The sequence below is a fragment of the Esox lucius genome, chromosome 10 (genome assembly GCF_011004845.1).
Source record: "Esox lucius isolate fEsoLuc1 chromosome 10, fEsoLuc1.pri, whole genome shotgun sequence".
Lineage (NCBI taxonomy): Eukaryota > Metazoa > Chordata > Actinopteri > Esociformes > Esocidae > Esox > Esox lucius.
This window is the reverse complement of record NC_047578.1, coordinates 5,319,864-5,463,508: the sequence shown is the minus strand read 5'-3', so window position 1 is coordinate 5,463,508 and position 143,645 is coordinate 5,319,864. Positions and strand designations below refer to the sequence as shown.

The window sequence follows — 143,645 nt, the reverse complement described above, 5'->3', positions numbered from 1 at the left end:
CCCTTACTCCTGTTCGAAGCCGCTCTGTGAGGCAACCATGTGTTGTTCTAATGAACAGGATGCATAATTCAAACGGTTCATTCGTGTGTGTGCATGCGGAATGGCATGGACGGTGCCAGAAAGACCGTCCGCTGGGGCTGCGTCCCAAATACCCCCCTGTCCCCGATGCAGTGCACCAGTAATGAGTCCTTTAAGATACACTGAGAGAGGTGTTTGAAAGAAGATAGACAGAGTAGTCTTCGACTGATGTGAAGTTCAGTTGAAACCGAAGCGCGTGTTCCCCACTAAGGCTGTCTTTTTCGCCCCCCCCCCCCCCCCCCCCGGAGACGCGTTGGTTGTTGGGATAATTAGGTGGAGGTATTGAAGGGAGACATTCATTCGCTGTGATTAATGGCAGCCTTCTGGGAGCCCCCAGGACACAAAAGTCCCCTATGCTTTATGGGGGCGGTCTGGCCTCTGAGGAGGAGCAGTACTATGGGCAGAGAGTGTTTGAGTCCAGGGATGGGTTCAGTAGGTCACACTGCAGTAAACCACTTAGCAAAGGAGAGGAAACATTAGAAAAGGAGAGTTGTTATTGGTTAAGGTGATGTCCCTAATTAACTTACAGGACATGGGTCTGATGTTGACTAAATGAAGAGCTAGTGGAGACCGTACACACACACACACACACACACGTGCATAAACTACCGTCCAGAGGTTTGGGTTCACTTAAAAGGTTTTCTGCTGAAACATATAAATATAGGAAATATAGCCAAATTTCCATATGAAATGTAGTTATTGCAAGGTTACAAATAATGATTTTTAATTGAAATAATAATTGTGTCCTTTGTACTTTGCTTTTGTCAAATCCTCCATTGGCAGCAATTATGTACTTGCAGAACTAGTTTGTTGAGGCAATCTGAAGAGAGTTCACTCCATGCCTTCTTAGCACCTCCCACAAGTTTGATTGGCTTGATGAGCACTTCTTATGTACCATACGGTCAAGCTGCTCCCACAACAGCTCAATAGGGCTGAGATCCAGTGATAGTATTGGCCACTCCATTATAAACAGAATACCAGCTGACTGCTTCCTCCCTAAATAGTTCTTGCACAGTTTAGAGCTGTGCTTTGGGTCATTGTCCTGTTGTAGGAGGAAACTGGCTCCAATCAAGTGCCGTCCACAGGTTATGGCATGGTGTTGCAAAATAGAGTGATGGCCTTCCTTCCTCAAGATCCCTTTTAACCCTGTACATATCTCCCACTTTACCATCCACAAACCACCCCCAGACCATCACATTGCCTCCACCATGCCTGACAGATGACGTCAAGCACTCCTCCAGCATCTTTTCATTTGGTCTGCGTCTCATGAATGTTGTTCTTTATGATCCGAACACCTCAAACTTTTGTCTATTTAATGAAGCTGCCAGTTGAGGCCCTGTGAGGCGTCTGTTTCTTGAACTAGACACACTAATTATTGTCCTCTTGCTCAGTTGTGCACCAGGGCCTCCCACTCCTCTTTCAATTCTGTGCTGAGCTGTGAAGGGAGTAGTACACAGTGTTGTAAAAGCTATTCAGTTTCTTGGCAGTTTCCCGCATGGGATAGCATTCATTTCTCACAACAAGAATACGCTGAAGAGTTTCAGAAGAAAGTTCTGGCCATTTTCAGCTTATTGTGCGTTTCTTTCAAAAACAAGTGACCCCAATCTTAATTAAATGGTAGTGTACATGCACACAAACTGTACGTACATACATACATACACACATGCCCACATACACACACACACAAATACATACACACAGATTACATAATGCTGACAGATTTAAGGGATTAGTTGAAATGTTCAGCACTCAGGTCCTACTGCCTTTGGAAACATGACAGTCATTATCTTCCCGGTTTCCCCTTCCAATGTTTCAGTCATTACCCTTTCCTGTTTCCCCGTGTTTCAGTCATTGTCCTTCCCCATTTCCCCCTCCATGTTTCTGACATTACAATTTCCCGTTTCCCCCTCCGTGTTTTTGTTTTGTTTTCCAAGGTCATTGTTATGCCTAGATTTACTCAGAGCACTGTGATTACCACAGCGGAACATATTTGCATCCCAAAAGATAAATCTGGATTAAAGAGTGTAATCAGCTGGAAAATTGTTTTTTTTTTTTGTTTAGTTTTTTAAGGTTCAGCGTAGCCACCCGGCTTATGGGATCTGGAATTATATATGGGTTAATTCCTTTAATTCCTCTTTGTCACCCACTCACAGCCAGTGTCTAAAGCTGGGCCACTTCTATTCCTTTATCTGTCTTTCTGTCTCTCTCTGAACTACTGTTGACTTTTAGAAGCGTACCCCCCTAAAAACCAATCTGTTGGTGCCTTGGTTTGAAGGTTTTGGGGTTCCCATGTCAGGTTTCATTATGTTTTCTCTTCTCTCCATGCATGTTTTATTTGTCCTTTCCTCTGGGAAGAATTCTATAAGCTTTTTTGGCTCAGAATTCCGTACTCTAATCGCCTGAGTATTCACACACCACAAAACAACACAGACCGAGACCCAGGCAGACAGCTGATATGCAGCTGTTGTACAACATCTCTCCCTTTACTGTGTGGATTATTCTACATTAAAGCAGTGCAGGCACTTGGTGGAGGATTACTTTGCGCTTTATTCATGATTCCTATTAACAAGAGGAGGTGGGAGTTTATATTCACACAGAGTTAACCCCTCGGCCTGTTTAGTAATACAGAATGGAAGGTCGAGGACACTCGCAACCCCTCTTTCACCTCAATCTGGAACCCACCCCATCCCATCTAAAACGGCCCACACTTGGAGCTGACTTCAGTCCTGAGAGCTGACTGAAATGCTCCCCGGGAGCTGACTGAAATGCTCCCCGGGAGCTGACTGAAATGCTCCCCGGGAGCTGACTGAAATGTTTGTGAAAATTGAAATTGTTTACGAAATGTCATAATTTTTTTTGGAGGAGCCATCTGAATTTATTCTGTAACTCAGGTTTAAAAGAAAAAAGTAAACCACCCGGCACTCACCTGTGACGCTGGGGACACACTATCCTGTCAGACTTTAGGGCCCCACGTGCGATGCGGTACGTTCTTCCTGGACCCCTTGGGAAGGGATCAGCAGGAGGGCACTAGGTGGGGTTCTGGTTTGGACACAGGCAGGGCTGTTTGAACTTGACGGTATCCTGTGTCTTCCCTAACTGATGGGAACCTTGACACGCTGTTCATTTGTCTGTTCTTCTGACTTCCTGCAGCAAGAGGTTATTTCGGAATGCCCCCAAAATGGTGTGCGTGCGTGCGTCTGTGCGTGCGTGCGTGTGCGTGCGTGCAGAAAAGTGTTTGGCCATTCTTATTCCTGATTAAAACACATCTCACCTGGAGAAAGTAAATTTAAGGAATTTTCTGGTTTTCCGGAGAGCTCTGAAAATCAGCGTGATGGTATCTATGGAGACATTTGATCTTCCACCCAAAGTGCCTTTGCACGATGCCGTCTTTCTGTCACATCAGGCGTTCTGTCCTATACGAAGATGTATCCCAGCCCTGCACAGGGGAAACGTCACACAGCTTTTCTGACTCTGTTTGGTTTGAAAAGATTGAATGGCACTTGAGTGTGGGGGTGTCCTAGCTACATCTCTTATCTGCCCCTCATACCATAATGGCCTCCTAATCACCTCCATTCGAGCTGGCTTATTCATCCACTCCCTTCCCCACTCTTACATAAACAGCGCTCTAGGCACTACAGGTTCATAATCAATGACGTGTCTTAGTCACTCCGAATAAGACGGTCAGCTTACGTGACTAATATAAAAAAAAAAAAGCAAAATGTTTCAGATTGATTTTTGGTCCAATAAAACCGGAGCTTGTTGATTAGCCAAGACTTCTTCTTTTCTCTACCTACTTTCTCTCTTTCCAATCACCTGAACCCCCCCTCCCTCCGTCTGTCCTCCCAGGTCATGCAGGTGGTGAGGGAACAGATCATGCGAGCATTGACACAGAAGCCTAATTCCCTGGACCAGTTGAAGAGTCGCCTGCAGAACCTGAGTTACACTGAGATCCTAAAGATACGCCAGTCTGAGAGGATGAACCAAGAAGACTTCCAGTCCCGCCCCATTCTGTGAGTCACTGGAGCGTGTGTGTGTGTCTGTCTGTCTGTCTGTCTGTCTGTGTGTGTCTGTCTGTCTGTGTGTGTCTGTCTGTCTGTGTGTGTCTGTCTGTCTGTCTGTGTGTGTGTGTCTGTCTGTGTGTGTGTGTCTGTCTGTCTGTCTGTGTGTGTGTGTCTGTGTGTGTGCGTGTGTGTGTGCGTGCGTGTGTGTGCGTGCGTGTGCGTGCGTGTCTGTGTGCGTGCGTGTCTGTGTGTGTGCGTGTGTCTGTGTGCGTGTCTGTCTGTGTGCGTGTCTGTCTGTGTGCGTGTCTGTCTGTGTGCGTGTCTGTCTGTGTGTGTGCGTGTGCGTGCGTGCGTGTGCGTGCGTGCGTGTGCGTGCGTGTGCGTGTGTGTCTGTGTGTGTGTGTCTGTGTGTGTGTCTGTGTGTGTGTCTGTGTGTGCGTCTGTGTGTGCGTCTGTGTGTGCGTCTGTGTGTGTGTCTGTGTCCTCTTCTTAGGACTCGATGGAAATGCATCAGAAACTAAACAGTCAGTCATATTCAATAAGTAGTTGGAAGAAGGAAAGGTTACACTAGTCATGTTGAAGATGGCGCCTGTATCCAGTCCAAACCAACACCACAACAAAAGGAAGGAGTGACCACTTTAAAAGAAAATACATTTATTTGCTAATGTTCAGTAACATCTCTGCCCTTCCCTCTCTCATCGCCCTCCCTTTATCTAAATGTTGTTCTGCTAATCTCAGCGATAGTCAAACGCGGCATTGACACACCTGTGTTTGGTTTCCCTCATGATCAGGAAATCTGCATTAAAATCACATTTGCCTTCAAATGGTATTCTGACTTAATAATCCATTACAGTCTTCTAGCTCATTAAACTGAATAGACGTGTGTGTGTGTGTGTGTGTGTGTGAGCATTCATTGACTGCGTATGGATAATGTAATGGTAATGAAGAGCATTGTTTGTCCTGTCACTGTATTTTAATAAATGGAGTAGCCAGCGGTGTTGGAAACCATTGTTGTACTGCCTCGGCATCTAAAAGAATAATCAGTAAGAGACAGTGGGCTGTATTGAGCTGATATGGTCAATGAGAAATGGTCATAATTATTGGAGATATAAGCGAGGGGATTGGTTTTAGCTGATAAGCATTAGACAGGTTCAAAGTGCTGTAAAGAAATATTATGTTGATATTGATTTTTAAATCCTCCGTAGAAAATCCATTCAATATTTCACACTTAAATTTAACCGCATTTCCATTTTGACTACACGCCCATCTCAGCAGGCCCCTCAGCACTGCTCAATACTCCAACATGCCCAAGTATATTTGATACTAGCCATTAGCACTTCCAAAGTGTGATCTAGCTTTTCAAAGGGCTAATTGAGCTGTAAACTCAGTTACAAATGATTTTCACAACTGGGGTCAAACGAGATTCCGCTGCAATTAATCTGATTTATAAAATGGCAGGATCAAATGGCCACAAGGTCCGGGACCTGCGAAGATATTATGATGGACAATGAGTCCAGCCACGGATCAATTTAATTAGTCTCATGAACTGAAATCCAAACTCAGCCAAACATAATGGCTGAAAGGTGCAGAGCATAAGTGGCTCTGACTGATTGGATGTTCTTTCCACAGCAGGCCTCCCATTGGCTTTATGTTTCACATAAGTCATGTAGCAACATACAACTGTAAGTTACAATGGTATCAATGGCGTCTTATTTCTCGCATTTTCAGAAATTCTGTGAACTTGTTTCTGGGAAGTGTTCTCTTCAGACACACAACCCCTTGCAACAAATCACAAGTTTGGGTTGTCGATGTAAAATCAATAGTATGTTCAAGCGCAAGCAAGAAAGGCAGCCACGTCACTTTCCTATGTGTATTCAGTTTCCTATAGCTCCTCCTGTTTGCAAATGTTCTCACGGGGCCTTCGCTTTAGCGGATCAAAATTGTGGAAGTAGCCGTCTGGCTTGAGAGACGGATGTGACCCTAGCTTCCATCTGATGTTGAAGTTAGCTTTGCATCTGGAGAGTCTGTAGTTTATATTCTCTAAGCTCACTTAGGTCTCTTGCTCAGTTCTATTTAAGTGTGTCAGTTGACTCAAGCCAGCCAGAGTCTGTGACACAGTGGGTTGTGAGGATGAGTCTCAAGTGATACTGAATTACAAACAAACTTTGAGTCTGTTTGACTGGATGTGTGTCTGGCTGACTGGATGTGCAGGTTAAAATTGCCTTTGTGGCACATTTAGGACTGCCACTGTACACTGTACTCAATTGTTACACACGCATGTCTACCTCAGGAACCTCATTGCTGCGATCCCTGCATTGCAGTTGCACATGCTACCCGACTCCTTCAATTTGCCTCAATTGCAAGTGCAGAGAATTGCCACTTGTACCCGCACAACTATTTATCCCACTGGTACATACATCAATCAGCCATAACATTATGACCACAGACGGGTGAAGGGAATAACACTGAAAATCTCGTTATCTTGGCACCTGTCAGTGGGTGGGGTATATTAGGCAGCAAGTGAAGATTCTGTCCTCAAAGTTGATGTGTTTGAAAAAATTGGCAAGCATAAGGATCTGAGCGACTTTGACAAGGGCCAAATTGTGATGGTGAGACAACTGGGTCAGAGCATCTCCAAAACTGCAGCCCTTGTGGGGTGTTCCCCAGTCTGCAGTGGTCAGTAGCTATCAAAAGTGGTCCAAGGAAGGAAAAGTGGTGAACTGGCGACAGGGTCATGGGCGGCGAAGGCTCATTGAATCACGTGGGGAACGAAGGCTGGCCCTTGTGGTGCGAGCCAACAGACATGCTTCTGTAGCTCAAATTGCTGAAAGAGTTAATGCTTGTATTGATAGAATGGAGTCAGAATACACAGTGTGTTCTCGCTTACCTGGAGGACACATTGAACCAGGATGCACTATGGGAAGAATGCAAGCCGGCGGAGGCAGTGTGATGCTTTAGGCAATGTTCTGCTGGGAAACCTTGGGTCCTGTCATTCATGTGGAGGTTACTTTGACACGTACCACCTACCTGAGCATTGTTGCAGACCATGTGCACCCTTTCATGGCAATGGTATTCCCTGATGGAATTGACCTCTTTCAGCAGGATGATGTGCCCTGCCACAAAGAAAAAATGGTTCAGGAATGGTTTGAGGAACACAACAATGAGTTCAAGGTGTTGACTAGGCCTCAATTCCCCAGATCTCAATCCAATCGAGCATCTGTGGGATGTGCTGGACAAACCGGTCCAATCCATGGAGGCCCCGCCTCGTAATTTACAGGAATTAAAGGATCTGCTGCTAATGTCTTTGTGCCACATACCACAACACACCTTCAAAGGTCTAATGGAGTCCATGACTCGACTGGTCAGGGCTGTTTTGGCAGTAAAAGGGGGACCTACACAATATTAGGCAGGTGGTCAATAATGTTATGGCTGATTGGTATACATTATACTTGTCCATTTTCTGCCCTCTTCTATTTGCACTTCTGGTTAGAAGCAAACTCCATTTCGTTGTACTGTACTTGCACATGTTCAATAACAATTAATTTGAATCTAATCTAATGTGTGTCTGCCTGACTGGATGTGTGTCTGACTGTTTTCTGACTGGATGTGTGTCTGACTGTTTTCTGACTGGATGTGTGTCTCACTGTTTTCTGACTGGATGTGTGTCTCACTGTTTTCTGACTGGATGTGTGTCTCACTGTTTTCTGACTGGATGTGTGTCTCACTGTTTTCTGACTGGATGTGTGTCTCACTGTTTTCTGACTGGATGTGTGTCTCACTGTTTTCTGACTGGATGTGTGTCTCACTGTTTTCTGACTGGATGTGTCTCACTGTTTTCTGGCTGGATGTGTGTCTCACTGTTTTCTGGCTGGATGTGTGTCTCACTGTTTTCTGGCTGGATGTGTGTCTCACTGTTTTCTGGCTGGATGTGTGTCTCACTGTTTTCTGGCTGGATGTGTCTCACTGTTTTCTGGCTGGATGTGTCTCACTGTTTTCTGGCTGGATGTGTCTCTCACTGTTTTTCTGGCTGGATGTGTCTCTCACTGTTTTTCTGGCTGGATGTGTGTCTCACTGTTTTTCTGACTGGATGTGTGTCTCACTGTTTTCTGACTGGATGTGTCTCTCACTGTTTTCTGACTGGATGTGTGTCTCACTGTTTTCTGGCTGGATGTGTCTCACTGTTTTCTGGCTGGATGTGTCTCACTGTTTTCTGGCTGGATGTGTCTCTCACTGTTTTTCTGGCTGGATGTGTCTCTCACTGTTTTTCTGGCTGGATGTGTGTCTCACTGTTTTTCTGACTGGATGTGTGTCTCACTGTTTTCTGACTGGATGTGTCTCTCACTGTTTTCTGACTGGATGTGTCTGCTCTCTAGGGAACTGCGGGAGAAGATCCAGCCGGAGATCATGGAGCTGATCAAACAGCAGAGGCTGAACCGCCTGTGTGACGGCACATGCTTCAGGAAGATCAGCAGCCGCCGGAGACAAGGTGGGGCATACCCCCCCCCCCCCCCCACCCCACCCCACCCGACCCCCCCCCCCCGACACACACAAACACACACACCTTTTACTAAACAGCCCAGAACCCTCCCCTCCCACTTTCCATTGACTGTATCAGCCTATTGTCTTTTACTTGCCTGTCTACCCAGACTTCTCTTCGGCCACTCTACACCACAAAGTTCTGTGTGTAGGAAACGATAGAGCAACTGAATAATTCAGCATGAGTCATCAGGTAGCTCTTCATCCATTACACCACCTCCTCTTTTCCTGTTCGTGTTTTTTTTCCCTCTCTCTCAATTTCTCTCACCCCCCCTTCTTCTCCCACTCTCTCTCTCTCTCTCTCTCGCTCTCCTTCTCCCCCTCCCTCCCTCTCCCCCTCTCTCACACACACTCCCTCCACAACCTCTCTCCCTTTCTGTCTTCTGCAGATTTTTGCCTACTGAAATGGGCAGTATGCTTAGTCTTTGTTAGAGCCACAGTGGTGACCTTGGAGGCTGTGGGACGGACAAGCACACAAACACTAACCTGGAGTCTCCTCAGTCTGCATTTTCTGTTGTCACTGGGTCAGGGGTGACTTTGGTGCCGTAAATCAGGAACACATAAGAACTATTATCCACGTGCCGATCCACTACACCACCTTGGGTCTTGGGTGTTTCTGGAGAACTCGGCTTTCCTTGTTCCGTCGCACCGCTGAGCCTCATTGCTCGGATGTGCGCAAATCCTTTTCAGTAATGCACAACTGGACCCTTATTCAATTCCCATCTGGTCTTTTCTCTGATCGGTATTGAAATGGACATGAGGCCTATTGGCGGGACTCTTCAGAACCTTTAGACCCAGACACGATTGCGTTAGCTCATGTATTTTTTGTTGCTGTGGCTTTTTGTTTCATCAAGGGTGTGAAGTTTGCTTGTTCTGAATCTTGGTTGAAAGACAGAAGCCATAATAGATCCTTTTCAGTATTGCTTTCCAGGTCCCATTATACACAGTGTTCATTAACAGTCAAAGAAGAAAAATACTCCCGTTGCCCAAATTGGACTATTTTCTATCGTTTTTGACCAGGGTCTCATAGACCCAGGTCAAAAGTGATGCATTGTAGAGAGAATAAGGTCCCATTAGAGACATGGACTCTCTGTCACCGTCCTTGGTTTAACTGACGTTGCAGAACCAAACCCTGTTTATTCTTTCCCTGTAAATGACTGGAACCGCACGACAGATAACGCTTTGCCACTTCAGACTGGAGTGTTTGGGGAGCGTCAGGCTTAATATGGCTTTCACACTGGCGGGGTGAGGCTTGGATCCTGGGAATGACAGGGGGGAGAAAGGCAGGAGTGGATCGCAGAGGGAGGGTTTATCGCTCAGCACCGCAATAATGTGGTGCGTTTCACAGCCGTCGAGGATTAAATCTTCCCACAGAGACTAGACTCTGTTTGTCTGTCCTACTCCAGTCTCTCCCTACAGAGACACAAAGCACCTCTGTCTCTCTCAGCACCTCAGGAACCTTGATAATCAGAACCAAGTCAAGTGAGATAAAAATAGCATGTAGTTTTAGTATGACTTGGGCCCTGAGAAGTAACATTTTAAATGCCCACCTCTTGGCGTGAAAAGGAAAAGATGCAGTTCAGGCAAAATTTCTGCAATTCAACAAATTTTGTCATGAGGCAGAGAGAAAAGTTTGAAGTTTTAAACATGTTCCTGTGGTTGGAGGTGGGTAAAACAGCATGACTGGTAGTGTGGACTGCGATTTTTGTCCATATATAATATATTATATCCTAAATGTATTTAACTCATCCAGTTGTTGTTAATTTAAAGGAAATTGGAATATTTGAAATAAAATAGAAATGGATCTTGGCTGAAGTACCTCCACAGAAAAACCCCATTTTAAAAACCGCTGCCATGAGACACGGAACTGGAAAACGAGACACGGAACTGGAAAACTGGAAAATGAAACACGGAACTGGAAAACGAGACACGGAACTGGAAAACTGGAAAATGAAACACGGAACTGGAAAACGAGACACGGAACTGGGAAACGAGACACGGAACTGAGCATTTTTATCTCTGTCTCAAATGCCTTAATATCCACCCATCTGAGAAGGAAACACACACACATCCCTGACTGAGCACTTCACAGTGCTTCACCCCTAAAAGGAACCTAGAAAATCACATTTCCACATAAAATATTGTATCTAACAGCTCTTAAATGGGGAATGTCTTCTCCCCTCCATCTTTAAGTGTCAGTCACGACACTATTAGGGAAACTGTAAAAGTGAAGTACCTACCATACAAACGCCATCAGTGTTGGCAGCCTTTCATAGACATTTTCATACCTTTTTTGTACTGGCCCTCCCCTCGTGGGAATCGAACCTACAACCTTGGGCCCATGGTATTTGCAGCTGAGTTACCTTTTCAAGTGCAGAGAAAAGACACCTTCTACGTGAGGCACATGCAAATACTTGCCTGTCTAAACGTTTAATCTGTCTACGCCTAAAAACATGCCTGTCTCGTACACAAAGTGCAGCCCGTAATACAATCTGAGCAGCATTCTATCCGAAGGCTACACATTTCCAGTCAAAATATTATGATGACTTTATTTCTCCGTCACTCGTTTCTTTGTCTGTTTTGCGGTTTTCTTTCTTCCCTTGTGTTTTCCCTCTCTTATTTCCCCCAGTAGGCGTTCTCCCTCCTCACACTCCGTCGCGATGCGGAACAGTGTTAGCCAGCCTCTCTGTCGCACGCTGCCAAATGTCTAATCTCAGCAATTACGATTTTGACTCTGCTGCCAACCGTCTCCGTTCCCAACCTTGCTCCGCTTTTCCCAGGCCTGTGCCAGGGTCTTGCCGAGGCGGGGCAAGAGCTGGCACCAGGGTAAATCGCCAGGCCTTGCTCCCCAGGCGTGCTGCTCTGTGTGCCAGCCCCAGCTCGCCCAAATTCAGTTTATCCTGTGATCTACTGTGTCATCGTGCTGCTTAAGATCGGCAAATTGACCAATATGAGAGCTCTAACCCTAAGGCCAAACACATTTCATTTACTCTATAACCGATGCCACTCCTCACATTTCTCAAAATAGTAAAAATAATGAGTAGCATGGTTTGAATGTTTTTTTGTTGTTGTTGTTTGTGACGAATGCAGTTAACGTTGCCTTTTGTAGTTTGGTAAATGGTTACAAGCGATTTCGCCAACAATTTTACTTATTAGCTTTGCTTTTCAAACACAATGGTGTCCAGTATAGAAATAATGAAATGTGTATGGCCAAAGGCACTATACTGTTACCCAGATATGATTTTGGTACTTCCAAAAGAACTGTTGTGCCCTTTCATTTCTGTCGGCACAGGTTTTTAACTCGTTCCTCCCTCGTACGCTGATTTTCTTTTGACCTAATTGTTGTCAATCTTAATGCTAGTTCTCTTTATATCCCTCTGCTCTCTTTCTAGATAAGTTCTGGTACTGTCGATTGTCTCCAAACCATAAAGTCCTGCACTATGGAGACCTGGAGGAGAGCCCACAAGGGGAAGTACCCCACGACTCTTTACAGGATAAGTGTGAGTGGTAGCAACGCCAGAGCTTCTCTCAATATAACATAACTGACGTTTTCTTTGTTTACTGCCATGGTGCCTGAAGATGGGTGTTTCTGACACTGCCAGTAGCTGATGCGGCTTGTCCAACAGCATTACAGCTAATCCAACGAAAGATGATGATTGTTGATGATGAGAGGATGTTTTCCTTGATTTTGACATTCCCTATTTTTTTCTCCTCCTTCTCCTCCTCTTTCTTTTCGACTCACCACACAGTGCCTGTGGCTGATATCAAATCAGTCGTCACTGGGAAGGACTGTCCTCACATGAAGGAAAAGGGAGCTTTGAAGCAGAACAAGGTGGGCCTGCAGACAGGATCTGGCTATATGTGTGTGTCTTACATGAAAGCAGTAAAATATGAAGGTAGATTAGGTTCAGGATGTGGATCCCCAAAAGAGGAGATGCTAAAACAGACAACGAGCATAACCCATTCTTCAGGCATTAATGAATTAGCCTAGCATTAAGGTGGCTTTTGCCTGCCTAGTAAAACCCCAAATCCACCACACTTTTAACCCGGGTGATGTGGCCTGGACTGTGTGTAAACGTCTTAACCCAGGTGATGTGGCCTGGCCTGTGTGTAAACGTCTTAACCCAGGTGATGTGGCCTGGCCTGTGTGTAAACGTATTAACCCTTACTTTGTCGACAGATCTGGGTTTGGGGAGAATGGCCCACAGGTGTGAGGTGCTGGCTGGATGCTAGGCTGTCTTGTGTCGGCTGTGTGACTGTAGTGTATGTACTAGATACTGTACATAGGGAATGAGCCCATTGGGGATGCATTGCAATTCTGGGACTGGTAGATGAATAACCAGGGTTCAGTTAAAATGACCTGTTAAGCACCTGTCAGCCACGGCTGTTAGATCTACCCTTTATGCTGATTATTTTTCGGCTTGTATAATCCACACTTCTACGTGTATGAAATAGGACAAAGATAGACGGCTATCTCATTTTTATTGTTATCATGGATACTCTATTTCATATCCGTTCGGTAGATAATTATCTGAACTGGTGCGTGCCTGCCATCTGTTTGCTAGTTTAAATATCAGCCTCTTAGCAAACTTTCCAGTCCTTGCAACTCCTTTTCATTTTCCAACTGGACTGGCCTTCAGGCAATCTCATCCTTCAATTTGCAGCTGGCTATAAGGCTGAGTTTCTCAGTGTTTGTTGGGAGTAACAAAACATGTGGAGCCTCAGAAACAGATTTAAAATGATTAACGTCGAAGACAAACACGCAGCTGCTAACTAGGCATTAGGCAAGATGTATTTTGAAGCTTAAAATTAAAGCTTAAGTGATTTGTCGGTGGCTTGCTTAGCAATCCAATACCAAACTTGAATTTTAAAGAGAGAAATATTTCATGAGATTTTCCCTAATTGTTGTGCTAGTGTTATTCATTTAGAATCAAATCCTACATCCTCCTCGTGCTCATTAATGATGGGAGATTCATATTTGGATGATGGAATATGTGGAAGGGACTTTTGGCTAAAGAGCGTGAAACTAATGCTAGTTGTGTAGCATATGCTTCTGAATTTTAAATCAGCTCTGCGGCATTTGATGACAAGGGAGAGGCATCTGTTGGAAAGGAGGCGCAACAAATTTTGACAAATGAAACGTCAGCCTTCCGCTCTCAGGTGTCTAGGCACAGGCGGTCATGTTCTTGTCACCAAATGGCACCCTATTCCCTATGTAGTGGGTTACTTTAGAAAAAAGCCCCATTGGCCCAGTACCAAAGTAGTGCCCTATGAAGGGAACAGAGTGCCATTTGGCACACAGGGCATGGATTACAGTAGCTGGCTGAGTGTGATGCATTCAAGCATGCATTTTCCACCGGCTCAGGTAGAAGGATCAATTCTCCCACTCCTCAATCAACAATAATTCAGGAGAGCAACAACAACACCCCCCCCCCCCCCCCCCTTGCGTCTCAGTCCACCCCCTAGGCGTCGTCCTGGTATCACCGTGTCCCGTCGCCCGTGGTGGTTGTGACCGTCAGGGGTTGTTGGTGCCCCCGGAGATGGATCTTAGAACCGTAACTTAGCAACTGAAGTAGCCTAGCAAGTGATGTAGTCTCATAAATACACTCACCTAAAGGTTTATTAGGAACACCTGTTCAGTTTCTCATTAATGCAATTATCTAATCAACCAATCACATGGCAGTTGCTTCAATGCATTTAGGGGTGTGGTCCTGGTCAAGACAATCTCCTGAACTCCAAACTGAATGTCAGAATGGGAAACAAAGGTGATTTAAGCAATTTGGAGCGTGGCATGGTTGTTGGTGCCAGACGGGCTGGTCTGAGTATATCTGCTCAGTTACTGGGATTTTCACGCACAACCATTTCTAGGGTTTACAAAGAATGGTGTGAAAAGGGAAAAACATCCAGTATGCGGCAGTCCTGTGGGCGAAAATGCCTTGTTGATGCTAGAGGTCAGAGGAGAATGGGCCGACTGATTCAAGCTGATAGAAGAGCAACTTTGACTGAAATAACCACTCGTTACAACCGAGGTATGCAGCAAAGCATTTGTGAAGCCACAATAAGCACAACCTTGAGGCGGATGGATTACAACAGCAGAAGACCCCACCGAATACTACTCATGTCCACTACAAAAAGGAAAAGAGGCTACAATTTGCACGAGCTTACCAAAATTGGATAGTTGAAGACTGGAAGAATGTTGCCTGGTCTGATGAGTCTCGATTTCTGTTGAGACATTCAGATGGTAGAGTCAGAATTTGGCATAAACAGAATGAGAACATGGATCCATCATGCCTTGTTACCACTGTGCAGGCTGGTGGTGGTGGTGTGGGGGAAGTTTTCTTGGCACACTTTAGGCCCCTTAGTGCCAATTGGGCATTGTTTAAATGCCACGGCCTACCTGAGCATTGTTTCTGACCACGTCCATCCCTTTATGATCACCATGTACCCATCCTCTGATGGCTACTTCCAGCAGGATAATGCACCATGTCACAAAGCTCGAATCATTTCAAACTGGTTTCTTGAACATGACAATGAGTTCACTGTACTGAATTGGCCCCCACAGTCACCAGATCTCAACCCAATAGAGCATCTTTGGGATGTGGTGGAACGGGAGCTTCGTGCCCTGGATGTGCATCCCACAAATCTCCATCAACTGCAAGATGCTATCCTATCAATATGGGCCAACATTTCTAAAGAATGCTTTCAGCACCTTGTTGAATCAATGCTACGTAGAATTAAGGCAGTTCTGAAGGCGAAAGGGGGTCAAACACTGTATTAGTATGGTGTTCCTAATAATCCTTTAGGTGAGTGTAAATATGGCGAATGCAAATGGGACGCCAAACCTTTATGTTGCCTTCCTTTGTTTAGTGATTTATGGCCAATATGCCTCCGTTTACAAGTTTATAACTTTATAATACTGTACCGAAATTGTGCCAAACCGTGACTTAAAATCTGTGGTACGTACCAAACCGTGACTTTTGCGTACCGTTACACCATTACAACAAGTTTCATTAAAAATACAAAACCAGTCATAAATAACAGACAGACACAATAAAAACAACAACATGGAAGACCAACACAAACAGTGGAGCCCAAAGTGACTGTGCCCTCTCCCCTGAGGACTCGAACAACCAATCCCCGCCCAGACCCCCTTGGGCCACTCCCTCCTCGCTTTCCGTCCAGTCAGGGACAGATTTTCAGTATTGAATGGTGTGCATGAAAAACACGTTGATTTGGGTAGTCGGTGAGGGGTGGGAAGTCCCTCAGGCCAATGCCGATTGGCTAGCGAGGCCTGTGGGAGGGGGAGGCGTCGTCGGCAGGATTTCTTGTTTCCACCGCACCTGTCGTGATGTTAATGTTTAATCTAACGTGACCCCCCCCTTTTCCCCTCCCTCTCTCCGCCCCCTTACTACAGGAAGTGCTGGAGTTGGCCTTCTCCATTCTCTACGAGTCAGACGAGTATTTGAATTTCATCGCTCCGGACAAGCATGAGGTAGGCATTAATCAGCTGACAGGTTCACCAGGTTTCAGGGACCGAAGGAGAGGATGTCAGCGGAGGTCATCCTCTGTCAAGCACCCGTGGAGGACACTTCTTTACATTAACACAATGGCGTGTGCGTGTCTGACTGAATGTGTACTCATCCTCGTCTGTCTTTACTCAGTACTGTGTGTGGACGGACGGACTGAACGCCCTCCTTGGGAAGGAGATGACCAGCGATTTCACCAAGTCAGACATGGACACCTTGCTCTCCATGGAGATGAAGCTCCGCCTCCTCGACCTAGAGAACATCCAGATCCCTGAGGCCCCTCCCCCCATCCCCAAAGAGCCTAGCAACTATGACTTTGTGTATGACTGCAATTAAACAACCAGTCAAAATCACCTAGCTACTGTACTGGACCAACCAATTTTCTCTTTCGTAAATCGCAAACTGGAAAAAGATTAATGAAAACCCCATTATGAAAATGATGAGCAACAGAAAAAGGATTCTATTGAACTATTTTCCTTCCTTCTCGCTACACTTGCTAAACTTCCTTTCTGAATTAAAGGGTGTGTTTTAACAGGTTTGAGGCGCTTTAATGACTCTTTGTGGCACTATGTTGCACAATGTCTGAACCATCACGTCACCACTGAGACCAAACCAGGAAGCCTCCCTGTAGGTCCTCTAGTCCTTACCAGATATGCTCTTCTAACAGTCTCAACGTTCTCTAAACGTTGTTGTTCGGTCATCAATCTCCAAGATTTTCTCTGTGTACTTCTCCCCTCAAACCTGCTCACTGCTCCTTCACTGCTCCTTCACTGAGTAACTTACCTGTAATTTTGCTTGGGGTTTGTTGTCGAAAAGCTCTTTGATAAATGCTTTTTTTGTTTTGTTGTTGTTTGTTATCTAAAGGCTGTTAGATGGAGGTGGGTCGCTTTATAAAGAGGCTGTAAAGAAGTATTGGCGGACATTAGTCTTTGGCTGTCCAACAGTCTGGCCTTGTCCAAAATGACACCATATTCCCTATGTGGTTCAATACTTTAGACCCAGACCCTGACCAAAGTGTTGTTCTATATTAGGAATAAGTTGCTATTTCAGCCTCACTCCAATTTATGTGGCAGCTAATTTTGGGGGAATAAGAAAGGATCATGTGTATCTAATATGGTGACTTGTGTATTCGGTTCTCCCAGGTACTGTATCTTATTCCATGCTTCACATACTGTGTCTGTAGACTGTTAGCATCGTTGAGTGTGTCGTTCTGAAACCTGGCACTGTTATACAACACAGGAAACTGACTCCGGAATCTTCTATTCCTAGGTCCCTGCTGCTTTGAGCATACTGTGTACTCCCACTGGCTTGGCCCAAAAAAAAAACACAATCTGTAAGACATGCTTGTACAGATCTTCTTTTTTTCCAACTTGACACGGCACGATCAGGCTCGATTAACACTGCTGTTACATTCCAAAGCAATATTGAGCAATTTTTTTTTCTTGTTATGACGATCGTGTAATTTTGTGACGTGTAATGCTGCCAAGTAGTCAGTATTAAGGATGTTTGTATTTTTAGTAAAAAGGGATTTTTTTTTTATTTGTATTTTTTTCAACAACCATGAGGCCGTCAACATGTGGAGGTTCATGTACGTTTAATTTAAAAGCGTATCACGAGTGGTTATTTCAAAAAAAGTATTCATTATTTTCCATATTTAATACCTTCAGATGTTTGTCTCTTGGTTTGAAAGCCCCTCAACCTGCTGTTTACATTAAAGATATAAGGAAATGAATATATCTTTTTGCATTTTCCCTGTCTTTCCACCAGGCATTAGCCGTTGTTTGGCTGTATTTGACGAGGCATCCCATAAGGCACCACTTTTATTTTGAAGTTTGCACAGTTTCACACAATTTGGTTGGGTGATGCGTTTCACCCCTGGCGTGTAGGTGGTGGAATGTCTCCCTGGCTGAGCGGCCAGTGTGATACACGGCTCTGTGAACACTGACTCCTGAACACCCCTGATGAGTTGCTGCGGCAACGTAAGGTCATACTAGCGAACTACACATGACAGAAAATGTGGGACCTTGAAGGTTATCCTTCCTGATGACCCAGTCAGGTGAGTGGGACTTCAAGGTTATCCTTCCTGATGACCCAGTCAGCTGAGTGGGACCTTCAATGTTATCCTTCCTGATGACCCAGTCAGCTGAGTGGGACCTTCAATGTTATCCTTCCTGATGACCCAGTCAGCTGAGTGGGACCTTCAATGTTATCCTTCCTGATGACCCAGTCAGCTGAGTGGGACCTTCACTGTTATCCTTCCTGATGACCCAGTCAGCTGAGTGGGACCTTCACTGTTATCCTTCCTGATGACCCAGTCAGCTGAGTGGGACCTTCAATGTTATCCTTCCTGATGACCCAGTCAGCTGAGTGGGACCTTCAATGTTATCCTTCCTGATGACCCAGTCAGCTGAGTGGGACTTTCAATGTTATCCTTCCTGATGACCCAGTCAGCTGAGTGGGACCTTCAATGTTATCCTTCCTGATGACCCAGTCAGCTGAGTGGGACCTTCAATGTTATCCTTCCTGATGACCCAGTCAGCTGAGTGGGACCTTCACTGTTATCCTTCCTGATGACCCAGTCAGCTGAGTGGGACCTTCACTGTTATCCTTCCTGATGACCCAGTCAGCTGAGTGGGACCTTCAATGTTATCCTTCCTGATGACCCAGTCAGCTGAGTGGGACCTTCACTGTTATCCTTCCTGATGACCCAGTCAGCTGAGTGGGACCTTCACTGTTATCCTTCCTGATGACCCAGTCAGCTGAGTGGGACCTTCAATGTTATCCTTCCTGATGACCCAGTCAGCTGAGTGGGACCTTCAATGTTATCCTTCCTGATGACCCAGTCAGCTGAGTGGGACTTTCAATGTTATCCTTCCTGATGACCCAGTCAGCTGAGTGGGACCTTCAATGTTATCCTTCCTGATGACCCAGTCAGCTGAGTGGGACCTTCAATGTTATCCTTCCTGATGACCCAGTCAGCTGAGTGGGACTTTCAATGTTATCCTTCCTGATGACCCAGTCAGCTGAGTGGGAACCTCAACTTCATAAGCTGATCATTTCTGACGACCCAGGTAAAGTTAGATGCCTCACCCATTTCAACCACATTAAAATGGGGGACGCCTTCACTGTCATGAAATATATCTAAAGGTGCTGGTCATAAAATTAGAATATCATCAAAAAGTTGATTTGTCAGTAATTCCATTCAAAAAGTGAAACTTTTATATTATATTCATTCATTACACACAGACTGATATATTTCAAATGTTTACTTATTTTAATTGTGATGATTATAACTGACAACGAATGAAAATCCCAAATTCAGTATCTCCGAAAATTTGAATATTACTTAAGACCAATACAATTATTATTTTTTTTTATGTTGGCCAACTGAAAAAGTATGAGCATGTACAGCACTCAATAGTTTGTTGGGGCTCCTTTTGCCTGAATTACTGCAGCAATGCGGCATGGCATGGAGTCGATCAGTCTGTGGCACTGCTCAGGTGTTATGAGAGCCCAGGTTGCTCTGATAGTGGCCTTCAGCTCTTCTGCATTGTTGGGTCTGGCGTATCGCATCTTCCTCTTCACAATACCCCATAGATTTTCTATAGGGTTAAGGTCAGGCGAGTTTGCTGGCCAATTAAGAACAGGGATACCATGGTCCTTAAACCAGGTACTGGTAGCTTTGGCACTGTGTGCAGGTGCCAAGTCCTGTTGGAAAATGAAATCTGCATCTCCATAAAGTTGGTCAGCAGCAGGAAGCATGAAGTGCTCTAAAACTTCCTGGTAGACGGCTGCGTTGACCTTGGACCTCAGAAAACACAGTGGACCAACACCATCTTTCACTGACTGGAAACTTTACACTGGACTTCAAGCAACATGGATTCTGTGCCTCTCCTCTCTTCCTCCAGACTCTGGGACCTTGATTTCCAAAGGAAATGCAACATTTACTTTCATCTGAGAACATAACTTTGGACCACTCTTACGCTGTGTCTTGTTCAAGAGTGACTTGACACAAGGAATGCGACAGCTGAAACCCATGTCTTGCATATGTCTGTGCGTGGTGGTTCTTGAAGCACTGACTCCAGCTGCAGTACACTCTTTCTGAATCTCCCCCACATTTTTGAATGGGTTTTGTTTCACAATCCTCTCCAGGGTGCGGTTAACCCTATTGCTTGTACACTTTTTCTACCACATCTGTTCCTTCCTTTCGCCTCTCTATTAATGTGCTTGGACATAGCTCTGTGAACAGCCAGCCTCTTTAGCAATAACTTTTTTGTGTCTTGTGCAAAGTGTCAATGGTCGTCTTTTGGACAGCTGTCAAGTCAGCAGTCTTCCCCATGATTGTGTAGCCTACAGAACTAGACTGAGAGACCATTTAAAGGCCTTTGCAGGTGTTTTGAGTTAATTAGCTGATTAGAGTGTGGCACCAGTTGTCTTCAATATTGAACCTATTCACAATATTCAAATTTTCTGAGATACTGAATTTGGGGTTTTCATTAGTTGTCAGTTATAGTCATCAAAATTAAAAGAAATAAACACTCAAAATATATCAGTCTGTGTGGAATGTATACATTATACAAGTTTCACTTTTTGAATGGAATTACTGAAATAAATCAACTTTTTGATGATATTCTAATTTTATGACCAGCACCTGTATAGTGCAACATTAGTTGTTGATATGATCAAATTTAAAGAACTGGTGTGTTTTACCAACACACGTCAACATACAAGCAGTTCTCTGTGTATTATATGCAGAAGTCTCATGGATCAGAGGTCTTCCAAAAAAGACAGAACGAGGAGACCGAGAGATGAGTCTCCAGTCTTGCGTCCCGGTTTTTCCATTACATGCTTGGCTGTGTTCGGGCAGATTTATTTCTGTTTATACAGATGACAGCAAGCCCCTTCATGTTGAACACACACACGTAATTTACTACTCTCCAGCTAACATAGTCTGTGTGAACAATGTTCTACTTTTCCCCAAAGCCTCCTGAGCAAAGACTGGTCATTCATTGAAGAAAGACTATTTCCCCAAGCACAAATGACCGGAAGACATCTGCAGTTAATGTTTTGAGTTAATGTTTGAAATCTTTTTTTTCTACAAAATTGTTCAGAGTGCCTGCGATATTCAACAACATCTGCCACTTATGGACATGCTCTTACACACATACGGGCTCTCTCTCGCTCTCACTCTCTAAAACAAACACACGCAGTGTTGATATTTCAGCAGCAGTTCACCTCTAAGCGTACTCCATCGGGCCCTGTGGTGCTGTTCAGCTCCTGTTGGCCTGTAAGGTCGAATAGGCACTGTGGCTGATGGTACTGGTGGGCTCGGCTAATGACTGACTAATAGAGAGACAGAGCTCTCCTGCCTCCCACGTACTCCTGTAGTAGGCTGGCTCCTTCATTATGTTTTTACTTGCTCTCCCCCATTCTCTCTTGTTCTTAGATTCTCTTCCCTGTCTCAAGACATCAGGCGGGTTAAGGCTCTGCCAGGATGTTACTAAGTTGAGTTACAATAAAGCGTTTTTGATCTCAAGGATGTAAGAGGTGGCCAACCAAGATCAAAACCAGAAAAACAAATTTCTCAAAATGATTTTGCCAATGTCATAAGATGGACATTTCTCTCAAGGTTGAAGTTGAAGATTCTGAGCAATGTCTTCATTGGATTTCCTTGTGTTTTTCAACAAATTTACCTTTGTACGGTTCATCTGATGTTTCTTCAAATTTCCTTGACATTTTCTTTTGCCATCTCACAAGATATCAGTTACCTTTTGGACAACAAAATAAATTGTACATTTTATTGTATTAATTTTTTTTTGCATTTATGCTAATGGACCCGAATATATTTTGTCTAAGTTTACTGTTGAATGAAAAATGTTAGTGTCATGTACTCCAGGTTGGAAACTGTACCATGAGATGTCTGGACTTCAGTACACAAAGAATTGTTCATTACGATGTATACCCCAGCTCTTTTGTTCTTCTGAGATAAAACCATTTGGTTGTGGCAGAAGATGGAGAAACTATCCAGTTGTAAAGCCTTGTGTGTTTTTTGTTTGCAATGTTTGAGGTCAAAAACAAGTCTTATGTCCTCCTGTAAATATTGTATTGTATATCAAAGATGTATAGAGATCAAACCAACCCAATGAGCAACTGTTTTGCTTCAGACCAACAGACACATACATTTCCCAATAAATAGTGCTTGTGGCCAAAGGGCAGCCAAGTTCACAGACAAAATTATTTCTTTTTTTTAGCAGAAAGAAATCCTGATTGAGCAGACACCTTTTTAAGGGAATGGACAAAAAATGTTATCTCAAAGGTAATTTACATCTGCAGTCTCCCCTGGCTATCTGGGAAAAGGTACATTTACCACATATAATACAATACTCTGTATTTTGCTAGAGACCTATTCAGTTGTAATCAGTTGCACTACAAGTCACTGTGAAATTTTAAAAACAAAATCTATGGGAGCCTGTGTGATTAGACTTAATAATTTGTTTTTCCTCAGATATCAAGGCTTGGAAGTGGCTAGGCTTTCAGCTAGGAGGGGGCCCATTTAATCCCTTTATAGCATTGTACAGGAAAGCAGGTTGGAATCTGGTGGAGTTAATTATTTATGAAATTATCTATGTAGACATTATAGAACTGACTGTGTATAGACAGGTGCCTCAATTCGGATTTTCTCCACCGATTTGTCCTCACGTGGGCCTGTATTCATTTTGCCAAACAGAACATATTATAGTTGCAAAGTATTGTGTGAAAACGGGAGGGACCTGTCTGAATTTGTCCAATATAACAAACAACGTTTTCACTTAACGTTTTGCAACTATAGTCTTGTTCAGCAAAATGAATGCACAGGTTGTTTTCACGTAAAAAAAAGAAATGAGTAGATCTGTTTCGTCAAATGTAAGTTCTTGATTGACAGCCAAATACTCGCCGATACCACTGTTGTAGTCATTGTATGAAATATTGTTCCCAGCAAAAACGTCTAAATGCTTTTCTATTTTGATTTACTTAGATGGCCAATATATTTACACTCAAGCAACAAACTCGTGTTATTTTATATTTTTTTACCACGGATTCTGTCATCTAACATTATAAACGTTGTCACACAAACCGGTTCTCCTCTTCCAAGCTGTCCAAAATGAAAATCTCAGCCTAAGACGCGAAGCTTCTCTTTATTTATAGCATGTTCGTCAGCCTTTGAGAATGTAATCCTGTCACACCGTTTGGCTTCAATGTGTAGGGAAATGTCCCTGTCGTGCAGGTATCCGCTCTAAAATAGTCTCAGGCTATGCTCTCTGTTTTCTCGCGCTCTGTTCCTTCTCTGTATCTCGCTCTCTGTTTTACATCTATTTCTTTTCTGTGCTATTCTGGAGGTCCTGCTCTGACTATTCTTAGCAGTAAAGTCACAGAGGTTCTTTGTCTTGTCAGTTTGTTGTATTCCTCAGGAACTAATTCAGTGAGTGAGTTCCTTATTGAAGCTAAGAAATCGACCAGGCACTTGGTTGAAAAACAACGCCTTCTTGGATTACTTTGAGTGAGCTCTGTGGGGGAGGAAGCTTTCGTGTGACAACGAAACGGACAACATCGCCCGAGGCACTGTTTTTTATGTTGCTAAATTCACCAAATTTACAGCAGTTCAGTAGTTTCTGTTCCGTCTGATAGAGTCGAGTCCCATGCTAGAGTGAGAGCAGTGCTGAACAGAGAGGAATACTTAATACATTTATAGTTTTTTATTTTATAAATTGTTTCCATAATTAGTGGGGTGAAACGGTATATGGACTCGGTATATGCAGCCGTAGATGGTAAACATCAGCCAGGAACAGGAACTGTCCAGATCCTCACAATACTACTGTGGCCACAAATGTCAGAGTGACTACAGGCAGGAGGGCAGAATGAAATTAGATGGGTTGAGATCTCCCCCGCGCCCTCACGGGAACATCGAATTCTCTGTTCTCATTTTAACCAGAACGCAATTCCGCTTCATAGAACAGTACAGACTCCATTTATACAACTCACTGGGTCACGCATACATTCTCTCTTTTTTGTATTTGTTGTTGGTAGAACAACAATCTCTTAACGGAATAGATCAGGCGTTCTGTCTTCGGCAGCTTTTGGCCACGTGTGTGTTGACGGTCCCGTGGGCTGGGTGCAGTCTCCTCTCGGTGGTGGGTTGGCGACGGCCCACGTGCGGCTGCCGTTGCAGCGGCAGCACTGACACAAGGCTGGAGGCGAGGAGCCGCTGGTCTATATTTAAACACTGCAGCGAGAGACCACTGTGCCAGCGCATAGGACGGCGAACTATCTTCAAGCAGCAACAATACCGCACAGTCAGCTCTTAGCGACCGCAGACGGCCTAGGCCCGGAGAGCTACAGAAAACGCCAATGTACAGTAGGGAACCAAATGTCTGGGATAAAACAAAAGAGCGAGCCAATTTTTAACCTAACCGCTAATCAGAAGAGGCAGGTCATGCAGAACATCTGTAGACCAAGCGAGTGAAAACGTCAGAGATGTCTGGATAACTCTTTGATCCTTATTGTAGTTCACCTTTTAGATGTACGTGTGTATCGGAAATAATATTTAACGTGGGTACATAATTTGAAAAAAATTAAATTAATTTATTAGAATTATTGTACAGATTTGGATCTTTCCATTTAGTCCATAAATATAATCACAATTATTTGACAGTACAATATATATATCCATATCATACAATACTGTACAGCCTTATTTATATTTAAATGACAATTAAATTATTAATGAAAATAGCATTAAATGTACATAATCAAATCTAGCAGATACACATGAACAAGTCATTAGGCAAAGGTTACTTTTTGGCCGGGTTTGAACATCAATGACCTCTGCGGTTTTCCTTCTCCCAGAGCTTCAAAAGACTCATAGCTGAAATACAGCAAACAAAAAGGTTTGGATTATGACAAAGGCTTCAGACGAACATTGTAGAATAATATACATACACTTTTTAAGTTTTGTTGAAACCATTTGTTAGCTTAGCTTTCGTCTTTGATAGCACTTTGAAATAGCAAAGCAAGACAGTAACGTGGGTACACACACACACACACACACACACACACAGTGATGAATAAAGATTATGAACAAAGACAATAAATATGATGCAATATATTAATGAGGAGGAACACTGCTCGGCAGGTCTGTTTTAGCCAAGGGAACTATGATACAGGCTTCTATATGCAGACTCATGTTCCCCCTTGAGTCTGGCTTGCCACCGATTAGCAGCCTAAAATATTTGTAGGTCCCGGTGCCTTCTGCGGCTGTTTGTGGGTGTGTGTCTGTTTGGGGTCTAGGTGTGCATGAAAAACAATCTGTTACAGGGGGCTTCACCTCCACATCAAAGTATCCCTGAAAGCCATGGGAGATGGCAGACTGGATGTGTCCTGACCACCTTCCACCACCAATAAATGTACATCTATTCACCAGGGCCAACTTGTACTATGAAAAACAACACTAGCAATTTGCATACAGAGGCAAGTATTCTGAAACCAAAATTTATTCAGACTGCCAGGCTGCCCTATTTTCTCCAGAGACATTTTTGGAATGTGTGAAGCGTCATTTTTCTCAAACATTTTGTTCCATTTTCAGATGAGAGGAATCCTCCATCTGACGAGGGCTCGTCTCTTTCCAAAATGAACCCGTACCCAGCACATAGGCGGCCCGATTCTCATCTTTTTCTCACTAGTTGGTCTTTTGACAATTACATTAAGCTCATTTTCAGAGCCAATTTGTGAAAAACATCTGAGTTGAGCTGCCAGCATAAACCCCAGTTGTCACGACGGACACGTAGTTGGCTCAGTAAATAACGGCGGATCTGGCAACGAGGGTTAAAGCATCCCCTTGGGACCAAATTTGTAATCCAACTGTCCAAATTAAGAAGAATGTTTGATGAGACATATCCTCATAACAGCCTTAGAAACCCTGGCATAGTGGATAAGAGTCAAACTAAATTGTACACAGTACTGGTACTCACAGGTCTGTGAACCTCCTCCAGTCCTGCTTGCTGAGGGACGCTCTGGTGTTAGCCAGGGCTGAGGTGAGGTGGGCCTGACTCAGGAGCACACCAGGCCTGCTGGGGCCAACCTGGGCAAGGACACTCTCCTCCTGAAAGAGGGTAAAAAGGAACTGTACCAGCTGAAAGTCTACAGAAATGGGGTTTCCTTTTACTGGCCAAAGAAAAACAAAAGTACATTCTTTAGGCTGTGATTGAGACACAGCATGGTTTACGTAACAGCTTTTTCACTCTATTCATTCCGTGCCTACACACATATGTTGCCCTGGTAATAGTTGTAGGTTTTCAAGCTATAGTATATAGTATCCAAGACCAGGCTATGAGTTAATTTGATAAAGAAAGCTTGTGTAAACACTGCAAAGGCGGAAGAATGAAGAGATCATAAAAAATATATGTTTTAACAGGACTGTATAGGTACACCCCCTAGAAAGTTGCTATTTATTTTTTATTTTTTTACATATTGGGCGACATGGATATTTGAAATTAAATTCCAACTAGTTACATTGACTAAGGTAAAAAAAAAATTTGCTTCGAAACCAGAAATGGAATCACAATAAACCGAAATGCAAATGGTAATAAAATAATTAGTGTTAAGCTTTCCATAAAGAATATAACCTTGGTCTGGTTTGGTCTTAACCTTATGGGCGTGTGATAACATGCCAACATAAAAAATACAAGTATTTCACATGAATGAACATAGGAAACAGCTTGTTGGCGTTCTCACTAAATTGTTAATGCAAAATCTAAAATGGCCATACGCAGTATTTACCCTCCAGGACAACTACTCTTACTATACTCACTGTGACTCGTCTGTAGTTGCTCTTAATGTCGCTGATGTCCATGTGTAGGCGTTCCAGTTGCTCAGAGCTGAGCTCCTCGTAGCCGTCCTGCAGGGAGGACATGTAGGCCAGGGTGTGGGAGAAGCCCGGGTCTCTGGCAGATGCACTAGTCAGCTCGTTAGAGTTGGGCCCTGAGGCAGCCTGGGAGTTCTAGGGCCAGGGGAGAGAGACGGGGTGAGGACAAAACAGCTTTAAACTCACCTCTTCTGGACAGATAATGGAGTTAATGTCTTTTAGAAAAGTTTTAATGATGACACTAACTTATTAGGGGCATATTACACTCTACTATAAATCATTGGGCCAGTATCAGAAAGGTTGTCGAATTGAATTCCAGAGTCGACGAGATGACAAATCTGTAGTTGGGCCGTTAAGACCGGCCTGTAACAGCCCTCTCCTAGGGTTCCTCTGGGGAGGTAGGATATGCATTAAAAAAAAAAAAAAAACTCTAAATTCACATACGTGAGTAACGCATAACAGCAGTACATGTTTGAAAAAGGACAAATACAAGCACTTTCATTTCCCGCAAGTCCCCTTTCTACTACTGTATTTGACTGATTTGATCTGAAGATTTCCCAAGTGTCTCAAATGGCACCTCGCTCTAATATCAGGGATTACTTCTGACCAAAGTGCTACAGGTCCAAAGGGGCCTCGGATCAACAGTAGTGTATCACATAAGGGGGGTGCTATTTGGAACACCAGAAACCATCTCTTCACCTGTCCTGAGGAAGAGGGGTTTTCCAGCTCAGATTCGAAGGAGCTGCCGAAATACAGCCTCCAGAGGTTCCCGCGGGGGTCCTCGGGGGGCCCGTCGTTGGAGTCCAGCGGCGCCGTGGAGGGGTCCAGCACGCTGCCAACCTCCCCGTCAGCCTCCCCCGTTGAGTCGTCAGAACCACTGCTGTGGTTCAGTAGGACCATGGAGGACAGGCTCACGTCACTATCCGAACCCGAGCCCGGGTCCTGGAGGGAAAAGAGGTCCATTGGAGTCACAGGAATGAGAATGTAACATGTTGAAGCTCGGAGCTAGGCAACCCTGGTTCTGGAGTGCCCAAAGTCGACCAGGTACCCTGTATTTAGGTAATCTCTGAACTCAACTAGCTCCGCTGGTTGACATAAATAAAAAAATAAAAAAAGAATACTACCTCTCTCGTTAATTCTCTGGTTGACATGAAAAATAATGTCTGTTGCTTTACTGTCACAGAACCAGCACCCCCTGGTGGCAGGCTGACTCACATGCAGCAGGCCAGGTCCCAGGATATTGTGGATAACTTCTAGTTGGGCGTTGTAGAGCAAGGCCTTCAGGTCAGCTCCAGTGAACATGTCTGTGGCCGCACCTATCTCCTCCAGGTCCACGTCTGCAGCCAGGGGGACAGAGTGGGTCAGAACCCGGAGGATCTCAACACGGGCCTCCTGTGGACAAAACAGGGTAAATAACAATAATACTTTTCTCATGAATTCCCTTTACACACAACACAGGCTGGGAGCAGCAGAAGAGCTGTTGAAATCAAAAACACTAAAAACCAGAAACACTGCTGAAACTCCCTGTGCTCCATGATATCAATGATATTATACTTTGAGGAATATGAGATGGGAGAAGTCACAGGGTGTTTGTTTTTTTTGCAAGACAAGATAAATTGGGTAACTCCATTACAATCATTACAATCTGGCTGCTTATGGCTCGTTTCCACTGATGCTTCATCCAGACACCAGCGTGGTACCAGTCTACAGTACACTGCTTTTGACCAGAATACTATGCCAGGGGTGAATGGGATCCAGACCTGGTCAGGAGGGGGGCAGTACAGGGACTTGTCCAGACGCCCTGGCCTCAGCAGAGCAGGGTCTATCAGGTCTGGACGACTGGTGGCAGCCAGGACATACACACCTGAGGAAGGACACACACATTTGTATGGCTACCTTCATGGGGACCACAAAATAAAGTAACATTTATGTCTAAACTTTACCTAGATGTAATGCCTAACCTTAACCAACCATGCCTGGACCTTAAAAAAATAAATACAATTCTAACTCTAGAATTAACCCTAAAACTAAATCCTGTGCCGGAAATTGACTTTTGCCTCATGTATAGTTAGACCTAAAACAAACAAACACACACACCTAAAACAAACACACACACATCAGCAGAACAGCTAGGCAAAAGGACTTACTAAAATGGGAAAAACTATGGTTCTGCTTAGCTGGGTCTGTAAAGCGTGTTGCTTGTCGGCTGGTGAAGCGACTACTGCTGAATTGTACTCTGTGCTTGGACAATTCATCTCATCGAGAGCTTACTAATGCTTTATAATATTCCCTCCCTAAACCCTTTCCATGGCTCTTGGATTTCCAGGGACTCATCCCTGGGTAGAATGTGTGGCATGAGTAAGTCCTTTTGGACAAAAGCGTCTGCTTGATGGAACACATTATTATGAATTACTGCACTGCTGTTCATCTGTTTCAGTGTATAAAAGACAAATGCACACTAGAAGACAAAAATCAACTCAAGGCCCAGTGAGACATAAAACAGGATGCCGTGTCCATTTGAAATGCCCAACCAAGCGCCCTCTGCTCCTCCATACCCTGTAGTCCTTCCACTCCGTCCAGCTGGGTCAGTAGCTGGTTGACCACCCGGTCCGTGACCCCAGTGTTGTCGTGACCCCTCCTCGGGGCCAGGGAGTCAAACTCGTCAAAGAACAAAATGCATGGCTTAGCAGCCTGGGCCCTGCAAGAAAGAATACAGCGATCTGTAACAGGTAAGGAGTCATGGTTAAACACAACCCCACTACCAGGAGATCTATAACAGGTAAGGAGTCATGGTTAAACACAACCCCACTACCAGGAGATCTATAACAGGTAAGGAGTCATGGTTAAACACAACCCCACTACCAGGAGATCTATAACAGGTAAGGAGTCATGGCTTAACACAACCCCACTACCAGGAGGTCTATAACAGGTAAGGAGTCATGGCTAAACAACCCCACTACCAGGAGATCTGTTGTTGTGAAGGAGAGTGCCCACACCTCTGGAAGACATCTCTGACAGCCTGCTCGCTGGCTCCAATGTACTTGCTGAGAAGTTCGGGACCCTGAAAACAGCACAAGACTGATTTTACGTTGAACACTCGTGTTTTTATTCTAGAATCTTCGGAATACCTATTTTCTGATACTTCCTGTCACTGAAACTCCATCCAGCAAAATATCTAGTCTACTCTTATTTCCATCAAGGACGACAATAGTATATCGATAACGCAGTGAGTCAGATTTGTTTTTGTATTCGTATGTATCCCAGAGGCAGTGGATAGGACTGCTGAACTGCCTTAGGTCATGACACTTAGAACTGTACATTTCCAATCTACCTTGATGCTGATGAAGTTCAACCCACTCTCCTTGGCCACGGCACCAGCCATCAGGGTTTTCCCTGTGCCAGGAGCGCCATACAGCAGAATTCCTGAGCGTTGCCGGATTGGAAGGCTGGCAAAAAGAACTGGATACTGGAACGTACGGGACAGAAAAACGTGACTGGACCGACAGGAAATCGCTCCTCACCCCCCCCAAAAAAACACTTCTCGAACACATGAGGAAAAAAAGCTTATATTAATTTTCTGTTTACATTTATTTAAACAAAGCACAAATGTTCTGATAATGTATGTTGACCATTTGTTTTTTAAATATTGAAACATAGCCATGATGCCTATAGACAATTTAATTAACAACATGAAAAGGTGTCTATAGGCAGCTATCATTAGATGGGCTACATGTCGTAGGCTATACCTTTTTAAATAAAAGCGTCAGTCTACATTATTAGCTCGTTTTTTCAAAGTGTATTTATAGCCTATACAAAATGTAATGAAAACAACACCCACTAGCCAGGCTGGAAAATGAAGCGCTCAGCATTTTAAACATTTCACATAACACTACCTCCACAAAATAAAATGTGCTAGAATGAAAAAGAAATTACTCCAAGGAGCCAAGATGTTTGTCTTTAAAGTACTGCCTGTCCAGAGGGGAAACATTCCGAGTTATTGACAATGATTCAGCTGATTCTTGTTCTCAATAAATACAGAGTAATGCATTATTAGCTTAATATTTGTAGGCTATATAAAACTTGCAGCAAAATAAGCCTGATTAAAATCTGCTGTTGCTCCTCCTGAAATGTGCTTCATGAGTTTCATAATGAAAGTATTCAGCAAACTCAATGACAGGCTTAACGAGCCGAGCAGCACCAAAGTATCCTACAAACGCCCTGGCCAAGTGCTACTCAGAGGGGCAGTGGATCAAAATGTGCAGCGGCATCCATCTGGCCCGCCCTGATATCGCCCCGGTGAAATCGGTCTCGCTCAGCTTCCGCTCCACTCACCAAACCCTGGTCGTCACGGTGACACCGAGGCCGTGCAAGGCAAGCAGAGACAAACCAGTCTGGGGACACTCACCTTGGCTGGGAGCAGGATGGTGTCCATGAGTAGCTGGCGAACGTGATGCAGGCCTCCAACCCTCTGAAGGCCCGGCCCACTGGGGCACTGAAGCTGAGCACCCCACAGAGAGGGAGGGGTGAAGCCCTTCAGGGCCTGCCCAAAGTCCCTACCCGACAGACACAGCCCTGAGAAAGCAGAGAAAAGCATGAGGACCGTGTTGTAGTACTCTGTTATTACAGTCACAGCGTGTGCTAATCACATGTAGTCTTTTTGGTTTTGTAGTCTGGAGGCAGACAGAGATGTTGTTTTGGGGGAGGGGGGGGTGGTGGACTACCCACCCTGGGTGCTGTGTGGCCTGTGTAGGGCGTTGGCATGGATGGCCCTCTCCAGAAGAAGGGCCAGGTCACGGGGCAAGAAGCCCTCGGTCTCCTTGGCGACGAGCCCCAGGTCGAGGGACAGCATGTTCTCCGGGGACGCGCCGGACTTCCTGAGAATCAGGCAGCGCAGGATCTCTGCTCTTTGGACCTGACCGACAGGCGGGCAACAGGGTCACGGCACTTTAACATGCTTTACCATCTGTGTATTTTAGCCCATGCAGTTGTGAGGTCACGGTACATTAACGGGATGGCCTAAAATCAACAGATGTCCTTTAACACCCAGCCGGCAGCACCCAGCAGCTAGTCCAAACAGCCACCTTGTCCCCAAGACATTCCACGAAGCAGAAGTGTCAGAAAACAAGGTTACGGCTATTTTATTGTTAATAACGTAGCTCATTTTCACCCCTCAATGGGGCGGAGCACCGCCTGCCCAGGTGGATGTCTTATACCTGGTCAGGAGGATGGATGTGGATGTAGCCCTGGATGAAGTGGGATCCCTGGACCTCCCTGAGTGACGGGTGGAGGGAACGTTCACTGACCCCACTGACGACCAGACACACCAGGCTGGAGCGCAACACCACGTCACACACTAGGTCCTTCAGACCTGAGCAGGACACAGGACAGACCAGAAGAGAACATGCTGTCACGGGACAGACCAGAAGAGAACACGCTGTCACGGGACAGACCAGAAGAGAACACGCTGTCACGGGACAGACCAGAAGAGAACACGCTGTCACGGGACAGACCAGAAGAGAACACGCTGTCACGGGACGGACCAGAAGAGAACACGCTGTCACGGGACGGACCAGAAGGGAACAGCTGCAAAGGTTACTAAAGAAAAATACACTCAAGCATAATACAAAACCTAGTAAAACATTGCCCTCGAAAAACACAGTCAAAAATGATAAGATAACAAGAAGACAAAGAGTCAAACAATAATATATACAAGATGCGTAAGAATAAGGCATGACACATTAACAGTTTTACGCTTTCGTACTCTGGGCGATGTGCTGGCGTAAGAGAGACTCCGGTCCGTGTTCGTGTTCCGGCGAGGTTGGCGCCCCTGTCACATGATCCAGGTCGTCCAGTAGGACCACAGAGGGTTGCTTCCACACCGCCTGTTCAAAAACCTCCTCCAACATCTGCCTCACGGTCTCTGCCCTCTTCCCTGTAAGAACATATTGCAACACTGTTTCTGTCACATTGAAAACATGTGACAGTTAAAAAGTCCAACTCCCACCTTTCAGCTTTTTGCAGTCAACCACTTCAACGTGAGCATCCAGGTCCTCCATTGCTTTTCTGCACAGCGCTCTGGACAGGGCAGTCTTCCCACTTCCCTGGGGCAAAACACAACACACACACACACCGGAAAGTAAACCAACATTCCAAATCCACAACCTGTTTTACTACAGCTGACAGCCACATCAGCTTCTGAACCAAAATTCTAGTCCTTTATTTCAGGCTAAAACTATCTCCACTTAATGTGAACATTCAGACGGTGCCAAAATCAGTCCTGCTGACTTCTGAGAACGGTTGACAGGATGGCCAGATGAAATCAAAGGTCAGGGGTTACCTTGGCACCCGTGATGAACAGGGCACCACCCCTCAGTCCCCGGCTGGGCGTCACCAACTCCCGGGACAGGGGCCGTCCCATCAGGCTGTGGGAGAGGAAGTCGAACCCTGTCCTGCTCAGTTCCTCCACACCACTTGGGACGACGTGAGAGAAGCACAGCGGTCAGTGGTCACAGGGGCATGGCGGTGATAATCCAGAGGTCATAACGCCAGGATAGGGGTTCAATAGGACAGCTAACCACAGTGCAGTTTGATGCCTGACTGAGAAGCTGATTGTGTGACACACAACCTAAAATGATTGGTGAACGCAGCTCAAGGTCTGCAATGGAGTCAGCCTGGAATGTGACCAGGGTAAAAACTGCAACAGCATACAGTCAATCAAAAACAGAAGCCCTAAATGGCTTGTAAGAAGAAGTTTTGGAGGAGGACATCCTTGTGTTTCACACAGCCACAGGGTTATGGTGTGTTCTGTTTTGAATTTGGTGACTTACCCAAGACTGCAGAGAAGGGGTAGATCTTTTATAAGAGTGTCACCCATGACTCTCACAGTAGACATGTTTACGGGTTCCCTGACAACCTGGGTGTCATGAGAAGAGGGTTAGTCATGTATGTTTAAAGGATTTTATGCCACAAATATATTATGTACACAATCTGATGTGAATGTCACTGGTACCTGAATGTCTGTTTTGTGTATCACACAAGGAGTCAGTAGAAACAGCTGATCCGATGACTTCCTCTTAGCCTCAGGTTCTGACTTCAGCACAGTCAGAGCAAATTCCCACATCCCTGAAGGGAAAGACGATATACTTAAAAATGTGCTGCATTCTCTTTGGTTGAGACTGAATGTCCCACAGCCCACCCACTAAAGACAACGTCTGTATCTCAAAAAGGCACTCTGTTCTTTTGTAGTGAACTACTTTTGAAAAGAGCCCCATAGGCCCTGGTTGAAATGAGTGCACACTAAAGAGTGCCATTTTGAAGGCAGCATGTACCTTCAGTGGCCGGCATTAGGATGGTGTTAGAATGACCCGTCAGACAGCCTAGTGGGTCGTGGCTCTGGGAGTGCAGCCAACCCAGGAAGGCCATCTGAATCTGCTCCTCAGTCTCTGCCTCAGGCTAGGAGGACATTGCAGGAATTAAAAAGGATACACGATGCAAACCTCCAAATAACTTTTTACATGTGGAATCTATATACAATATCTCACAAAAGTGAGTAAACCCCTCACATTTTTGTGAATATTTGATTGTATCTTTTCATGTCACAACACTGAAGAAATGGCAATACAGCGGTTTAACAGGACAGATTCGCCATGGTCGACCAAAGAAATTGAGTGTACGTGCTCAACATCATATCCAGAGGTTGTCTTTGGGAAATAGATGTATGAGTGCTGCCAGCATTGCTGCAGAGGTTGAAGGGGTGGGGGGGGTCAGCCTGTCAGTGCTCAGACCATACGCCGCACACTGCATCAAATTGGTCTGCATGGCTGTCGTCCCAGAAGGAAGCCTCTTCTAAAGATGATGCACAAGAAAGCCTGCAAACAGTTTGCTGAAGACAAGCAGACTAAGGACATGGATTACTGGAACCATGTCCTGTGGTCTGATGAGACCAAGATAAACTTATTTGGTTCAGATGGTGTCAAGCGTGTGTTGTAGCAACCAGGTGAGGAGTACATTGACAAGTGTCTTGCCTGTGACATACTGAAGCAGAGCATGATCCCCTCCCTTCGGAGACTAGGCCGCAGGGCAGTATTCCAACATTAAAACAACCCCAAACACACCTCCAAGACGACCACTACCTTGCTAAAAAAGCTGAGGGTAAAGGTGATGGACTGGCCAAGCATGTCTCCAGACCTAAACCCCATTAAGCATCTGTGGGGTATCCTCAAAAGGAAGGTGGAGGAGCGCAAGGTCTCTAACATCCACCAGCTCGGTGATGTCGTCATGGAGGAGTGGAAGAGGAAACCTGTGAAGCTCTGGTGAACTCCATACCCAAGAGGGTTAAGGCAGTGCTGGAAAATAATGGTGGCCATACAAAATATTGACACTTTGGGGTGTACTCACTTTTGTTGCCAGCGGTTTAGACATAAATGGCTAAGTCGAATTATTTATATAAGCTGTACACTCACTACTATACATTGTAGCAAAGTGTAAATTCCTCAGTTTTGTGACAAGAAAAGTTACAAATTTAATATTTACATAAATGAGGGGTGTACTCACTTTTGTGAGATTGTATTTCCATATCCCCCCATTGTTTCAAAGCTCTAAAATCTTTAGATTTCGGTATCCCCCCAAGGTTCCATTGTTTCAAAGCTCTAGAGATGATGTGAAGAGAAACTGCTTCTCACCAGTTGTTGTAAAGGCTGTAGGTGGATACTCGTGGCCACTTTAGGAGTTGACTTGATTGGCTTGATTCTCACCGATGAGTGTATGTCAATATGCAGCCCGGCTCTCAGGGACTGTGGAATCTGATAATTACAATTCATTTGTGACGCTTTAATACACATGGTCCTCAATATTGACCGGTTTACAATACAAATAGGTTAACACAAAACAGTCAACAACCACAGGTAAAGTTTGACTGACAACAGGTCACTTGATTTTTGCCTACGTTATATTTGAGTCGTAACTCTGCTTTTCCAATCATCTGAAATCCCTTCACCTTTTCCTTCTGGAAAGACACATCTACTCACCCAGATGCTTCCACCATGGACCTCACCCTGTCTAGATGATTCCGGCTTCCCGTTCAGCTTCTCTGGATGGTGGCACACCACCTTGACCACAGTGCCCTCCCCCTCTTCCTCCTCCCGGTCCCCTGCGCCTCCTCCACTGGGCTGGTGAGCACCTCCACTCTTCTTCTTCTTCTTCTTCTTCTCCTCCATGGCCAGCTTGGCGCTTTCTCTCGCCTCCTTGGGGGAGAGCATCTTGGACAGTACTCCGTACGTCACAGCCGTTCGGCTTCCACTGAGATGACCTTCCGTCAGATGACCTTCCGTCAGATGACCTTCCGTCAGCCGACCCCGGGGCTGGATGTGGACGACCCCATGGGGGCCACACAGGGGGTCGGGAGACATGGGCCATCCTCTGCATACTCTGAAAGCTGAGTCGGGGAGGAGGGGGGGGACTGTGGGGATGGAAGGAGTCTCTTTTACCGGGTCACGGTTCCCTGTTAGCATGTATCGGACTAGGCTCTTCAGGTCTGCTATCCCACGCCAGTGCTGGTGGATCCGATAGTGTTGTTCTACAGGAAGTCCAGCTTCCTGTATGCTGCTCTCCAGAGAGGACTTCGAAGAGGGTGCGCGGTCAACATCTGGCTGCTTGTGGAGGGGCTGGTTTAGAGTGGGTAAGGTTGTTTGTAAAGGGGCACTGAAAAGGTCCTTGTTACCAGCCCGAATTTTAGGAGAGACATTCAGCTCTGTGAACTGTTCTAATCGACCATATGGCACAGTTGGGGAGAGTGACACTGAAAAAAGATGTGAAATATAATTACATGACCTAATTTCTTTGGTCATTTTAAGCACCTTGAAATGTAAGAAATGTGCACATTATTTGATATGAGAAATCTACAGCTAACAAACGTTGACCAATGGAAGAAAAGAAAATATATATATAGCCGACCTATTTTGATGTAAATGACTGTTCTCTGGTCGACCCACACTGGGAACACTGCATCAGGAAATACCATCCTGATCTGGTCCAGGAGCTGCTTCTCCAGCACCGCAGCGTGGAGCTCCTGAAAACAAGACAACATGGAATTGGCCACTTCCCACAGCGGCAGTGTCAACAAGCTCAGTTCCACGAAGACCAGCGTGAACACTCACCAGGATCTCCCAGTCATCAGCGGTGAGAGGCTCCACCAACACCTGCTGGACAGACAGGACTTGCGTGCACGGTCGCAAGAACCCCTGAAACCATACATCGCTTGGTTAGAAAAAGTAAAAACCTCATCGGCCGATACTCCTTCATGGCGGGGTGGAGGGCGATAGTGCAGTGAGACATTATCACCTGCTCGCCGTCTCGGAGTCCAAGCTTTTCTCCCAGATGACGGCTCAGCTCTGCTTTATTGTCCTCCTGGTTGTCAGGGCTTCTGCTTTTGGTCCAGCTCAGGAACACGCTGGAATAGTGATCCCAGGACAGCTCCAGGGCCTGGTTCTGTACAACACCAAAATAATTGAACAGTAAACCTGTGAAACGTGGCCTGCTACAGAAAACAAGATCAGGCTATCGGTACAATGACAACGTACCTTGGCACAATTGAAAAGATAACAAAACCAACTACTAGCTAGTGCCTAGATTGTAGCTTACCTCATGAAGAGAGAGCTGTGTTACTAAGTTTGAAGGAAGGTGAATAAAGCAGTTTTTCGTGTTGGTGAAAACCAGTGTGATAGGTTGGATGCCATGATTGCCCAACATAGCTAACTAATTACGTAGCTGTGTTTGCAATATCATTACAAATAACCTTTTCAGATCATGCAAAAGTAGCACGCTAGTTTACTTGCATCTGATCTTGGAGATCGAGACATTCGGTGCTCTGTTTAGCAGGCAAAAGAACATGAATTTCCGGTTTGTTTTCCGCTGAGATACTAACATCGATGAGCTCAGATTGTATTATTAATGTCTGGAGTACCCTTTCCGGATAGCTGTGTTGACATCTGCAAAAATGGCAGCACCACTGAATAGCTGGAGCACTCCAGAGGTCTACAAGCACCATGAGCAGCAGAAGATTTGCCCATCTCGACCGAAGTATAGGGAAGGAAGGAGACCTAAAGCAGTTAAGGTATAAATATCGTTTCCCAGATTTTGTATATCCATGCTCAATACGTGGCAAAGTGAGCTAGCTAACTAGCTGGCTAAGAGGCTTGGAGTGGGAGGATAGCTTGTATTGGAATACAGTACATGTTCAATCAACCCCAATTATCCGTTTTATACAGTTAAATATTTAGCACAGGTTACAGTGCTCAACTTCAAAACCAAATTACATATCTTGGACTTTCCCTGATTCCTCTTGTTCTTGTTACAAGTGTCAAATTAGAGGGCACACTCGCACTACTCAAACCAGATTATGTCTGGCTGGAAGAGGGCGAGGGATCTTTTCTGGTCTGTTTTTGTCTTTTTTTCAAATGTTTTTTTGTATTTAAAAAAATCTTTCTCTTGAAACTGTTTACCTAGCAGAGGTGTACAAAGTAAAAGCACTAGGCTGGTTTCGGGTGCGTTCACCACTGTAGGGAATTTTGTAATTAAGACCTAAATTATCGGGGTAAAGGGAGTTCATCATTAACAGGTACAATAAAAAGGAAGAGTGAAAATATCATTTTAGCCTGGAAATGTCAGTCTTAATTATGAACTTCCCAAAACCGGTGAACACAAGCAAGTACTTTTATTTTGTATGGTTACATCTCTGGTACCTTGATATCCACGGTCTCTAATTCTTGCCATGTTGATTCGGTAGGTATACACCATCAATTTGGAGTCTCGTTACCTAATGGTGCAAGGAGTCCCAGCCATTGGGGTGATGACAGAACTTATCCAGCTTTCGGCATTGTACGGGGTTGTGGAGGAGTACAGGGTTATGGATGAGTACCCTGCCGAAGAATTCACGGAGGTCTACCTCATCAAGTTCCAGAAACTCACCAGTGCGAGGTCAGGACAGTTCATGACTCTTCAGCTTTTTCTTGCCCCCAGGCCATAAGTCAAAACCAAAAGCCCATTGTGTTGCACCAAAAACATATTTCACATACTCTATTAGGCTAGCCCTACTAAACCTTCAATTTTGTCCTTGAATCAAACAATACCAAGTAGATATTTATAATACCAGTACATACTTTGACTTAGCACTTAAAACTCATGTTCAGTGTCCCCGAAAAGCTTGTTTATATTATCTGGCAGCCATAACACTTCTAATCAGATATATTTTTCAAACATGCCAATGTATGACAAAGTGCTGTCAAACCTCCATGCAGAGAGGGACTGAATACAGCCCGTTACACTTTCATGGCATTCTGTTTCAGGGCTGCCAAACGGCACATGGATGAGAAGAGCTTCTTTGGTAGTTTGCTACACGTGTGCTATGCCCCAGAGTACGAAACCGTGGAGGACACCAGGCTAAAGCTGCAAGACCGGAGACGCTATGTGCACAGGGTCGCCCTAAATAAAGGTACAGATGTTCTGCTCTTCTGGTGAACCAATTTCAGCACATTCCAAACATTGTTTTCATGAGATTGTTGACACATTCGGTTCTTAATTCTGTTTTCGGTTGTGAAGCAAAGGAAAGGGATCAGGCGGAGGAAGAAAGCAAAAAGCCCATGTCTTCAGATACAGCTGCTGCCTCAGCGAGGACCTCCTGTAGTGTTGACCAGAGATCCAGTGATACCAGTAGCAAGGCAATAACTTGTAGTACTAGCCATGGCCATTATTTAGGATTTCCCTTATTGCCTCTACCTCCACAAGAGGTTCCTCCTTACAAACATGCCCCATCATATGATCAGCCTTCTAATTACCAGGCAAACCAATGCAGGGCTATTCCAACAGAGGACAAAATGGGGTCATTGCCCAATGCTATAGATACTAAACTGCAGCAGGCCCCCAAAGTAAGCAGCACTGCCTCTTCTTCTGGTGCTGACAGAGGTGTGGCAGAAAGGAGGAATCCACCTCACGCAGTAGCCCCCAGGTTCATACCAAGGACCACACATTTGGAGAATAAAAAACGGAAAATGGTTGAAGTGAGTAAAGAGTCACTTTTTGGCATAGTGGACAAGAATGAAATCCTCATTGGCCCAAAACTACCAGAGCAGCCTAAGATGGATATGGCAGATGAGTCGTTGAACACGACAGCCAACATGATCAGAAGTACATTAAAAAAGGTATGTTCATTTAGTTCCCCAAACTGGTCACATAAAATGTCATACAGTATTAAAATTAAAATGTGAGTGATTCCATGAGAATGTGAGAGTGATAATATATATGTTTTTTGCTTGTGTGTTCTCAGGTTGCATCAGTTCCTGAAGTCAAGACGACAGAGAAGACAAAACCACCAAAGCCACGCAGGAGAATCTAACCAATGTTTTATTTCCTAAAACACAGAGACCCAGAGGACCTTTCATGGAGTACCTAGATTTTCCCCGATCAGACAGTACTTTTTCTCAACAGGTTTTATTTCCCTTCAGAGTAAAAAGTGTTAACAAGCTAGTAGTGGTGCCCCGAACTCTCAAGTGGAGCCTGGAATGCAAGCTGCTCAAATGCCAATATGCTCTGTGACACAAAAGAAAAAGAAACATGTCCGAAAGCATTAATATAGTCATCAAGACGGACAAATCACACGCTATTTGTACAGACTTGATTGAACTGTCACCTTGGCATCAGGAAGGCAGGTTCCAAAAGCCTCAAGCAATAGATTTTCATCTTTCACTGCCTTTTCAAAGTCTGCATAGGACAACCTGCTGTCATGGTCATAGTCCTGAGAATGAAGACGAGTCATTAATCTCCAATGTTCATCCATCATATTTCATCTGTATGTAGTCTTGACTGTGATAGGAAACACAGGCCTTATGAAGATAGCCAGACAAATGAAACCATGGAGCTACAATAAAGACGCAAATGTTATCAACATTACCATTTTCTTAAGCGTGATCTCCACCAGGTCTTTGATGCCCTCATCTGGATCCTCCTCTGTGGGCTGTTTGATCAGGCTGTTCTTCAGCATGTGGAACATCTCTTCCCGGGAAATGTGCCCGTCGCCATTCAAGTCATACACATCAAAGCAGTCTACAGGTGTCAAATGGAAGACCGTGTCAGTACATAGATAGACAATGTAATAGAAATTGGCCTGCATAGTTCACACTTTGTCTTACACTTAATCTTTTCATCCAATGTCCCACGTAGAAAGACTGATAGTCCCTCAATCCACTCTTTCACACTGACGTAGCTGTCATTGTCTTTGTCGAATGCACGAAAAACTGGAACATAATACAGATTTCAGATACCACAGCATAATCCACTAATTTGATGGTTAATTTTTGTTGTGACACAATGTGACTGAAAAGCGTCTGTCTACCTCTATCCATGATCATATCATCCGTCATTCCAAAGGTGTTGTGCAGAATATTCCGGAATTTCCCTCTGTCCAAGCCGTTCCCTACTCTCCTGTCACTCTGGTCTCCCAAGAGTCCATTAAACAGTCGAATCAAACACTCTGCTTCTGTTTTGTTAACTGCAAAAATGTGTTAGTGGTACTGCTTCCAATCCATATGCATAATTTGCATTTGCACAGACGGATTTATCAGTAATGTTTAACAAAACTTGACAGGACCACAACAAAGCAAATATATAGTGCATATTAATAATCCTTTCTGCAACCATAGACACAGTAAAACAGTTTTGTTCGTAGCAGCTGAAATTAGCTTATTCTTGGTAAGGTTTAGCAACTAAGGCACTGCAGGGTAGCTTAGTATGGTCAAGAAAGTTGTGCCAGTAAACGAAATGTCGCTTGTTCTAATCCCTGAGCCGACAAGATGGCAAACCTCTATAGTTCTGTTTTTGAGCAAGACAATTAACCCTTATTGCTCCCTGGTCGTTGTTGAAAATGATCTTTGCGTACTTACCTGGTAAAAAAAAAATCGTATTGACCAAACGTTAGCTTGCCAAGACCCAACGTATTAGATTACCTTTGCTATCAAAACGTATACTTACAGTGTTTAACTTGTTTAGAGAGAGTTTCAGCGAGTTTCTGAATCAATTTTCGATTCATAGCAGACATTTCAGACATATTTAAGATACAGTATTACTGGCTAGTAAGAACTGGCTAGCTACTTTAGCTACATGAAAACAAGGATGTTGACACCCAGTTACCATAGTAACTGCAATCCACGTGAGAGTAAAAAGAATCATACAATGTAACCAGTAGAGATTTATTTAATGAAAGAATAATACATTTAAGACCAATCAAGGGACGAAAAAATTATTTGAAGTGTAACTTCTTTTTGTCAGTGAAAGCCAAGTCTGAAAAATGATGACATTAACAATAAAGGAAAACTTGATATTGATCTTGTCAGTACTGTTTTGCCTCATCCTTCAGACTTGAAGGAATCTGAATGTATCCTTTGGTGCACTTGGATGAAGTTGAGTCACAGACGTATCCATATTGACAGCAATGATTGCCATCTGCACAGCACTGGCCCTAAAAATAAGAAACAGGTCACGGAATATAAGCAAAACACTGCACTTTCATACACATTTACACTCCTCCAATTGATTATTCTTCTGATGGAGAGACTACAAAAATTTTGCTGTAGGACTGTCATGGGCAGCCATTGGGCCAGAGACTCGGTCAAATCCTGAAACTGCATGGGAGAGCATCTTCTGAAAGTCAGAAGCAGAGGGGAGGTTTTCCCCATGGACTTACTGGTAATTTTGAAAAAGAGGGTGGAGCTCTTGGTTCCTGATACGTTTCACTCTCTTAGCACGCACGGACACAGGACATAATCACGTGTCTTACCAATTATGCAAGACCTTAGTTCTGGGTTAACCATTATTGTTTATGCTGTTTGTTACATTGATAAACATGACCACTGATACTAGGGTCCCTCAGTTAGTAGATCATGGTGCTTGCAATTACAGGGTTGGGGGTTCGATTACCATGGGTGGCAGCATGAACATGTTTGCCCTCACTACTGTTGGCTTCAATGAAAATGTAAAACACTGCTACAAGTGATAACTAAGGCCCTCCTACTCAACTCTGAACTTCGAGGCCAGTTCCACTCAGTTTTTCATTGTAACCCTCAAATCAGAGACTTATCCTGACCAGGGACCCCAGGTGGGTGCAAATAACTGTAAGGCAACTGGCAGTTCAGGCCAGTTGTGTAAATTAGACCCAAGTCTCCAAACGTTCGGTACGTTTACCAGAGGGTATGAGCAGCAGCCCCATTGGCCAGTGGGTCGTTTGCAGCAGCTGTTTCCTGGAGGGCAGTAGAATTTAGTGTCGCAATGAATGACTCCGGGCTGTGGGGTGTCATTAGAAGCCGGCAACAGTCCTGTCAATGGGACATCCTAAGGGATAAAGAGAAAAAAGAGAAAGCCACTGCATCAGTGTCATGATCTTAGGTTGAAATGTAATATAGCATGCCAGGGTGCGAGTGAGATTTCCCTGCAATTATGTTATTTTTCTTGATCATTATGTGCAGTGGTTCCCCAGCCATGTGATGCATATTGGTGCACCTGATCGTGGACTTTGCCTGCCAGTTTGGAGACCTTAATGGCTTCCATCACTGATGGTTTCTGCATCCGCACGAAAGGGTACCTCAGGTTGTCATTTCTCACGCACTTCGAGAACGAGAAGTCACAGTCGAAGCCGGATGGACAGCAGTGGTTCCCATCCAAACAGCATCTGCCCTGTGGGGGGAATCGCAGATCCAGCTTGTACTAACCGTAGCCATTTTGCAATAACGTTGAACACATATAGAGTACCATCCTCTACGAGTGTTGTTGCTGAGCTGTGCCAACAACATTGTACCGCACACCATCCCTCTCATTCCTCACTGACTCATCACTCCTCACCTCTTGACCTTATAGCCAATGTGTATCACTACAATGTGCGTCACCCCAGTCAAACCGGCGGTGGATGAGATAAGCTTCCCCCTTTAAAATGTCAAGTGTTCTGGGTATCTGGAAAAAGCTCTGTGTTCAACCATTAATCACCACTTTTGGCCATTTCTAGCTACCGTGTGCCAACGTTAAAAGTTGGAGTGGGCCCAACCTCACCAATGACAAATAAAAATATCACGGATCAACTCAGAGGGGAATAGGGGCGGCACCACCACACGCCGTAACGGTGGAGGCAGCAGGTGGTGCCATCGGGGCAGGACCCTACATTGTCACATTGAACCAGGGCACCCGCGGAACTCTCCGTCACGTCGCTCGGGACAGGGCTGCTGTCAAACTCGTGTGGGGGAGAGATGGGGGAGTTGGGCTCCTTCGCGGCCATCTTCCTCAGCGTGGGAATGATGCTTTGCGGGCGGTTCTCTCTCTCACACATCTGCGTTGTGATGTCGCATCGGAAGCCTGGCGGGCAACAGTGGGCCATGTCAGGGCAACACACGGCCTGTAAAGTTTTATGGAAACGGGTTATATGGGCTTGCCGTCAAAATGACTGGGTTTTGGCTCGCATAGCTCTACATATACTTGATCAATGGTGGCTAAGCCCTGAATGTATTGTGATCCTAGCGACGCCTCTGTGTCTTTTCACCAAAACATTTCATGAGGGAAACAACATGCACTGTTATATTTATATAAATAAATTTTATTTTATTATTATGTCCTTCATGAAGAGAAGAAAAATATACTAATGGGCTACTGTATGTATATAAAATGTTTCCCATGTGGAATATATTGTACTTCATTAAGGATACAAGGGAATAGACTAAAATTAAACATTTCTAAAATTATAAAATAATTCCCCCAAAAACATTTGTCACTATGCCGACCCTCCCCTTCCAGCAATAATGTCGCTAAGCAACTTTTATGACACTACAGAAACAATTGTAAACGATCTTTGTCCGTTTCTCTATACATAATCTTTTCACATCCTTTGGTCAGCAATCCTGGACTGCCTTTTGCAATTCAAACCACAGATGTTCAATCGGTTTCAGGCTGGGGCACTGAGCTGGCCATCACGAAATTTTTATTTTGTGGTAAATTCACCAATTATTTGTGGATTTTGCTTGGAATAATTTTCTTGTTTGAAGTTATACTTCTTTCCAGACTGTTTCCATTCTTTTTTTAACATATATCCTTTTCCTTAGTATAGCTCATGATGCTGTAGACCTTAAAAACTCCAGGAACCAAGACCAGTGGAAGATCTTTCCAACAGATCCCACTTCATCTCTCTCCATAACCACACCTCTACCACAGCCACAGTCACTCAAGGTGTTCCCCAAGGCTCCGTAATCGGCCCCCTCCTCTTCATCATCTACATCCTCCCTCTTGGTCAGATACTCCGCCACTTTAACCTGGACTTCCACTGCTATGCCGAAGACACCCAAATCTACCTCAGCAACAAATCCCCCCACAATCCTCCCCTCTCCCACATCAACGCCTGTCTATCATCTATTAAAACCTGGATGCAACATAACTTCCTCAAACTCAACAGCGACAAAACAGAATTTCTCCTCATAGGCTCCAAATCCACACCCAGCAAAACCAATAACCCCACTCTCACCATCGACGGCACCATTGTCTCCCCATCTCCCCAGGCCCGCAACCTTGCCGTTATCTTTGATTCTACCCTCTCCCTTGAGCCTCACATCCGTCAAGTCATTAAAACCTCCTTCTTTCACCACTGCAACATCGCCAAAATCAGACCCTCTCTCACACCCCCCGCTTCTGAAAGACTCATTCACGCCTTCATCTCCTCCCGACTGGACTACTGCAACTCACTTCTCATCAGCTTTACCAACATCAACCGACTCCAAATGGTCCAAAACGCAGCCGCCCGACTCATCACCCGCTCCAAATCCTGGCACCACATCACTCCAGCCCAAAACAACTCCACTGGCTTCCTATCTCCCACCGGATCACCTACAAAATCCTGGTCCTCACCTACAAAGCCCTCCACCATCTGGCCCCCTCATACCTCACTGACCTCCTCTCCCCGTACCAACCCTCACGGTCCCTCAGATCCACCTCAGTTGGTCTCCTCTCTATCCAAAAATCCAACCTCCGCAGTTTTGGGGACAGAGCCTTCTCCAGGGCAGCTCCCAGGCTCTGGAACTCCCTCCCCCAAGAGATTGGCACCTCTGAGTCCCTCACCATCTTCCAGTCCCACCTCAAGACCCATCTCTTCACCTCTGCCTATCCGTAGCCCCACGCCCCCCTCCCTTCTCACCTGTGCCTGAATCTTATTTTGTTTTGTTTGTTTTGTTGTTTTTATAATCTACCTCCCCTGTAAAGCGACTTTGAATCTAAGAAAAGCGCTATATAAATTCAATTTATTATTATTATTATTTGTTCGTCCTCTGCATTTCACAGTAATCAGGAGATAATTTCTGCAAATGCACCCTCCTTTTGACGACAAAACCACTGCTGGTGTGCTTGGCCAAAGAGACATATTTTTCTTTAGGATTTAGCCTAAAGGTCTGTAATTCTCCAGCTGTGGCCTTTTGATTCTTCTTTGCTTCCCAAATGGTTTCTCACTGCGTGGAGGCAAGATGCGCTTATATCCTCTGGTAGACAGATTAACACACATCCACTTAATTATTGTTAAATAGTATATTTAGGGTTTTAACTTTTAACATTTTTGCCCATTTCCTTATTTATAAAGGTCAAAAACCATACAAATATTTTTGAGAGGTGAGTTCTTGCATTTCCCAAGGTGATTGATGAGAAATTAATTTTATAAAAGCTAGTTAGCTAGTTTTGTTACTCCAGTGAAATAGAAAGCCATGGAAGTCCATAATGAGTTCCCTTAATAACACTGATAGCTAACTCATAAAACCATTTTGAGCCTGTGATCGAACCCACAAATGCAGATGCTCCAGCTACTCAACTAGTCTTAAGAAGGACAGTTTAATGGCTTCTTCAATGAGCACAACCATTTTCAGCTTTAGGCAACTGCGAAAGGGTTGTCTAATGATCAATTTGCCATTCAAAATTATTATTAAATACAAATAGCCATTGCAACACAGGAGTGATGGTTGCTGAAAATAGGCATAATAATTGTTTTTTTTAAGGTATTCAAGTACCCAACACATACACATTTGCCATTACACTCTAAATTAGATCCAGATGCGTTGTGTCCCCTTTGGTCGTTCATAAGTCAGAAAAGACGTTCTTCCCAATCCCAAAACACACTAGTGGTCAAAGTGGATTGTGGTTTGACTTTTTGTGACGGTGTCTCATGTTAACCTAGCAGAGGCGCAGCTCAGTGCCACCAAGTGTTAATCGTCTCCTGCCACATAAGCCCTACCCTGCCCATCTCATTTCCTTATAGCTCCAAAATGTTATACCACAACCATTACTTCCTAATAAGCTAACAGGTGCTAACAGATGGGTGGGCTGTAGCCCCGTTCCATAGCTTTGTGTCTTGCTGGTACCAATTTACTTAATATTCCACCAGACTACACATTTAGCCATGAAATTAGGTAGCTAGCTGTATGACCTATGTACCCTACGGCAAAAAGTAACTTATCCACGAAAATCAAAACCATGCTCACACTCTAGTCAAATATGTCTGAAACACATTTTACTGACCTAGACATGGAATATGCTAAAAACTATCTAAGAATGTTAATTGAGTGAAGGACCTCTTTAAATAAAATGTACTATTCAGCATGTGCTTTGTGAAACTCTTTTATTTGAAACTAAAACCTAAATTTCACTTTCAAGATATTGTGGAGTGATTCAAATATTATTGAGGTTACAAATAATTTCCTCATTATTTGGCTTATGGTATGCTTCGGATCATGAGCCGTTCCAAGCCTTCCCCATACTTTTTTCTTCCCATCATTCTGGTACGGGTTGATCTTAATTTCATCTGTCCAAAGAATGCCGTTACCAGAACTGGGCTGGCTTTTTGAGATGTTTTTGGCAAATCTGGCCTTTCAATTCTTGAGGCTTATGAATGGTTTGCCGCTTGTGGTGAACCCTCTGTATTTGCTCTTATGAAGTCTTCTCTTTATGGTAGACTTGGATAATGATATCCCTACCTCCTGGAGAGTGTTCTTCACTTGGCTGGATGTTGTGAAGGGTTTTTCCTTTACCATGGAAAGGATCCTATGATCATCCACCACTATTGTCCAGGCCTTTTAGTGTTGCAGAGCTCACCAGTGTGTTCTTTTTTTCTCAGAATGTGCCAAACTGTGGATTTGGCCACTCATTATGTTCCTTTTATTGCAGCCTAAGAATGGCCTGTTTCACTTGCAATGAGAGCTCCTTCGATCGCATGTTGTGGGTTCACAGCAACAGCTTCCAAATGCAAATGCCACACCTGGAATCAACTCTAGACCTTTCACCTGCTAAACTGATGAAGAAATAACAAACAAATAGCCCACACCAGTCCATGAAACAGCTTTTGAGTCCCTTGAGAAAGAGGGGGCAACATATTAACTATACGATTCAATCGTATAGACACATTAGGACCAGGTCACTTGTAAACATTTGAACCGAGATACTCACATTGGGAACTGGGCAGCACTCATACCCTTGATCGGTAAGACAGCATGTTGACTGATCAGAGCAGACTTTCCCATTGCTGCAAGTTATATAGCAAGTAGCAGACCCAGCTACAACTAACAGCAAGGCTGCTATGCTCCACTTCTAAAGGGAAAAAGGATTTTAGGGTTTAAATTATTTACTTGTTTATCATTAGCATAACGCTAGTTGAGATTATTGGTGAATGTGGAAAATTAAGGTAATGATATCATGATCACTACATTAGGGACATGTAAATATTTGTGTCTTAACATTTTCAGAAATGTACTTTCAGTTTCAAATAAGAAAAAAACTATTCTGCTACTTAAAGTACGAGTAATTGGTTGTTCTCACAGGTTGCAATTTCACATTGCATTTTAATACGAAATATTATTTCTTACCGTTTCCATGTGGTAGAGTTTAGCAGTGATTCAGACACTTCTTGTCATGAAGATTGCGCACAGCACAAAAAAACACTGGTCGTTATACAGGAGGTTTGCCCTCTCAATTTTTATGAGGAAGTAACTTCATTTTTCAAATTTTGTATGACACAAATAAACTTAAGAATTGTATATGCAGTGCTTTATTTGAGACGGATTCTAACCTGAACCTCTCAGAATTTGCGCAGTTTATTCCCGCCCAGATTATCCACGGATCCGCAATCTGTCGCTCATTATTGGTATTTTTCCAGCAGTATACATTCTACTAAACGCACTTAAAGGTCATAATGTTGCCTATTCATGCAGCTCCACATTTTAGCCTCAGTACCGCCTAACAAAGTAAAAATGTTCGCTACAATGACAAATTGATCTTACCCCTGATAATGTTGTAGGTTAGGTTGGGCCATTAGTTTAACTCATTGTCAAGGGTGTAGAATAGGTGGGAAATTACCCCCTAAATATTGCAGACAGGTCAATGTAACCCCCCTGGAAGAGTGATAATCCTGGGATCCATTGACCCTGACTCCCCAAAAATACAATACAAACCTATGCCATTGCTCACTGTGATGGTACAATTGGTGGCACACTGATGTATTAACCAAGGAAACAGAACCTCTCTTCCACACTGATGCAATGCAATTCAACACAAATATCTGACAGAATAAGATTTCACAACAAACCTAGTGTGAAGCCCCATCTTGCCTGAACCCAATCTCTTCAATGTGATGGGGAAAGACAATTTCCCATGCAGAACTGTATGTTCTCTTTTGAAAAAGAGTGAATGACCATGAATCATCATCTGATAAAGAGAACACTTCCTTGCAGTCTGAAAGTGAGTTTTATTTGTCATTTGCAATAACAAGTTTGGGAATGAAATGCTTGGTTTTCCTACTCTCGACAGTGCAGTTTAAAGTTAAAAAGTAACAGTAATTATAATATAAAAATAAAGAAGATAACACAATCAATCAATAATAACCCTATACAAAAACACTCATCAATAATCCTAACTATACAACTGTACAACCGTAGTGCAATGTAAAAGTGACAGGCGTGCATGATATAATTGGCAGATGAGCATGATATAAAGTGACAGGTGTGCATGATATAATTGGCAGATGAGCATGATATAAAGTGACAGGTGTGCATGGGACTATGGATGGAAGGGAAGAGGGGTTCCCGAATTGAGCAGCCTTACAACCTGAGGAAAGAAGCAGTCCTGTAGCCTGTTAGTTTTGGACAAAACACTCCTGTACCTTCTGCCTGATGGCAGCTTGGTAAACAGTCCGTGGCATGGGTGGCTGGGATCTGTAATGATCCGTTTGCTCCTCCTCCTACTCCTCTCTGTGTAGAGATCCTGCAGGGATGGCAGGTCAGACCTTGTGATGCTCTCTGCTGTGTTAATCACCCTCAGAAGTGGAGGGTCAGAGCGATGGCATCCTCTGTGGATCTGTTATGTCTGTAGGCAAACTGCAGCGGGTTAAGTGTAACAGATAAGTGCTCAAAGCACTTCATGATGATTGGTGTGAGTGCTACAGGGCGGTGGTCATTCATGCAGAGGACTTACAGGTGTTGACCCATTTTAGGGCTTTACAGACGTCTGACCGGGTCATTTGTAAAGGCCAGCCATCCTGGTCCATTTGAGTGTCCATGCCAGGGATGATGTTCTCAAAGTGGGCATAGAAAGAGTTCAGTTCCTCTGGGAGAGAAGCCGACACTTCCCCCAAACTGCCTGTATTGCCTTTATAGTCAGTGCTGGTTCTCAGACCACTCCACACGTTCCTGGTATTGGAGCCCTGGTAGAGAGATTCTACTTTGACTCCGTATTGGCTTTTTACAGTTTTTATTGTCTTCCTGAGATCATACCGGGATTTCATATAATTGTCCTTGCTGCCGGAGTTGAATGTTGCAGTCCATGCCTTATGCATGGCACGAATACCACTGTTGACCCACGGTTTTTGATTAGGAAATGATTTTGTAGTTGTACGTGGTACAGCGTCATCAATACATTTGCTAATAAAACCGGTCACGGACTCTGTGTATTCATTGATATTGCCCCCCCCCCCCCCCCTCCAAAACATTGCAGAGTACGTAACAATGGTCCCAGAAACCAAACACTACGCCATCAAACATGTTTAACACAAAGTCAGCATTTTGTTTGTTCATCGCAAAGTGACAATCATACTCAAATTTGTCAAACATGAAAGGGTGTATGTTTGCAGACCACTGGAAGGTGGCTTGACAAAACAGCTTGTATACATGGGGCTCCCCAATGCTGGCTGACATTTATAGGTTGAAGAAGTATCTGCTGCCAGCGAAAAGGATGCAGACGATGGGCAGGACAATAAAGGCAACGTCAAATTGTTTGTGGAAAACATTTCTGTTTACATTTGCAATAAACTATATGGTTTAATTTGACCTGGGACTTTACATATATTTTGTTCACGTTACAGGGAAGAATTATTGAATTATCAGGATTATTATCCAGTAGCATGGTTCGGCTTGGGCTTCTGGGTCTATAGCCCTGGATCTCTAATTGACCCCCCCAAAATATTTAAATAGCCCCAGATCTATTAATCCAGAATTGCGATGGCGCATTATGATAATGTAGAGGTGTAGGCCGCTAGCATGTAGCCTACATTTTCCGCATGTACATTCAAAACCCTGTACTTCCTGTCCCGGGCGGTGGCTAAGCCCTGAATGTTTTGTGATCCTAGCGACACCCACAGTTGTTTTTTTGCTGATGATAATTCAAAGTGTTAATGTACATTGTCTCATCCCATGCAAATCATTCATCATCCATCCAGTAAATCACAAAAATATTATCAAGGCTAAAACAAGAACACTTTAATAATAAAATCCCATTCATTTATAGATATAATTCATGAGTAGAACCTATTCAATGTAGAACTAACTCATTTAAGATAACTGAACAGTTTAGCCCCTCGTGTAAAGGACAATATAACTCATTTTAACAATACCAACTTCAATATGAGGCTGGAAAAAGAAGTGGCCATCACATCAGATCACATGCATTGTGACATAGGCACTAGCATAACAAAGTCACAAAATGACCTCACTGTAGCTAGCGACGCAGTATTACAAAAAACACCCCCACCCACCCCCACCCAGAGGTATAAAACAGACAAAGGCCTGCATACCAGGGGTAATAGATACTGTTGATCAGTATCCATCTATGAAAGTTTGTTCGTGTTTCGTATATGGACATTTTTCAGTTCAGTCACACTTGACACGATTTAAGGTGTTTCACTGTTAACCTCTATATGGGTCGATTATTCTATCTGCTAAAAAAAAAACAATGCAACATTGTCACTGAGAGGGTTGGATGATCTGCAACTCCCAGCCCTTAGATTACTTTACAAATCCCCAACTGTCTTAATTACTATGAGCAGGAGGCTTTTCCCAGAGTCAACAGCCAGCCCCGACATGGGGGTCTAGCTGGATGAAATGTTTTTGGTAGTCGAAAGGCAGAAACTCTCTATTGGTTAGACAAAGAACCAAACACTACACTTTAGTCAGACTCGATATCAGATGAGGTCTTCCTCTTCTTCTTCCTCCCGTGTTTCTTGTGCTTTCGTTTCCTCTTCTTCTTTGATTTGTCCTGTTAACATTAACAGTAGGACATATGTTAATCTTCCAATGCAATGTTTTCTCATACAGTCTATCATAGCAGAAAATAAACAATAAGACAGTATATTTTCAGTTTAACTTTCCAAACTCTTCTGCTTACAGTGGCATGTTGACATTTGCCATAATTAGCTCCATCTCTACTCCTTAGCCCACTTTCCGAAATAGAATTACATAAACAATTAAAAGATAATGCAACATGGTTTTCAATTTATTTTTCAAAATGTTCCATGACGTTATGTACTCTAATGCTCTGGAACTGCTGGTTTGATCCCCATTAAACTTGCCATAAAAAAAAGTCTCATTTAAATCAACTCAACCTCATTTCTGTGACAGACTAACCGCTTGGATCAGACTCCTAGAGTGTTTGCTCACCCTGATCCTCACTGGTGCTTGTTTGGGAAAGTGCACTTGCTAGTACCTCAGGGGGGTAGGGTTTAGGGGCTGAGGGTGTAGGGTTTAGGGGCTGAGGGTGTAGGGTTTAGGGGCTGAGGGTGTAGGGTTTAGGGGCTGAGGGTGTAGGGTCCGTATTCTTTGTTTTTGGAGTGCACGTTGTATTTTATTTTTCAGGTTTCTAGCTAAAACGATGTGGCTGCTATTAGCATATGAGATTGCACAAAGATTTTCCAGTACAGCGCTGCCAAACAGAACCAGGCTAGTGTTTAGCTAGTGCCGCGTTGCCAGACCTTGGGTAAAAACACAATGCCTGGTAACAATACTAACTTTTCTTACACATTCAGAAAAGGGGAAAAACCTTGTACCGTTGATTGTTCTCATCAGATGAACAGCTCTCAAAACAAATCAAGAGGGCCAAACGGGATCAAAATCATGCACCAGCGTAAAACCAGCGACAACGCATTCTGCTGCATATTTCCGATACCTCCTCCAATGCGCAAATTTTCTTAATAAGATGTCCAAATGTCTATAACGTGTGCTTACATAGATAAGATTCAAATATCTATAAACAGTTGTATAAGACGACCCCCCCCCCCCCCCCCAGAATGAAAATTCACTAGTCAGTAGTGGCCAGGTTTTTGATGTTCCAACAGGTCAAGTTACGCAACAGGTCAAGTTATGCGCAGACTGGTCATGCCCTCCCAGAGTAGGCATTTAGCTGTATTCGAAAATGGCGCATTGGGAGTCTTACAGCCTAAATGATTCAATATGTGGAGGCAGAACTGTGTCACAAATGTTACCACTCTCTGTCGCATGGGGTGATGGGTGTGAGCTTTAGGAAACATTTCCCAGCATATTGCTCGTTATAATGTGACCATGTGGCCAATTAGCATGGCAGTGCTATTTACATTTCGGCAAAAATGCACCTTTCTACACCTTACCACTTCACAGGAATTTGAACACATTTTTCACGGCGGGAACCTGACATATAATAACAATAATAATAATAAACAAGGCTGGCAAATACAATAGGATGCTAGCAGTTATAAGTCAGTGGCATGAGCATGTGCATTTACTTGAGAACAGAAAAACTATGTCAGGGTGGGAAACACTAATCGCCAAGCGGCCGAGTTGGAGTGCATACAGCATGGGCCACAGGTTCTAGTTATTATAATGATATAACAAAAGATCTGAAAATATTTTAATAGGCCCACGAAAACATTAAATTAATAAGCACCGGAGCATATTTAAATGTAACATTAGGCGGTATTCTTTATTATTTTTTATCAGCTGCATGCACAGAGTGCAGTAAGAAAATGCTTTGACTTTAAACCACTTACTGTGGTTATTTTCTCCCGGTCCTTCTCCTCGCTACTTCTCTTTTTCTTCCTGGGTTCGCCCTAGAGACAGATTACACAAATGTCACAAACCACAACGGGTGGAAAAGTCTGGTGATGGCCTCCAAACGTCCAATCACAAGTTCAGTATTTCACAACAGTGTAGAATACAAAACCGTTGCCAGCATTATTTCAACTGAGATGATAGATAAGGCCATCCAATAAGGCAGTGATGGATTTCAATCATAGCAGTCTAGTAAATAACTATATATAATTATTTAAGAATAACATGCCTAATGAATATACATCAGAGAAAGTCAAATGTACTTACACCTTCTTCCAATTCAGATTCAGCAGACGTCTCTGATGAGGAGTCCTTGTGACTTCGCTCGGTTTTCCTCTTTCTCCTGTGGCTCTTTTCCTCCTAAAGGGCAAACATTCACAGCCTTAATTTCACTGCGACCCAACATGTGTAGAAGCAGGACTTACCCAACAGCCACACAAATGTTGTCATTGCCTTACCTTCTCTTTTTCCTCATATTTCTTCTTCTTCGTCTCCATCTCCATCTTCGTCTTCTTGGAGAGAAACATAATGAGAGGGAAGGAGACCTTTTTTGCATATAAAACATGAAAATGTTATGAAGTATTCACGTGACAACAGAATGAACATGAATCCAAACAGTACCTAAACACACTCAGAGAAGCACAATGAGTTTTAGCCAACAATTGCGGGAATGTTGAGGAACAGTTAGCCTACAGAATATATACACAAGCCCTAGAATATTTCAACATAGGGCTGTGACAGAAAACAGAGTCTAAAACAGATTAGTGAGGTTTGTTTAATCTATTCATGTTATCTCAAAGTAGAATTAGGTTAATACATTTTATTAAAATGTGTGACAAATGAAAAAGCTGAAAAATATCAAGCTATTAACATCGTGTTGTTTATGGAAACCTACAGATTAAAGCCAAATTACTATATAAATTGACAGATGTCCTTATATGAACCACTACTCTAATCTTTTCCATGTTTTCAGTATTGGTTCAGTGCGATTTCTGGTAAATATAGGAAACAAGGCTTCCTGACGACCATGAGCGTAAATTCTGCTTTAACTGAAGAGCAATTGTGGATGTTTTGGGAAACATTTTTAAATTGCCATTTATTGAAGTTACATCCCACCCTATTTGGTTGTTACATTATGACTTGATTTGGTTTAAAATCGACAAAGAACGCGGTACACCGAATGACATTATATAGCACAATATACCAAAGTGCTATATTACACTATATACCAATTTTTTCCCCTGTTTCGATGTCAGCAACTGTGTGGGTGCGCAACACTCTCACTTCCTCTCCCTAGTGTAGCAACGGAAGACAAGGTTCGAGGGACAATGAAATCCCATAACTCACTGCACCACAGTTCAACAAGGGTCTAGTTTCTGTGTTCAGCATGACTTAGAGTGAACAGTACCAGCACAAACACTGTCAAAAGTGAAAAATAATGAACCTACATCAAGTTCAGCACAGTACCAGAACGTGATTAATTATAGAATACGAATTACCAAGTTTTTGCGCTGAACTAGGATGGGTATTTTCCTAATGAAACTACAAATTCCTAAAGCGAAACACATTACAGTTTATTCTCTCCTGAATAATTGGAATTCTTTCAAGAGAAAGGACAATTTCAGCTCACAAGGAAAATGTAATTCAATGGAATAACTCAAACAACACTGTTTCAATCAGTTACGTATCAAATCCGCGGCATTGCTGTGTGTAGTTTAATCACTCAGCATATGATGTGAATACATTATTTAAAGGAACACTGGTCACATGACCCCCCCATTGAAATAGCCAAGCTGCTTTAAAAAGACACTGTTGTAAAGAAGTGGTCTCACCTGGTCTAAAATTGACCACATCCTGTCTCAGACACTATCTTCCAACCATTTAAAATTAGGTTTGGGCGTGCAGCAGGTTGTAAGGGGAGGGGATGCACTGCTCTCTCTGTTTTAATTGGCTAGAGGTAGTTGTCACTCTTGTCTTCTAAACCAGTGATTTCTTTGCAAGGTGGGACTTTCACCTGGAGATTCAAGATGGACGATCATGTGACCAGAGTTCTCTTTAGTACATTAATGTACCAATTAAACTAACACTTCAATACGTAACAAACCACAAACTAACCTTGTTGTCAGGCTCCGATTCTACAGTGGAGTCATCTGATGCTTTCTTGAAGGACGCACGCTTCTTTCTCCGTTTCTTTTTGACACTCTTCTTTTCATTCTGACCACATAGTTATCAGAAAAAGACAAAACAAAATGACAGTCCATCCCATTTTCCTTTCTGACTTATGAAATGTAAATGGCAACATTAAGTATGATCCATTAGTTGTTCGCAATACACAAAGTGGGTGCAAAAATATCCAAACCAACCACGGCCGGCAGTTGCCCTTACTCCCTCCAAAGAAACAATCACTTGAAATCAACTAGACCTGTCACTAACTACTACGGTCTTCATACCTCGTCTTCAGAGTCGGATGAAGAGCTGCTGGAGGAATCAGAACTCGATGAAGAGGAGGAAGATGAGGAATGCTTGACCAAACACAATAAAAAAAAAGCAAAGCTCATTAGATTTGAATACAGCAACTGACACAGGAATACACTGGTGAAGGTTTCTCATTGTTGTAGGACCGGCACCACCACCGGACCCCCTTCCTGCCAGGCTTCAACACCACATCAGAGACAGTTTTCCTCACCCTGTTGGACTTCTTTCCCTTTTCCTTCTTTTCGCGCTCTCTCTTCTTTTTCTAAACATAAAACAAGAGTTGGCACGAGAGGCAGCACACACACGGTTGTTTAAAATAAAATATGCGTCTAACATGCGCGGAATCCAACCTCTCTCTTCTCCTTCTTCTCCTTGTCCTTCTTCTCCTTCTCCCTCTTCTCCTTGTCTTTCTTCTCCTTCTCCTCTTTCTCTTTGTCTTTGTCACCTCCAGCTAGCAGTTTCTCTCTGTTTTTAGCCAGCTCCTTCTTCCAATTCTATAAAAGAATATAATATTAATACACATATACAGCATGTACTGTAAACAGGAAAACAGTGAACGTACTTGTGAAAGTTGAACATTACCTCGTTCATTTGATCCTCAAAGTCTGCGAGTGCTCTAGAGCCTTTCTTCTTCTTCTCGATTATCTCCTTCACCTCTTCCCTGATGAAAGGAAGAAAAAGAAAAAAGGATAAACACTCAAAAATATACCAACGACCAAAGAACTGATGGTGACGTACTGCAGGCTTAGGTCCACACATTTAAAGGCTTGCCGACAGTTTCTGACTTAGAGGCGACATTGGATAACGTGTAGACTAGATACAGGATAGGGGTGCTTTAGCGCCCTGGTGTACATGGACGACCCACCATGTTATTTGTTAACATACTTTCTGTTATTTTAGAGACAGAGCTGTGTTGGAATGAATGAGCAGTTGGCCAGGATCTAACCCATGCCACCTTGAACATAGGCTCAGCAGCTTAGATCCATTGTCCACCCTAGATCAAACCCGGGGCGACTTGTTCAACATTATAAACTGACAGGTTGGAATTCTGAATACTGATTGGCTGACAGCCGTGTGGCATATGTAAGCAAAAAGGCACAAGGGGGTGTGGTATAAGCCTAATATACCACTAGTGATGGCCATTCAAGGCTTCATTACCGTTCTTCTAGCTGCAGGATATTATGCTAGCAGTGCTAACTTAGATTTTCTTTTTTCAAAATAAAAGCCATAATTAAAATATATTATGTAATACAGTTAAACTGTTTAATGTCCATTCTAATGTTGTTCTTGTCTGTTCTTTTGCACAGACTAGATTGTTAACTATATTTCCTCATAAATTTCAATGAAGGCTTTTATTGTGTTAAAGAAAATCTGAGTGCTGCCAGCATAATATCCTGCAGCTAAAATAACGCTAATGAAGCCTTCAGTGGCCATCACTATATACCACAGCTCAGAGCGGTTCTCAGGCAAGATGCATTGCAGATATGTGATGTCATAGTCGTGGTATGTGGCCTCATACAACAGTCATTAGCCAATCAGCAATCAGGATTCAAACCATCCAGCTTATGAGAGACTGTATACCACAGGTATGACATCACAAATGTATATTGCTCTAATTGCTTAACCTGTTTATAATACCAATAAGGCATCTTTAAGGTTTGTGGTATATTGCCAATATACCATTAGCAGGTGCTGTATCCAGAAACTCTGCGATCTGTCAGATGTAGTATAGTGGCCATATACACCCCCTCGTGGCTAATTTCTTTAATATTAAGGACAATATGTATAGGTCGCCAGTTATACGACCTGGAGATCTCCAGTAAAAACAATCATTGTTTGGTGTTATCTTATGCTTACCATGTGGGCCGTGGTCTGCTAAGATAATCCTGAATAGACGGCCCAGCGTTGGGTGCGGGTCCCTTGGCCCGTGCTGCCGCTATAGGGTTCACATAAGACTGAAAACAGAGAAGGCAGACAAGCCAGACCCGTAAACACCTGGAAAACCGTATAAACACGAGTTGCAGCACAGTAGTCTACACAGGACTTGTAGCTAATTATAATACCAACGCACATTATTTTGATCGGACTACGTCGGATCAGCCATTATGGATCACCGCCCGGTAGATAAACGCCCGTCGACGCCAACTCCTCAGCCTTTCCATGCAGTAGATAACAAGCTATTGTCTTTTGGCTAGGGTTTAGTTGCACTGTACCCTGGCCTTGCCCGCAGGATTAAAGTGACCTATGTTAGTACAACAATTTGACTTGACAGAATTCGACTTGCTACAGTTGCTACGTTTAAGACCTAAACCCAATCCAGGCACATAACCAATACTGTACTCCGTCGTTCCATTGTACAGTACGCGTCTCGCAGCACCGTGAGCCGTGGCCACATACCACAGGCCAAACAACGAACCTCCGCCAGGCGTCCTCAATTAATGTGAATCTGTTGACAGCTTGATCTTATTCAAGTATGATACGCCAGACACTATTCTAGAACATTACAACAGGCTACTGGGCGTGCATGCGTTTTGGACTACGGTATACAATGTAGTGTAGTTACAGTAGATGTTGGCACGGTTAGCGATGCAACGCAATCTGGCAAATTGTTATTCTGCGGTTTCCGTCATCAATTTGTTAATCACCACGCGTGTCCATACTGTATAGTACCCGTAGCCAATATGCCAAGTTAAATTACCCCAGTTTGTTTTGCCTAGCAAGACAAAAATATCAGTTAGCGAGTTATACTAAAATAACTACCTGTGTGTGCTTTATAATGCAATTAATGTAATTTGACATTTACGTAGGTAGCTAGTGTCGACCTATCATTGTTGCTACAGTAGCTAGCTAGTAACTAAATTAGTAGGCCCATTCGTTTACAGTGCCGACTAGCTAGCTGTAGCCAGTTAGTTTTCCATTGCGTGAAAAAGCAAATTATCAAAATAACAGGAATTATTAAAACATTACTTACCACTCTATTATCCCTTTTCCCCATATTTGCAGATTTTGTATCTCAGCTATCTGAAGAAAATCACTAAATTGAAAACCGTAGCATGCTTGCCGTTGTTAGCCACCTCTCCAACTAGGCCACTACTACATAACAAGCGAGGTTGAGACCACACACCGTAGCGATAAATGAGATGACTACCACCTAGCGGCAAAAAAGGGCAAAACCAAACCCTTTTTAATGTGCGGTATCTTTCGTCGTGAAACATCAGTTCAACAAAGTACATACCAAATAATAGAGAAATGGACAAGAAAAACCGAAGACATTTCTTAAATTCGACTTACTTCATTTACCAACTGTATTGCTTAGGATACAAAAGCTTTTCACAAAAGCTTTTCACTACACGTTCGCATACACATGCAAGATACATGTGTATGCGAACGAAATCATTCTGAACTTCAATCAATCAAATGTATTTATAAAGCCCTTTTTACAACAGCAGTTGTCACAAAGTGCTTTTACAGAGACACCCGGCCTTAAACCCCAAGGAGAAAACAACAGTAGTGTTGAATTTCAGTGGCTAGGAAAAACTCCCTAAGAAGGCTGAATTTTAGGAAGAAACCTGGAGAGGACCCAGGCTCAGAGGGGTGACCAGTCCTCTTCTGGCTGTGCCGGGTGAGATATTAAGAGTCCAATTGGAATAATTAATACATTTATCTGGGCTAAATCCAGAGTCTATTTAAAATTAGACTAGGTCAGAAGTATGACCAGATGGACAAGGGACAGCAACGGGCCCCCCAAACCAGGTATTCCGCAGGTGTGGTCCAGGACCTCATGTCCTCCTAAAGTTTAAAACGGGAGAAGACTGGGAAAATTTAGAATACGCATTCATCATATCAACAACGATTTATAGTGGAGAAGGAGCACTTATTGGGGAAGGAGAACTGACCAAATCCCCCAGCACAATAGTATAGCAGCGTAAGACCTAGGAACTGAGAACTTGAACGTTCAACTAAACAAATAACAGAAAACTCAGATATCTACCAGAGAGAATTTTCCATTCAGAAACTGATTTAATGGCTGGGGGTGAAGGCCCATCTTTGGGGACAACATCACAACTACCTGTTCTGCTCCTTCCTACAGGGATGTTGACTTGGGATCAGTGGCGTTTTTAAATGTAAGAAATTGTCCGGCCACAAATCATTTAAAAATATAGCATACATTCCAGTAAAGCTACAAAACTCCCTCTTGCTACTGATGTTTAACTGATTATTTAACACATCAACAAACAGCGTGGCTCCACAAAACAGTTTTAACTACAGAACGGATTGCTTCAACCAGGTGTTGTAGTACACATACTGGAGAGAGATAGAGACCTTCTCTCACACACGTATAAAATTACCACTGTCATATTTACAAACCTAAATTAGGAATGCAACCAAGCTCAGAACCAATGTGCCTACAGGGCCATACGCGAACAGCAATGAGCTGAACGCCACTGAAGGTCACAACGAAGCGGAAAGACAACTTTTTAGGGATACAGATCCATTCTATGACAACAACCTTAATAGATAAGCATGGACACACTGACACTCGTCACCATCTATATCAATCGATCCAGCACAAAAATATGACCAATGCACGGACCAGTACCACAAAGGCAGGATGATAAAATAAGCTATCACTCACCAAGACTGAGGACCAGGGGCACAGCCAGGAATTTTGGGCCCCATGACAAAAAATCGAATTGGGCCCCCTCTGCGCAGTTGTTACCTATTTTTTGGGGCCCCTGTCAGTCATGGGCCCTTGGAATTGTCCTTGTACTTTTCCCCCCTATGTAGCAGCTGAATCAGCTGGCTTTCGATGGACAACATGGCCAATGCGTTGAGTCACGGCTGTCTCATGGTATTGTGAGTGAAGGTTTCTACCCTCTTCAAGGTGGAAAAGTTACTCTCTGACTCGGATGTCGTCATAGGTGTTGTTATGATCATTTTCAGCAGAGTGACGGTCTCCGCAAAAGCCTCCTCTAGGTTGTTCTCATGGATGGATCTTAACAGAGACAGGGCCGTCTTACCAGTGTGAAGCTCAGTGTGGTTATACAGAGTGGTCAGCTCAGACTTCAACTTTTCCTTGTTTCCTAGAGGCCATAGTTTCACCGCACAGTCAAGCTCAGATGTAGGGAATGACAGGACAAATTGTGGGAAGAGTGAGCTGTCAACCAGCTTGGCAGCGATTTTGACAGGCCGTATGCCTCACTTATGGTGGCCTCATCCCATCCTGGTTGTGTGCGTTTGTCCTCCATACACAGGAGCAGCGCAGTGCGGTTTTCTCAAACTGTATTGACAGTTCTACTTTTAAAGTTCCACCGTACAGCGGGTGGCCTTGGAATGCGTCTCTGTGTTGCCACAGCGAGTGCCACAACACGTTTTGGAGCGCCAGAGAAAAAGGTGGAGGCAGCTACATCCCTCTGAGCGACGTGGACGTCCAGCACGGTCACATGGACGTCCTCGCTGGGGGGAGCCCTCGAGATGATGTTTAGCAGGACGGATGAGCGACGAGGGATGTTGTGCAGGAGATTGAGGCCCTAATGGGGCCAGAGCGTCGCTCTGAAGGATGTAGGCCCTAATGGAGAGGTGGCTAAAGCAGTAAAATCTGCAAAAAAAATCAAACATACACGTGGGTATGTCTCTTTCATTAGCGTCTGTACCCCTCGGACGTTTCCACTCATTACAGCCGCACCATCGTAAGTCTGAGCGATCAGCTTTTCTCCCAGCTTCAGTGGTTCCAGCACCCTTGGTGCTATTAGAGAGGCCAAATCCAGTTTTATCTTTGACTTCCACAGACTCCAAAAATCGCAACACAACCACCATTTGTGATTTACAGGAGACATCAGTTGTCTCATCTGCCTGTATGGCAACAAATGATGTCTCGTCCACTTGCTTGGCCATCTCCTCCCTGTACACTTCATACATACAGTCTAACTGTTCTTTTTGTACAGTGCTAGATGTCCCTTTGAAGATGGGATGAGCGTCATAGTGCCTCTGAAGTCTTGAATCGCCCTCACACATAGTCTTGAAAATACATATTCCAGGTTTCAGGGAGTCCACCGACTCGTCGTGCCCACGCAGTGCGGTTTCACATTTTCCACACATTTTAATACGTTATGATCCGACTGAGAACTTACCTGTTTTTAGGGAATAATACAAACTTCACTAAATGCATTGCTGAATTACTTAAATATAGATACTTTGCACTTCTGATAAGGACTATTAGTTTTTCATCATCTCATCATCTCAATTAATGTTATTATATGTAGGATTTATATGTTAATAGGGCTGTTAGCTTTATAGCTATATGTTAAAGCTATATGTTTTGTTCTGTACCGTTAATTATAAAATTATTCTCTGATGTTAATAAATGATCATGCTTCTTCTAACAAGCCCTGCTGTGCCACCTAATCAAATTCAACTCAATACCCCTGCCATTAATGTGACTTGTCATAATAACTTGTTGATAGATCCATTCCACCTTAAGACAGAACATTTTTTGTTTCAAATGGAATAGAAATTTAGTAAAGTAGTAGTTTAAATATCCCTTGTTTTTCAGTAAGAATAAAAGTCACTTTAGAAATAAACTACTAGTCACTATTAATTTTTAACAGTAAAACTGGAAAAGACTGGAAAAAACTAAAAAGACTATTATATTAATAGTTAATAACTATAGTATATTCAATTATGTGTACATTTTATCAAAAGTTGTCTTCGTAATAACATTGCAATAGTAGATATGCAATGCCAACTAGTCAAAAGTAATTAAATGTTGACTGTTGTTTTTAAAAAAGCAACTAAGAGTCTTTGTTTTGGAATAATTACAAATGTATCAAAATATAAAATAAAGTACAAATGGATGATACTAGTATTTACTATACCTAAATGGTAACTAGTAGTAAATCTTACAGCTACCATCTAAAACCTAGAAGTTGCATTTTAATTTCCAGGGAACAAATGTGGCAATGGCTAGCCATATTTAATCTGCGACTCAAATAAGATTTTTTTTACTAGTATTTCGGTTCAAAGCCAAAATGAGGGGGAACATTTTATCTCAAACAGACCATTTGAAAAACGGTTTCAGCTGGCCAATAAGCAGTCTAGAGAAGAATGAACTGACCAATAGGTGATATACAAAATATTTTTATGACCATTAAGCCCACCCTACCCAAATCCAGCACATTGAAGCTGCTTAACGTCCAAATAATACTAATTATTTCCAGATTGTATAAGAAAAAAGATTGAGATGTTCCACAACAAAGTATCCCGGATTCCACAGCCTATTGATTAAGCACACTATGATTAATTTGAGTCCCAAACAAGAACGCTCACATATACAAAGGTGATTTTTGTATTTTATTCAAATGGTGGAACATAAGCCATCACCACTGCTGACATTTATTCATGTAAATGCAATGCCTAAAACATCCACGTCATCATTTTAAATGAAATTACCATTGTACAAGTGTGCATTTCAAATACATTTGTGGCCTTTACTGTCATCCTTGAAGCTTTAAAAATTTGCTAATTTACTTTTTCAGTACTATTTATAGGCAAAAATAATCATGAAACAATTGCATTATGTATAGGTCATTTCTGTCATCATAGGTAATCACTAACCCCCTCACATGTGGTTGTACAAATGAAGCCTACAAAACAATGCTGAAAGTCTGTCCCATGTTTTAAGACCAAAGCCCCTATTAAACAAAAAAAACATAAGAATGATAATTTCAAGTGTATATAGACTACAACGATCATAGCCTACTTATTCTGAGACCTAGAAGTATGTTTAACTGACCAATACCAAGGCAGCTTAACAATTCCTCTTTGTAGGGAGTTGTAATGTGAAATCAGTATTCATCAGTGCTGAGTGACTGACAGGACATGGATCAGTATAAAACACCTCTTGGCTAAATAATCTTTTTTTTTGTTGTTGTGAAAAACAAACAAACATATAGTCGATAAAACAATATTCATCCAGACATGGAAAAACAAGTAGGATGTGAAACGTATTATACAAAACGTGCAGTTTGATTCACACAGCAATGAATCCTGTAAGATAATTACAGATGCACGGTCATTCTGTGGCACTGACATCAACATCCACGTGAACGAAAACCTGAAAGAGTTGCAGTCTAATCCTGAATGTGCAAAGTGTGTCAGATTGACTTCTGATTTCAGTTAGAAGATCCTGAGTCTGTGTGTGTGCTAGCAGCACTATATATACCAGAGTGAAAGTGTCTGTCTACATGTATTACTGTGCCTTAAGAGGTTTCACAAACAAACAAGAAAACAAACATACACTATTTACCTTGACCTGCTATCAGAGATTCCCAGTTAGTTATACTGAATCAATATGCCATCGGAGTAATCAGTAAGGTGGGAATCAATGTTAAAAACAACACATCTGTGACAAACATTTGTGTATTTCTCAACATTACCCCACAGTATGTGTCTATGTTACACGAGGAGGAGAATCAGTCCAAATGAAAGAATGTCCAACCCCTGATGATCCCCTTAATCCAACATACCTTTCTACCTTTTTCTTTCAACAGAAACTCACGTTTCCCTGACCAAAACCTACACTAACCCTACTTCTGTCCCACTACACATCTACATGTGCTGAATATCCATGTCAAACCCGCTGCTGGGGAATACAAGGCAGTATCCAACACTATCCCAGTCTATAACCTGACCAATTCTACATGTCTCACATTGTAAAACCATTCTTATCTCGGTTTATCTACATGTTAGTCCAATAAAATTAAGACAAAATAGGAAATAAGACATCAACCAATAAACTTAAGTTAGGAAATACAGAACTACACTTTTATGCCAGATGTAATGTTGTTGAATAGTGCAAATATATATTTACATATATATATATATATATACACACAGCGCCCCCCAGAACTATTGGCACCCTGAATATACCATCACAAAATGTGAAAAATGCTTGTTCATCATATTTTTTTTGATTAAAATAATGTTGAGTCATTTAAGGTATTGATTTATGTGTGTAGGTGCAAGATATTTCTTTCACAGTCAAATTTACCAAAGGTGCCAATAATTCTGGAGGGCACTATATATACATACATGTACTATATATTCGTATAGGTACTGTATACATACAGTGTCTTCTGTAATAATTGGTACAGGAAGTTCTTTCTTCTTCTTTTGACTCTATACTCAAAATGCTTGGATTTGAAATCAATCAATTACTATGCAGTTATGTTATGTTCTTTAGTTATGCTCTGCAAAGCCGGTTCTACAAAGCCTGTTCTGCAAAGCCTGTTCTGCAGACATCTTCAGATGTTGTTTTGAGACAATTTTGCCTTTCGAGTTTGGAGGCAATTTGCTTGCACTTCAACTGACAAAATGGTTCTGTAAAATGAATGAAGACAACTGAGCTAATTCTAGTGGTAGCCATACAAGGCTAAACCATAACACCCCATCCACAATATTTCATGGATGAGGTAGTATGCTGAAGATCTTGGCCAGTTCCTTCAAATCAACCTGTTTTTGAGGCCAACTAGTGGTTTGCACCTCCAGGTGTATGTACTGCACTGCTCTTGCTGTGTATCTCCTGCGCAGGATAGTGGCTTGCACATCCCCACCTATTTCCTGGTTAGTGATTCTTAACAGTTTTTTTCTCCTTTGTCTATCAGGCCGTTAGTCATTTCTGAGCTTACCAGTGCTTCCCTTCTTTTCCTTTTCTTACTGTTCCAAAGTTTTGGTAAGCCCAAAGTTTTGGATATGTCGCTAATGCTTTCATAAAGGCTTTGTTTGACTTCAGAACTAGGTATTGACATATTGTCAGGATGGCACGTATTTACCAAGCCAAATTCCCCAATATGTTTGGTGCTTTTTCTAAAACGGTGTTGCCATTTTGAAAAGATTAAACCAGTACACGCACAAATACAAGCTAAAAAAAAAGTATAGTTTAAATCTATATTTTAACCTAGTAATAATCATTTCATTTCAGGGCCACACGTTTTGGAGTATAGAGTAAAAAAAAGCCTAACTGCCCCAATAAATACACAGGGTACTGCAACTTGCAAGCACTGAATATGCATTATTCTAGCTCATCACAGTCCCCCTATTATGCTCTGTGATTCAGGTCTACAGAGAGTAGAACACAGAGCCTCGGGTGGTACCCACTACATGTCATCAAAGCTTCTGACACTGAAGTACGGATGCCGTATGAGGAACCTGTATTCAATCTCTCCTCTAGAGTGCTTCATTCTAGCCATTCAAAAAGTTCAATGAGGCGAAATCCCACCAGAATCCTGCTCTGGCCTGCAGTAACACAGGACAGCCTGTAGGTGGCAGTGATATCAAAACACAAGCAATTCTTTTACCATGAGTCCCACAAGGAATTATGAGGTCCTCCTGCATTGAATGAACGTGTGTGTTTGTGTTTATATGTGTCTCTCTCAGTTCAGTCGTGGGGGTTGCTCTCCTGATGAGGTGAATGTCGATGTGTTCCCCCACCAAGAAGCCTGTTCTCAGACCAAGGCACGACTGGAGGAAGCAGCTCCTGGAAGTTCCAGAGGCTCCCCCCTTTTGGTAGCACATCTCAGCTTCATGGGTTCTTGCATTGTTACCACATTTTTTTTCTTCTTTTTCTTCTTTTAAGTATCCTAAAAAGCAGCATTCAAACCAGGTACATTTTGTAAAATATCACTGTCTTGATCTCTCTCTCTCTCTCTCTCTCTCTCTGGGGGCTGTCAGGCAGCTTGCTCCTCCATAGTGGGCATGTTGCTGGCGATGGGCTGTGCATACAACCTACGGCTGTCACTATCCACACTCTGAAAGTAGGGGTGTGTCAAAGCAGCAAATGCTGATATCCTCCTAGATGGGTTGAAAGCCAGGAATTGCTGTAGAGACGGACAAAGGCGGAAACAAACATGATTATAATAAGACATTAGTTGACAAGAAAAGTGAGTTTCATTTAAATCGATTTGAATAGAGTACATCCTGTATGTTTTGTGTGTGTGTGTGTGTGATACTCACAAGTAGAAGGGACTTCCCCAGCTCGTCCATGTCTGGGATAAGGCCTTCGATTGGGGTCGGAGGTCGTGGAGTGAAGGCAGTCTGTGGTAGAGCTACTTCTTGGGGCCAGTCCTCCACAGAGGGAACTCCGACAACACTGCAGGATCAGGATCATCATCATCATCATCGTCATCATCATGGCTGTTTTTACAATTGATCGTATTCATCACCACAAGATAAATATGGCATGTGGCGTTAAGTAGATAATGTTACTTACTCGAAAATCTTGCCCAGCTGATCAACGTCTGAGTTTCCCCGGAACAAAGGTCTGGGCAGAGGGAAGAGGAAATGGATTGATTGCAGAATTTTGACGAAATTCATCGTATCTTGTTTTTTCTTTGATGTATCAACGGTATATGTGGTAATAATCAATTTGACATTTTCATCATTTCGTAGAAGCGCAGACCAACTTATAGTCTATAAGAAAAGCTTACAACAGATGGTTCAGCTGTAGAACGCACTGCAGACAGACTGTAACATTATTACCAACTGTAACTCATAACCACAGAAAGTAGATGCCTATCTACAGATAGTCAGTTGATACTTAACACCTGTAGAGGATCAACACATGAGGATCAACCATGACTGAATACACTTCCTTACTTTTACATACAGGTCCCCAGTGGGAATCAAACCCACAACCCTAGCGTTGCGATCGCCACGGTCTACCAACTAAACCGCACAGGGCGTTAACACTGACTCTCCATCTGCCCGACACAGAATGGCATGTCAAACATTCTGATTGGCGGGCCGATCAGACCATCAACCGTAACTGTCATGACCATCAGTACAGCCTCCACTGGGTTCCAGTACAGCCTCCACTGGGTTCCAGTACAGCCTCCACTGGGTTCCAGTACAGCCTCCACTGGGTTCCAGTACAGCCTCCACTGGGTTCCAGTACAGCCTCCACTGGGTTCCAGTACAGCCTCCACTGGGTTCCAGTGTGGAGCAGAGAGGGAAGGGAGGCCACTGAGCGCTCCCTCTGCAGCGCGTGGGAGACAGGCATGCTCACAGGCCAGCAGCACATGCAGTCAGGAGTCTGTAGGAGGGGGAAGGAGGGAAAGGAGGAGGACGGGGGATGGAGTGGACGAGGTTCCTGAGGCTTTGGGCTGGCCGCGGGCGGGCATGCTTCCCCTGGCACCCACACAAATTCCAGCAGTCATCATCGGCACATACAGGCCTCCTCTCAACTCAAACCTCAACCGACCGCTGCTCCCAACCAACCAACGCCAGAAAAAAGCCTATTTATCCCTCAGCCCCATGTGTCTGCTTTAGCTGTCTGAGGGCCAGTGTGTGTGTGTGTGTGTGTTTGTGTGTGGGCCGAGGGAGGAGGGGTGAGTAGTACCATACCGTGTGAAAGAAACGTTAGATTATTCTAACAGAGCCCAGTGGGGGAGAGCAATATGATTACAAACCTTCTGCGATGTTGAAAGAGGCTAATAATATCTCTGTCATGAGAGCGACTACACCTCATGGGCTATTGGTCTTCGCCAGTGACGGAAAAACACAGTGCAAACATGGTTCTTTTAAAGTCAAAGTAATTTAACATGAATGAGTAATGACTCCACTGGGATTACTGAGAATGAGTCAGAGAGAGTCAGAGCAAGGAGAGAGAGAGTCAGACCAAGGTGAGAGAGGCAGACCAAGATGAGAGAGGCAGACCAAGATGAGAGAGCCAGACCAAGGCGAAAGAGTCAGACCAAGGAGAGAGAGAGTCAGACCAAGGAGAGAGAGAGAGTCAGACCAAGGAGAGAGAGTCAGACCAAGGAGAGAGAGAGAGTCAGACCAAGGCGAGAGAGTCAGACCATGGAGAGAGTCAGACAAAGGCGAGAGAGAGTCAGACAAAGGCGAGAGAGAGTCAGGGAGAGAGGTGACTCTACCTGTAGAGTTACAGTCACCACCAGATGTCAATGTAATCCAGCGTGTTGTGAAATCAGCTACAGTGCTTGACGCTACAGGACACAGATCTCACAGACAGATTAGGCAGGGACCATGCGCAGGCTGCGATTTTTCCTCCTCCATAATCTTTGCATAGCTGAACACCCACACTTTCCCTACCTGCTAAGACTTCTAAAGATTATAGTCAGAGAATCAACAGTTCACAACAAACACAGTTGGCGCAGCAGGTCTCAAGAGCGTTGGGCCTGTAAACGAAAGGTCTCTGGTTCTAATCCCTGAGCTGACAAGGTTTAAAACCTCCATCGTTCAGTTTTCAAGCAAGACAGTTAACCCTAATTGCTGTAAAAAATTATATGTTCTTAGCATACTTACCTGGCTAACTTTGATAGCAGGCTAACAACATATGTAATACAGCATCAGATCATTTCATCATTTGAATCAGATCAAAATGATGAAACTGAAGCAACTTCAAGTGGATCCAGACAAACACCCCAAATATAACCGCACTGGCATTCCTTTCCAACTGCTGTGGCATGTTGACAGTCTGAGGTACCAGTGCCATATAGATCAGACCAAACCAGTTCTCTGCCTTTACAAGAACAAAATCAACTACAACAATGCCATCATGTCAAAACAAGTACGCAGAACATACCTCCAAGAGGTCCAGTGTGTTCATTTTAATGGATGACTGGTTTCTCACGGGGCTGACATAAGCACACGTACTCACACATACCTAGAGGTGATTGGGGGACAGCACCAGGCTGGGCCAGCACCCGCAGCTGAGTCATATTTCTCTGGTGCCGGCCATTCTCTCGCACATTCCACACAGCCCCTGGAATGCACGTGTGCGTGCACGTGTGCGTGCGCGCGTGTGTGCGAGGTTATGTCTTTCTGAGGTTTTCCAATGCATGCACGGTGAGAAAGTAAACACTGGATGTGAATGGGGCACCTCTTGTGCTGGCTGCACTAACATAACACGTCCGACCTTAAGATTAGCAGAATTTCGACACAACACTGTGTTGCTCGGAGCTCGATGACTAATCACTTTCCGATCTGAACCATGCACGTGAAGACTAGCGTGATGTTTGCTTTCAAATTCCTGAGGTAAGTGGTACTTACGAAGCTTACCTGTCTTATTCCCATCAAAAAAAAGCCATGAGCGTGAGACAAAAATATCCTGGGGAAAATATTTTATTGAGCGAGTCGCTTTGACTGAGACGGAGCATCATTGAGCGACCGGGGCCTGTTTATCTGGGGTGGAAATGACATCAGGTCTCACATCATGGGACTGCCCAACTACAGTAGCTTAGTGCTGAAACAACTTCAGTAGCCAACCATGTCTGAGGTGGAGAGCCATTCATGTGAATGTCCAACTATAATAATCTTTAATAAGTGACTTAAAGTAATGTCTGACAAAACAGCAGTGAACATTTATCCAACACAGGGGCCTGTAAATCTCTATTACCCACAGTGCTCTTTCTATCTCTCCCTCCATCCCTCCCTCCCGCCCTCTCTCTCTCTCTCTCTCTCTCTCTCTCTCTCTCTGACTTAGATCCCAGGTGCCCTTTAATCTCTAACAGGTGGCCTTTAAGAAAGCCACATTAATCACCTGTAGGATAGGAGGGGGTGAGAGCAGGAGTGGGTGAGAGAGGGAGGGTGAGAGAGACATAGAAGAGTGCGATGGAGAGACATCAAAGGTTCTTTACAGCTCATTGCGTCACTCTCCAAGTGAGACTAAGAAATGCCCCCACCTCTCATGTCCTCACACACACACACACACACACCTAAGCAATTAGCCTTCAAGCCACAACAGATTTTGAAGGTACAACATACTGTACCTACCAATTTAGGAATCAAAAGTAGTGTATTATATGGAAAATAAGGTCTCTGTCTAAAGTAGTGTGTCATATAGAGAATAGGGCCTGGTCACTCACGTGTATCTAAAATTTCAATAACTCTATCAATTGCTGCTAGGTCACACTGTTATGTATATTACTGCCAAACTTGCCATATCTACATGTTTAATAATACTACCCAGATTGCTGCTCTATCTAAATACTAGCCAGATTGCTGCTAGTTTACATTACTCTTTTAAACTGCTGCTAGTGTACTGTGTTGTGTATATTGTTGCCTTATTTTATTATTATTTTCTGTCTATATATATTTGCTTATATACTCTTCTTCTTAACTCTAATTACATAGTTTGTCGGGTGCAGTGTCATAAGAATTTCATTGTACTGGATGACGCTGTGTTGTTCAGTGCATTTGACAAATAAACCTTGAAACTTGAAACATAGAGAATATGGCCCGGTCTAAAGTAGTGTGTCATATTGAGAATATGGCCCTAAAACACACCCAAAGTTAAGCCCAGGATGGGTGTAAAACCTGACTCTGTAATAACACTTTCATGTCTTTAGTATCAAAAAACTCCTTATAGCAACAGTAAAATGTCAGAAAGTAATTAATTACATACCAGGCACACTAAAATCTCACCACATTTCCCAGTTGAATGTTGAACCAAAATAGCACATTTGAAAAAAATGTCCAGATCATAAAATGGATTGTGTATCTTTTCATGCTCCTTTCATAAGCGCCCGACCCCAACCTGTGACTCTGACCCATGCGCACACACACACACACACTCATGCACGTATGCATGCATGCACGCAAACACACACACACACACAAGCATGCCTCTCAGAGCAATGCTCCATGATAATCTCCATGACAATTTGTGTTCCAGAAGGCATCCCATTCCCTATATAGGGCATTACTCTGGATTACTCCCCTATTTTGGGACACGACATCTGCATCTTGCCTTCTACAGCCAATCTGTCCACATTTCTGCCTGTGCTGTGCTTAGCATCCTGCCTGTGACAGCAGTTTCATCTGAAAACACAGCCCATATCCTCCCCAGGACAATGGAAAACAACGCTCTCCGTTGTCCAAGCATGGAAGGGAAATCAACGCACACCTGCCCCGTGAACACGTGTCACAAATGCCTGCGAGACTCAAGACAACTGCAGTTACTCGCCTTGTGTTAGGGAGGACCGGTTAACAGCTCTGCGACTGCAGTTACTCGCCTGGTGTTAGGGAGGACCGGTTAACAGCTCTGCGACTGCAGTTACTCGCTTGGTGTTAGGGAGGACCGGTTAACAGCCCTGCGACTGCAGTTACTCGCCTGGTGTTAGGGAGGACCGGTTAACAGCCCTGCGACTGCAGTTACTCGCCTGGTGTTAGGGAGGACCGGTTAACAGCCCTGCGACTGCAGTAACTCGCCTGGTGTTAGGGGAGGACCGGTTACCAGCTCGGCGAGGGCACTAGAATAAGTACGTTAGTTGCACTACAAACTGAACTGTCTGTTTCCTGCAACCACAGCCCATTGTGGCGGAATATAATTGACGGTTTGATAACTGACAAAACTCTACCACGCGTCTCTAGGGTGTTGCCAGGTAACAGAAAAAGACAATAAATACCATATGAGGAAACCACCCAGTTGACAAATTCCATGTATATCATACATCAGTTCTGAGTTACTTTGAACATTTCACCTGCAGAACTGCTGAAGTTACAGAGTAGCGAGAAAACCACCAGTAAGTTTAAAAAAACTGGATGGACGGGTTACAGTATGTCGTAGAGCATGCTCTGTTCAGGAATAAGGTATTGTGGACAGCTGAGACAAAGACGACCTGTGACGGCCCTGGTGTAAAGTAATGTGTCATGTAAAGAATAGGGCCCTGGTCTGAAGTAATGTGTCATGTAAAGAATAGGGCCCTTGTCTGAAGTAATGTGTCATGTAAAGAATTGGGCCCAGGTATAAAGTAATGTGTCATGTAAAGAATAGGGCCCTGGTCTGAAGTAATGTGTCATGTAAAGAATTGGTCTATAGGGACACCAACAGACCGTAATGGAGAGTCATGTTTTCTGTAAATGGTGAATGACCTCAAACCCCACAGTTATGGAGAGTGTGAGGGAGAGTGAGAATAGTGTTTAACTGTTGACACGAGTCAGACAATGATGACTGCTTCAAAATGTTGCCTTATCAGTCATCCAGTCATCATTGTATTACAAATGTCAAAACTTTTTTTATATGATCTGGTCATTTGGTGCTAAGATGGAACATGGTCATAGTGTAGTATCTTCCTCAGTGTGTGTATACCTGGAGAACTCACCTTCTCCTAAACATCTCTGCAAAAATACAGCCCACACTCCACAGGTCAACTGGGGTGGCGTAGCTGGACTGGAGAAGAACTTCTGGAGCTCTGTACCACAACGTCACCACCTAGACACCATAAACAGAATAATGACATTAACATACACACACACACACACACACACAACTTGAACACATCAAAATACATTAATATACACCCCATACACACATAACCACAGACTAGACATACAATGATCAGCCCCTTTCATGACAAAGAAGAGAAACAGCAACACTGCTGCATAGTCTGAATCAGTATTTAGCTCTCAGATTCTCTAAACACAGGATAATAGAGAGAAGGAGGACAGGATAATAGAGAGAAGGAGGACAGGATAATAGAGAGAAGGAGGACAGGATAATAGAGAGAAAGAGGCTCAGGGGAGAAGCTGAGAGGAGTGGAAGGGAGGCTGAGAGGACAGTGGAGAAGTCAAGAGGAGGAGAGGCTGAGACTAGAGCAATCCTGTTACCTGAGATACATTCCTCCTCCCTCAGTCCTCTCTCTAAGTATTTCACCTGAGAATGGCACTGACACACACACACACACACACACACACACACACACAGAGGAGGAATAATGTTTCTTTGCCCCCCATCTCTAGGTTACATAAGGAATGAAATCATATCTGGCAGGGCAGATCCCTGGGAGCGCTCCTGTTTTGGTATGTCCAGATCACACAGTGTTTTCACAATGTTCCCATCGGGGAACTGCATTGGTCTCTGTGTGTGTGTGTGTGTGTGTCCATTATAACTGGATTCTATGCTTTCCCAGGGTTAACACAACCCTTGTCAGGCAGCTGTCATAATCCAACTGTAGTACAGATCTTTGGTCCTATGTAATGCCACCAGACTAATCTTATGTATTGCGTTTTTCATGTGAGCATCGGGTTGGAAAAGGCGTTTACCATTTGTGGGGAGAAAGCATGGATCGCACCTCTGGCTCAACAAACATGCAGCACCCAATGGAAAAATAGGCAGACTGGCAGCCATTTTGTGTCGGAACTGTTCTCCACAAGTCTCCCAGTTTCTAACCCGGTGATTACACTCTGCTGGGAGCTGTGTCGACTGACTGTTCAGCCCAGAGGAAAAGCGGCATTGTTAGCAGCTACAGTAGGGAAAGCCTCCAGACAAAACTCAGTGACCCTTCGCGAGAACGTGGACTGCTTCCAGGTGCTTTCCCCTCTCCAGTTTTCCTCAGGCGGCTGTTTGGCCTGAGGCCCGGGCAGCCGCTGCTCTCCCTCTCTCAGGCTAGTCGGCTGCGTTAGCAAAGACGAATGTTTGTAAGCGAAGGCGAGGAATGTGTTCCTTGGGATGAGTATCCAAATGCCTTGCGTGTTTCTCTGATACAACGGGGGAACCGATGAACTTTGAACAACTCTAAAGAACTTACCCCCCAACCCCCCAAACCCCCCCGCCCAGTCAGGACAAGGTTTTATAATCACCTCAGACCTGGCTTTATGTGGACAGTACCTTTGGGACATCGACGTCATTCAAGAGTGTGTGAGTCAATTATACGTTCCTCTGTGTTTTAACAGTCCGCGACTGCACTGGAGACATGCAGCAAACCACAACAACAAAAATATCGTCAAGGAAAGTTCCTGTCTGACGATGCAAAAACAGAGAAAAAAAGGAACGGGAAGAGAGACTAATTGATCATGGAATCGGGTTCCCAATCATAACAACAGAACAAACTAACAACACCGTAGAGTATTCATATCAATATTTACACGATACATCAACTGGTCGAGGTGAGCTCATTCGTGAGAGCTTTTGTGCCCCGTAGACCGTAGTCAGCGTAGGTGTTCAGGCCAGCCTCAGCAGTCTGATGGCTTGCAGATGGAAACTGTTTTCAAGCTTCTTGGTACACGACCCCACGCTTTGATACAGTGCTCTTCCCAGTAGCTGGCAGCCCAATAATACAGTAACTAATAGTCACTCAGTACAGTTTAGCAGGTTATTTGTTTTGAAACTCATCGGACTGCTGGTCCGACATCAGATTCACTAGGGCCGGCCCAGCCCACGATATAAGTCATATGCAAATATTCCTTTCTTGACTTCTCTGGAATGTTGTGCAGCTCTCTCCAACTGTCATTCTGCTTTGTGTGTCTATGCAGTCTTGGATGTACTGCTCTGACCTGCCTCCGTTCACCTCTTAAGTGTGTGCTTTGTGTCTGCTATCGGATTGGAAGTCGTCTTTAAAGGGATGCTCTCGGACCATCGTTTTGATTTTGAATCCAGACTACTCAAATGAAAATAAAGGATCTTAGGGGTCGCTCAACTGCTCTTACGTTTGCTGGTCCTGTGGAAAAAAACCGGATGGATTTCAGACAGGGCTGCCTCGTTTCTGCACGCTTTACCAACTCCTTGTGGTAGGTTGGGCATCTTAGAGCTTAATCAGTTGCACTTCTCCCTATATTTGACCACGTTGCATTTTCAGAAAGTCAAACATTGCAGGAACAAGCAGCACTCTTCATCACTCATCCAGAATGGTCCAGTTGAATTCCAAGTAAACCAGAGGGGGTGAGAACTAGTGTCATAATTAGGAGGGAACGTCACTAGATTTCGCCCTGTTGAGTTGCATTGCACTCGTTTGTGTTTGACACATTAAGATCTTACCCTCATACTCCTCCCTCAAATGATCAGGATAGAGCAGAGCTAACTTGACATTCTTAACGCAGGTGAGGGTGACGTTCCAAGACAGGGCTGGTATTGAGGTAAGCCTTCAACTGAGATTTCACCAATTTTCTTCGACCTGTTCTTATTTTGTAGCCATTTTCACCAATTTTTTGAAAATAATGAATGCTGTTGTGCGAATATACATGAAATGGAGGGGAAATTTACTTTTTGTTTAAAAAGCGTGAGGCATCAACGAACCTGACCACTTAAGCCAACATGCTAATAATAGCATCATCTACAGCATGAAGTGAAAGAAAATGGATTTCTCTATACGATTCAATTCTCAGTTTAGCTCGCTATGTTTTCTATCCCTTGGCGGCATCCCTTCTGCAACAACTCGCTTCATTTTGTAATGTAAAAGAGCCAACATTTCCCACAAATATTATATTGTATGAGGTTTTGTAATATATGAGGTTTTTCTTTTTACTATATACAAGGTTGCATATGAGGAACACAGAATGATTTAAGCACTAGATATCTACTAGACTAGCAGAAGCTACTTTGAAAATCGCTTTCACTGGTGGTGAATGAAGAGGTTACTATGTACATAAAACAATGTCATCGTGATATTCTTGAGGACTGAACATTCAGATGCTATTTTTAGACACACATGGCTAAAAACAACATTCTCAGATCATTCATACTGGTTTCGCAGAAACAAGCAGGAAGTACAAGCTAAAGGCTTAAAACAATGTTGGTGAGTGAATGTCACGTGTCTTTAACATGAGAAGCACATGACTTACTCAAAATAACACTCAGACAGGCCATTGAAAATTTCAGAGCACTGAAACCTTCTTTCATGCGTTGGAGTTGAGTTTACAAAAAGGATGAATGAAGTGGCGGTTGCACTAACTTAACAGTTGACAGGCTCTTTAAATGCCACCTCCCGCCATCTTCTGCATGAAAATATGTCATTCTATTTCTGTGAAACTTCTCTGCCTGGTTATCTCATAAAATCTAACTCTTCCTTTGAGTAGCTCAATATCCTAACCACATTCAGTGCAACCCCTTGAACCAAACCGTGTGAGTCTAAGCTTGCATACTACTTCACACAAATTCACAACAACTGCAGTCTCGAAAATGAAATTCCTGAACGATCACAGATAAATACGATGAATATGAAGACAAAGATCTCTCAAATAAAATGCATAAAACAATCGCTGGAAATGAGGGATATCCAACAAAATCAAACTCTTTCCTGTGGTTATCTGTTATTATAGAGACACGTGACATTCCATTGCATCTTTGTAAAATAGCAAAAAAGAAAAAAAATGACATTAACCAGGCACTGAAGCAGACTTCTAGGAAATGCCACAGAGTAGGTGTAAACTGATGTGAGTGCTTGAGTATATCCGTCGTTATTCGAAGGCCTGGCCACAGCAGGAAGTACATTGCAGCGAGTGTTGTCAGGTTGTACAAAAGACCGTCAGCACAGCAGCAAGTCTCCAGTGAGCCACTTCCCCGATCTTCACCAGCTCAACGCAGTACGCTCCACAGGGGGCGTCGCGGCAATGCCGTGGCGGCTGAGCACAATCAGGTCACGCGGCAAGCCGTGCCAAACAGTCGGGCGTTTGCTGCCTCCCGGTCCCTTCCACGGTTACTGATGGAGTTAGGAGGGTTTCCCTGTTTGTGTCCGTCCCCCCCCCCAGGGGCCCCCCTGGGGAAAGCAGATGACTACCCAGGGAGCAGGGTGCCATATGTGACTCAGGGCTCTTCCTTTTGTCCCAGTAGTCAGCCATGAGTACTTCCTACTGGGACACAGGGCAACCATTTCCTACGCGCAGCGAATGGATGTGACTTAAAAATACTTCCTGTTTCCGAGCCTCGGCGGCCCACTCAGGCCAAGGAAACAGATTTTCCCTTCCGCAGAAAGAGTCCACTGTCACTGCCGCCGAGCTCGGCAGGGCAGCTTCCTTCGCTCGTCTCTCCCCTCCCTCCCTCCCTCCGCGACATTCACGCGCACCGCTCTATATAACCCTCACGTGTCCGTAAAACACGTTTCTCTGTATTCCAATGAAGCTTGTGCCGATCAGCCCCGACTCCATGTAAGACACATTCCTACAGTGTCTTTTAATAAAGCATACATACGTGGCTTTCATGCGCCGCCTCTCTCCATGAAACACAATGGCTTCTCTATGGAAATCAGGCTTCACTCACATCTCGTCAACACACATCGTGAAACGCACCAATCAGAAATCTGCACTTAATGTAATTCGCTGTCTGGACTGGCGGTTTACCGGCACTGCTCATTGTGTCTTGTGCTTCCAAAAATTATTTAGGTCCCCTGAAGGGGCCAACAGAATGTAGACTGTGGAGGATAGACGGACGCATTGCCATTAGATATCACTGGCGCACAGCCATCAGATCTAGAGCGTCCATCGCCGCAATTCATTTATTTTACCAGGACTAAGGACTGGCTGCTGCTCCATTCTGATTTGGATATCTTGTTGTGCTGGCTGCATAGCAGTGTTTTCCTTTTCAGGTTTGGTAAAAGTGGCAGCTTAACGCCACCCTCCAACTAAGCTCGTAGAATAGACGAGTCAGAAATCAGTGGCGTCGTTTCAGCTGAAATGCAGTTGACCTATTACAATGGCATGAAAATATATTGGAGTTGGTATCCATAGCACCGTCATATGATTTCTAGCTCAACATTCTGTATAACTCACATGCAAACAACAGCCTGAACGTAGGCAACTCTTTGGGGATGAGGACATTTGAGATCGACATATTGTCATCCCCGAGCTGTTGAACCGAAAAGAGGCAGGGTCACCACGTTGTTGTTCACAGAACCATAGATCAACCTTTAAGAAAACTATGAACCAAGCCTATTTTCATACTCACCTTTGTTAAAAAATGATTGGCTAACTGAAAAATCTCTCTCTCTCTCTTCCTTTCCACCCTGTCTTACTGTCCCTCTTTTTCTTCATCTCCACCCTCCGTCTCCCCCTAGGTGCCTCCCTCTCGCTCCTGGGACTACAGCCTGACGGACAGTCTCTCCCTGAACCCTGTTAGCGGAGCCACTGCCTCCCTGCTAACTGAACAGAGGAGGTCAGATAAAGCAGCCGTGGCCTGACTGACTCCAGATTAAAGGACAACATTCTGGGCATTCCTTTCTGCTGAGAGCATCAGTCCCCTGCCTCTCCACTGCACACTGGAGAGGAAATGGCAGGCGGTCAGGGCAGGCAGTCAGGACAGGCAGTAAAGCCACAGATCCTCCAAGGCAAGCCTCACTGACCAAACACATCCGCCTCTGTCCCTCCCTCCCTGTTTCTCAACCTCATGTAGCCTCTGCCTGTCCTTATTCCTCCGTTTCTCAACCTCATGTAGCCTCTGCCTGTCCTTATTCCTCCCTGTTTCTCAACCTCATGTAGCCTCTGCCTATCCTTATTCCTCCGTTTCTCAACCTCATGTAGCCTCTGCCTGTCCTTATTCCTCCCTGTTTCTCAACCTCATGTAGCCTCTGCCTGTCCTTATTCCTCCCTGTTTCTCAACCTCATGTAGCCTCTGCCTGTCCTTATTCCTCCGTTTCTCAACCTCATGTAGCCTCTGCCTGTCCTTATTCCTCCCTGTTTCTCAACCTCATGTAGCCTCTGCCTGTCCTTATTCCTCCCTGTTTCTCAACCTCATGTAGCCTCTGCCTGTCCTTATTCCTCCCTGTTTCTCAACCTCATGTAGCCTCTGCCTGTCCTTATTCCTCCGTTTCTCAACCTCATGTAGCCTCTGCCTGTCCTTATTCCTCAGTTTCTCCACCTCATGTAGCCTCTGCCTGTCCTTATTCCTCCGTTTCTCAACCTCATGTAGCCTCTGCCTGTCCTTATTCCTCCCTGTTTCTCAACCTCATGTAGCCTCTGCCTGTCCTTATTCCTCCCTGTTTCTCAACCTCATGTAGCCTCTGCCTGTCCTTATTCCTCCCTGTTTCTCAACCTCATGTAGCCTCTGCCTGTCCTTATTCCTCCCTGTTTCTCAACCTCATGTAGCCTCTGCCTGTCCTTATTCCTCCCTGTTTCTCAACCTCATGTAGCCTCTGCCTGTCCTTATTCCCCTCTGTTTCTCTCTTCCTCTCCCTTCTTCTTAACCTTGTGTAGCCTTTGCCTGTCCCTATGCCTCCCTCCCTCCCTCCCTCCCTCCCTCGCTCTGTCTCAACTCGGTGTACAGTATGAGGCTATGGTTTAAGCCGGTTTAAAGGTGGCCGGAAGAAATAATTCGTCCGCCATTGTGTCCCGTTAATAGAGCTCTGACTAAGACAACCCCCCCCCCCCCCACACCAACCATTGCCTCGGCCAGCGTCTCTCTTTGATTTCCCCTGTGGAATTAAAACAATCGAGACACAATGTGACTAGTTGTAAGCCTTGGTGCTGGGCTTGGCCCGGGTCCTGTGTTTACATTCTCCCTCCCCCTAGGATGAAAGCCCCCCCACCCCCCCCCGCCCGCCTTCCACACAGGCTGAGTCCAAAATGACTTCCTATTACATACCGTACATGGTGCACCCTACGAGCCCTATAAGACCCCATGGAAAGGAGTGTACTAAACAGGGAACAGGGAACAGGGCGCCAATTGGGCGACCTACAGATGAACGTCCATCCCGCCCGCTGCATTCTTCTCCGCCACGCTGGGCCCTGGACCCGGACGGACATCTTTAAAGGGACCCATTTCAGCTGAAGTGGGAGAATCCTCCAGAACGTTTAACCACATGGTCAGGCCACGTGTTCAGGGACATCCCAGGGCCCCAGCTGTGATACAAGACATAACGAAACAAGGCGGAGATATTCGTAATGACCACGGGACCCGGCCGGGATAGGCCCCCGGCTCATGCATATTTCTTTTGTGAATGACCAGTCAGAATTTCGTCCGGCCGATGTGATAACTGGACTGCAGCCGTGGTAATGGATGGTCGCGCGCGCCCTACTGACCATACACAGAAAGATGGCGACTGACAGAACGCCCATGCATTTGGCTCTCTCTATTGCTTACATTGTTCACAGGGGAAATAAAACAGCCTTGCATCACAAATCAAAGCGAAGCTACCTACTACAATCCCTTTTGGTCACTGGTCAAATGAAGACCACTCTAAAGTACACAGTAACACTACAAAGTAGCACTATGAAGTAGTGTGCTATCCTGACTACAGTATAGTGTGGCACTTTGGATGCAGGCTAGGAGTTATTTTCAAGTCAACTCTCTCCATTCTACAGTGTTGTGTCTCCAGGGACGCTGTAAACACCATTATTACTAACAGTATCGAGAGCCACGCCTTTCCTCCATTTAACTCGTTCAGAGACAGTTCCCACGGAAACAACGACAACAACAACCAGTCGGCGGGCCAACAGATGAGCGGAGAAGATTCAGAGTTGCAGTCTCGCACACCAAGCCGCGACAGCAGGAACTACATACAGCGCAACATTTGCCAAAGTATGCCGAGTACAGGAATCCTGCATGGGGCCCCCTCCTAGCGAACAAAGACAGCCCAGTCAGGCTCCTTTTCCCCAGCGCCTGCTACCACATCCGCACATCATTAGTGGGAAAATTCCTCATATATGCTGTCATTTTCTTTTCTTCATTGCTGGTACAGGCACTGCTTTAATATCCAGACGCCATTAACCCCACCCTGCCCCTCACCCGGCCTGTCTCCCCCCGATCCCCTCGCCCCTCATGTCTCCCCCGATCCCCTCGCCCCTCATGTCTCCCCCGATCCCCTCGCCCCTCATGTCTCCCCCGATTCCCTCATCCCTCCTGTCTCCCCCAGCCCCTCAACCCTCCTGACTCCCCCATTACCTCACACCCCCAATCAGTTCCTTCTCCCCGACCGATAGCGTGGCCAGGAGCCTGTCAGCAGTGGAAACGAGGGGGGGGGGGGGTATGCTGCCTGGCTGACCCCTGGGAGTTACATAAGACAGAAATACCAAATAAGACGAGTGTGTGTGTGTGTGCGCAGTATGTGTGTGCAACTGTGTGTGTTCACATCAGTAGTCGTGGGTGTGTTTTTGGGGACAGTCCCCTATTTGCCCTGCCGCAGATAGGGGATGTTTTCCTTCCCCCTCTGAGCCAGGCTGTTGTGGGGATATCTAAACATTCCCAGAGAAGTCTGCACGTGCTCTCCTGCGTGCTGTGTTTTTCCCTCCCCGAGCCGCAGCCTGTCTGTCCGCCTGGGATGGGAGCACATTGTCTGGCAGTGACGACACAAAGCACAGGACTCAGACAAAGACTGCCACGAGGTTTGTCCTTGGCTACGACTGAGAAAATCATGGCAGTCTTTTGTTTTTTTTTGCCACAGGTTGCAACGGATTTCCTTTAATGGCAAGTGACACAATTTGGATACAAAACCTTTCTTTCAGGTGTTCAACTACTAATGTTTACATTCTCAATTGGAGCTACTACAATGTTTTTTGAATCTATGATAATTTTCCTAAAATATTATAAAATACAGTCCATGATAGGTGAGGCAACAAACAGAATAACCGGATCATCTCAGCTGGTACTGCCCCTCTGGGGCTAATTTTGGGAGCCAAGTCCAAAGGCTATCAAGTGATTGTACCAGCAGACTTTACCATTGGTGTAGGTGAGGTTACCATGGACACTGTTTCAGAGAATGGAAACTATTTTGATTTCCTTTGACACTATGTTACAAAAATGTACATTTTAAAGGATTTATTTGAGGTTATTTGTGTACATGCTGGTTTCACAATTAAAGGACAACAACTTTTATACTATTTCAGGGCATTGGAATAAATATCTTGTCGCAGGTTTCAGAATAGGAGTGCTCTGTCACATCATTTATTCAGGTAAAATAGAACTGAAAATGTCTAGTTTAGATTTTGGGCTTTTTGTTTGCCTCTGGAGTCTGCTATTGGTGTCTGTCAACAAAACCAAAGAGGTCAACAAATAGCAAGGAAGCCTATATGATATAAACCTGAAATATATCAATCATTTGAACATAGCGAATACCTTAGGCTTACCAAAACCAAAGAAAATAGAAAAGAAACACTGGTGAGCATAAAAAACAAGATGACAAGATAAAAAATTGCAAAAAAAGTACCTAAAAGAGATGTAATTGTGTGGATGAGTCATAGATTATCCTGCGCCAGGGTGATAGCAAAACTTGTGGAGAAAAAAAAAAGAACTGGGAAAGATCCACAGCAAACAACACAGAAGAGTTAGTATTGTTGCTTGGGCTGGATCACTTGTCTTCATTGATGAAGTGACTGCTGATAGCAGTTATTACGAACCATAACTAGAGATTAATTCAGCCTCATGGAATTGAGGCAAAATAAACCATAACTTTGTCAGGCAAAACAGAAAAAAGTTGAAACTACCAAAGTACAATCGCGTCAGCACAATAAACAGACAGCTCTATATAGCCTACTGACCATTGTTCAACACCAAGGACAGCCTGAGCCGAGGCAGTGGTGTCACGCACTGTTCACTTTGGCACCTGTTTTTTGATTTGGTCTAGTTTTAGTCATTTTGACCAAAACATCTTTCAGTTTTAGACACAACACCATTGCTGTGCTATCAAGCACCACTTGCAGTATTTTGTGCTCATGTCTACCTTCATCTATCAAAATGTAATGATTAGCAATTTTGAAAGTAATGCATGTAAGAAATACGCAAAGGCCATTGTTGGCAGATTCAGGGATTTTGAGACCCCCCCCCCCAGCCTCGCTGTAGCTGCGATGGTTTCCCAGCCGCCAGTGCTACTGGCATCCACAAATCTTAACTTTTGGCGCACGGGAGAAAAACCTTAAAAAAAAATCTAAAAGTTGAATAACGATGTTTTTATATATTTAAAAGAAAGCAAAAAATGCACACAAGAAAATATTATGAAAAATTAATTTCTAATAAAAAAATTAAGATATACCCATCAAAAAAGGTTATGTATAAATACAACAAATAAATAAATATTTTCATTTGAAGGATCTAATGCATCCTTTGTAATGCATCATGCAAGAAAGAATTGTGTATGACCTTCTGCATAGAAAATAACACTATCTTTGATTCAAAAACACTATTGAGTTTTGGTCCTTGATAATCTTGTTCATTCTATTCTAAGGGTTTCTGACACACACTTTTCTGTGTGTCTGTCCGTAATGGCATATAAAATGCATAGCTTAAACAGTTAAAAATGTAGAGGCACTTTTGTAGGAAGTAAACTAAAACCGCATTTCATAGCTCCAAATGTTACTTCAGTAACCATGGTTTTATGTACCAATGACTTTTTCCGTTCCGCTTGCCACCCTGTATTCAAATCAGACGACCCCTTGTCTTGGCTGTAGCGGCACTGACTCAGAAGTCAATGCATTGATTACTTTACAGACACCACTGTGCAATGCAGAGATGCGTCTTGAAATGGCTGGTCGAATTGACTCTTACGTTAGGTCACAGTTCATGCTCTGACAGGAACAGAACTAGTGTCATGCCGACTTCAAAATGTGAAAAATAGAAAGTGCACAGTCATTACAAAAGGGACTACAATCCAGATCTGATTTGTAACACGATAGACGCATACGGTACCTTAACACGTATCTTTCCACCCAAAGCCACCTGACTCATAATTGAACTGAAAGACACTTGGGGACATTCAAATCACACTCAATCGGACCCGGTCCGACCGACCAATGCTCTTCAAATGTGCTGTCAGAGAGCTTTCAATGTTATCGGTACCAGCAGAAGGTCTCATTCTCTCTCACAGCTGGTATGGGGATTCCCTCACCATGTAACACTACCATCATACCTTTCCCACCACTGATTAACCTTATCTGAGAGGTCGTCTGGAGGCTTAAGTGTTGGGGAAGTGAGTGGTAGGTTGCTGGTTCACATCCCAAAGCCGGTGAGCAAGACACTTGTCCCTAACTGCATTAGGGTCAACGTCAATAACCTCTGACCCCTGGCCGTGACCCAAATCTCTGTGGGTCCCCAGGGGTCAGTGACACATGCAACAAAAAAAATACGAATAATTTGATTTCACACAGACACGCCAACACAGCACTTGTTTGTGTGAAACAGCCGAAATTAAGCAGTATTTGACCTTTTCGTCCCCGGTTACTTTCTCTTCATGGAACATTCTAGGAACATTTGGAAGTAGGCAGTGTCGGAAGTGTGGGTTGACTTGGTTGAGGGTTGGCCGGTGGGTTGCTAGGCGTTTGCCAACGTGAGAGATTCGTTCCAGGGCCCCAGATGACTCAACACCAAAGGTTGTGGCACTGAGCAACGTACTGCAACAATGGCAGGCAGGACGAGGCCCAACGCAGTTCCAGATCCGTTTGTGCTCAGCCAGCTTTGAGACAACAACCATTAAGTGTCGGTAAGACAGTCCAAACAGATCTGGAACAAAGCCAGGAAAAATCGGAAGGGAAAAGAGGAATTTGCTGGAGCATAGGTTACCGGACCAGAGTCGGAGCTGTGCTTAATGCTGGATATTCCCTGAGTGAAACGAGTTGTACACAATTACTATGTTTCAAATCTCAGTTGTTTGATTTATGCTTTTTCTGTGCTCTCATGAAAATAGAGACGTTCGGTCTCAGTTCAGTATTCTGCTAAAATAAACGTTTAAAAATAGACCAGTTTCAGATATGCATTGTCAAATCATCAAGTTCTGTAAAACCCCAGAGAATTTGTTATGTCTCCGGCAGCCACAATCTTCCCAGTTCAACCAAATTCCTTCGGAAATCATTTCTCACACTCAGTCTGCTATAGGCAATCCAAGGGACTCAAGTCAAACGCCATATATTGCGGACCAGTAGAATGGCCCTTCGAGATAAAAGTAGGATTTGAAATGCCGATTCCATTATCTCTACGCCATATGACCCTGCTTGGCAATTAAAACACAACCGCAGTGGCTGTTTGTATTTAACAGCAAACTGTCAGAATAAACGGTCAGAATGTCTCCCTGAAACATCTAAATCCAATTTCCCTGTAGCGGCACAAGATGACCTCTCAGTGCCTGCACCTGACGGACAGCTGACTTTAATGGCTTTCATGGGACCGTCCAGTCCCACGAAAAACACTGTGTTGATCAGTGGCAAAAACTCCTAACTGAATCCATTTTGATGTAACACAATAAAATGTGAACAATTTCAAGGAGGGCGAATCATTTTCAGAGCCACTGAATGCAGGGAACGGAGCTAACGGACTATAACGATCAGGACCTGTTTCACCGGCAGGGTCCATGGTGCCCACTGCTCCGCCTCAGAACATCATTCACAGCGGTAAAAGACCAGAAACAGTCTTCCATCCTCTTAGTCCGTGCAGGGGCAAATCACTCTGTGGTGTGCGTGTCTCTGTGCACGAGGAAAAACCAAAAGGTTTTTAATCCCTTCATTTGATGGCAGGAACATGCTCTCCTTAGCGGTCAGCTAGGTGTCAGGGGCGCCGATCATAAAACCGGCAACAAAGCATGGTATCCCAGAGGACCCACCTATTCACAGGGACAGCCTGGTCCCTACCTCCGATGGGTGGTCCTGAGTCCCACAGTGGGGGGGTGGAGGTGGCACTCACTGGGAGGGGGCTGTGACAAAAGCAATGACCCCATCACAGGCACGCGCACACACACACAAACACACACACACACACACACACCACATACATATGCAACACACAAAAACAGAGAAGTTCAGTGAGAAACTGTCGGCACTGTTTCTGAATTCCACCAGTTTCGGGGGATAATGCCAAAACTTCACAAGAGGCCTTTTCAGAAGCGTATGCAAATCCAACACTCATACAGTCTGTGTAAAAGTCGTTGTGAGTCATTTTTGATTCATATCGTGAACGTAATGGGAGACGCTGCGCAGAATAGCTGCAACCTCAGCATAGAGCGGAGGCATTTCTCAGTGCCTTGGGTAGTTCTGAATGAGTCACGGGGAAGAGTCTGTTTTTCTGGGGTTTCATGGCTGCCGTGACATCTGCCCCCGAACTGTAACCCTTCATGAGTAAACCAGTCGCTCTGTGGTAAAACCAGTCGGTTGGTCACTGGTGGTCTGCCAGACACTATGGCAGAACTCCTGCTATGACAGTTACAATGCCTGTGTGTGTGTGTGTGTGTGTGTGTACCACGCTCGAGTACCTGGGAGTGTCTCTGTGTAAATGGGTTGCGTTTTTGCATAGTGAATAAGCTACAGTAACGGTAGTGGGTGCTTTGCCTTTGCCTGAGGAAACAATAACGGGGAGGGAGATAGGGGGATTCCAGACACACAGGAACATGAACCTGGAACCAGAGATCTAGTGCTCACGTTGCACCCCCCCCCCCCCCCACACACACACACACACACACAGGATTGATATCGCCGTCTACGGTGGATTCCCAGGTGAATTTGCAGAACAGAAGCTCCAACTGCCAAACTAACAAGACGAAGCCAAGTTACGTCAAATATGAAACGGCAGTTACATAATTTCTGAAGGAGGCTGGCAGTCCAGTGCCTTGCATATCTGTGGTTTATTGGTTAGAACAGGCATGAAGGGGGAAGACAGAGGAGCATGTTCTGAAATAGCAGTGCTTTGGATGTCAACACCGGCCTGGACCAGCGGACCACCCCTATCGGCCAGGGTTTTTTATAGTCCCAACCCACAGGCGGGTCACGGGATATTTACATGGGGTCTTCAACAGTCCCAACCCCAGGGGAGGCTAAGCCTGGCACAGCCCATCCAGAGAGAATCCATGCCCTGTCGATTTGCTCTCCCATAAACTGCTTTGCAGTTAACTTAGTCCGCATGTTACTGCGTAGCAAACTTAGGCGGGGGTTTCTGGTAACGAGAATACTGTGCAGCGTAATAAGTCTACCTCTCTGGCTGCTCCCCAAACGAGGTGAGGCTGGTGTGTGTCTGTGTGAACTCAGCTGTGGACGCAAGCTAGATGCACTAGAAAGTAATGGATACGAAGTACAACCCCAGCTCTGCAAAGCGAGGCTGCCGCTCAGAAATCTTCTGAGTTAACTGTGACTCCCGAAACTAAAATGCCAACTAGGAAAGCGTAAAGTAAGCAAGAGAATCGGCACCATGGGCACATGGGCCACCTTCCAACCTGGAGCAGCTGTCATTCAGCAAAGTAGGACATGGCTGTCTTTTTCTCACGACACTTACCAAAATGTTGGATGCAAAATTCCTCCCAAGAAAATATTTGTCTGGACTTGACTAGTCATGGTATTTGACTTTTTTTTCTTGCCCAATTTCAAAATGTTAATAATTAAACTGTAATGGCTGAATCAGGTTCAGTGCGTGAAGTTTAGACATGATAAGCAGCCTCCTTCAAAAGGTAGGCCTAAGACGCGCCTTTTCAACCCACTGTTTGGGGCTCCTCAACGTTGCTTAACAGTAACATATGTAATTCATGTTCTTACTGAAAGGACTGCGGAGCCGCAGTGCCCAAATAAGTTTTGAATAGTCATGCTTGCAGGGAAAGGTTTGGGATAGCCGTGTCAAGAAATTAACATGACTGATAATAACCAAAATGGCATAATATTAACTGACAATACTTCGAAAGAAAATGTTAATTAAACTGTAAGCCGTCACTTGGAAAAGGTCAAAGACAAAAACAGGACATCATCAACACGGAATAAAAGAAAGAGCATGAACAACAACTTGTTTCACAAAATCCTCAACAGACCTGAAACTTTTTAGGACACCAACACGAGAATTAAATAAATAGGATAATGGACATCTCTTCTGCTGGATCCACTCATCCGATGCAGGTAGCTTAATGACGTAACACAGTACACATTCAACTGTAGCCAAGCTACCTAGCCAAGCTACCTAGCCAAGCTACCTCCATGGAAAAGGATTGACCGTGCATGTGTCTCTACATAGAGGCAGTGATCTCACCCCGGTCTGAGCGACGCTTAAAAATCTGCATTTACAGAGAAAACATTCACTGATGAAAACAATAATTCATACTGAGAGTATCAATTCGTACTGTTTTTGCCACTGCTACTTTTTTTTGAGAACGGCGCTTTTGATCCATGCAATCTGGGTTGCGATGGTTTGTCAAAGCTGCAGCTATGGACCACTGAAAAGGCCCATTTCTGTTAAGAAAATAGAAACACTGAGTGGCCACATTTCAGATTGCATGGTCAGGGTAGCCCAGGTCAGGTTAGCCCAAGTCAGGTAGCCATTCAGATGAGGCAGTGTAAATTCAGAGGTGGACAAGGAGGGTTGTGAACACTGCGTGTGTGTGTGTGAGTGTTGGTTGGGTATCTTCACATAACTTCTCCATTTGAGCCTGGACATTTAAGGACTGAAAAGGCAAAGCCAACATCGGACGTACTCGCTCATCACATGCACCTTGTATTGGTGAGCATGTACCCACACAGCTCGACATAACGCGCACATATTTGTCCTAATCTAGTGCGTCTCCTCTCTCAACTGGCTCCCATCCCTCAGAAAAACACAAATCCTCTCAGACCCTGTCCCTCTCCCTGTCCTCCTCTGGGGTGCTATCTCTGGTCATCAGAGCCCAATGCAAGACAGAATGACTTCAAAGCCTTGATGGGAGGAGCGTGGGGGGGGGGGGGGGCTGACACAATCTGACCCCTCCCTGTCCATTTCATCGCTGTCGTGTCCAGTCCACTTCAGGGATTCCTGAGACTCAGGCCTCTTCGGCCCTTTTCTCCGGTCTCACTTTACACACTCGTATCGTTTACCGGCCCTCTTTCTGGCCTGCTGCCGCCTGGTGCCCTTTCAGTGGCTACATCACATTAGCCGCTTTCATCTACCTCAGGAGACAGTCCTACCATATCTCTATCATTTGGACTGTCTCTCTCTCTCTGCCTGACTGTCACACTTCCCTGTTCTACCTGAGGGACTTCCCCCTTCAGCCGAACACCAGAAAACACTAGTTTTTGTTCCAAATGGCCTCAAATCCCTTTGTAGTGCCCTAGTTTTGATCAGGGCCCAAAGGGATAACTAAATTATAAAGGGTGCCATTTTGGGATGCTGAGAAGAAGTAATCCTTCACTAACTGGCCCGTCTCTGGTCCTCGTCACAGGGGCTTGTGTCCAGCCTCAGGTCTTTACGTTTTAGGGTGCTTGTCTTCTTAATGGGACACCAGTTCAGTAAAACTCACATTCCAAATGCTGCTATTGGTCTCATAGGCTCTAGTCAAAAGTAATAAGGGGAATAGGGAGCCATTTGGGACATAAGCATGCACATATTAAGTGGAGGTTCACTTCACTGGAGAAACAAGAGCTAACCAGCCAACTGACAGCAAGTACAGGGAAATGGATGAGAGAGAGACAGAGATAGAGGGAAGGAGAGGAGGACAAGGTGAAAAAGAGAGGGAGGAGAGAAGTCGAAAGGGAGATGAAAGAAAGGGAGAGATGGGGTTTTCAGAGGAAGGGCTTGAAGCCAGTCTTTTGTCCCAGATGAACCAGTCTTTTGTGTGTGAAGAGGACTAGGGGGGAGATAAGGAACGTATTGAATACAGTCCCAATGCAAAACCTCTTATCTCATCTCTTCTCTATCTACATACCATATATCAAAGAAAGAGTAGCCTCACTTGACCAGACTATACTGACTGAGAGGACCGTGTCTGTGAGACACCTGAGGGAATCTGGCTGACTCTCTGCAGCAGAACTGACGGAAGTATGTCAAATCATATTTTGGTTTGCATTTTCCAATTTGACCGTCTTAAAAGTGCCAAACGAAGAAAACAGATGACCTTAAATACTAAATGAAAGTATTTCTCCTATCAACATGAGAGCATATCACCAAATCTAACCAGTAACTTCAGTAACTGCCATTTGGAAACTGTACATTGTAAAAACGTCATAACGCTTCACTGAAATTCATGGGAGGTTTATAACTGTAAGGTTCTCACCACGGAGGTCAGGGCCATCTGAAAACTGTATATCCTAGCCAGGCCAAAATCAGCCAGTTTGATCTGTCCTCCGCTGGTGACCAGGATGTTCTGGGGTTTGAGGTCTCGGTGGACCACACGGTGAGAGTGCAGGAAATCCAGTCCCTGTAGCAGCTGGTACATCATGTCCTGTTAGAAAGACAAGACACATGGACACTGAGACGGGCTTCACAGATACAACAAGACACATGGACACTGAGACGGGCTTCACAGATACAACAAGACACATGGACACTGAGACGGGCTTCACAGATACAACAAGACACATGGACACTGAGACGGGCTTCACAGATACAACAAGAAACATGGACACTGAGACGGGCTTCACAGATACAACAAGACACATGGACACTGAGACGGGCTTCACAGATACAACAAGACACATGGACACTGAGACAGGCTTCACAGATACAACAAGACACATGGACACTGAGACAGGCTTCACAGATACAACAAACAACATCTTGCATCCGTGATAGAGCTCAATGGTCCTAAAACAGAAATGCTTGGTTAGCAACAGCCTCAGTGACAGAAAACAATGGGAAACCTAGGGCGTGTTCACAAGTTTTCAGAGACATATTGAAGAAAACTTTAGATGCTAGATTGTTTGTGATGACACCTTCCGAGGTTTTCTATGGAAGCCCCCTAGATGTTTACAAGTGGGAAGGATTCTGTCGAAATCGCTAACTTTTCCCAAGATGGACGGCCACAATCCTGCGTGGTACATCTCAAACATGCCAGTGCAAAATCAAAACACTATATAGAAATGATTATGCAAACTAAGATAAGTCTAACTAGCATTTCATTTTCTTTCTGGTAATGTCTCATACTGAGAGGTAATATACACTGCGTATGCAAATCATTATCTTTGTCATCTATATGCAGATAGCGAAACCTCAATCTTCAACGGGCCCCATTGAAAAGTCCCATTCAACACCTCATTGAAAAGTCCCATAGAGAGAAGTGAAATTACTAAGGGCCTTGTAAAAAAAGAGAGTGCGTCCCTTTAAAGCCCCGGTGTGACAGATGTTGCTAACTGTCACCACGAAGGGGGGGGGGGGGTTACAGGGACACGGAGCATGCTGGATACGGGTCCCGAATAACATCCTGTTCTCTATTCAGTGCTGCTCACAAAACCTGTACTATACTACCAGAAGAAACAGGGTGCCATTTGGGAGTCAGGCCTTGATCTGTTGGTGGTGGGCCTCAACTCCCTCCCTGCCCTTGCCTCCAAACCTCCCTGCAGCTGTCTCTGCTGGAGCTGAGGACGCTTGCTAATTGTAGATCCACTCTTTCAAGCTGCAGCGAGGGCTGACCCCAAAGCAGCCCTGATGCCCACAAGCTCTCAGTCAGGGAAAGGAGAAAAAACAAGGCAGAGACAAATGAAGAAAGAGTGAGAAATATAGACAAAGTGAACGACAGACTTGGCGGAGAGGAGAGGGAGTGTGGAAAGAAAAGGAGTCAGAGAGAAAATGCCTGCGAGACAAAGTGAGACTAAGAGAGAAACTGTCAGAAAGAGGAGAGAAATAGTCAGACAGACAGAGAGAAATTGTCAGACAGAAAGAGAGAAATAGTCAGACAGAGAAAGTCAGAGAGAAAGAGAGAAATTGTCAGAGACATAGAGCGAAAGAGCCAGACAGAAATAGTCAGAAAGAAAGAGAGAAATAGCCAAAGAAACATCAGATAGAGGGTGAGAGTCTGAGAGGAGAGCTAAACTGAAAGGCTTCAACGGCCATTTCCTCTCTCTGGTTCAACTTGCACAACAACATGTGAACTGAACAGAGGGTGATGGTAGCGGTGGGGGCCAGTTGACTGATGGAGAGGAAGAGATGGGGGCAGACTGAAAGAGAAGGAAAAAGAGATAGAGAGAAAGAGATGGGGGCAGTTCGAAAGAGAAGGAAAAAGAGATGAAAGGAAAGAGCTGGGGGCAGTCTGAAAGAGAAGGAAAAAGAGATGGAGAGAAAGAGATGGGGGCAGTCTGAAAGAGAAGGAAAAAGAGATAGAAAGAGAGAAAGAAGGGCCCTCTCACAGTCGCAACCTGAATGGGCCTGCTGCTGCAGGGGGTTTCAGCAGGCAACTAGCAGCATACCACCCCCCCACCCCCCGACCACCTCAAACCCTTCGCCAAGACCTCACAAGTGACACAGACCTGGGCCTACACGGGACTCTATTCACTGGCCTGGCCAGCTGGTGAGTGATTAAACGGGCTGAAACAACGGGCTGCGCCACTCAAGCAGAAGACATTCGTAAAATGGCGCGGGCCCGACCAGGGTCGAGGGGAGGGAAACGAAGCCCCTCACAGCACACCGGACATCCTCTCCCACGCGCAGACACACACGCAGGACTGTGCCCCCTTGTTTCTGCGCGTTGTCAGGCTCCTGGCCCCTCTCCCCCGTCAAGCTCAGCCAATGGGCAAACGTTTTCAGGTCCAGTGTATGTGGGTTGGGGCGACGGGTGAGGGTCCCTATGTGTGTGGAAGAGAGTGCGAACAGGCCATCCTTTTTGAATATTCACCCACCCATGAATTAGCAGGCCGACAGACAGGGGCAGTTATTTCGGGGCTTGACACAATGGCATCACCCCCCGCGTGTTCCTCTCTCTTTTCTTTAAATAGACATTTGCGACATGTTTCCTTTTAACAGCATTTCCTACAAAACCCCAATTATATAGTGAGGCGCTTAGTGACCACCTCTTCAATACCTAGAAGACACACTAGAAAAGGATGTGGTTAACGATGAATGATGCATGAATGATGAATGAAATTGAGGTTCAATACAAGCAGAGGACAATTGGTGGGGGTTGGGAATACTTAAAGCTGGAAGATGCACATTAACTAGTCTGCAGATACTGTACTGTGACAAAATGAAGCAAGGGAACAAGTTGCCAAACGCCCAAACTATAACAGCACCCCGACCGGAAACACCCCAAACAGAGACACCCGACCACAGACACCCCGACCAGAGACACCCCAAACAGAGACAGCTGGCAGGGGAAACACGAGGCATGCGACTCCTCCAAGAACAAGCGGAACCAAAAACAAAGAAGAGTTTCCAAGAAAAAAAGAAGATAAAAGTTGCCCACTGAAAAAGCTGTCAAAACATTACTGCCCCAAGTGCACACCCTTTTCTCATGCTAATACCCAAGAGGCAGCCATATTGTTTATTGTAGCCAGGCACAATACAGGACATCTGCCAGTTAGCGTTAGCGTAATTACCCCCCCATGCTTCATTAACCAGCCCTTTACAGGGCCAGGCCAGGAGATGGGGTGTAGGGGGAGCGGGGCCCGGCGTTAGCCCAGTCGCACTCCCAAAAGCTGGGGGAGGGAGGGAGGCTGGCCACTTGATGTCCTTCCAGCTCATTTGATTCCCTGGGCCTCCTCCATCAATTACCGTGCGGTGGGTCTGACTGGAGGTCTGGAAGGGGTAAGAAGGGCTGAACACTGGCGGGGGGGGGGGGTTTGGTGGAAGGGTGGTCCGCAATCTGCCGTTCCCTGGTCAAGGGTAGTTTTGTTGGGGAGGGGGGGCAGAGGCTTGGTTACTGGGCTCTGTCCACTGTCATGGAAATAAACGGGTTGGTGCCGGTGTCATCTGGATCATTTTCCATTGGCCCTCACCATTCCTCATCAACGAATAGGGGACATTGAATGTACATTGCTGCGTATAGTTCTCCAGTAGATGGTTAAACCAATATGTGGCATTTTGTAGGCTCTTGTGCACTATTCCATCACTAAGTCTGACAGGTGTTACAGTGAATCAATCTTAACAGCAGGAACAGAGGAAGCAGAATGAGACACCCATCTGAATGGTTCCATGGTGGACAGCAGTTCTTGGTGTCCAGGGTTCCTTTATTGTGATACGTTGAAAGCCACAATGCAGGATTAAAAATAAAATAGCTATCGACATAGAAGAACAACCCCGTTTCTAAAAAAGCTGGGGTCGCTGTGTAAAATGTAAAGAAAAACAGAATGCTATGATGAAATAATTTAAAGCCTATATTCAAATAAAAACACAAAAAAGGTACAAAGACAACATGCCCAACGTTGAAACTGAGAAATGTTTGTATCTTGAACAATATATGCCCACTGAATTTGATGCCAGCAACATGTTTCAAAAATGTTTGGAAAGGGGCAACGAAGACTGAAAACGTTGTGTAACACAAAAAAATAAACCTGGTGGAACATCTCACAACTAATTTGGTTATTTGGCAACAAATCAGTAACATGATTGGGTATAAAAAAGAGCATCCCAGAGAGGATGAGTCTTTCAGAAGTAAAGATGGAAACTATTCTGTGAAAGTCTGTGCTGGCAAATAATGAAATAATTTAAGAACAACATTTCTCTCTGTAAAATTGCAAAGTTTGGGGATCTCATCATCTATAGTACATAATATCATTAAAGATTCAGAGAATCCGGAGAAATCTCTGTATGCAAAGGATGAGGCCGAAAACCAATATTGGACAGGCCGTGACCTTCGGGCCCTCAGACAGCACTGTATTAAAAACAGACACAATTCTGTAGTGGATATAACTGCATGGACTTAGGAACACTTTGTCTGTGAACACAGTACGTTGCTAAATCCAGAAATGTGAGTTAAAACTCTAACATGCAAAAAAGAAACAATATATAAACAACATCCAAAAGAACTGCCACTGTTGGGAATTATGGACGCCGCGTCCTCTGCGCAAAAGACGAAAGGGACCATTCGGCTTGTTATCAGCACACAGTTCAAAAGCCAGCATTTTTGATGGTATGGGGGTGCATTAGTGCACATGGCATGGGTGACTTACACATCTGTGAAGGCACCATTAATGCTGAACAATATATACAGGTTTTGTAGCAACCTATGCTACCACCCAGGTGACGTCTTTTTCAGTGAAGGCCTTGCTTATTTCAGCAAGACAATGCCAAACCACATTCTGCACGTATTACAACAGCATGGCTCCGTAGTAAAATAGTCTGGGTGCTAAAATGGCCTGCCTGCAGTCCAGACTTGTCACCCACTGAAGACATTTGGTGCATTATGAAATGAAAAATATGACAAGGGAGACCCCGAACTGTTGAGTAGCTGCAGTCCTATAGCAAGTAAGAACGGGAATACATTTCACTTTCAAAACTACAGCAATTGTTCTTCTCGGTACCCAAACACTTAAGAGTGTTGTTAAAAGAAGAGGTGATGCAACACATTGGTATACATGCCGGTGTTTCAACTTTTTTGAAACGTGTTACTGGCATTAAATTCAAAATAGGCATGTATTTTCCAAAAACAATAAAATTTCTCAGTTTCGGTGTTTTGGTACTATTTTCAATTAAATATAGGGATAAATGCATTCTGTTTTCATTAGCATTTAACGCAGCTTCCCAACTTTTTTGGAAACGGTGTTATATATTTAGATGACCAAATATTGATGTAGAACTGCTAGATCGTCCCTTTCAATGCTGTCAAATGTACGGGCAAATATCTTCTTTTTTTAATTTTGATATATATATTTTTTTTACATTTCAGATATAAGGCATTTTTGCAGAGGTAATCTCATCCAGAGCGACTTTCAGTTAGCACAGTCATCTTAAGTGGTATCTTAATACCACTCATCTCAGTAGTAGTCAGTAAATCTTCTCAAGTATTGAAAAGTCATATTAACAGAGTACCTAAACATGTGTTAAAATAGCGCATAAGCCGTGTCCTGCCGCTTACTTGAAGAAGAAAAAAAACTCCAGTTTTCAGTCAGATTTCTTAAACCAAACTCAGCGGCCTCTCCAAAAATAGCGTGACGCATTCCTCCGTTCTCCTGTACTGTCTACGGATATCCCCCCACCCTGAGGTCAGAGGAATATGGAATGTGACGGTGGATTTGTAAGACAAATTAGTGTAATATTAAGTGTGAGACTAGCCGGACAAGGGAAAATGCCTAATTTCTGCAGATAGTGTTTAATAAACACTGAGTCACCGTGTTTGAAAGGGCCACCTGTTCTCTACTCTGCTCCCTAATTTGACTAGAGCTCTATGGAGCCTGGTGCACTGCAGAAGAAACTGGATTGTAGAAACTGTTATTGGACGACTTACAGTTTTGTCAGACCGTTTGGCCCCGAGGGGAATTCTTTAATCCAACTGGAAAGGGAGGACTGACAAAAAGACACAACACTGCAGATGGATACATGCCTTCTGTCAGGGTGAAACAGTTGTGTCAATCAATATGAATCACCCACTGATTAGGTTACGGATTGTTTAGAAATACGGCCCACTCTACGGCTTAGTAGGGAGAGCGAAACCCAATACAGGAACGGCAATGCAAAGAAACGTGAACGTGATCACAAATCTTGGTACTGACATTTATTAGACTGACTCACAGGCTTGAAAGATCTTTCTGGATTAATACACAGAGACTACTCTGGTGTCCCCAGAGACACACACACTGTCTCATGCCCACGCCAAAACACACACACACACGCACTCACCAAAACACACACACTCCTCATTTAGATATACAGTAAACTGAGAGACCAGAATGAAAATGGAGAAGCCCTTTAATTAGTAGCCAATCTGCAACATGTGCTGCCCTTCAAAAAGCCTCAACACCCCCTGATGTTTGGGTGTTCCATCCTATCTGATCATGTTTGGGCTGAGGAAAAAATATTTTTGCTCAAAAACAAAGTCCACATATTTTCATTTCAGTGTGAACTTGCAAAGAATGTTGCCCTAGACACTGATCTACAATCAGTTCTGTGTTTCCCAGTAACCAGGGAAATGTAAAGTTGCGGCCAAAAGTTTTGAGACTGACACAACTATTAATTTTCACAAAGTCTGCTGTCTCAGTTCCTATGATGGCATTTTGCATATACTCCAGAATGTTATGAAGAGTGATCAGATGAATTGAAATTAATCGCAAAGTCCCTCTTTGCCATGACAGGAACATAATCCCCCCCAAAACATTCCACTGCATTTCTGCCCTGCCACAAAAGGACCATCTGACATCATGTCAGTGATTCTTTCGTTAACACAGGTGAGAGTGTTGACGAGGACAAGGCTGGAGATGCAGATTGAGTTAGAATAACAGACTGGAAGCTTTAAAAAGGAGGGTGGTGCTTGAAATCATTGTTCTTCCTCTGTTTACCGTGGTTAACTGCAAGGAAACACGTGCCGTCATCATTGAGGGCTTCACAGACAAGGATATCGCTGCTAGTAAGATTGCACCTCAATCAACCATTCATTGGATCATCAGGAACTTCAAGGAGAGAGGTTCATATGTTGTGAAGAAGGCTTCAGGGCACCCAAGAAGTCAAAGAAGCACCAGGACTGTCTCCTAAAATTGATTCATCTGCAAGATCGGGGCACCACCAATGCAGAGCTCAGGAATGGCAGCAGGCAGGTGTAAGTGCATCTGCACGCAAAGAAGCCACTTCTCTCCAAGAAAAACATCAGGGACAGACTGATATTCTGCAAAAGGTACAGGGATTGGACTGCTGAGGGCTTTCTCTGACAAATTCCCTTTCTGATTGTTTGATTCATCCGAAAAAAGCTTGTCCGTAGAAGACAAGGGGAGCGCTACCATCAGTCCTGTGTTATTCCAACAGTAAATAACACAGGACTGATGGGCTCACTCACAATTCTGCCTAAGAACACAGCCATGAATAAAGAATGGTACCAAAACATCCTGCGAGGGCAACTTCTACCAACCATCCATGAACAGTTTGGTGACAAGCAATGCCTTTTCCAGCATGACGGAGCAACTTGCTATAAGGCAAAAATGATAACTAAGTGGCTCAGGGGAACAGAACATCGACATTTTGGGTCCATTGGCAGGAAACTCCCAAGACCTTAATCCCATTGAGAACTTGCAGATTATGCCAGAATGGGCTGCCATACGTCAGGATGTGGCCCAGAAGTTAATTGACAGAATGCCAGGGCGGATTACAGAGGTCTTGAAAAGAAGGGTCAACACTGCAAATATTGACTCTTTGCATAAACTTAATGTAATTGTCAATTTAAGCCTATGAAACTTATGAAAAAAATTGGCAACAAATCAGTACCGCGATTGGGTATAAAAAGAGCATACCAGAGAAGATGAGTCTTTCAGAAGTAAAGATGTGGATGGGTTCACAATTCCGTGAAAGACTGCATGGGCAAATGTGCACGGGCAACAATTTTAAGAATAATGTTTCTCAATGTCAAAGTGCAAAGAGTTTGGGGATTTCATCATTCAGAGAATCTGGAAACATTTCTGTACGCAAAGGACAAGGCTGAAAATCAATACTGGATGGCCGTGATCTTTGGGCCCTCAGGCGGCACTGCAATAAAAACAGACAAAATTCTGTAGTGGATATCACTGCATGGGCCCAGGAACACTTTGTCTGTGAACACAGTACGTTGCTGCATCCAGAAATGTGAATTAAAACTCTAACATGCAAAGAAGAAACCATATATCAACAAGATCCAGAACCGAAGCTGCCTCCTCTGAGCCGAGCTCATTTAAGATGGACTGAGGCGAAGTGCAAAACAGTCCTGTGGTCTGACAAATAAAAATATGAAATAATTTTTGGGGAATCATGGACGCCGCATCCTCCGGACTAAAGAGGAGGAATCATGGACGCCGCGTCCTCCGGACTAAAGAGGAGAGGAACCATCTGGCTTGTTATCAGCACACAGTTCAAAAGCCAGCATCCGTGATGGTATGGGGGTGCATTAGTGCACATGACATGGGTGACTTGCACATCTGTGAAGGCACCATTAAAGCTGAACAATATATACAGGTTTTGGAACAACATATGCTACCACCCAGGTGATGTCTTTTTCAGTGAAGGCCTTGCTTATTTCAGCAAGACAATGCCAAACCCCATTCTGCACGTATTACAACAGCATTGCTCCTTGGTAAAGGAGTTTGTGTGCTAAACTGGCCGACCTGCAGTCCAGACCTGTCACCCATTGCAAACATTTGGCGCGTTATAAAACGAAAAATACAACAATGGAGACCCTGTTGAGAAACATTTTACTTTCAAAACTGCAGCAATTGTTCTTCTCAGTTCCCAAACACTTAGAGTGTTGTTAAAAGAGGAGGTGACGCAACACAGTGGTAAACATGCCCGTGTTCCAACTTTTTTGAAACGTGTTGCTGGCTTTAAATTCAAAATGGGCATGTATTTTCCAAAAACATTAACATTTCTCAGTATCAACATTTGATATGTTGTCTTGGTACTATTTACAGTAGTGATTAAATGATTTGCACATAACTGCATTCTGTTTTTATTTGCATTTTACGGTGTCCCAACTTTTTTGACAACAGGTTGTTGTTGTTGTTGATGGGGATTCCATATTCAAGTGGAGGGGAACTAAAAGCATAGTCAACATTGCCCTCCAAAAGTACCCTCCAATCTGATAATGAGCTGGTAGGTAAATGCCCAGTTTTAAATAGCTCATGTCAGATGCATATGTACACCGCATAGACAGAACAATCACAAACACATCTCAGAGAAGGAAAATGAGTTTACACAACAAATGTCAATGCATGGAATCCTATTTTATCAACCCAAATTGCTTCAAATCAGTCCTCCAATAAACCTAAATCACACAAAATTATTTTGAACAGCAATGTACAGTATCGCTTGCGCATCATATTGGAGACCACATATTAAATTGTCTCGAAATGGAACAATCCCCCCCTGTAGCTGCTAGTTTTGAAAAACTACAGGAAACAGACTGATCTGTGGACACCGTTGTAAGATTGATTACGTTTAACTCCAGCCTAATTTCCATTCACAATGATTAAACTGATCCACTTGATAAAAAAAGTAAACAAGCACCCCTTACAATGATAGTAGCAAAGGGAGACTGGACAGTTTTCAGATGGAAGTATATAAACTACATACTGAAGTGCAGCACTGTAAATTACTGCTCTATCATCTAGGAATATACATTAAGTGCAAGTCAAATCTGTCGGGACACACTGGAGAAAATTCAAAAAGGTTTTTCTCGTCACTAATCTGGATATGCACATTAAGCTTGCACACCAATGCTGATGTGATGAGTGGTCAAGGCGTGCACAACCTATATATAAAGCTTTGGGTATCCCATTTAACAATGAATTACCTTAATTTAGTCTTGACTATGTGGGATAACTGAATGTGATGAAATACTTTCTTTGGCATCTTGCTTGCTAGTCATCTACTCGTGGCCATCTAAGTACATTAAGTTTTCCAACAACAATAGCAACAGAACTGCAGCTAGCTAGCTAAAGTTGTCTGAATCATTGGCTGCTCCCCCAAATGAAAAGTAGACAGGCCTACACCCTCAGAATTACATTAAACATTGTCCCATCCCAGTGTACTTGCAAAAGCACTAGGCCAAGCAAAGGAGAGTTCTGATCAAAGTTAGCTAACTTTGCCATGCAGTTTAGCTAACTAGCTACACGCCTCACAAGGAGTCTGACCAATAAGGTTTGAGTCCAACAGAAACATGTAGTCGTGTTGATTACATTTAACCCTGTAGGTGTCAGACACTGAGTAGAGTTAGCATTGTGGGAATGTCAAATTCAATTAAACCAAAACTGCATCCAGAGGGATAGTGGTTACGAGTTAGGATGTAAAAACTTGGCGAGTTGGAGTGCAGACATTTTCTGCCTATAAACAACAAGGGACATGCTAAAGAAGAAAGAAAAGCCAAAACGGTCAACCTCTGGTTTGGTGTCACTTCTAACAGACAACCCCTTTGACCCTTGACCCTCTTTCCGGACTGCTTCCTATTCATGACCCACCTTGATTGTTTCAGGCGGCACCCCTGGATCAGGTGCTTTTTCCAGGTACGTGGTCAAGTCCTGGTCAACGTGCTCAAAGACCAGGGTGAGCTTGGTCTCGCGGTCGTTCCGAGACACAGTGCACACATCAAAGAGTCTGTCGAGAGAGAAGGGCAGAAACGGGAGTAAATACCACGACTTAGCAGCGCCGTGTCAGTGGGATTTTCATAGGGGAAAAACCTGCTCAGGTGAGAGTGCTGTTTATAAAAGGTCTGCAAATCGTTCATAATAACTTAATGAAGTAGCTCAGGAGTACACAGATGTTACAAGCGTTGTAAGTCTTCAGTCTTTAGTCTCAATGAGAGCAAACTAGGTTGGTATCCTACCAGATAGAGCATCCGATCAATAACCAGAGGGTTGCTGGATCACATCTCAATCTGAAAAATCTGTCGTTCCTTACCTGAGCCAAGCAGTTAAACCTAACTGCTGTTTAGTTTTTTCCTAGATATTTTGTGGTAAACATAAACTCCAGTAGAGAATGCATGGGATATTTGATTACACCATCTTGAAAGCAACTCTTTAGGTCTCATACAAGGATACCCAACAAGCAAACATTGACCTGACCCATGTTTCACTTTTTGCCCATGACACTGAAACTCTCCTTCATCCTCTGTCCTGACACAGCAAACAACAATATTGTAGCTACAATATATCACTTTCATGAGGGAAAACCTTGGTGACTTGTGAAGTCTAACGGCACACAAACCTTGTGTGGTGCGTGTTTACCAGGCAACAAACAGCCAGATTATTTGGGCAGTTGTGCCAGGCGCAGGCTTTGGTGAAAAGTCTGGGGAGAATACATCCGGTGTTTTCCTCGACGAGCCAGGCACCACAACAAACATTCCTCCGAGAGCACCACAGCAACCCTCGACAGGCCATGACCGACCAACACACGTCGTTGGAGCTGCATCTCTGGCCACGGCAACCAATCAGAGTGTAGGAGAGGAGCACGGATGACATTTTGCCCCTCGCTGACATCACTGTTGCATATTCCAGTGGCATTAAGAGAAATTCAGGGCTGACCTCTCGCTTGGCTTTCAACCATTAATTCTTCAATTTTCATTATTGCATTACAGTGTAATTAATATCTCGTCATTTCCAAATCAAGAGTCAACCGCTCAGCGGAAATAACAAAGCGATTCCAGTTCTCTGTGAATTGTCTTGAGGTAAACCATGACAAAGCCCCTCCATTAACTCTTAATAAAGGTGGCCCATTTATCTCTCCAATCTTCCCCTGTAGACTCGGGCAGGGGTTTAAATCAAAGCCTGGGAGCCAGGAAGACGGCTGATTTTCTGTTCAACCCGGCACTTAATATTATTCACCTGGTGTCCCGGGTCTAAATCAGTACCTGTAAAGAGTGCTACAATAAATAACGTCCAGGTACTGAGGGGCTGCATGCTTAGAATGCCTGGCCTAATGGGAATGTTCACCGCACCCCGGCCCTCTGGCACTCTTAACAAGTGTGTAAATCCTGGAGTGAGAAGTGACCATCAACCCGCACACCCATGAAGTCACGAACCAAGCGAGTCTTTTCCGGTGCGGAATGCAAGGTTAGACACCCGAGAAATGTGACCGGTCCACCGCAATGCGGCCGCTTGGCCAGACACTGAACATATGGAATGTATAATGGGCCTCGTTATAAAGCACCCAGGGGCTGGCCTGTAGTTACAGAATGCACCCCGCAACCCCCTCTCTCCCCCAAGCTGCTGGGCTTCACAGAGGGAGGAAAACACCTTCTCCAGTGTGGTACCAACCTCTGACTTTTGTACATGGGAACCAGAACTCCATAGAGAGGGCCAATTAGACACATACCACCAAGCGCAGGGATACGTGGCGTCTCAATTAAGAATATGTTCACTTATTTTCCGATTGGGAAAATAATAAAGGGGCACTTTGTAAGCGAGATCCGCAGGGTGCAGAATAAAATGTGTATTCCGCCATTAAGCTTTTAATCCAAAAGCACTCAGTCTCTCATTAAAAGCTAAATGGCAAGGTTAGACCTTGAGCAGGGCTGGCAAGTGACATGGTTTCTCTGACTAATTGAACTGACCTCCAAAACAAAACACGGGAGCCTTCCATGCCGCACACATAACAACCAGCGTATGTTGTCTGTTGGCCTGGAGGTTTAAAAACCAGTAAGTTTATATCCCCAACTTCAGTAGGGGAACCCTGGCATACTCAGCCAAACCCACTATCTCTGTGTGACTCAGTGCAAACAGTTATTTCTTATCATTCCAGATTACTTCTCTGTGAAATATCCCCCTGACTAGTGATGGGAACTACTTCACATGTGACTCTTTTTTAGGTTTGCTAATCTGGTGGACAGATATCAACCAAGAATGTGTTCACAGGGGCAGCACACAAAACAATCCCCACACAACCAGCATACAGTAATATGCTACTACGGTCAGTTTCCAAATGGGCTTACAGTTGTATATTACCAGACTGCAGTTTTCGCAACTCGATGCATTGGTGCATCAGCCAGAATGCTGATTAGCTAATAAAAAAGTTTAACTATATCAGACCATATACCGTATGGCAAACAGATTATATTTTTTCTGCTCTAATTACATTGATAATCACGTAATAATGGCAACATGGCAGAAGGTTGTGGTATATGGCCAAAAATAAAAGGTCGGTGACCAAGCAGTCTGCTTTGCTTCATGCCTAAAAACCAGCCCGTGGTCATACACCTAAACTCCAGCCTTATTCCTCAATCGGGCTGTGTCCTATCTGGCATTAAATCCACACTAAACAATGTGCATGCATTTAGACATCGAAAGACCAGGGGTTACAAGTGCATATGTTTGAAAATAGTAAAACTAATGAAGCAACAGCTGGCAGTACACCTGGTTAGATGCGTCTCTTCTTACCTGACCACGTTGGGGTGCTCGAATGCCTCCAGTTGCCTCAGTACCGCCACCTCGCGGATGGTCGAGAGGGGCATCCCTTCCTCCTCAGTCTGCACCCGAACTTTTTTTAGAGCTACAAAGCGCCCCCCGTTTTTCAAATCCCTTGCCTTGTACACCTTTCCGTAAGCACCTTCGCCAATCTCGGCGACGGGTTCGTATAGATGTGCCTCGCTTTCTTTGTCCATTTTGCAGGTTATTTTCCTTGTCGAGAATAATGCGGGGAATCCCGACGAATGTGACGAGCCAGGGTTTTTACAAAGCCATCCTCACAGAAAGTATGTTGGAACGTGCAACGCCTAAATTAAAGGAAAACAAAGGCAGCAGAGGTAAACATATGATAGCAGTTTGTCTATGCGGTTCCAGGTAGGCGACATTGTGTCACCCTGTTTAGTTTATTCTGACTATCAACACTAAAACCCCTGATGCGTTCGACTAGATCCACTCCCACTTCATTACGCGAATGAACCTCGCGATGTCCTCCTACCTTTAACATCTGGCATCTCTAAACACTAACTATTTTGCCTATTTTACATAAGGTATTGTGCAGATAACGTCCATAATTTGAAAAACGTAATCGTTGTGTTTATGATGACACGCTTCTAGACGAATGTGAAAAATGAAACAAAATGAAAAAAACATGACTTAAAAAACAATATGAATTCAAAACTCGGTCTAATTAGACATAATAATGCGCAAAATTAAGGGTCTGAATTTTTATTTTCTAATGTGTCGGTCGGAAACGAGTCCGTACAGTTGATCGGCGACATACTCCTGCGAGCACGTGGTTGTCTGTCTTTTGTATTGTCTAAAACCTCATATAAAGAGTCAATTTAACCATTGCTCTCTTTTTCCATGCCCCTAATCACAAACAAAACGTGAATTGTGTTGTGGTTTAATTATGCAACTTTTTTGCAATTTCTTTGCTAACTTTTTTCTTTTAATGTAAATCTTTTATATATATACAAATAAATCTTCATAAACCTACAGCAATTTTGAAATCCATGCAACAATTTATCCACTAATGCTTTTACAATAACACAATGACCGCAATAATTAAATGCATGCAATGCAAATGTATTCTGTCGAAACAAAACATATATATATATAATAACATTTCAGCCTACCTTTGACTATTTTATGTTTTCAGTGAAGGTCGCAGCCTTGGTCCATGAAATAATAAAACATGCTTCCTTTGGACAGGCTAAACAGCATTTTACACAGATCATCCCTGTACTCACGCGGGGCCACACAGGTAGTTGGATGGTGCAGGCTTCTGAACCCCCATCCCTCAGCCTTTCCCTTCCACCTCTACAACTGCAGCTCAAGCATAGCAACTGAAAAACGGGGGGGGGGGGGCGTATTCCACACAAAAAAACTATGCCTACTGCAACTTTTTTGGGGAGGTCATAGGACAAATGCGTGATATTTTCGACAAGCTCTTCTCCGTTTTCCCGTTTTAACTACTTTATATATTTATCCGGGGAAAATGAAACGTCTGACTGTGAGCTCCGTCGCTTCTTCGCTTTCCCACGCTGGATGAATGTGCATTGACCCCCTTCAGAGAAGTTTGACACAGAGCAGGAACATTTCCGCATTCCTCACGACTACAAAGGCTAACCGCCTCCTTTTGCTTTCTTTCTCCCTCTTTGGGTCTTTATCATTCATAGTTCTCTCGATTTTGCTTCGCAATGTCAAAACCGGTAGCACCACAGGGCAGAGAATCTGACCGGCAACAATAGTTTATTGGCCGGACCAGTCGATCTATCTAGGCCATTGACAACTATTTCGTTGACAATACACCAGTGGGAGGCAGGGTGACAAGGTCGCGATCTGTCTCAACAGTTCAGGTTCAAGGACCATTGGCTGGGGTTTGGGTCATGGGGTGATTGCCCCTAAGCGCCCCTTCGAGGGTGGTCGTTTCCAGTGCTTGATCTTCTATCAAGTTACCAATTGTACACGTGAGAGAGATTTTCCCCCTATTTACATTGTATGAATGAGGAAAATAATACGGTTTTGTGAATGTAAATTATATATTTAAAACGGATAATCCGTTAAGTAAACACATACATGCTATATTATAAATGTATTTTAAACTGGTGACTTAGAATCCTGAATGCTGATTGGCTGATAGCCGTGGTATATGAGTTACTGCTCCAATTGCGTCACCGTTTTTATCGCAATTGGGCGTCCAAATATACCACAGCTTAGCAATGCTTCTAGTCCGCCATGATTCATGCTTTGTATTAAGGCCCAATAAACGAATATGTACATCAGTAGCCAATGTGCCAGAAGAGTAGCTGCTGATTTTGGTATGTTGGGGTCATAATAAATAATAATAATAAAATCCTACTACTCCCAACAACCTTGCTCAAGTGATCAAGTTCTAAAATACATTTTAAAAAGCATTGAACTAGACAGGACATATATCTCAGGTGTTTCAGAAGTGACCTATATATATATATATATATATGTGACATGAAAAATGAAAGGTTTTCTCATCTCCTCACAATGGGCACCGTTAGTACTGGAGCATTACATGACGGCACTGACTAACCTGTCTGCCTGAAACCATCACTCTGTCATGCCTGTTTTAAAGGCAGGGATCAGAGACAGGTCCGAGATCATGAAAGTCCCAAGGAACATGAAATTAGTGAACATGCTTTTTTTATTTTTTTAGATAATATGTGCAAAAATGTAAACTTTTGATTGTCTTTGGATTTCAATGGGAATGTATAGTTGGTGAGCATGGGGGTTGTTGGGGCATGGAGGGCAAAATTTGTCTGAAGTATGTATGGCAATACATTCCCCCACCAAAACCAGTCCCACTCCACCCCAGCCAATCCAAAATGTTCTATTAGCATCACAAAGCACACAATGCAGACAATGTGTCCTCAACCAATATCTGTAAACGCGACCATTTACATTTTGGCGTCGTCATTGTCTCCTCTAAATAAACCCTGAGAGCCACTGGCCAGATTTAAGACATTAGAATGCATGCTCCTTTGGGTTGCAAAGAAAAAAACAAAACAATTACATTCCTCTGTTGTGTGTGGTATGCAATCACATACACATGCATGCACATACCCGTAATCCTGCTCTGATTGGTTGTAATTTGAATACCTGTATAACTGTTGCATGTTACTATCAAAATCTATTTCTCACAAATAGTCAAGAAAAATAGGTTGTAATGAAAGGCACATATATATATATATTATATTATATAATATATATTATTAAATATATATTATATAGATAGATGTAAACATTTAACCTCTTCTACTCAGATTGGTAAATGTGCTACTTATCAATTATAAAGGTGTTATAACACAGAGATAAAGGCGTTATAACATATACAGGTGTTATAATAAAGATATATAGGCATTATACAGGTATTAACTCAGAGGTAACAGTATTATAACACAGAGATAGAGAACACTTTTTAATTTATTATTTTTTACAATAGAGAAAGATATGCTTGGACTGTGAGGTAATTGTGTTATAAAATTATATTAATGTGTTATAATTAATTAAGCTGTTTCAACATAAAAGTAAAGTTGCTATTACTCGTTTACAAAGTCATTTTTTAAAAGAGGTAAATGTGTTATGATACAGAATGTAAGGTGTTAATACTGAGATGAAGGTACTGTCAAACGATTCAAACACTGTCTCAAAGCAGAGGAATGCAGGTTTTCACCCAGTGATGCGCTGATGGACTCTCGTTAAGGAATCTGAACCTTTAGGAGCAGCAGGTTGACATCAGTTTCAGTATAACTCAGAGCGAGCTGAATGTGCTGTTACTCAGCCATGGAGTTGTTACAACTAGGAGGTAAAGGTGTGGCTACTCGTAGTTAAAGGTGGTCGTAAATCAAGAGTGCTGGTAGAACAAACACTGATTAACCAAGCTGGTAGTATTGGCCCTTTGACATTTGTCTTCTTCAACATCTGTTCTTCCCTCAGGATGTGGAGCAGGAAAGCCTGTGTTTTTGCACTATCGCCACATTAATAATCACTTGTTGTGCATTCTGGATAATCCCACGCGACTGTTCCAACACAACATGTCTTTGTCATGGAATCCGTGATAAAAGTACAGCTTCCAGAGAAATAGGTGAGGTTAAGCTCGTTAACCAACCACACCGTTCCAGATTTTAACACGGTTGGCCATTTTTAAAACAACACTGCCCTGAATGTCAACTTACGACTGAGCTTGGCAGCAGAGTTTGGCAGTTACGGGTAAGTCAAATAATTGCAACCCTCAGCGGCCTGAAAGCTGTGGTGATAAGAAACGTTTGTCTCTTTGGCCCGAGGCTTAGCATGGATAAAGTGATATCACAAGCCTGGATGGAGAGATAAAGTCAAACAGTCAAACCTTGGTTGGACACGTCCCTGCTGGGTTGATGTTTTGGTCATCGCTTTTGCCCCCAGTTGAGGTGAACTGACATAAGATAGGGTGTCAGGACAATGACCTATAAGTACATTTCTGGCGGTCTAATTCTATATAAATATATTTCATTAATGACTTGGGATAGTGACTCATTAAACATACACTGTTATTTTAAAAGCTAGTCACACCTTAGTTTTACAAGACGTAATGCATAAGGTCTGTTGGTTAGGAATGTCTACGAGGAAACCAAAGAGTAGAATCAATAGCCAGGTAATCCAGCCAATATTTGGATAGATAGCTGAAGGATGTTGCTGGGCAAATGTTACATTTCTTAAATTCACAATGTATAGAATGTATAGAGTAACCTCACATAATGTGTAGAATACACTCTTCACACATTTTCTATTGACAGAACTTCTCACCCTAATAAAACACTTCAATTCACTGTAACATTATATGATTTTATAACCGTAACATGATAAGATATTATAACTCATAAAGATGTTTCAACAAAAATATTAAGATGCTATAACAAAGTTACAAAGTTGTTTTTTGATAACATTTTTAAATGTGTTATACAGAGAAATTATGGGGCTGTCAAACACTTCAAACTTCAAGGAGGGCGGTCAGTTGTGTTGTGAAGCACTTCAATTCACTGTATCATTATATGATTGTATAACTGTAACATGATAAGATATTATAACTCATAAAGCTGTTTCAACAAAGATTTTTAGATGCTATAAAAAAGTTGCAAAGTTGTTTTGATAAAAAATGAAAATGTGTTATACCGAGAGATTATGGGGCTGTCAAACTCTTCAAACTTCAAGGAGGGCGGTCAGTTGTGTTGTGAAGCGTGAGTGTTCCCCTTATCAAAGAGGTATATAAAAATATGGACACATTTGTGTCATGTTTGTTTTATCAGTTATTTAACCCTGTTACAGACGACAAATGGACATGCCTATATTAAACTGCTCCAGAGATGCTTGTGTGCATCAAAATTACATTATTTAGATGTTCCTAAGAATCCACGGAATCAAAACAGCAAATTCCAGAGAACATTCCTGTGATGAAATCTGATCCTACGAAGCAAGTAAAGATCTCCGGAAACCAAAATAAAAAAAAGCATAATGTGTGTTAGACTCCCTGCTTTCATGTGGTTTGTCACAAATGTTTATAGCTAGATTCACTGCTCCCTGTACACAGTCCACAAATGCCTCATATCAGCAGATTCTTTAAGGGTGTGACACTGCAAAGAAATGGGAAGTCTGTATCCTCAACACAGATGGGGCAATGTACATTATATGTGATGATGCGCCATATTTCTGGCTCCATAGTAGAGTGAAATAATCTTATTATTTGGGTTCTGATCAGGTAGGAGAGGATTAACTTTGCTCACAAGGCATATTATCTTCCTCATTAATGAGTGGGTGTAAATAATGAACCTGTTTTTCCCAAATTGGATGTATCAGTTTGAAATAATTTTATTAAACGTTCTCCTGTGCCCAATTTTGTCGACGCCAGTCATCTCAACAGTGGTCTACGGCCCTGTCATCTCAACAACTTTAGGAGAGTTGAAGATGACCACAGCCCTTCCTTCTATGCATCTGCACCTACCCATCTTGATTTTCCAAACTGCTCATCCAACCAGGAAGTCAATTGGGTCAACATTCACAAGCCTGATGATAGCAATACATTTTTGTAGGGGCACCAGGTGGTCTTGGGTGGTGCATTGAAAAATAAATATCTCATGCAACGTTTAGGATTGGCACTGTGGGGTAGGAGCAATCTCAGATATATAGTGCAGCTTGGCACTGTGGGGTAGGAGCAATCTCAGATATATAGTGCAGCTAGGCACTGTGGGGTAGGAGCAATCTCAGATATATAGGGCAGCACTGTATATGCCTTGTCCTGTCATGTTATTGCTACACCTAAAGGTACTGTCGGTCTTCCTGGTTGAGCTTTCAGTGTTATAAGAAGCAGAACGGCTTGGCGACATGTGCGCCAGGGCAGGAGGAGAACACACGTCTCCGTGTCTGACTTTCCTGAACCTGCTGGGGAGTTTTTTTTTATGAGGCAAACTTGAGTATTGACGGTGTCATTTGAGAGTTATAACCAGTAGGCGAAACAACCTGCTTGGGACGACTGAAACTAGTTTTGAGTAATGTGGAAATGCCAGGTACTGTCTGTTAAGTAGAACCTTCAAGTCATCAAAAACACCCAGTGTAGTTGTTGGTATAGAAATACTGGATGAACACTGATACGGCAGGCGTGCCTGAATCTGTTAAACTTTTACCACCAAGTACTGATGCGTTTTCTAAGTGGTGTAGCTGTTAGCGGAAATACTGGAAACGCTCTCCGTGTTCCAAATCACACTCTACTCCCGGCGTAGTGCACTTGCTTTGACCTGATTCCCATAGGCTAGGCAATAGCTGTGCGATTTGGGATCTGCGGGTTGTCACGTAAGAGGTTTGGGTCGGTGGCAGCTGCAGAGCAACTAGCCAGAGGAGAAAGATGGGGGACGGCAAGGGGCCAATCGGGGACAGATGACTCCCAGACACTTCCAGATCGCCTTCCCCACCGACAGACACTGGGCCAGTCACCTACACACAGGCCCCATACTCCAGAACTGCTGCCGCTCGGATCGGCTTACACACCCACGCACACCTTCAGACAAGCAGAGAAACACACACACACTCACTCACACACACACAGGTGTGTGTGTCCAATATGACACCTGAAGGGGAAGTCCAGCAGTGAGACTTCATTGTGCAGAAACACAGCTGTCACTGACATTCACCGAGTAATAAAACCTGCGCGGACATTGGATACCCTGGTCTTTTATTTCATTGCGGAGGGGGGGGGGGGGGTTCCATTGTAGTTTCCATGTGCGTAGTTTCCACCCGCTACCCTGGCGTTGCCTGGTTATTAAGGGAGTTCAGGGGTCAGAGACGCAGACATGCGTCCTCTGCGAGAGACAAACCCCCGCATCGGATGTGTTGTAACCAGTAAGCTGCTCCTGTCCACGACCACCGTCCCGCTGGGAAAACGTAGGGCCGAGGAAACGTTCACTGTCCAAGAATGAACCCTGGTCGCGGTGGCGCCGCCTTTTTGCGTAACATTTCATGGCAAATAAAGAACTGTGTTTTTACCTGCAGGTTGATTACAAAATATTTTGATATGGCACATCTCGTTTCGGTTCGCCAACAAGAAGGGAGTATGACGAATTTGTACGCAGCCAAGCATGGCTGAAAAGATTTTGGAAAGTCCTGTCTTTCTTAAGCCCCAGAGAAGATCCCTGTTGTAAACCCTGCATAACGCCAGGAGACAATGCAAGGTTGTTTTCTGTGTTGGCTTGATTTTCCCTTTTTTTATGCCAAACTGGAGTCCAGAGATCAGGCAGCTAGTGAAGCCTTCCCCAACACAGGCCCCTAAGACAAGTCTCTTTCTGTTGGGGATCTCCATGGAAACCAAGCAGCTAACTTGAGGAGGGACATAAAAACCTGCTCTTTGAGGGACTGAAGGACCACCTGCCACCTCTGCAGATGGGGAAAATAAACTGACACGACGCCACCTCATAATGAACAGAGTGTTGTGTAACATTTAAATCAGTACCCGTCACGAACATCTGCTCATCCCCAGTGACATATTCACTGATTACTGATTTGATAGTTTTTTTAATCTGTGAAACAGCATGACACATTTACAGAAAGTCATGTGATGGTCACAATATGTAGTCATTTATGAGTATTGGTTTAATTGGAAAAAGGATTGATATTAGCAATATTGGTATGGATTTTTTTGTCCTTCTAAGATTAAAGATGTGTGTAATTGGCCAAGGCGTGTCACTTCCTGTTTTGTTGAATCTGCTCATGAGATTTTAAGGATTAGGGAATCGCCACTGTGTACGTGGCAAAATGCAAAGGGACCCGTGCAGCCCTTCTACGCCCTTCACAGAAAGCACAAGGATTGATCCAAATATATGTATTTTTTAATATTCATAATTTGTATTATTTATTCCTTTTTTATTGATTGAAACATTTCTAAGAGCTATCATCGAGTTAGTGCTCCATCATTTCCCTTTTTCCAGCGTCCTCGCTGTTAGCTGTCTATTTACGTAGGCTGTGTTACTGTGCCAGGCCGACAGTGTTGGATTCAAACGATTCTTGATTAAAGACGCTCGCAACGGCAAGTAGGACATTTACAACGGCAAGTAGGACATTTACAACGGCAAGTAGGACATTTACAACGGCAAGTAGGACATTTACAACGGCAAGCAGGACATTTACATTTGTAAATTCGTTTTTTTCCGTCATGATTTGGGCCCACTGGCTTATGACCACCAACAAATTAAATGGGATGCTTTTTATTCATATGTTAGATCTGTTTTATAAAAATGTGCCTAGTCTACATGGAGGGACGTCGTGCTCTCGCTGTCACATCATTAGTGTCCATGACTGCTGTGATAATGTAACGACAGGTGTACCATACCTTGGTCGTGGTGCTGTGAGGGTTTTTGCAAGTAACATTTTCAATTCAAATGTTTTATCATACTGGATCAAGGTGTTGGAAGTGACTTTCCTTTCTAAGAGTGGTTAATAATTATGATTTTAAACGCCTCTCTGGACCCAGAGATGACCAGATTCCTTTTGTCTGCATTGGCACCCGTGGATTTAAATGCAACATGATGTGCCGATCTTTAAAATGGCTCCTCTGAAGCTTCACAGAGAAGGAATTCCAACACTGTCTTGTTCCTATGAATCCACTAAGATTTCTTCACCTCAATCACCCAGCTTTCTAAACTTAAGTCCAGAATTGTTTTTATATCCGCAACAAGGCATCCACACTGCCAAGTGTTGCCTTGTAAAAATGACCATCCTGTCATTCCTCGCCAATGGACATTACAGTCTATAGGCTTACCCAGCTAAAAAAAAAAATCCTCCACAAATCTCAATAATTTAACCACACTGCCATATGCTTTCTTCAAAGATCCCCCTTCAACACTGTGACCTATACAGTATGGGCATTTATAAACTGGCCCTCGCTATATAAACAACGCCAGACTTTTTGCACCAACTAAATTGCACCATCTTATTTAGTCCCTTTTAAGTAAATACCCGCTCTACCTTAGCTCACTCTTCAACTTCTGCTCCTCCAATAGTATCATATACACTCCAGTAGATACAATCTTTGACTCCTGGTCACTCCTAAGATCTATACTTCCTTCGACCATCACTCATTTCATTTTGCCGCCTCAGATGCTTGAAACGAGTCGCCCCTGAGACTCTTCAGCTAAAGACTTTGGTCATCACTCCTTCAAAATAATCAAGCTGCTGTCTGATTGATTCACCTCCTGAATCCACCAAAACAAATGTGCCTTGCTGTATTTGGTTCACTTTCATGTGTTTTGTCTTTTTACTTGTCCATTTTGTTTCTTGTTTTTCTTTATATATCGTTTATGTTTTTCTGTGTCCTGTGTTTATTTGCGATGCACAAATGGGTTGTACCTGCAGATTATTTACTGTGTTAGTAACTCTGTAAACACAGAGAAAACAGGAAGTTCTGATCATCAGTACCCACAGTGCTCAACAGAAAGGATTATGTCAGCCTGATGTGCCAAGACATTATGTATTTTTCAAGAAAGGAAGTTTTTCGCAATTTATTTTCAAAGTGAGAAAAAGAAGACTACTGCTTGTGTAGTATAACAACTTAAACATTTTTAGTCGCGATTACTAACTACACACATATTTGGTTAATTGCACAATGTTTGATTTATGTTTTGCACACATACTCAATGTTGTGTAATTGATGTTTGGCGTGACAATAAAATCAATCAATCAATCAAAACCACATCTCAGATGTTGAAGGGACCAATGAACCAGTGGCATCCAGGGGTCCCCCATCCAGGCTACCCAACTGGCCACCAAACCCCACCCTGACAGCATCCCGATTGGAATCTCACTCCCTAAATGGTGGTTTAAATTGGACCACGGCTCAAGGAGCTGTGCATGGAGAGCAGGGTGATGCCCAGGGTCCAGTAGCCTGCTGGAAGCAGACCGCCCTGGACTGGATGGAACCACTGTAGTCTGAGCTCTCTCACTCTCCCTGTTTCCTCTGTCCATAAAAGGTTCATTAATGATCAACTGGGCATCCATTGTGCTCTCCCAGCCCAGCTGTGTTCTCGGTCCGAGGCCTCCCTCCCTGGTCCTCTCCCCCCAGAGCGCCATTTATCTTCCCCTCTTACCATTCTCCTGACAATTAACCAACCACCCAGAAAAGAGGCAGGAGCAATAATTGACCGATTTGTTAGCGTAAGGCTTACTTTCGACCCAACTGGCACCGGATAAGCGACTGAGCGATGGGCTCGGTCCAGTGTTTTCCGCTGTTAGAATTCTGCGTTCCAGCGTGATTTGAGTTTCAGGAGGCCGTGTTCCCCCAGCGTTAACGGACACTGCTCCTCTGACGTGAACACTCGGCGGGAAACAGAGCGATCGGTGACACTCCGATGACTGAGGCGAGGCCTGGGGTGTTATGTGGCTGGGGTTTTTTGGGCGACTGCAGTTAGAAGTCAACGCAGTAGAGAGGCAGACCTACTCTACCATCATCATGTTCCTCATGTCACATCGGGTCACTTAATTGCTGTTGTTCGTCATGAAAAAGTGAAGAGAAAAAAGGGAATCGTGTCTTGCGCTTTTTTCCTAAAGGTGAACCTGCGCGATTGTTATATGCAGCTGACTAATTAGATCGATTGAATAATATCTCCACTGGGATTGATTGCCTCGCGTCACAGCTTGACATCCTCGGCATTCTGTTTAAACTAGCTCAGTGTGTGTTTGTTGCTGCGACTTAAAACTTTTTCAATTTTTTATTGTGTCTGTCTGGTTGTACCAAAACCTCCATAATAAGGCATTTGGGTTTTACATTGCATATGCCTTGTGGAATGCAACGTTTGATCAGACCAAACGGTTCTGGAAAATGCAAAAGTAAAACTCAACTCCAGAACCCCAGTAGTTTCAGTCGTGAGTTAGCTACTGTACATATTCTGAAAGTACAAGTACGAGTCTCGAGGAAACACTCCTCTTTGTCTTTGTGCTATGTCTACAGTTGTTCTGGGTCGCTGATAAAACGACCATTAAGACCTGTTGTTTGCTGGTAGAAACTAATAAAACAAAAACATAATTTTGTTTTTACACGTAGGAGACAAACGCTTTGGTATCCATCAGATGTTTTTGGTCGCTCGTCCTTGGAATGCAGTTACTTCCAGAAGTTACCATGCACATTCACTTGTAGGCTGATTTGGGCTCACGGGTCTCCTGTTGATTTGTGCTCACGGGCCTCCTGATGCCAACCCATGCTGAAAGTAAAGAGAGACTGTTTTAAAACAGTTGAAGAAAATCCAGTGTGACTTTTCTTCGAAGGAAACCAACACATGCAAGTTATCAAGATTGGTTGCATGGCAACCCTGTTGTTATGACTTCTTTTGAAGTGAATAACTGAACAGAGAGAGAAAAAAGGATCTTGTCATTGTCAGTTCACCCTTAAAGTAATTTTGTAACTGTCTACAGGAACCTTTCTGAAGAAAACATGATTCACATCAAAAAACCTCGTCTAATTGCAAAAGTTATCAATGAGTGCTTGTACGTTACTTTATTAGTGGCAAAGGAACTGCAGGCCATCCTGTCTTCCCAGGGTTAAAGGACTTTGATTGGCTCTTGAAAGGCATGGTCATCTGTGCTTGGAGTTTCTGGCTCATACAGTATCTGTCATTTAACAAGAAGGTGGAATATTGTTAAACCCGGGGAATGGTTATCCTACATGCCATCGGTCTAATTCTAGTCTTGTTCCACCAGCTTGGTCCGGGAACCCTATATTCTTTAACCAACACCTCAGATAATTGTGGTGCCTTGTGGGCCTGTCGTGTTTACCAGGACATCATAACAATAGGCAGAGGTTTTGGCCAAAAGCACTGCGCCATGACACTTTTCGGGAATTTGATATGCCACCACAGACGACCTCAGAAAACCAGCAGTCTTGGCGAATGCACTCAGCAACACAAATACAGGAAAGAGAGACTACCTTAAAGTGTGCTCCTTTAAGGTAGTCTCTTGTCGTTTTTATCTGTTTGATTGGTGTATTCTGAAATGTCAGTTATCACCCACTGATGTCAAAATGTGTGTATGCCAACAATAAGCTTAATATGGTTTATTTTAACTAGGGAAAAAGCACACAGAAAGTGGGGACAAGTTACAAGACTTAGCTCGATCATGCACGTTCTGTGGAGAAGCTCTCAAAGGAGTCTTTGTGAAGGATTCTTTTCGTTTTTTACACAGTGGTTGTGAGGTTTGAGTGTGTGCATATGAATGTGTCTGCACATATAGTATTATTTGTGTGTGAGAGCAGGCGTGCACGTGTGTGCTCTTTCACACGGGTATATGCCTCCGTCAATTTGTCTGTCTGCCTACACTGCGCCTGTGTGGGTGGAGAGACAACACCAATCCCATCTGGCTGGTCTTGCAGAATAGTTTGGTGACAGACCATTTAGACCTGAGCCAAATGAATTACGGCCGCCTCAGCGTGCGGCCCAAATGTCACCCCATACCCATATTGCGCACTACTTTTGCCATCTTTTTCTTGGCGCAGCGCTGCTGGTAGTCGACTGTGTGAGCAGGAGGGTGTCATTTGGGACGCGGGTTTCCGTCTGGCGGATGGCTACGGCTCCCATCTGAAGGGCCAGAGCTGGTTCCCTGACATTACATCATCCCCTTGAACAGTTTTCCCGGACCCCCTGTGCGTTTCCCAACAAAATGTTTCTTTCACGACGGGGACGGGGGGGGGGGAGCCACGTGTCGGAGAGCGTTTTTACACTACGACAGTTTAAGTCAGACGAACAAGACGAGATTTGCGTCAGATATATTTTTATAGTGTAAGCAGAGGTAATGTGGGGCACTGATGCATCTTGCAGCTACTGGGTTCTGAAGGCGACTAGTTTCGGAGTGAAATGTGCGTTGACATAGGAATACTCCGACGACGTTCTGACTCTGTGTATAAACAGATCAGAAAAATAATGTTTTGTGGTAGTAAAGCAACTGAAAACATCTCACCTAGAATCATTCTACTATCACCAGCAACAGTGCTTGTTCAATGAAGGGCGACATAATAGTTAACATATAAACAACGTTGTCTGTGGCTTTGATGCGTAGACAATGTACTTCCAACACCAAGCACTTCGAATGCACATGTTCCTCCTTACTGTGTGCCCCTCGCCCCGGCCAGAGTTTCTTGTTGCTGCTGTGAGTCGAAAAATGTATTTCCATATTATCTTGGTGTTATTTTAATGAAATGGTTGCCATGACAATTGTAGTGTAAATAGCCTCCGAGACCCTCACTGGATGTGTGAGAGGATGGACGCCTGCAGGCGGATAATGTGTGTGTTACCTTGTTTCTGTGTGTGTTCCTGTGTCTCTCCGCCAGTGATTCTGTGTGTCCACCTGCAGGAGAAATGGCTGGGGTACTGACGTGCTTCCAACGAGCCCACGTAGAAGACAATGATTAACGGGAGCCAGTGTTGACACGGCCTGTTTCTCCTCGCGTCTGACTACTCCCCAGCACAAGCGCTGTCCGTGTGCGTGTGCGCGCTGAAGCTGTGTCACCAAACCCCGGCAGGCAGCGCCAGTTCAGTGTGTCCCTGAGGAGAGGTTCTGCCGGTTCTGACGCCTGGTGAACGGAATAACGTGTCTCGTCTTCAAGCCTCTCTGACGCTGTCCAATTCAACGAGGGGGGGAAAGGGCAGATGTTCACCAAATCAGTATGTGTGTGTGTGTGTGTGTGTGTGTGGACAATTACATCAAGGGTTATAATACTTGAGAGTTCAGTGTACATATATGTCTCCGCTTCCCAGGGAGCAGGGTGGTGTACCGTGACAGAAAACCTTAGGAGGGTCTCCAGTGTCTGTGACAGGTGGTCTAGCCCCAAGCCGTGGGGACGGGCTGAAGAGCATTACCCCCCGCCCACTGCCTGCGGTCCTCGTCTCCCCAAAATCCCATTGCAGGACGAGGTCAGAGTGGAGGGGAACGTTTGCTCTGGGTTTTTCAAGAAAGAGACGAGCAAAACTGACACGGGGTCTGTGAAACTGATATCTTTATTGAAGTTCCAGGAAGTGATAATCTAGCATAATCTAACATGATATCGAAAGGAAGAGCAACAGGCTGCAGAGACCGGGTCATTTCCTGTTTATCCAGGTAAGAGCTGGAGTCCGAGGCGCTGTTGCTCCACTGTGTCCGGAGCAGGTGTCAAAGTAGGGAGCGTAGCATCGGCCCAACTAGACAGGATAGCTCAGATTTTCCATACAGGAGGGGCACAAAGCTGGTTTTATCACCTTGATTCCACCCCCACTCTTTTCTTAATAAAGCATTTGTGTAGATTAAGATGCATGTACATGGACTCACCCATTTTGCTTTAGTTCAGGATGAGTCACAAGGGAAAAAGCACATTATTGTATGTCAGGGAGGGAGGATAGTCAGATCTAGTATGACAACATCTATGTGACAGCACAGAAAACATTCCTGGTTGTCAGTGTGTGGGAGGAAAACTCTGACATTACGATAAAGGTTTATTGGACATATAAAATGCCACCGCGCCGGAAAACGTGCCACAGTCGCACACGTCTCTGACAAACATTTTATTGTAGTGGGTGACTGCTGGATGTCGGCGAACAAAGCTGGGGCCGAATGCTGTGGTCAGAACAGAAGAGGATCTGAGCACGTCGGGAGCAGGATTTGACATCTCGTTCTTCCTGCCATTTGGCCAGTCGTGAGCCACATGACGTGAGTGAGTGGGCGAGAGTGTTCAGTAAAAGTTGAATGGTGGAAGGTTCTGGGCTGTCCTGCAGTAGGAGTTTCACTGCAGCGGATGCATTGCACACTAACCCTAAACCTAAACCTAAACCGAGCCCTTAACATAAACAGCCACTTTCCCAACACTCACTCACACACACGCACAGAATCCCAGAGCTAGTGAGAGGCCAAGACTGCTGATGCGTTCTCACATAGCCAACGTGCTAACGTTCAAGTTAGTTAGCCATTCTGGTTAAGAGGTGACAGGGCCACTGAGGCAGTGCCACCGAGGGGGGACATGGACTCAGTAGCTACAGCTACTTCACGCTAAATGCATGCATGTACACAGACGCACTTACAAAACCCCTTGAATCCGCAATCCACTAAAGAAGTATGGGAATGTCTTGGATTTCTGAACGCTTATAGTTACTGGAAACACCTCTTCCTCACTGCCTCCAGGCATTCCATGACCTCTGCCCAGAGCAGCTCCTATCTGCCTGTTTACCCTTGGTTTTGCAGTTTTTTCTGAAGGCTAAAACCCTAACCGTGTTTGTCATAGCACAATATCTAAAACTATTAATACTTATAGCAAAACCACTCACTGAGTTGGCAAAACTAAAAGCACAAACACTGCTTTGCACTCAAGTTTGCAATTTTGTAACACACACTGTAACACAAAACTGTAGGTACAATCCACTGCACAGCACTCTTTCTGTGGAACTGTAAACACAACTCACTGGTTTACACCCATTTTCCAAATGATCAACACACTCCTAGCAAAACTATACACTATTATTAACACTATTTTGCCAACTGTCTGGCACACTGTCACATGTGAAAACTGTTTTAGATCATTAGTTCACTTGGCAATCAGCCTAAGCACTATAAATAAGCCACAGGTGAGCTGTCGGTGTGGAATACAATGGAGGGAGCAGGAAGAGTGAGAATTAGAGGAGGCCGAGGAGGAGGACGTGGAGGTGAAGAAGTAGGAGGAAGAGGACGCTGAGGTGAAGAAGCGAGAGGGAGAGGACGACAAGGACAAGGAGGTGAAGTTAGAGGAAGAGGACAAGGAGGAGCAAGAGGAGGACGAGGAGGAGGAACAGGAAGAGTAAGAAGAGGAAGAAATAGAATTACTGATGACATCAGAGCTACAATAGTGGACCATGTAATCAACCATGGAATGACCCTGAGGGAAGCTGCCATGTAATCAACCATGGAATGACCCTGAGGGAAGCTGCCATGTAATCAACCATGGAACGACCCTGAGGGAAGCTGCCAAAGGGTTCAGCCTAACTTGAGCTGCTACAATGTAGCAAGCATCATAAGGACATTTAGAAATGAGAATCGGTTTGTACAGTCACTTTGCACTGAGTTTTATAGCACTGCCATAATGAGAAACACAACAATACCATACATGTACAAATACTGAATCGATGTCCAGATGCTGGGGGCAGAGGAAGAATGTTCACTGCAGAACAAGAGACCAATATAGTCAGTATGGTGATTGCAAATAATTCCATAAGGCTACGAGAAATACAGCAGCGCGTAACTGAGGATGACACCACCTTCCAAAACACACACAATGTGAGCATTTCTGTATTATGTTGTGTACTTGCCCGCAACAGAATCCGAATTAAACAAATCTACAGAGTCCCTTTTGAAAGAAACAGTGAACGTGTGAAACAACTGCGATATGACTATGTGCAGGTAAGCTATAGTATCATTGGTACTGAATCTGGAAGTGCATACTGTAGTGCTGTGCATGGGCCTGCTGTGCTGCATTTGTTTTGTCTTATTCAGACAGTGATGGAGCTAGAGGCAGATACCATGGGTCATGAGCTGCTTTTTGTGGATGAGGCAGGTTTTAACCTCACTAAAACAAGGAGACGTGGCAGGAACATTATTGGACACCATGCCATAAACAATGTCCCAGGACAACGTGGTGGTAACATAACTATGTATGCAGCTATAAGTCAAAATGGTGTGGTTCACCATCATGCAACCCTAGGCCCATATAACACTGCACACATCAATACACTCCTGGACACCTGACATGACAGGCTCACTAATGTTCAGAGACCAGAGCGGACCAGATACCTCATCATATGGGACAATGTTAGTTTCCAATAGGGCTGCTTTGGTCCGCAACTGGTTTACAGATCACCCACTCTTCACTGTACTCAACCTCCCTGCATACTCTCCATTCTGGAATCCAATTGAAGAGTTCTTCTCTGCCTGGCGCTGGAAGGTCTATGACTATCATCCCCATCAACACATAGCCCTTTTACAGGCAATGGAGGAGGCATGTGGGGATATTGACCAGGCATCATGTCAGGGCTGGATACGGCATTCCAGAAGATATGTTCCCCGGTGCCTTGGACTTGAGGACTTTGCATGTGATGTAGACGACATTTTGTGGTCGGACCCAGAGAGACGACACGATGTGGACTGATTTATTTACTTCTCAGTGAAATTACTATTTTGTGTTTTGACTGACACTTGTGTTTTTAATAAACACCAATACTTGAAGTTTGGATCCCTGTACGTTTACAGAACTATGAAAAAAGTATGACCTAACTGACATAGCCTACCTGGTGTACAGAGAAAGCAAAAGACAGATGTGTTTTTATTCATGCCATCATTGTGTAGTTGGAGCATTGTGTGCTTATTACCGTTTTTGCCCGTTGCTTGAACACGTTTTGCTAAACTTGGCTCATTGTGTCAAAACTCTACACACAAGAAAATAAGACACAACACTGGGTAATAAACCATTCACATCTATGTCAAATTGAAACTCTGCCATCAAAACCTAACAATGCTTTGTCAAAATGTCACTCTGATGACAAAATGATACCCACTTGCATCATATGAATACACTTTCAGATCAGCAGCAACACACTAGTCTACTTTATATAAAAAACTGCAGTCTTTTGTTTTCAATGTGTTTATTCAGTACACATGGTACCCTGAGATTTCATTTTTGAACTAAGTTTCTTATGTATGAAATAGTGTGTAGTGTCTAGGAGCAAGTGTGTTGCAGAAAGGAACAAGTGTGTTACAGAATTGCAACTAAAGTGCAAAGCAGCGCTTTTGTTAAAGGTATGGTTACACTTTGTTTAAGGCAGTGTCTCCCAACCCTTTTCAGTTACTGTACCCCCAAAATGTTTTTGCACTGCTTTCAGTACCCCTGAAGTACCCCCTCATGTTAATTTCACTAGTAAGTCTATGGTGTCATGAGTGTTTTCAAGTACCCCCTGTGGAAAGGCCAAGTACCCCCAGGGGTCCTAGTACCCCTGGTTGGGAACCACTGGTTTAAGGTATAGTAACAACAACTTCAAGTTATGTTACTTTGGTTTAAGCATGTGTCTATAGTGTTCAAGCAACGGGCAAAAACTGTAATGTGATGGCTTGTGTTAACGGTTTGATACAAAAATACCCTTGTTATGGAGGTTTGAAGAGAACTACAATGTTTTGCTGATTTGGTGAAAGGTTTTCTTATTTGTGTGTAGAGTTTTGCAAAAATAGCCAATAGATACATAAAATGTGCCTAAGCCATCAGAAAAAACTGTAAACAGCCTTGAAATCTGTATGCCAGCATGAGAGCATGGCCGAGAGTTGCTCTGGATAAGAGTGTCCGCTGCGTGACCAAAATGTGCTTGTGTTTCGTTAGAAACCTCACTTTAACACCGAAGGTGAGAATCTCCTGGCCAATGGCAGCATCGGAAAATGGAATGGGAGTATCCAGAAGCATCCAGAACAGCGAGTTTCTCCGGCAGCCCTGAGACCAGTCCGGTGATGTGGTAGCTGCATCGGTCTGATGTCGTGGAGTCATTCAGTGTTGGTGATGGAAGCTTCCGGAAACCGTGCGCGGCGTTTCCCCTGCAGCCTGAGGCCAGTCCAGCACTGCCACATATACAGAGGACTGTTGTACTCGTTGTTCCATCATGGGTGACTGATGGCTCCATGACTGGAAAGGCCTCAGCCGCAGTCCAATCAGAGAGATCCACTGGCCCAGTTTGTCCATCTGGGATCCACTCTTGTTTGATTTTACAGGTCGTTGAGAACTCGCCCTTCAGACCAGACTCCAGAGAACCAGTCCAAACACCAAGCCCAGTCAACACACACACACACACACACACAAACACATGCTGTCTTACATTGTGTGTCCAGGACTCAGCTCTTTCCTGCTGTTAAATCACAAGTTGATTAATGAAAATGTGCCGTCCAATGATGTCGCTTACAGTAAGTAGACATCCTGCCACCTCCTCCTTTGGCGTTATGACAGTCATAATTCTCCCTCTGTCTCTCTATTCCACTCCTTCTTCCAGAGCTTGGTACCGGAAAGTTCTAGAACCAAACATCCCCATCTTTTCAATGTTCTTTATCTGTATAGCACCCAGATTCGTGGTGTTAAACATTTGCTGACGCTATTCAAACCATTGAATTGTCAGACTTTTAACACGAATAATCTCACAATCCTCTATAATCTGACAAATAATCTCAGAACCCTCGAGTCACAAGTTCACTTTATGTCTCACACCAAGTCCACAGTATCCCTCCATCTGTTCTGTCTCAAGGTCTATTGGGGCCGAACCGGTTGCCAAGCCCCTGAACAGTTTGATGGTTGAAATCAACCGAGTCAAACGGCAAAGAATGAATGCGAGCAAAAACCTCTTCCCTTTTCCTTCAGATAGCGTGAGTGCAAATTTTTGGTACGTGTGTGTGTTTGTGTGTGTGTGTGTGTGTCCATGTATGGCTCAATGGTCTCATGACCACTTGCACACATTACAGAGAGGTTTTTGTCTGAATGTACCGTAGAATGGAAGGACGTGTGAGTGCACCACATCCATCTGAGACTTCATCTGGCACAACCTTAACAGTCTCACAGGCTTCCTGCTATGATCTGTCAATGAACAGAGAGAGAGAGTATGTGTATGGGTTTGTTTGTGAATGTTTGTATGTGTCTTGTAGTGGACATTTTTAGTGAAAGAAACCCTCGATAGAAGTTTAGGCTCAAGACCAATTATGTTCCTTTACAGTCTGTAAGGCACGTATGGTGTCCAGTCCTCATCCACCTCAAAACTCTATTGGTTAGGGAATGAAATATGTGTGATGGAGGGTTGGTTATCTCTAGAAAACACATTTCAGTTAAGGGCAAAAAATGAACCATTTGTTTTCCTCAACAGTGCTTACACTCCAGTAGGCCAGAGTTGAACTGATCCATGAAATAGCCAAATGGACATTCCTATTTAAAAAGTGCTGTAAGGGGCTCCTGTGCAGCCAGCTCCATTTTTATTTCACACACGACTCCAGGGCCTCTATTTCACTACTCCAGAGTGACCTTGATATTCTGTGCAACCTGCCTGCCTGCCTGTCTGCATGTTTGCCTCTCTGTCTGTCTGCCTGCCTGTCTGTCTGCCTCAGTGTAGTAAAGTCTGTCTGTTTGCCTGTCTGTCTGCCTGCCTACCTGTCTGACTCAGCATGGTAAAGTGTGTCAGGCCGTAGACTGTAGCCTGGCTATCAGGGGCTGGTGGCCAATAAAGTGACATGTTTCAGCTCAAGAAGAGTCTGGAGAGGAGAGTGCCACAATCCCTAGATGTGTGTGTGTCTGTGGGTCTGTGTGCGTGTGTGGGAGTCTGCGTATCTGTGTGTGTGTGCGTGTGTGCGTGTGTGCATGTGTGTGGGTGTGTGTGGGTGTGTCTGTGTTCGTGTGTGTGTGTCTGCGTGTGTGTGTTTGTGTGCCTGTGTGCGTGTGTGTCTCTGCGTGTGTGTCTGTGTGCCTGCATGCGCGTGTGCGTGCCTGGGTGTGTGTGTGTGTACGTGTGCGTGCGTGCCTGGGTGTGTGTGTGTACGTGTGCGTGTGTGAGTGAGTGTGTGTGTGTGTGCATGTGTGAGTGTGTGTGTGTGTCTGCGTTTGCGTGCGTGTGTGAGTGAGTGTGTGTGTGTGGCCTGCGTGTGTGTGCGTGTGTGTGCGTGCCTGGGTGTCTTTGTGTGTCTGCGTTTGCGTGCGTGTGTGAGTGTGTGTGTGTGTGTGTGCGTGTGTGTGTAACCAGTGGACTCCTGACACTTCCTCCTAACTGCCTCTGCATTAGACTCAGCCTGGTTTCCGGTGGTAAGACAGGCCAGGCCAAACCAGATACCCCACATAGTGACACACTGCTGATGAAACACATGGGCTGTGTCCCAAATTGCTCCCTGCCTCCTGTATAAGGCACTACTTCTGAGGCACTCACACAATAGTGTGCAATTTGGAATACTTAGGGCATACCAAGGGCCTGGGTGTGATCAGAACCGTCAGGCAAAATCCCTCGGAGTAGGCCTGTGCTCATTAAGCGTCAAAATCCCTCAGAGTAGGCCTGTGCTCATTAAGCGTCAAAATCCCTCAGAGTAGGCCTGTGCTCATTAAGCGTCAAAATCCCTCAGAGTAGGCCTGTACACATTAAGACTGTCAGAAGAGCCATATACAAACACACATCTACACAAATCCAGTGCTGTACTGACAATACAACCACACATCTGTCTCCGTAACCTTCGATGACAAGGCTGGAGAATTACAATGTCACATCGCCATCTAGAGGATAACACAACATTTGCAGGCACAAAAAAAGAAAGAGCAGATGTCTGCATTTAACGGCCGCCAGATCTCTCATCATGTCTCCCATCATGTCTCCCATCATGTCTCCCATCATGTCTCCCATCATGTCTCCCATCATGTCTCCCATCTTAGAAATCCATTGGATATTGAATATCTTCTATGTGTGTTAAGTCCTAGTATATGTGTTAAGTCCTAGTATATGTGTTAAGTCCTAGTATATGTGTTAAGTCCTGGTATATGTGTTAAGTCCTAGTATATGTGTTAAGTCCTGGTATATGTGTTAAGTCCTAGTATATGTGTTAAGTCCTAGTATATGTGTTAAGTCCTGGTATATGTGTTAAGTCCTAGTATATGTGTTAAGTCCTGGTATATGTGTTAAGTCCTGGTATATGTGTTAAGTCCTGAATAAGTGAATAATTTTGTTCCATCATCTTTTTCTCAGGAAACGGTTTGGTCACGTGGTACTGGATCACTTGACTACATCTACTTCATTACATTCACTTCACCACATTCAGTCTCAACAATAGTTCCATCACTCAGTGACCTGGTGGTGACACACTGACACTGTTTGTCTACATACAATGTACTTTCCACTGATATTGTCATGCGGTTGTCTGGAGATCCACACCGAAGACTTTCAAACTGATCCTCCTTTAAATCGAAAACGACGGCGTGTCAGACTAACCCTCCCTGTGTGACTTCCTTTGATATTTGGGAACGCACAAATGTGACTGCCCAGGAGTCTGCCTATCACAGTCCGTGCCTGCTGGCCACATCCGCTTCTTCTGATCATCGTCCTGCAATGTTGACTAGGCCCACGCCGACATGTCTTTACAGCCGTGCATGACATTCTCCACCTTCACCTTTAATGCGTCTGCCTTTTAAAAGTGTGTTGTCCGATCCGACGCGGTTCAAGCCGCTCCCAGGACGAGAGTGAAATGTGACAGGCATTGTTTACCCCCGTGTCACTGAGCCTAGAGACAACAACAGCCTGTGGTGGCCATGCTGTTCCTAACCCTACTGGGTGTATCCACTATCTTTTCCACTCCTGTGGTGGGAGTGGCCTGGCCGTTGGTTGGCTCCCCTTATTTCCCTGGCAAATGTTGTCCCTACCAGTCCTCCTGCCTCCCCCCCTGCCTCACAGCTCCCTCCCCTACGGTCACCGTCTCGGGGCCAGAGCAGGCAACTTCTCGGAGGATCTAGGATGCAGTAATGGAGCCCCCTGGACGAAGGACGTTTATTGCTCTGTGTTTTTGCGCAGCACTTCTCCCCATGTCAGGTAAGAGGAAAGAGGAAGGGACCTTGTTGTCAGGGACTGCCGGTGGTTGGCGTAGCCGTAACTATGGTCGCCGTGTTTGGGATGCCATTGTGGTGGAAACCCTGAAAAAGGTGGGTCGGAGGTGTTGGGAATTTCAGGTGGAAAAGTTTGTTGACACGGTTATCGACATGACTGTCGTGGTCTTGTCGTGGTCAGGTCGTGGTCAGGTCGTGGTCGGGTCAACATTCACGATTAGTTTGATCATAATTGATTTGATCAGTTAGAATGGAACTCAGATAGTGCCTAAGACTTTGTGTTAACACTAATGCATTAAGCATTTATATCTGTGAATGACCATGTTGGTTTTATGGTGATGTCTTGTGACATAATGTTTATGTAAACATATCTACCTTAATTACACACGATTGTATGATTAACAAAAAAAACTTTTTTTATTTGGTTTTAACACGTCAGTTGTCACGTTGCTACATCAAATGGCAGTTGCTACAGACATTATCTGAATCCTTGGGTTCATGTATGTTTTATTTTTAGATTTTTATGGTCATAAACTAGAGGATTTTAGCACTTGTTATTTATGGCTCAGACAGAAGGCAAAAGAGGAAGAAAGAACAACTGGAAAGAGTTTGTCAATCAGGCCTCGGCGATGCTTCCTCAGAGTCCGTCTGACCAGAGACCAGGGACTGGACCAAACTTGGGTTATGGCGTTTCTGTCACATTGACCTATTTCTTTTCTAATGTCTACCAACCAAATACAAGTTTAACTTTAAGTCCCCGTTATTAGCCAAATAGCTAGTTTTTTACTAATAGAATTGGCAATTACAGGCTGTCTTTCCCTGCTGATGAGAACAGGTAACCAGCCACTCTTACATGAACAGATACACCTACAACCTGATGTCATACAAACACAACGCTTCTGACAATGTGTTCATGATCTCCTGAAAGGTTTTGTTTAATGAAATCAAGCAGCAGTGTTGCTGCTGGTGGCTTTTATTTGGGGTCGACACAAAGGTGTCAATGGGAGGGTGTGTTTGTGTGTGTTTGTGTGTGTTTGTGTGTGTTTGTGTGTGTGTGTGTGAGCAGGAGACAGAGAATTTGCCTGTGACCATATGACAGTTTGACACTTGCTGAGGTTAATAAGGCTTTTTTAATTCTTTATTTAACCATGTGAATTGACTGAGAACAGATCCTCATTTACAGCGACGACGTGGGTGGGTTAAATAGAAAATCGGAAATCTAAAACAATATTAAAACAATGCTTAAGACAATACCCAAAACAACACATTCAAACAATACCAAAGACAATACCTAAAACAACACATTCAAACAATACCAAAGACAATACCTAAAACAACACATTCAAACAATACTAAAGACAACACCTAAAACAATACATTACAACAATACCAAAGACAATACCTAAAACAACACATTCAAACAATACTAAAGACAACACCTAAACAATACATTTGAACAATACCAAAGACAACACCTAAAACAATACATTACAACAATACCACAGCTCTAAGTGATTTTAAGGAGAGCCAACCTACTTTTTGATAGAGTCAGCAATGATGCGCACTTTATGAAATAAGCACGATTGATTGACAGTGAGCACGTCCCTGGTGTCACTGTTTTTTAACGCCACAACAGTACCGGGCCTGTTCAGAGACAGCAGCACCAGGATCCACGCACTTCCATCATGTCCTGTCCAACACGCCTTACCCTGCCTTCTGCTAGGGGAAACACAGCAACCACTAGCAACCACGGCAACCCCACACACACACACATGCACACACACGCACACACTCACGCACATATAACAATACTCCTACTGACTAGCTGCTGTTCAGCTGTTTGTGTTCAGTTTAGAACACAACACCAGACACATTTCCTCTATTGTGATGATCAACAGTGGCAGTCACGGTGTCCAGGCTGAGGGAACAGAACTCACCGTGAGGGATGGGGGGGACGGGGGGGGGGGACAGGGAGGAGAAGGTAGAGGAGGGGGTCACAGGTGTCAGCGTGTCGACCTTTGTACCTGCCTGCTGCCTGACCTGACCTGGTGACACGACACACATCACCACACGCTCCTTCCCCGCTCCTGGAAACCCGAACCCCACCGTTGACAAAGCCTTCACTTTCATTGGATTTGTATGGAGACAACTTTAATAGCACGAAATCCAGTGAGAGTGAATGGTGGTTCACGATCAATGCTCTGTGGGTGTAGCACAAAGGTGGTTGCTTTGCTGCATGTCCGTTGTCATTGTGCAAATTTGTCATGGCAAACGTAAACAGACCACAGTGTACAATGTTAAACTTTTCACACGCTTCACCAAACAGCTTAAGTGTGTTTAGTTTAGGACCTGTTGGTTGTAAAATACAAATTCTGACCGAATTTGCTTGTGGATAAAGTTGATTGAATGACGACATAATTGACCAATGCTAGTCATACCAGGTAAAACATACATAGAGAGCCAAACGGCAGTATTATATATTGACATATCTGACATATCTTGTTTTCATAACGAGTCTGTTTATCTCTGGAAAATAATGTCTTAAAGGTTAATTCCATGATGTGTCGAGAAATGCTTAATGTACTGCATAATTGTATAATTACATAAATGTATTATGACATTTTGTGAGAAGCACAAGTTATACAGCTTCGGAATAAATTAAGAGACAACTGCGCCTTTTTTATTCCTTTTCAAAAAAGTCCAAAAAAAGTGCAGTGGTCTTTTAATATGTACACATACTGTATGTTTAGCACAAATCTTCTGAGTGGGGGGTTGCTCAGACTAGCTTACCTATTCTGCTACCTCATGCTTAGCCTGTAGAGAGGTCTGTACAATCAAAGCAAGACAGGATGCTACATCAATGGCATTTCTCTGACGTGCCTCGTGAACACAGTCAACATCCTGTGTGTAGCTATTCTGTATGTTTAGCACCAGCATCTTTATGTGTAACACATCTACAACACTCTTACCCCCAGACACAAACATGAACTGTGTACTAAACATAACCAGGAAGTACATAGGCAGGGGAACACTATCCTCTGAGACATTTAGGGACTAGGCACATTAAGTCCAGAAACAGATCGCGATTAGGTACATTCATCTCGGCAACATATTGGGAATATCGAAATCAACCCCAGAAACATACAGCCCAATTCATAAAACAAATGTAATTGATTGATTGACAAACCGGAAACACTACAGGAAACATTGCATTTGCTATTATTTGTGCTGTGTGGTACTGTAGGTAGTCTGCCCTCTGAGACTATCTGCTAAAAGCTGACCACTTCTATCCCCCCAATCAGAGGTCTCCTCGGAAGGCGTCCACGTTCCGTCAGTACTCCATGGCGTCAAAGGCAAGTCCCTCCTCCTCTCCATGGATACTCAGTACCGCCTGGATGAGGCTGAGATCCAGGGAAGCTGGTACCAGACCCCGCCCGGCGGGAGCAAGGAGCTCCTGGTGAGCTTCCACACCTTCCACAACCAGAGCGCTAGCGTGGTGGCCTCCATGAGACACAGGGAACGCTTCTCCTTCCGGAGCCCAGACGTCTCGCTGCTGATCCCCAGGCTGGACGAGGCGGCCGAGGGGGAGTACCACCTGGACCTGTCCATCCAGTTCCCCAACAGGAACGACCTCCTCAGCGTGGAGAGGACAGTCCGCGTCACCGTGGACGGTGAGTTGGCGCGGCAAACGCAGCGTCTGTTGCTTGCGGTTCATTAACTGACCGGGCCAATAAAGTCCTATCTGTCTCGCCCACGAGCAGGATAAAAAACAAACAAAAAAAGTTTTTATGGAGAGTCTTCGTGGCTCTTCCAGTGACCACATGAGTCATTTTCTGCCTCGCTGGATCAATCCAGTTCCCGAGTATTGACACAAACTCAAGCAAATGTTTCATGCAGCTCCCTGTTCCTCTCATCATTAGTATTTACAACGTGCCCCGTCTCATCCTCCTCTAGTACCAGTGTCCACCCCCGTTATTGAGAAGAATCCGTCTTCCACCGTCGTCGAGGACAAGGAGAACGTGACCTGGACCTGCTCGGTGAAGAACGGTACCAGGGTCCGGTACCAGTGGCTGAGGAACAGCGTGCCCCTGGACGCCAGCGATCGTCATCGGTTCTCCCAGGACAACTCCACTCTGACCATATGCCCGGTGAGGAAGGAGGACATCGGCCAGTACCACTGCCTGGCCCGGAACCACATCAGCCAGAGACGGAGCCAGACAATGGACCTCAGTGTCTTCTGTGAGTAGTAGTTTGAGGCTGTGTTCACACAGGCAGCCTTGTTCTGATCTCTTTTTCAAATTGGTCACATCTGATGTTTTCAAATCAGATAGCTCCCAGAGCTGATCTAGCTGGTCACAAGAAAAATATGTGTGAATTGCACTGCCTGTCTAAAAGCCGACTAATTATACGACAAATGTTAAGGGAGAATAAGGATGCCTGTCAGCATTTGAACTCATAGAACTCGGGAAATTGGAAGAATCCCCTGAAGTATCAGCGGTGAGAACATCTAAAAAGACAACTTTGTAAATTGGTTTGACATTTTTCCTGCAGCCACAGTAACTGTAGTAATGCTAACACTAACTCCATAAAAGCCATCTCATTTTTACATTCATTGTCCAGCAGGTGTCTAAAAGCCTTAATTCTAATACTTTATCAAATACTTTATTAGCTATGATGAAGTTACTCACTATAAGATTAATTACGCAGGCATTTTCTTTAATGATCATGCCTGAAATGTCTCATGTACATGCGTATTCAGACCCGTTGCTATGACACTCCAAACTGAGCTCAGACACATCCTGTGTCCTTTGACCATCCTTCACTGGAGACCTCCTTTTACAAATTCAATTGATCTGACATGATTTAGAAAGGCACGCACGTGTCCGTAAGGTCTCATACTTCACAGTGCACTGCAGAGCAAAAATCCAACTTGAAGTCCAAGGACCAAATGTCCCATAGATCTGGGAAAGGTTATAAGAAATGACTAAAGCATTGAACATTACCAGTTGCACAGTGGTCTCCATCATTGTGAAATGGAAGAAGTTTGATATCACCAAGACTCTTCTTGGAGCTGGCCATTTGGCCAAACTAAATAACAGGGCAAGATGGGCCTTGGTCGGGGAGGTGACCTAGAACCTGGATTCATCTTGCAGCTTGACAACAACCCAAAGCACGTAGCCAAGACTGTCCAGAAGTGCCTTCAGGGCAAGCCGGTCAACGTCCTCGAGTGGCCCTGCCTGGATTTGAACCCTTTTTGAACATCCGTGTGGAGACCTGAAGGTCACAGTTCACAGACACTCCCCATCCAATCGGGGAAGAATCTAGGAGAAGAATGTAAGAAAGTGCCCAAACCTTGCTGTGCAAAGCTGGTAGAGGCAAAGCCAAGAAGACTCAATGCTGTGATCGCTCCAAAACCCACTTATATAAAGTACTGAATAAAGGGTCTTAATACTTGTACATGAGATATTTCAGTTTTTATTTTATTTTAATATATTATTTTGTCATCATGGGGTATTGTGGGTACAATCAAGGCAAAATAATTGAATCACAAATTAAGTGAATATACATACATATACTGTAAGAGCCCAGGGTATTTTATCAACCAAACTTCCCTATTTTTCTCCACAAGTGTGAAGACTCACATTGGCTTGGCCCTTATGATTAATCACACCATTTAAATACGGAAAACACAGGAGAGTTCTGGGAATTCTGACAACGGCATTTGCATAGCCGTCCATGTCTGACAGAGGTCCACTGTTTAGAAGCAATACTATCATGCCATTACCAGCGGTTTCACCTCCCTCGCTTTGTTGGGTTAAGGAAAGAAGGCGTGGCCCGTTTGGATGTCAGACCGTGTCGCAGGATCTTGTTGACATAGGACAGGTTGGCCTGCTCTGCAACTTAACATCCTGATGCGCAACACACGTTGTCCTCCAACAGGATACATATTATAATAAATGCATGTCAACTTTGCCCCAACAGTAGATTTGGCGCGTTCTGTCCTTTGCTGTTGACTATCATTAGGCGCAACTTGTACAATTAAAAATGTACTTACAATTAATGTGCCGTATTTGGTTGGTTTCATGTTCGAACACAGTGGGAGTATGGACATGTTACCAGATGTGAGCCACTGTTGTGTACACTTGTTATGTTTAGATGACAAAAGACCATCTGTTTATCCGTACACAGGAAGTCACGTTCATTCAAAGCAGCAGTGATTAGCCAATGGGCTTACGGTACTGGGATGTGTATTGCTGGTTGGGATGTTTGTAAAGCAGAAGTACGACCGGACGTTTTTTTGGGATGGAGTGAGATGAGATTGAGTTTTTACGATAACGTGTATGAAGACCAAGTCTATAACATCATGAACAATAGACTATCAAATGCTGCAATAAATAATTGAATTACTCTCTCCCTTGACGACGCAATCATTATTTCAACCAATATATGAAACGGCTGATTTGTAACAGTATGAAGCCTTACGACCTAAAGTGCCTTAAGAGACCACTGCACCTTTTTCTTTCCTTTCCAAAAAAGTTGAATAGTAAAGCTTTGAGCGAGGAACAGAAGCGTTCAATTTGCAGTGGTCTCTTAATGTTTTCCAGAGCTGTATGTTATAATACAGGACGAGGTTGTTATTGTCACCTCACAAGACGACCTTGTGCAGAATGTTATCCTCTCTGGTTTAGTTGCGGTCATTCCATCTATTTTCATTAGCAGGTGGCTACGTTTTTATCATTACTTCTGTTATGCTAGTTGCAGTCATACCATCTATTTTCATAAGCAGATGGCTACGTTTCTATCATTACTTCTGTTATGCTAATTGTTCTAAATACAGATCATACAGGTATTTTTTTCCACTCATAAATGTATCATACAGCTTAATTAAATGGTTAGATAGTCCCATTGCATATGCCAAGATACCCTATTCTAAAAAGCACTTCCCCTAATCATTTCAGTATCATTTACTGTGGTTATTTTTGATGATTTATGATCTCACATCCACAAATGTAACATGAAAGCTAATGTGAAGACAACATTGGTTAGTTGATACTTCTGGCAATGGAGGCACACCATTTTAATGTCAGCTTTATGTTCCCTAAATGTGACGGGAATCTCACAGTGCCATAAGCTAGAACATGAATGCATGTGCCATATGGCGTTGCTTCAGGCAAACACTACTACACAGAAATTAAAATAACAAACATGAAGAAACTGTCACCTGTTCGGCTACAGGAAGTCAGGAGACCTGGAGCTCAGACATCTTGACACAGTTGTAACTAAATCCACATTTAATCCTTGTAACAGTGAAACAACTATATGCCAAAACATGCCTTTCAATGGGACAAAATGTTTGTTCAGTTTATTCTATTCGGATTTATTGACATTAAAACCGTCTTTATCGTTCAAAGAATCGCGGCTCATCACAATCACAAATAATGTTTGAAGTCAATCATAATCGTAATCGCCTTTCACTAAATACAGTGCATTTACACCTAACCAGCACAATACTTTGTGTAAAGGTGCTGCTAGTAGTAAAGGTATGGCCAGAACACGATTTCCTTTACATTTTTGTACAAGCTAATGAGATGACAGGATAGGAGTAGTAAGAGTTTATCCTATACATTAATGTACAGTAATTGACATTTGTGATAATATATTAATCCATCTAGATGTCGGTAGACTGAGAGTTATTTTGCATTGTATCGCGCTCCCGTAGATTTGTGACAGTATCACCCATTTGGTATCTCCCAGACGGTCCCTACAACCTGGCTGTGAGATCTGACCACGGCTTGCGTACTGGGGAGGTCTTCACGGTGAATCCTGGCGAGCTGGTGTTCTTCCATTGCCAGGCCGACTCCAACCCTCCCAACAGCTTTATCTGGATCTCCAAGACCAAAAACACCACAGAGGTCATCGCCGTCGGACAGCGTCTGGAGGTCACGTCCTACAAGCTCGCCCAGGCGGAGGAGTTCCTTTGTAGGGCCTTCAACAATGTGACCCAGAAGCAGGACGAGACCCAGTTCACCATGGTAGTCGCCAGCCTGGGGACGGGTGAGTACAGCAAGGCTGGGCTGCTGGCCTGGGGTTCTGGTCTGGGGTTCTGGCCAGGCGCTCTAGCCTGGCATTCTGGCCTGGCGTTCTGGCCTGGGGTTCTGAGGAGCGCTGTAGGGAATGAGAACCCCCACAAAAAACATCAACAGTTTATACAGTATGACCCACTATAAATGTGAGCAGTACGCTTGCGGAACAGAGCCATAGCATAGACAGTTGAATGACCAAAACAATGTGAATCATAAATATTGTGTTTCTCCTCAGTTGCTAGGTGCAGGTCATACTGGTCTGTATAAAAGTCCACTGACTCCATCGAAAGTAAACAGAGGATAATAACAGCTGGTCTCACAGTTGACCGTGTTTTACTGCATGTGTAGAGTTTCTATGAGTAGGTGGTTTCACTCTGTGAATGGAAAAACATGCACACAATCTTGGCTGCCTGAAGAAAACGATACTGTAAATAAAGACTGAAAATAAATACACTCTCCACCAGATCACATCTATGACCTCAAAATAGCATATACTATGTAATTTGCATTTGCATTCAGTACCAAACTACGATACATACAGTGGGGAGAACAAGTATTTGATTTTGCAGGTTTTCCTAGTTACAAAGCATGTAGAGGTCTGTAATTTATATCATAGGTACACTTCAACTGTGAGAGACGAAATCCAGAAAAGAGACAAAAAACCAGAAATCACATTGTACGACTTTTGAATTTAATTAATTTGCATTTTATTGCATTTTATTGCATGAAATAAGTATTTGATCACCTACCAACCAGTAAGAATTCCGGGTCTCACAGACATGTTAGCCCTCCTGTTGTCCACTCATTACCTGTATTAACTGCACCTGTTTGAACTCGTTATCTGTAGTGTTTGGCACTTTGTCATGAGCATAAAAATTATATGTACAATGTCTCACAGAGTTTTCATTGATATGCACATATTTAATTAATATACAGATATACTTCATACAGTAGGACCCAAAATGGAAACCTATGGAATTTGTTTGTAGACTACAAGAAATTTAGATTTATTCCAATTAATTACAAAAGCATGAGTAATGTTGCTAAGGTAATTATAAAACTAGGGGGAAGTATCCTTTCCAGGTCCAACAAAGATAGCTTTTTCAATAAAATGATCTACTGTATCGAATGCCTTTGACAGGTCAACCAACAAAGCAAAAAAGCTTAATTCCTCATCCAAGGCTTTGAAAATATAATTACAACAGTATAGTTGGTGAAATAGTACTGTGCCCAGGTCTAAAACCTGACTGAAATATGTTCAAAATGCTATTTTAGGGTTAGAGATTAAAAGTTATAAACCAGGGAAACTGACAATGAAAATAAAAATTTGAATTGCAAAATCTTTGACATTCATAGAGAAGGTCTCTATGTACTTCCCATTGTGGTATGTACTGTATGATATCACCATCGAGGGCATCAGCAGTTAAAAAGTAGTTTGGCATTCATACGGATATAGTCACGATCATAACAGTGTTGATACATTACAAAATATAACAATGCAGTGCGTCTTGGGTGAGCTTACAGACCAGGGAGGCCGAGCGTACAACCAGCCGAGTTCACGGGAAGTGAAAGCTCTGTGGTCAGACAAGCACACTGAGTAACCCTTGCAATACTAAACTAAACTCTGGTCTAGAAATTAATCTACAGGTGGATAAACGCAACAGATAACTCGGACCACAACATAACATTTGGAATTATTTTGGAGGTGCACAGACAGTTGATAGATGTGACTGTTAGCTGGAATAGAAGTGTGTCTGTGATGGCCAATACGCTGTTCCTCCAATGTAACACACAAGATCCAGAGAACCAGTTTTATAAAGTAGAAGGCTGTTGATCCCAATGAACCTCATCCCCAGGGTCAGATAAACTTTTATAAATTGATTTTACTGCTTGCTCAGTTTTGTCTGCGTAGTGTCTCATTGTCATAATTCAGCATTAAAACATCCTTGTTTAAAAATGTAAAACAGTATTTAATTCTCAAAGTAGTGTTTTTCCCTTTTTTAGGGAAGGAGAAATATTTCCAGGACAGCAGTTCATTTTCTCCTCTGGCAGGCATCATCCTCACCTCTCTGTTCGTCATCGTTGGCTGCATATTGCTGGTCTACTTCAGAAAGACCTGTCATCCTAAGAGAGGTGATATGTTACGATTATCTTTAGCAGCAAATGTGAACCTCAGAAGATAGGCCAATATGAACACTGCTGATGTCACTGTAGACAGTTGATGTTGAAATGTGTTCATCGCACAGTTGACATAAATCTCCCATCAACGTTTTGACAAACCAAACCTGGATCCAGGTACAAAAAAAACAACCAAATAATCTAGAAGAAAATACCAAAAGTCCTAAAACATCACCAAAATGCGTTATATTAATTACATCTTTATTTCTCCTACAGTTCTCATGAACATCTATAACAGGTCAGAAAGCGATTGATTATGCATTTTTAAAAGAAAACAGCAAACTGTTTAGGTAACCTACACACGGTACCTTGGGTTTTCATTACATTTCATTTGCCTGTCTTTTATAGACCTTTGACAGAACAGAAGCGCCCAAACCGTTCAGGTAAGTTTCCTCTCTGCACCTGTAATGTTGACTTTAAACCCTTGCATTCCTGCCTGTCGTCAAGCTGCTATGTTTACACAACCCTGGTCCAACAATACTCCTCATAAACCGTCTACTGACATATAACAATTACAGATAATGATACGTGTTTGCCCTCTGCAGGCTATTAGCCCAGTAGTTGGTTGCTAATCCCTTCAAGTTTCAGCTGGGTCCAACTGGGTTTTGCTGGACTCAATCTTATAAACATTTTTGTTCGAGGAGTATTCTGTTTTCCCTGAACTTAAGTGGCGAAACAGCCGACTACGATCAAGAAACGGGAAGTGAATAAAAAGAGAACTGAAACTTGGCAGGTGACAATATCAACTACCAGAACATTCTATTTACAGGTCACGAGGATGCAACTGAAGACTTTGGCATCTATGAGTTTGTCTCTATACCTGGGAAAATGGAATCTACACAGGTCAGTTGTATGTCTTGCAGCAATACAGCTTTTTGAAATAGTAAGACATTTGCCAACGTTATAGCCAGTGGTGTATCGGTAAACAAAACTGGATAAGCTACTAGTTAGAAAAAAAAAAGGCAAAACTTGCAAGGCTTTTGAGGCATTGGTCCACAAATGACAGGTACATTTCAAGATCACAGAATTAGCTATTATAAATGTCCCTGAATGTGTTGTGTACTTTCATTTCTCAGGCGTCAAGCAGATCTCTGGCTCACAGAGAGTCGGTCCAGGATTTGCATACCACCATCTATGACGTTATCAGACACATCCCTGAAACTCCCACGCTGGCCACCCAGGGTCTGCTAGTGAGGCACGGCGAGGCCTGATCACCGGACCAGAGTTCTAAACACCCTCTCCCGCCCAAATGGAATCCTGTTTAAAATACATAGCTCTACTTTTGACCGGAGACCCATGAATACGTACCTTCACCAAAGTCCCAAGCACTTCTCTGAAATCCCATGGACATTGTTCATCAATGAATGAAGCCAAAGAGCTTTGATGTGTGAATAACATATACCCTTTTGTTTTGATGACTCTAACGGTATATGATTTATATGTCTCTGAGAGTGAGGTTGTTGTTGGATGTATTGCGAGTACAGTGGTTCCAATGCTTCGTTTTTCAATGTTTTATTCAGAAGCAACAGGATATAGGTTACATACCGTTACAAGCCAAGTTATGGGTTGCTTTTTACAACATCAACTGGAAACTAAGTAGCAACAGTACTTATCTTTATATTTTGATGCTTACATTCATGAAAGGGCCAAAGTAATGACCCTTGCATGTACCCGAGATTCCACAGAGTCTAACAAATCAATCAATCAATCAAATTTACCCATTTGAACCAAACTCTAAGGGGTGGCCAGTCCTCTTCTGGCCATCACGTGTATATCGGTCACCGAGGTGTGCATGGATATAGAGAGCAAAAGAAGTCTACCCGTGGAAAGCTGCAGGATATAGACAGCAAGTGACATTATTGGCTTCTTTAATTTGAAAAACTGAAAAAACTAAGTAGATAACCAAAACTGCAGGTAAGGAGAGAAATAAGCTAAATCCCAGACGAATGTACGTACAATCAAAGAAGGTTCCCCCACTCCCCTCCCAGGGAGTCATGACCCCATATCCCACCCAGTGCCTTCCCTCTGTCACCTGTTACCTGTTACCCCACAATCCCCTCGATCCATGCTTCCCATTGCATCTAGCTGCCCCATTACCCTCCCCACCTCCCTCCCCATCTCCCTCCCCACACCGCCAGCTGAAAATCGCTCCAGAGGGTGTTGAATTTTGGAATTTCAATTTGGAATTTTAAATCTTATGAGATTTTCTTTTAAAGTACAGGAAAAATGTAGCACTGTTCCCACGTCCTACTTATTATTTTGAAATATTTATTTAAAGGACAACTTTCTGTCTTGAAAATTATTTTATTTTAAATTTGTATTTATATTCAATGTGCTTTTTTCTGAGGCTTCTGATAGGGTGCAAGAATATTAATATGAATTAATGATCACATTGCACATCAAAAAAAATATCGATTTGTTGTTTAACATTAGTTTGAAACAGATTAATGCAACATCTCTTCTCCAATGCACTGCAATTGTTTCATCTTATTTTCTATGCACAGTATTTCTGTTTTATTTAATTAAAGTCCAACGTATTTCCATTTAAACAACTGGTAGTTCTTTTCTCAATATAGTATTTTATTTCATGTTAACATCTGTCAAAAGCACTCCACTGAAGTGTAAAAGGATGGATCCCCAGTGCTGTTGTCACCCTACAGAGTATTGTACAGTTTCCATTACCGATGTCCATTTTGTATTTGAATAAAGATTTATTACAATGTAATAAGTCTAAGAGAGAGAAGCTTTTATTCATCATGAACTAATTGTAAACGCTTTCTGCATTTCCTCTCATAAGTTTTTTAATGTATCACTAGGGGAGGGGCTGAGATGTGTCTGGATCTTTTGTAAAAGGTTATTGTTCCTTTTGGAGGTGAATGCAGCTTTATTTAGATGTGCAGGCAGCTGCTATCAAAGGTTGTCCTTCATGCTGGTGGTGAATGCAGCTCTATTTAGTTGTGATACTGGTCTTGTCTGGTCTGGCTGGGGCGCGGGGGAGACAGAAGGAGGGTTCACTGTGTGGCACTGAGCCATCCACCTGCTTCTGCTGATTCCAAGTCACGAATGGTCTGTGAGAGAGAGAGTTTGTGTGTTGGTGTGATTGAGAAAAAGATACAGATCTTAATTTAGATTCATGACTCGGATGAAAGCATACTAGCTGTGTCCTTTGGTTCAATGAGATTGTCCTAATGTCTGAGTCCTTAACTTGCGTAGAAAAGTGAATACCATGGATCATTTATACATTTGTTTTGAAGCTTTAAGATATATGCAGGTATACAGACATTCTTTAAAATTATAAAATATATACAGTGGATATAAAAAGTTAGAACTTTTTCCACCTAATGTGACCTATAACATGAACAATTCAATTGAAAAACAAACTAAAATCTTTGAGAAAAAAAACCCTCACAATAACCTGGTTGCAGAAGTGAACATATTCTAAAACTAATACTTAGTTGAAGCACCTTTTGATTTTATTACAGCATTCAATCTTTTTGGGTAGGAGTCCATTAGCATGGCACATCTTGATGTGGCAATATTTGCCCACTCTTCTTTGCAAAAGCACTCCAAATCTGTCAGATCGCAAGGACATCTCCTGTGCACAGCCCTCTTCAGATCACCCCACAGATGTCCAATTGGATTCAGGTCTGGGCTCTGGCGGAGCCATTTCAAAATGTTAATCTTCTTCTGGTGAAGCCATGCTTTTGTGGATTTGAATGTGTGCTTTGGGTCGTTGTCGTGTTGAAAGGTGAACTTCCTCTTCAGCCTTCTAATGGATGCCTGAAGGTTCTGTTCCAAAATTGCCTGGTATTTGGAACTGTTCATAATTCTCTCCACCCTGACTAAAGCCCTGGTTCCAGCTGAAGAAAAACAGCCCCAAAGCATGATGCTGCCACCACCATGCTTCACTGTGGGTATGGTGTTCTTTGGGTGATGGGCAGTGTTGTTTTTGCGCCAAACATACCTTTTGGATTTATAGCAAAAAAGTTCAACCTTGGTTTCATCAGACCATAACCACAGGTGGTTTTGGGGGACTTGATGTTTGTTTTTGCAAACTTCAGTTGGGCTTGGATGTTTTTCTTTGTAAGAAAAGGCTTCCGTCTTGCCATCCTACCCCATAGCCCATTCATATGAAGATTTTTGTCACATGTAGCACACAGCCAGTATTTGCCAGAAATTCCTGCAGTTGCTTTAATGTTGCTGTAGGCTTCTTGGAAGCCTCCCTGACTAGTTTTCTTCTCGTTTTTTCATAACTTTTGGAGGGACGTCCAGTTCTTCGTAATGTCTTTTTTGTGCCATATTTTCTCCACTTGATGATGATTGTCTCACTGTTTTCCATCGTATATCTAATGCTTTGGAAATTCTTTTGTACCCTTCTCCTGACTGATATCTTTCAACAACAAGATCCCTCTGATGCTTTGGAAGCTCTCGGCGGACCATGGCTTTTGCTCTGAAATGCAACTAAGAAAATGTCAGGAAAATTCTACTAGAACAGCTGAACTTTATTTGTGAGTAATCAGAGTCACTTTAAATGATGGCAGGTGTGTAATGACTACTATTTAACATGCGTTTTAATGTGATTGGTTAATTCTGAACACAGCCACACCCCCAGTTATTTTAACATTTTCCATCCTTGAAGATTTCAGTTTGTTTTTCAATTGAATTGTTCACATTACAGGTCACATTAAAAGTGGAAAAAGTTCTGACATGATTTATCTTTGTCTTATTCTTTTACATCACAAAAACCTGACATTTTAAAAGGGGTGTGTATACTTTTTATATCCACTGCACATGGCAAACACTATTTTATTAAGCTTGTTTTGAGGTGTATACACTATATATGAAAGACATAAGCAAAATATAACATAATACAAATAACGCATGTCATGGGTTTGTTGCTTCAACCGATGTCAGTTGTCCATGAGTCCACTGAGTTCAAACGATGTAAGTATTACTTTGTAGCTCAGGTAATTTGGTCCTGCAATACAACAGAATTCTCTAGTACACCGAGGTTTAC

The 143,645-nt window shown here is 43.8% G+C and overlaps 7 protein-coding genes and 1 long non-coding RNA gene across 15 annotated transcripts in view; 3 read left to right on the top strand and 5 right to left on the bottom strand.

Moving 5' to 3' along the window:
* elmo1 (engulfment and cell motility 1 (ced-12 homolog, C. elegans)) overlaps positions 1-17,877 on the top strand; it is a 90,731-nt gene extending 72,854 nt beyond the window's left edge. For all 5 annotated transcript variants that reach the window (XM_029122971.2, XM_029122972.2, XM_029122970.2 and 2 more), the window contains 6 exons: positions 3,925-4,088; positions 8,453-8,565; positions 12,008-12,115; positions 12,365-12,447; positions 16,030-16,107; positions 16,277-17,877. In XM_029122971.2, the coding sequence (XP_028978804.1) occupies positions 3,925-4,088; positions 8,453-8,565; positions 12,008-12,115; positions 12,365-12,447; positions 16,030-16,107; positions 16,277-16,477 (747 nt within the window). In that variant the 3' untranslated portion in view covers positions 16,478-17,877. The remainder of the gene's footprint in view (positions 1-3,924; positions 4,089-8,452; positions 8,566-12,007; positions 12,116-12,364; positions 12,448-16,029; positions 16,108-16,276) is intronic.
* Positions 17,878-24,795: 6,918 nt separating this feature from the next.
* pex1 (peroxisomal biogenesis factor 1) lies at positions 24,796-37,901 on the bottom strand. Its single transcript, XM_010891527.5, has 24 exons — positions 37,677-37,901; positions 37,377-37,523; positions 37,193-37,276; positions 36,990-37,104; positions 36,065-36,834; positions 35,720-35,839; positions 34,367-34,490; positions 34,048-34,160; positions 33,866-33,951; positions 33,376-33,508; positions 33,043-33,139; positions 32,800-32,970; positions 32,252-32,406; positions 31,764-31,950; positions 31,444-31,610; positions 30,370-30,504; positions 30,035-30,099; positions 29,594-29,736; positions 28,799-28,902; positions 28,254-28,430; positions 27,738-27,980; positions 26,985-27,173; positions 26,146-26,276; positions 24,796-25,043 (listed from the first exon to the last, which is right to left on the bottom strand). Exons 1-24 carry the CDS (start codon positions 37,782-37,784, stop codon positions 24,959-24,961), a joined length of 3,849 nt encoding a protein of 1,282 aa, XP_010889829.4. The 5' UTR covers positions 37,785-37,901; the 3' UTR covers positions 24,796-24,958.
* A 35-nt stretch (positions 37,902-37,936) lies between these two features.
* Positions 37,937-40,726, top strand: rbm48 (RNA binding motif protein 48). Its single transcript, XM_010891523.4, has 5 exons — positions 37,937-38,148; positions 38,821-39,011; positions 39,380-39,525; positions 39,633-40,231; positions 40,357-40,726. The coding sequence occupies exons 1-5, from the start codon at positions 38,032-38,034 to the stop codon at positions 40,423-40,425; spliced, it is 1,122 nt and encodes a 373-aa protein (XP_010889825.1). The 5' UTR covers positions 37,937-38,031; the 3' UTR covers positions 40,426-40,726.
* efcab1 (EF-hand calcium binding domain 1) lies at positions 40,413-49,572 on the bottom strand. 2 transcript variants are annotated; one of them, XM_010891524.5, is made up of 10 exons: positions 48,950-49,572; positions 48,534-48,674; positions 43,581-43,754; positions 43,266-43,412; positions 42,057-42,543; positions 41,422-41,577; positions 41,219-41,323; positions 40,981-41,132; positions 40,720-40,824; positions 40,413-40,619 (listed from the first exon to the last, which is right to left on the bottom strand). In XM_010891524.5, the coding sequence occupies exons 5-10, from the start codon at positions 42,130-42,132 to the stop codon at positions 40,554-40,556; spliced, it is 660 nt and encodes a 219-aa protein (XP_010889826.1). In that variant the 5' UTR covers positions 42,133-42,543; positions 43,266-43,412; positions 43,581-43,754; positions 48,534-48,674; positions 48,950-49,572; the 3' UTR covers positions 40,413-40,553. The 2 variants fall into 2 exon arrangements, with proteins under 2 accessions (XP_010889826.1, XP_010889828.1); XM_010891526.4 differs by lacking the exons at positions 43,266-43,412; positions 43,581-43,754; positions 48,534-48,674; positions 48,950-49,572 and having other exon boundaries at positions 41,422-41,518; positions 42,057-42,145.
* A 2,238-nt stretch (positions 49,573-51,810) lies between these two features.
* On the bottom strand, positions 51,811-60,045 carry fam133b (family with sequence similarity 133 member B). The gene is made up of 11 exons (XM_010891522.4): positions 59,877-60,045; positions 58,763-58,860; positions 57,488-57,566; positions 57,256-57,399; positions 57,117-57,167; positions 56,881-56,952; positions 56,546-56,644; positions 54,889-54,975; positions 54,698-54,790; positions 54,370-54,429; positions 51,811-52,607 (listed from the first exon to the last, which is right to left on the bottom strand). Exons 1-11 carry the CDS (start codon positions 59,898-59,900, stop codon positions 52,518-52,520), a joined length of 897 nt encoding a protein of 298 aa, XP_010889824.1. The 5' UTR covers positions 59,901-60,045; the 3' UTR covers positions 51,811-52,517.
* A 4,191-nt stretch (positions 60,046-64,236) lies between these two features.
* cdk6 (cyclin-dependent kinase 6) lies at positions 64,237-106,841 on the bottom strand. 3 transcript variants are annotated; one of them, XM_029122742.2, is made up of 8 exons: positions 106,393-106,841; positions 105,230-105,564; positions 102,317-102,452; positions 91,537-91,704; positions 74,026-74,135; positions 68,172-68,222; positions 67,916-68,051; positions 64,237-67,779 (listed from the first exon to the last, which is right to left on the bottom strand). In XM_029122742.2, the coding sequence occupies exons 2-8, from the start codon at positions 105,451-105,453 to the stop codon at positions 67,630-67,632; spliced, it is 975 nt and encodes a 324-aa protein (XP_028978575.1). In that variant the 5' UTR covers positions 105,454-105,564; positions 106,393-106,841; the 3' UTR covers positions 64,237-67,629. The 3 variants fall into 3 exon arrangements, with proteins under 3 accessions (XP_028978575.1, XP_028978577.1, XP_028978576.1); XM_029122744.2 differs by having other exon boundaries at positions 106,507-106,841; XM_029122743.2 differs by lacking the exon at positions 106,393-106,841 and having other exon boundaries at positions 105,230-105,893.
* A 10,104-nt stretch (positions 106,842-116,945) lies between these two features.
* Positions 116,946-119,255, bottom strand: LOC105022796. The gene is made up of 3 exons (XR_828923.3): positions 119,082-119,255; positions 117,293-117,406; positions 116,946-117,000 (listed from the first exon to the last, which is right to left on the bottom strand). It is a non-coding gene; the product is annotated as an uncharacterized LOC105022796 (long non-coding RNA).
* Positions 119,256-128,189: 8,934 nt separating this feature from the next.
* hepacam2 (HEPACAM family member 2) lies at positions 128,190-141,342 on the top strand. Its single transcript, XM_010891517.4, has 9 exons — positions 128,190-128,352; positions 131,669-132,037; positions 132,321-132,605; positions 136,122-136,421; positions 138,455-138,583; positions 138,845-138,866; positions 138,977-139,011; positions 139,398-139,471; positions 139,705-141,342. The coding sequence occupies exons 1-9, from the start codon at positions 128,286-128,288 to the stop codon at positions 139,837-139,839; spliced, it is 1,416 nt and encodes a 471-aa protein (XP_010889819.1). The 5' UTR covers positions 128,190-128,285; the 3' UTR covers positions 139,840-141,342.
* Positions 141,343-143,645: the final 2,303 nt, after the last annotated feature.

Bases quoted from the DNA above. Each gene is read 5' to 3' on its own strand.
- fam133b (XM_010891522.4), bottom strand. From the start codon at position 59,900: ATGGGGAAAAGGGATAATAGAGTG. The intron at 54,976-56,545 runs GTTAGTTTGTGG...TATGCAAAAAAG, and splicing joins AATCGGAGCCTGACAACAAG to GTCTCCTTCCCTCTCATTAT. The intron at 54,791-54,888 runs GTAAGGCAATGA...TTTGCCCTTTAG, and splicing joins AATATGAGGAAAAAGAGAAG to GAGGAAAAGAGCCACAGGAG.
- rbm48 (XM_010891523.4), top strand. From the start codon at position 38,032: ATGGCAGCACCACTGAATAGCTGGAGCACTCCAGAGGTCTACAAGCAC. The intron at 39,012-39,379 runs GTCAGGACAGTT...ATTCTGTTTCAG, and splicing joins CAGAAACTCACCAGTGCGAG to GGCTGCCAAACGGCACATGG. The intron at 39,526-39,632 runs GTACAGATGTTC...TCGGTTGTGAAG, and splicing joins CAGGGTCGCCCTAAATAAAG to CAAAGGAAAGGGATCAGGCG.
- hepacam2 (XM_010891517.4), top strand. From the start codon at position 128,286: ATGGAGCCCCCTGGACGAAGGACGTTTATTGCTCTGTGTTTTTGCGCA. The intron at 132,038-132,320 runs GTGAGTTGGCGC...ATCCTCCTCTAG, and splicing joins AGTCCGCGTCACCGTGGACG to TACCAGTGTCCACCCCCGTT. The intron at 138,584-138,844 runs GTGATATGTTAC...TTTCTCCTACAG, and splicing joins GACCTGTCATCCTAAGAGAG to TTCTCATGAACATCTATAAC.
- efcab1 (XM_010891524.5), bottom strand. From the start codon at position 42,132: ATGTCTGAAATGTCTGCTATGAATCGAAAATTGATTCAGAAACTCGCT. The intron at 41,578-42,056 runs GTAAGTATACGT...ACATTTTTGCAG, and splicing joins CTCTAAACAAGTTAAACACT to TTAACAAAACAGAAGCAGAG. The intron at 40,620-40,719 runs GTGACAGTTCAA...TTTGTGTCACAG, and splicing joins CCTGCCTTCCTGATGCCAAG to AGCATATTGGCATTTGAGCA.
- pex1 (XM_010891527.5), bottom strand. From the start codon at position 37,784: ATGTTGGGCAATCATGGCATCCAACCTATCACACTGGTTTTCACCAAC. The intron at 37,524-37,676 runs GTAAGCTACAAT...GGTGTTGTACAG, and splicing joins CACAGCTCTCTCTTCATGAG to AACCAGGCCCTGGAGCTGTC. The intron at 34,161-34,366 runs GTACATGCTGCC...CTTTCCCTTCAG, and splicing joins CCTAATGCCGGCCACTGAAG to GGATGTGGGAATTTGCTCTG.
- cdk6 (XM_029122742.2), bottom strand. From the start codon at position 105,453: ATGGACAAAGAAAGCGAGGCACATCTATACGAACCCGTCGCCGAGATT. The intron at 68,223-74,025 runs GTGAGTTCTCCA...CCCTCTGCCCAG, and splicing joins GCAGAGATGTTTAGGAGAAG to ACCTTTGTTCCGGGGAAACT. The intron at 68,052-68,171 runs GTAAGTAACATT...CTGATCCTGCAG, and splicing joins CAGCTGGGCAAGATTTTCGA to TGTTGTCGGAGTTCCCTCTG.